At 18.2% G+C, this 104377-nt stretch overlaps 3 protein-coding genes across 5 annotated transcripts in view; all 3 read right to left on the reverse strand.

The window, feature by feature from the left end:
* Positions 1–8090, reverse strand: part of LOC122719669 (4-coumarate--CoA ligase 1-like) — a 20843-nt gene extending 12753 nt beyond the window's left edge. The window contains exons 1-4 of one of the 2 annotated variants that reach the window (XM_043945674.1): positions 8045–8090; positions 7813–7941; positions 5196–5403; positions 1864–2342 (exon numbers count right to left, since the gene is read on the reverse strand). In XM_043945674.1, coding sequence (XP_043801609.1) covers positions 1864–2342; positions 5196–5403; positions 7813–7941; positions 8045–8074 — 846 coding nt within the window. In that variant the 5' untranslated portion in view covers positions 8075–8090. The remainder of the gene's footprint in view (positions 1–1863; positions 2343–5195; positions 5404–7812; positions 7942–8044) is intronic. The other variant, XM_043945675.1, reaches the window with a different exon arrangement.
* Positions 8091–9586: 1496 nt separating this feature from the next.
* LOC122719666 lies at positions 9587–26432 on the reverse strand. The gene is made up of 12 exons (XM_043945670.1): positions 26412–26432; positions 26141–26338; positions 25926–26067; positions 25629–25852; positions 25361–25492; positions 22548–22784; positions 22142–22224; positions 19081–19285; positions 11737–11878; positions 11277–11470; positions 10073–10249; positions 9587–9742 (listed from the first exon to the last, which is right to left on the reverse strand). The coding sequence occupies exons 1-12, from the start codon at positions 26430–26432 to the stop codon at positions 9587–9589; spliced, it is 1911 nt and encodes a 636-aa protein (XP_043801605.1).
* A 16254-nt stretch (positions 26433–42686) lies between these two features.
* LOC122719675 (proton-coupled amino acid transporter 1) lies at positions 42687–102989 on the reverse strand. Of its 2 annotated transcripts, XM_043945689.1 has the most exons (11): positions 102832–102989; positions 71806–71882; positions 63706–63819; positions 58750–58900; positions 57608–57735; positions 57279–57363; positions 56403–56675; positions 50466–50644; positions 49099–49131; positions 48618–48790; positions 42687–44286 (listed from the first exon to the last, which is right to left on the reverse strand). In XM_043945689.1, the coding sequence occupies exons 2-11, from the start codon at positions 71880–71882 to the stop codon at positions 44045–44047; spliced, it is 1455 nt and encodes a 484-aa protein (XP_043801624.1). In that variant the 5' UTR covers positions 102832–102989; the 3' UTR covers positions 42687–44044. The 2 variants fall into 2 exon arrangements, with proteins under 2 accessions (XP_043801624.1, XP_043801625.1); XM_043945690.1 differs by lacking the exon at positions 49099–49131 and having other exon boundaries at positions 102832–102988.
* Positions 102990–104377: the final 1388 nt, after the last annotated feature.

The following is a 104377-nucleotide window of genomic DNA, read 5'->3' on the forward strand; positions in this document are numbered from 1 at the left end:
TCGTTATATCAGGATCAAGACATTGTACCGAAAAAAAATTTTTTTTTCATTTACTAGTGATAAAGAGATAAAACAAAATAGAGAAAAGAATTAAAATAGAAATCACTCAAGTAAAATCACATTTTACTTGAAGAAACTGGATTATAAGGTAGAATATCTAGAAAGAAATTATATATTTCAGAAAGAAATGCTCAAAAATATTTAAGTATTAAGAGAACTACAATAAGTCGGTCATATTTTGAAAGTTTATAATGAGCGATGGATTTAAATTTGAATTTCAGTCGAATGAATAGAAACAATAATAATATGTATGAAGAAAAAATAAAGTATTATTATTTAAATTATGTTGTGGGATTGTTTCAACATAATATAAAAATTGAAGAATTAATAGTTTGACAATATATTAAGTAACAAAATATAAAAATATTATACGAAAACTTATTTCCATTAATTAAAAAATTCAGAAATAATAGAAACTACTTAAATATTTCAATATAAATGATCTAAAACATGTAAAAATTATTAAAAAATTTATCAAGAAAAATAATACTCTTTTTTTTATCACTTATTTTAAAAATTTTAATAATTTTATTTTAAAAATTGTTCATTTTCTGAAAAATGATCGTGATTTTCCAAGAAATGATCCAAAAAGTCGTCTAAATGACAAAATTTGGACTAAAAATTTGTTTAAATGTAGTTGATAATATAATATATACTCAATTTTGATTTATCTTGAGTATTTTTTTATAAATATATCTCTTTGAAGTTATTCTATTTTTATTTCACATAAATAAAGATTTATTGAAATTTTTCTTAATGTAAGAAGAATCATAAATACATATTTTTGTGTTACGAATCTCTTATTTGAAGAAAATAAATTCGAATCTCAAATGCGTATAATTATCTTAAATTGAATCGTAAATTTCCTTCTTATTGTCATCAAATTAAAGATAAATAAAAGAATTTCAAAGTTTTAAAATGGTATATCTCGGCAAAAAATTGTTAACTATAATTGATTTTTTTCGATATTATTAAGAAGAGAATACTTTATATGAGTATAAGATATCCCAAAAATGTGGGAACATCCGTAAATTAGAGATTTCTAACGTAATTTCAAGCAATATTGTTTTTTGTAAAAATTTCTATTATTATTTTATAACTTAACTTAACTAACTTAACTTAACTAATTACGGAACGCATAGCCTAGTCAAATAGTGACGACAGTGTTAATTATGTATCGCCAAGCATATAAAAATAAATCGAAACAATATATATATATCGAAGAAATTATGTTGAATATTTATAACTTATAATTTATTGATTATTTGTGATATAATTTAATATAATTTTTTATTGATAATAAAATTTTATCTCTAATTTATAATAACAATATATAATTTATATATAATAATTTTTATTTTATTATATAAAATTTATTCAACATACTTCCACATATTGTTTCTGTTCGACGGCATATAATTGCTATTGTCATAGTTACGAGATTACATGTTTCCTGATTAGTCAATTTTTTATTAATAATTCATTAACAAAACTGTAAAATTTTTGCAAAGGAAAATATTAATTGAAATTAATTCAGAATTCTTCTTATATTTTTGAGATATTTTGTATATGTAAATTATATTGAGAAAATGAGTTTTGAGAAAATTTTAAAATATGCTATCATTTTATTTGATAGAAATTGTATTACAATGACATGATAATTTATTCTTAACTTTAAATTTTTTAAAGATTTCTTTTACATCTTATGATTCAAAAAATATATATGTATAATTCGTTGAGTATATTATGTATATTATATTATGTATTATAAATTGAATTAATAATAAAATTCTTAATAAATACCTTATATTTTTCAATTATTTCGCAAGCAATCTTCTCATTGAATTCTGGTGCACTTATTTTTTTGATATGGAAATAAATACTTTTGAGATTAAGCAACGATCCACTGATCCAGTACAAAGGAGTAAACCATAATTGTACTTGAATACCATAAGGAAAACCTTCCCTTAGTTCCATAATATTCAAAATTGACTTATGTGAAAGTTGTACGCCTTTAGGCATACCCGTTGTTCCAGATGAAAAGATGATCAAACCAGTATGTGAGGGATCGTCAATATCAGTACATTGAAAATTAGCTATAGTTGATTTATCATGATATTTCAATGTCTCTGAAAAAGGCACTGTGCCAGGATAATAGCCGAAACACACCAGTTTTGTATGATGAAGTTCAATTTTCGCCGCTTCCAGTGCGATTTCCGCTGATCCCTCATTCACGAAAATTACTTTTGGTTGAGATAATGTTATAAAATGTCGTGCCATATCTATAAAGTTATATTTCATTTATTTTGAAACTATATAATTGAAATCTTTCATAATTGAAATATATTAAATATATATAATTACATATATTATATATATATTATAATATGATTATTAAATTAATATAATTTTTTTCTATTTGCCTTTATTAACATATGATTCTTGTTATATCTTGATGTTTCTTTTTTAATAATTGCTTTTAAATCAGATAATTTGTATATAAATTACATATACATTTTTCTTTATTTCAATGATTTTCAATTTATCAATTTTTAGAATCAAGTCAAACTATATATAACTATACTATTTTATGATCTATGCAAATATTTTTGCATAGATTATTCTAAAAAAGATATCGTAAAAATCGTATAATTTGATAATCGTAAATAAATTATAATTGAAATTCAAAATTAAATTGAAACAATTTAAAAATTCCACGAGATATGTATGTCGAATATAATCACATATTTCTAAAAATACAAGTAAATAATTTTTTAATTATTTTAATTTAATTAAATTAAATTTCTTTTTGAAAATCGAAAGTGTTAAGCTTTAATTCGTTATAATTAATTCGTGATAATTTCGAATTTTAATTTCAAATGAAATATAAAACAATGCAAAATAATTATAAATGCAGCTTTATTTTTATATAATTTAATGTTTTTTTAAATATTATAGTTTGATGATTGTATTTGAAAAGCATACATTTTTGATTGACATTAAAGGAGTTAAGGGAATCCTGACATTAAAGGAGTTAAATGAATAGAACCTTAACTTCAAATCTTTATTAATTTTCAAGATATTAATAAAAAACTTTTGATATAATACATTAAATTTTATCTATATGTGCATATTGGTAATGTATGCGTCAAATTGCGACTGTTTATCTATTATTTCTATAAACACATTGTAGCGAATAGCAAATGTATAAATCGATTTCCTATTTCCTTATAAATTATGACTTTGAGACTTAAAATATCTCAAATTCACTTAGACATTCTATAGATTCGAAGAATCGAAATTATGGAATTGACAATGAATAATAATATTTTCTATCTATCGTTATAATTATAATCTATAAGAAATTTTTATTATAATCTATAAGAAAATAGATTTTTCTTATAAAAAAATAGAATTGATCTACTTGTTATATTTTGAATGCTATTTATATATTATATAATTACGATATGTTTATAGAATAGAAAAATGATCACACCATGCTAATATACATTGCAAGAATATGCACATATAAACAAAATTTATTGTATTGTAGCAAAAGTTTTTTTAATATTTCGAAAATTATAACAATAAAGATTTGAAATTAAAATTTTATTCAAACGTCCTTTCCTCTTTTCTTTTCACCTCAAATTTTTAGTTTGTTTAAAATGAATACCTCAAATTTGATATTTTTTCAATTAAAAATTTTTCATTGAAAAAAAGTATGTAGTTTATAAGTATGTAGTATATTTAAATATGTAGAAAGTCATAAAAAAATTTTTAATATTATAATAAATTACATCCAAGCAATGATCTATATTTCCATTATTCAAAGTTAAATTGAAAGAGTTTAAAAATTTACAATTTGTATTTATTATTATACATATGTACCGTATAAAAATCGGTTGTCAAGCATTCACATAACTAAATACATAGGTAAAAAGATTAAGTTTCTAGTTCCAATAATCCCTTCCAGGCCCATTTGTATAGAAGTAAAACTTTTCTGCAGAAAATATATGAAATCGTAATTAAAAATTAATCGTAAATTAAAAATTTGATGATGTATGATGGTTTCAAATTACAATTCTTTTCTCAAACTATAACACTTATATAACTTTTTATTACATCAATTATGAAAATTATTCGAAATTTTTAAATGTAACGAAAAAATTTAAAAATTTAAACAGGTTTAAATTCTTTTTATAGTATATAAATGAGAAAATTTTTTCTTTTTTATCTTAAAGATTCGATAGAAAAGAAACAGATATTGTGTTAATAATTGATATTTTGAATTTACGTTTATTTTTTGCATTCCAATCATTCTTTCGCTTTATTGCTTTATTTTATTTCGATTGTTTTCAGCGATTTATTTATAGATATGATGGATTAATAATGAGAATTTGATATGTGATTCGAGGCAATGAACTAATTTGATTCGTCAGTAACTTATAATCTCAGTATTGTAGATATATTATATTCATTATTACATATCTGATATAAAAAAGGAATATTAATAATCTTTTGACTGATCTTAAATTCAAAAAATCAACTATTTTTAAAATGTTTCTTATCGTTATTTGCACTTGATATCGATAATTAATTAATATAATATTTTCTTTGATGACTTGTTCATTGACAACAACTTGTTGTTGTTGTTGAAAAAATTCTACATCTTCAATGATTTTTATAATTTTGAAACATATTATTAAGAACATTATCATATTAAATATTNAATATAATATTTAATATTTTCTACATTACATTGAATTAGCCGATTTAGATTTGATTTAGATTTATTCAGAAATCAATGTAAGATCACATATTTATGATGTTTATATTGTAATAAAAATATGTTTTTTCATAATAAACATATATATCGATTAACATTATATCGACTTTTTTAATTATTTGGATCCGATCATTCTTTTATGACTTTTCTTATGTTTCTTATGTGTATATCTCAACAACATTTTTTTAAACTTATTAAAACTCATGAAGAGATAGATATTCAACAAGTTGTTTGTCTTTATATATTTCATCATATAATATTGTTAAATATAATAATATAAAAATAAAAAAAAGACAATTGTAAATTAAAAAATTTGTTATTTAAATGTCTTTTATGATTAAAGATTTACCAATGTTCATTAGATGATCCCATGGATTGACAATGGCACCTAGATAGAGTGTAGCAAGAAAAGGAATTATACAATCGCGGTGATTGTGTGTACAGATTGCGACAATATCTCCTTTTCTCACTCCATGTTTCTGCATCCAAAGTCCACATTTTATTGTCCGATCGCATATATCGGAAAAATTATCTTCGATTCCTGAAATCGCGTCAACCTAAAAAATTCGATTACTTGAATAACTGGTTGGACAAAAATCAAAGTCAAAAAGCTATTTCCAAATATAGAATCTTTAAATGTAGTTTTTCAATTTTATTTTATACTTCTGATGAATTTGCAAAAAACTACTTCATCTTTGATTTTGATAATTTTTAAATATATTATATATATTATATAAAATTTAAAATTTTTTCTATATAATAAATGATTAATTTTAGTTTTGAATTATTTGCAAAAAAAGATTGCTATAAATTCATCGAATATATATAAACAAATGATAATGTAAATGTCAACATACGATTGTCATTTATTTATTATTTATAATATAATAGATTATAATACTATCCAAAATATATAATAGAGAATTATATTTCATTATTATATTTCATTATCATATAATAATACTAGTATTTAATATATACTAGTATTTAAGGAATTCTCAGAAAATCAAATTTAAATTATTGTAATATTCAACGTTATTTTTAGAATCTAGTATTTTTCCAAATTTTTCTAGTATTTTACATGAAAATTAGAAATAATAATGTAAGCCAAATAAAAACATACACTTTCTTCATATAAACTGATTTCTTTCCTAACAATATTTAAATTATTAGAAAAAATATTCTTAATAATTCTAATTAAAATTATAAGATAATCAAGAGCTAATACCGAATCAGTTGACTTTAGAAATTGAATGAAACGCACAATTGAACAAGTCCATAACATAATTAATCATGACTATTTTGAAAACGAAAATACATATTTTAGATAAAAAAGTATATACATATATATATATATATATATATATATATAAGATTTGGCATAAACACTTAGTATAAGTATAAATCTAATATAAAATAACAATTTCCAAACATAATTTACTAATTATTAAAATTTTACCGAAATAATAGAATATATATTACTTAAAAATAAAATTTATAAATTCACAAATACTCATTGTAAAAGAGAAAATATAGCGATTATGCAACAATAAAAATAAGTGAAATAACTAAACCAATTAATATTTGATATAATGATAAGAATATTGCAATTATAAGAAAATTGTAAAACAAACATCTGCAGAATCCATAAAAATAAAATAAAATAATGATGCAAAAAATATAAATATTCTGAAACTCCATTGAAAATAGCATCCACATGTTTCTCCTAACTTCTTCGAATCGTTTTTGCAGAATACAAAAATAAAATATAAAATAATCGAAATTATAAATATTAAAAATATATTGATATTTATATTTGATATTGATATTTATTTGTAATTTCGATTAGAAGAATTCGCGGAATATCCACTTTTTGATTTGAGATATTTTAAGCTCATACTCTATAACCAAGTAGATGTTTTAATTCATCGTTATACATTTTATTTGTCTGCTATCATAATGTGTTTATATTAAGAGAATGATAATCAAGCTAACGTATACGTAGCAAATATTTCGAAAACTAAGACCAACTGAACATGCAAAAGAAAAAAATTCTTTAAATTATTAATTTTTACAATTTATTATTATTATTTTATTATTTTATTAGAAATTAGCAAGAACTTTTGTATTCTAAATAATTAATTCTAATTTTTTAATTAATTCTAATTATTCTAATTTTTAATAATATATTATATTACATACTTTATTGTATTATACTACATACATTACATAATTGTAAACAAAAATAATTATTTTAATGATTAAATTTATCTTTTATATTTAATCATTATTATCTTTTTATATTTTATTTTCTATATTAAATATTTTTCTGCATTATATTTAACATGTATATGATCTTAACTCTATCAAAGATGTCTCTCAGACATCACTGATATCAACATTCTAAATATCTTTGTTAAATCTTTTGCATTCAATTTCAAGCATGTTATTCTAAGTATGCAATCAAATTGAATATTGCTTTTAGATTCTTTGAATTCTTAAATGTGAATTGTTTATATTAAAAGAAAAAATAATATAACTAATATTACTTAATTAGTTACATTCAAACGATAAAAAAAATTGCTAAATAATTGAATAAAAATTAATATATTCAATATCAAAAGGATTTTAAAGGACCGATTCTAAAAGTAAAAATAAATAACGAAAATAAATATAAAAATTAATATACAAAAAAAAGCTCCTTTGTTAAGATTTATTTACTAAGATTTTAAGCAATAAAGTCGCATTAGATAAAATGAGGGAAAAATAGAATGCAATAGATAGCAATAACAAAAAGACTCTCATTCATTTTATTCTATCTAATGCAAATTTTAATTTCTTATAATTTAATATAAGCCTTAATAAACATTTTTGTATTTGTTTCAATTTTTAGAATTAATCTTCCAAAAATATCCTATAAATATATTAATATCTTATATAAAATAAATTCAAAACCAAAAATATACCTGCCAAATAAAGTTTGGTTTGCTTCTAAAAGTGTCGAATATTAATTTCCCTACGCTAGTATATCCATTATCATTCAATATCACTCTTCCTTTCAGCACGTTGTTTTCGATTGTAAACATTAATTCTGTCTAATTAAAAATATAATGTAATATAATATAATCAAATCATAGTAATATATACTGAAAAAAAGTCAAAAATACTTGTGAATTATATATTCTTTATATGTCTTACATTACTATCTTTCTTTTCATCGATGCACATATTGATGATTGTTATAAAAATTACACTAAAAAATCAGAATAAGTTGATTTTAATTTATCGAACAAAGCACTACAAGTATTTGATGTTTATTAAGCAACAAGGAAAATTTTGCAAGTTTTTTATTGATATATGTCGTTCTCCCTCCTCATATTCGATCTGTATGTTATAATACTATGACTTGCATTAATTTTTTGTAATAAAATTCTTTGTTAATAATATTAATAATTTATATTTTGTTGATAATAAATAATTCAAATCAAATATTATTTTTTTATTTTTATTTTTTAATAAAAATGTTTTTTAATAAAATATTTCTTACAATTTTTTAAACTTTAATATTTTAGTGACATGAATTTATTTTTATATTTATTTATATTATCATTTATATTTATATATATATATTTTTCAAAATATTAATTTTTTTAATTTTAAAAATATTAATAAAATATTTTATATTAAATAATTATATATATATATATATATATATATATATATATGTATGTGTGTGCATACATAAGAGTATGTATATATGATTATTACTGAATATATGTAAAAATGTAAAAATGAAAATAATATAAAATAAAATAACTTAACAAGATAGTTAAATAGATAATATTTATCAATTTAATTATTTATCAATTTATTATCATGTAATTCTCGAAAATTGTTCCCAAAAACATGTGGCAAATGGATATCGCGTTGAAATTAATAATTTAATTTTCAATGTCAGATAATCACATTCAATAATCTATTTTAAAAAATATTCTTAAGAATAATTTACAATATTGAAAATAATATTCTTAAGAGATTATATTCTCTCAAATAATTCTCTTAATTTGTTCTAAAATATTTTAAAATATTCAATTTTATTATGTATGCATATTGTAAAAAAATATATCATTAATTATATCATTAACATGTAATATAAAACCTTGATTATTGAATTATTGAATTTATTTAGGAAATCTCGTTTGTTGCATTCCTATTGGACGTATCTACTATTACAAATTACAAAAGAAAGGATGATGTACAACATATTAACATCATAATTTCATAATATTCATATAAATTCATAAGGAAGATAAATAGATGTAAATAAATATATTATAAGCTGTTAATCAGATTACGATTGATTATTTCTTTTTTTGATGATGAATTTCAATATTTGCACAGTTTTCATGCAATAGTAGAAATTCTACTATATTTACAATTGACAATTAATCAACAATAATGATATTCCTAGATGTCATGATTCTTTAATATGCTATTTATCATGATATAGCAATCTTCAATTATGACTTTTCAATTTTCAATTATAGCTTTACGTTATTTATTAGTGACGTAACATAATTAATAATGTATTATAATAAAAATTATTGTAATTATTAAGTAAAACAATAAAACAAAGAAAATTATCAGTTCTTGCATCACTATTCCATATTATTCCATGCTAAATATTTGTTGAATCATGTAAAACAATACATTTAATTTATTGCAGTCGATTTAGTGATTTCAAATTAGTTTCTTATCTTCTTTCTTTTCTAATCTTAAAGCTTTTCGTTCTTCCACTTTTTTACGCAATGCATCTATTTTTGATGAAGTAATATGTTGAAATTGTTGTTGTGGTTTTGATAATGATTTGTCATATCTGAAAACAAGTAAACGATTCTTATAATATATTTTTTTACGAAAAATTATTTTTTAAATTTTTACTATTTTTTCTAATGTGTTAGACTTCTTTAAAAATAAATTATATTTTTTTAATTATATTAAAATTAATCAATTATCGAATTATCAAATCATAAATTATTTATTGATTTCGTCAAAGTTTTTTTTTGGTATAAATTTTGTATTATAAAATATAAATATGTGTAATGTAACAATTTTTTTCTTTGTTTTTATTAATTTTTAAATTTTATTTATTAGATTTATTTTATAATTTACTAATTTTATTGATATTATAGTTATCAATAAAATTGTTATTCTGTATTTTTTTACAATCGTTATAATTAATAATAATTTTACAACTAACTTATTTGCTTTGTATTCTTCGAGTGCTTTGCGTGTATCTCTGATTAAATTTTTCTGCCTTTCACGTTCTCGATTAATGATACATTTTCTATTTTTTATTTCTTCGTCTAATTTCATTTTCATCCAAAATAATCTCTCTTTCAGCTAAGAAAAAAAATGATTGATAATATAATAATTTGACTGAAATTTGCTTTATTTTTCATTAATTTTTTATCTAATTTTTATATCAATAAATTTTTGACGAGCTTTGATGAATTCAAAAATATGTTTTAATTTTAGAAATTCATGATATTAGAAAAAAATGCCTCTGAAAACAGATTATTGATATATACATGTTAATAAATATATACTATATATACTATATAATTTAAATATATACATGATAATAAAATAATAATAAATCGATAATTATATAGGATATTAATACAGGATATTAATATATTCATACGATGTTATAAAGAGTCAATTTTAAAAACTAAAATGAACACAAACTCAATATACAAAAATATCGATCAAGATTAAAATAGAATGAGATCTATCTTCGTTATATAATGTTCTTATTTCTCTTCATCCTGAATTTAAATTATTTAATTTAATAAATAAGCTGCAATTGATTTTTTTATATAGCAATTTTGTTACATATATATATATATAACAAAGATGCTATGTAAATAAATATATGTGTAAAAAAATATATATGTAATATGTGATAAATAACAAATATTAAACATTGACTTGATAGAAATGTTCTATCAATCAGATAATGTAAATTTCTTTTTCCAATATATACTATATGTTCCAATATATATTTCAATATATAAGTATATTTCAATATATTTCAATATATATGTTGTGATTATTAATTAAATTTTTACTAAAATTTTTATTACAAAATTAAATACTTAAATTTAGATACTTTGCAAAACTTTAATCAATATAGGAACATATTAAAATTATATTTAAACATATTCATAATTTTTAATATTTGAATTCTTAAAGTTAAAATTGGAATTCATTAGTCAAAAATTATTAATAAATAAAAAAATACATAAAAAAACTATTGAGAAAAAAAAATTTATACAAAATCTCCTAAAATAAACTTCAACTTAATAATATAAATAAATAATAATTAATAGTTTATTATTGTTAATTGAATAAAAATGATATGAACTTCCATCAAAGACATTTCGCAAAGAAGACCGAAGCCATTTGTTTCAGTTGGATCGAAATCCTTAAAGGATAATTCTCGTAAAGATTGAATTGTTCTAATTTCTTGGATTAATTTGATTTTTCTTTGAATTTCATTCTCTCTCTGCTTTATCAATTGAGCTTTCAATTGCCGAGATTCTTCGGTAACTTCTGCAGCTAATCCGAAAAATTATTGACATTTTATTAAATTTTGTTTTAAATAAATAATTAAATAAATATTTCTAGCAATTATTTAAAAAAAATTTTTTGTAATATTGTATTATAAAAAAATCTTCTTTGTATTTTTAATATTTTTTTTTTTGTATTAAAAAATTCTTGTATATGTATACAATAATTACAGTTATTATTTATTAAAATTATAATTACAGTAATTATTTATTAATATCTATGACAAAATAAATGTTTAAAAATTTTAAATATACCTCTTTGTTTTTTTTCATCAATCATAATATTGAAAGCTATACGAGAAGCTTGTTCGATTTCACGGCATTTTTCAACCATTTCCATTACTTCTTTATTATGGTTTTCTCTCCATTTCTCTAATTTTTCATAAATTTTTTGTTTCTATGAAAACAAAACAATAAATTTATTCAGAAATAATTATTATTTTGTAAAATAATATTTTGTGATTCAATATTATATATTATACATATTTCAATATTATATATAAATAATATTTTATTTATCACGAGAATCAAATTTATTTGCGAATTATTTTTAAAAGAAACAAATAACATGATGCTGTTATATTTTTAATTAATTTATAAGAATGAAAGAAAACTTTTACGAATAACATATTTTCTAATGGATAATTCCATACAACATGTGGCCACTGAATATAGTACGGATATTAAATATTTAACATTTGGGTATGGTATATGCTTATGATATATTATTTAGAAAGTTGAAATTAAATAGCAGATAAATCAAGATTTTAGCGCTATTAAAAAATATATTCTTTTAGGAACAATATCTCTAAAAATCTATCTATGAAATGAAGAAAAGAGGAGAATAATTATTCAGCACTTAATCCGAAACCTAAAATTGTCAAAAAATAAAAACAAATAGACTAACGAAAACTCAAAATTTTCAAATTTGTCAAAAGAATCAAAACCATGATTCACAAATCAATACGTTTTCTTGAAATATTAACTCATAACTGGTATCGTGGAGTTTAAGATATAATATGTGTATTTTCATACATTTAATTTTTTTATAAAAAAAACTATAAATTTAAAACATGTAATATTATTCATGTAACAAAAATGAATGATGTTAATTAAGGCTAGAATGTTTATTAATTTTAAATATATTTCAAATTGCGTGCTATTGACAAAGCAATATAATATGATTTCTTACCATATAAAATATATCAAAATATGTATATATATATACATATATATATACATATATATACATATATATAAAGGAAATGATATATATAGAAATGAATGTGCAGAATAATGTGTCTATAGAAAAAAATCTTCAATTTGAAAATTCAAAAATACAAAAGTAAATTTTGGGACATATAAAGTATGTACAAACCGTTAATATATATACACACATATATAAATATGTATATATTCGTAAAGTTTTGGAAAATCGATTTTAGAAATCCAAACAAACGCAAAAATTAATATATAAAAATAATTGAGATTTATTTATTAAATTATAAAATAATTAAATAAATAATTAATAATACAAAATTAAATTGCTTTTATATAATATTTGCTATAAAAATATATATATATATATATATATATATATATATATATATATAATTAATCTTATAAGTATTTGTATTTGTTCATTTATTTAAGCAATATTTTCTTATATTTTTTTATATTTTTAAATGCACGTTAATGGAAATATATGTTGTATTAACTAAATATTCATATAAATTTTATTGCAAAATAATGACTTAGCAAAACAAGTTTAGCAAAACAATAAAATTAAATAAACTATTACAAAATCAACAAGTATTCATATTATAGAAATTTCGTGAACGTGGAATCAAAATATTTCCAGAATTCTAAGTTATCTAGAATTGTTATTTCTACTCCATATTTACTATTGTTAATAATAATTGATCGAAAATAGAAAAGAAAAAGCAATCATTTGAGAAATAAAAAATAATCTAACAATTGTGACAATATTTGTATAATGTTTTAAAAATAAGTATGAAAACTTGTCAAAAAATTTTACGAAAAGTTTCTATTATATAATAAAGTAACATGTAAAAAATCATTAATCAATAAAAAAAATTGAATGAAGTTATTAGAGTTCGCAAAAAAATACATTGATAGAGGTATAAGCTTCTGGAAATTTATTTTTTCAAATGAAAATAAATTTAATATATTTGAATGGATATATTATAGTATAAAAACAATCAAATATGGAACTCGATTCAAGAAATTTAAAACTAATAGTTAAGCACAAAGAAGGTCATATGTAATATGAAAATATATAGTTATTTGCGGCATCGGTGATTTAATTTTCATTGAAGGAATAATGAATGAGAACACATAATTTAAATATTTTAAAGATTCATCAAATGCTTCTAAATTATAATTAGAAAATAATTACTTCTTTTAAAATGAAAATCTAAAATATAAGATTTTTATAGTCAAACATATTTTATAATGCATTCTTTTTGGAAATACTCTTGCCTTAATATAAATCTATGATTAGCTTTAATAAATATAATAAGTTCTATGATATAAAAATATTATACATTTCTGAGCGGAAAAAAGATTAAGAAATCAAGAGATAACCAATAAAGATGTTAAAAAGAAAATTTAAGAATATTTGAAATAATATAGAAGAAATAATTACTAAAAAAATAATATATAGTATATAGTATTTTATTATAGTATTTTATATTTGCAAAGTATTATTAGATGTAAAGACGTCCCAACAAAATATTAATAATTGTAAAATTATTCATATTTTTTATAATAACTAAATAAGTATGAATACTTGTAAAATGTTAATTTTATAATAATTTATTTAAATTTATTGTTTTATACTAAAATTTATTTTACAATAAAATTTATATGAATGAAAAGTTTATTTAATATAACATATAAATTTAAAATTAATGAATAAATAAATAAAAATATGAGACTGACTGTAGATGTTATACAAAGCAAAATGATGCAATGGTATGACAAATGTAAAATCATTTCACATTATCTCATTTAATGATTTAATGCAAACTTAAATTGCTTATAAAATTATAATTTAATAAGAGAGTTTCAATGAAAATTTTTATATACTAACTTTCATTTGTATTTGTTTTGATCTTTAAATCATCATTGTTTTGATCTTAAAATCAATTATTTAAAAAGTTTTTTGAAACATACTAATATATTGTATAAATACGTATGCATTTCTTTTTTCTATCTAAATTCTATAAAATAAAAAATAATTCTCGAAAATTTCAAGTCAAATAGTAAAAGATTTATCAATTGGATAAACAATTAGAAAAATGTAATAAACAAAAAATTTATATTTTTTTCTATAATTTGTTTTTTATGTTTTTTATGTTTTTTAGCTGTTAAATAAATTGTTGTTTTATTTTTATTTAATAGTTAAAATATTTATAAAACAAATTAATTTATGTTTTTTACTAAATAATATCTTTATGTTTTTCGATTATTTCTTATATAGTTATTTTATATTTCTTAATTATGTTCATCGAAAATTTATAGGAATTCATTATATCATATGTAAATTGCATGAAAAAAATTACTTCTAATGTTTATTAGAAAAAATATTAGAAAAAAAATAATAACAAAAAGATTGATATTAAATATTTTAAAACATATAATAGATATTAATTTAAATACATAATAAGTAAATATAATAAGATATTTTGAGTAATATTTATTTATGTCAGGCAATATAGATATATAATAGATATATAAACAAAATAATTTTTTGATAATCTAAAATGACTTTTTCTTATTCATTTAAAATTATATATATATTCGCCTTGCAAACAATTAGTTTTTATATTTTTAATTTTTAATTTCATCTTTTTTAAAATTATAATCATCGTTTTTAATTTTTACTTAAATTTTAAACGTCTTGTTGGTCAAAATTTATCTTGTTAGTTCAAATTGAAAGCTATAGACAGAAACTATTATAATTGATTAATTATAACGTTATACTCAATAGAGAAAATTCGAAAAAAACGTTAGTCTTTCTATCGCCTGATTTATTAAATCAAAAATTATTAAAAAAATTTCAAAAAATGATTTATATATTCATCATAATGCTAATTCTTAATTCAATAAAAAATCTTTGTAATTTTTAATTAGCGTTTTTATAAATAAAATTATTTTTATTTAATTTCATTATTATTATCATAATTTATTATTATAATTATTATTATTTAATTTTAATTTTTGTTTTTTCATGTTATTATTGCGTTAATTTTTGAAATATTTGCAAAATAAGATTGCTATTATTTCATAGTTTTTCTCTTACACATCTGTAGCTGCATAAATATAAATATGCGATTATTATTTGTCTATATTATTTTTATAATAGAATTATGCTAATTGAATTAACACATTAACTATCAACTACGAGATAACTTGTAGTATTTTGCATTATTGCCTAGGACATCAACTACGAGTTATTTCGTAGTTGATTACTTGTCATATTTGTACACGAACTAACTCGTAATTGGCTTTCGTGAAGATTTTTTTGTTATATAAATCAATTATGATGTAATTCGCAATTCAAAAAAACATATTCTTTTATGCTTTTTGATGAATACTATGTACTGTAATAGGAGATTTTAATAATATAATATGATTAAATTAAATTGGCTTTTTACACTGGAATCCTTAAAAATACCATAGTAGTCAACGTATTAAATCATAATTTATTACATTGTGATTATAATGTAATTGAAATGAATGAATTTTAAAAATTTCAATTAATTCAATTGCTAATTATTTATCATCATTTTGCTAATATTTTATCATCATTATAATTGTAATTTAATTATAATATAATTAAAATATATTGAACAATGTAATTAAAATTTAACAGTTTAGAACTGAAAAAAAAATATTAATATTTAACTTTTCCATGTATAAAAAAATTTTTTTTTCTTTGTATAAAAAAATTTCCATGTATAAAAAAATTTTTTTTTCTTTTTTCTATTTAATGAGTCATAATGATTTATTTTTTTAATATAACATAATATATGTAAATGTGAATTATATTATTTTTTAAATATATGTCTAAATTAAAATATATAACATGAAAGATAAGAATTTATAAATAATAATAATATTTATCACTAATATTAATTTTTCTATTTTTTATTCTAACATTCTTATTTATCATGATATCTGAACTTATAATATCTCAAATTCAATGCTTATTTAATAATTATAATATACCAACATAATTATATATAATTAATAATATTTATCGTTATAACTCCAATAATTGTAATTTCAGTTACTTAAGAATTGTTTTATATTTTACTCTTGTATTCAGCAAATCCAAAAAATTTATACATTGTCTTGCACATGCAATCATAGATGTATATATGTAACAGAAATTCTATGAAATAATAATAATTTTTTTTTGCAAAAATTAAAATCAAATAATCATAATATGCAAAGAAAAAACATTAATTGTTCAAAATGTTAATTTCTATAATATATGCAAAAATTATAGAAATCATTTTCATTTCGAATATATATATAATTATAAAATATTTTAACTATTGATAATGATTTTAAAAAAAATTACAAAAATTATAAATTAGAAATTAGAAAAAAATATAAATTTTTTGAAATAAAGATTCATACAGCATTAATCTCAATTAGCATGATATTTGAAAGGAAGATGAAAGAGAAAAATCTCAAATATAAAATTTTAGTTTCGGAAATTTATTGATTTTCAAGATATTAATGAAAAATTTTTAGTACACATTGAAAGTTGTATATATAGATGATATCAATACATTGTTCTCCAAATTACTACACCAGATATTATTAACACAATTTCTTTTATATTTTAGAAATCAATAAATTAATGAAATTATATTTAGAGTTCTTCTTCTCTCTTTCTTGCAAATATCTAATTTGTGACTTATACTATATGGAACTATAACTATTTTTTGTTTATGATTTTTCTTTAATTGTTTATACTAGACGAACCATACGATTCTGCTTCCCAGTTAGATCTCAGTTAGAGCTTTTTCTTTCTTTTTTCTAATTATTGCTCTCGTTCTTAATCGATTTTTCCACCATAAATAAATTAACTAATATATAGTTAATGAAATAAAACATATGAAATATAATTAAATAGCAAAATTGAAAAAATATTATATATAGTCTGTTATTGATAAGACTTGTAACATTTGACGAAATTCTTTAGAAATATAAAAAAAGTTATTCTTTTATAGCGAAAAGGAATTGAGCTGCCAATAATCTTAGCTCAGACAATTGATAAATCTTTTACTATTTAACACAATTTATGATATTTTTTAGAGAATTAATTTTTAATCCTTAGAATAAATTTGAATAAAAAAAAAATATATATATATTTATGCAGAATATACAGATTATTTATATTTCGCGAAACTTTTGAATAGTTAATTTTAGAAATTAAAACAAAAAAAGTTAAAACATAAAAATTTCAATTAAAATTTATTCATTAAATTATAACTTATAATTTAAGTTTGTGTTAAACAAAATAAGACCAAAATAAAATGAAATGATTCTATATCTATCATATTGTTATCATAACATTTCGCTTTTTATCTACTTTATTTAACAAAATTAAATTATATATTATATTATAATTTAATAAATAAATTTTAATAAATTTCTATACAGCAATTTTTATATTTATTTTGGCTTCTAAAATCGATCTTCCAAATATATCAAATATAAATATATTTTATATATTTACACATTTGTAGCTGCGTTTTACATGTTTCAAAATTGTATAAATTTTTGGAATTTGAATTTGAATCTTTCTTTATAAGATACATCATTCCGCGATATATTCATTACATTGTCCTTTATATATAGCTTTATAACAAACATACATATTTTGATTTATTTATTTTGCTTATATTCTTGTTTTATTCTATGTTATAACGTGCGATTCAATTGTGTAAATGTTATATTAAATAAAATAAAAAATTAATAAAATATTAACATGATTTTTCAAAAAAATAATCGAATTGCAAATCATGTTCTTGTGATAAGTTTAATTCTCATGATGAAAAAAAAAAAAGGAATTTTGATCTTGAAAAATTAGCTTAAAATCAATTTACCATTCTAATATTAATTTCTACCAAATCAATGTTAAATTAACTTGTAACTAGAGATTTGAAACGCTTGAATTATTTACAGCTTATAAAATTTGATGCTCTAAAAATTGATTATTTGTTTTGAAAATTTTTATCATCTTAAAAGTCTCAACAAATTTGAAATTTTTAATAATTATTTTGTTTTACTCTTATTTATTTTTGATTCTTTTTCAAAATTGAAACGATATTATTTGATTTTAATTCAAAAGCAAAAATAACAATTTCATGTTAATCAAACTTTCAAACTTTCTAATGAAGATTTTCAAGATTTTCAAAATTTTCAGAAATTTTGAAATTATTTAATTTAGCTTAAAAGATTATGATTCCGTACTGCCCATTCAATACCCATACAAAGCATCTCAAATTCCATTATGTCACTATCTATGTTAATTTATTAGCATTCTATACTTACCTCTTTTCGTACTGTTTCTGCATGGGCTTTAATGTTATTTAACAACAATTTCTTCGCAATAAAAGCATTCTCGCGAGTTAACAATGCTAAAAGATGTTTTTCTTTTATTTTCAGTAATTCTTCTTCTCTTTGTTGCTGTCGTTTCTCTTCTTCTAATTTTAATATCAAGGATGGATCAAGACTCCCTTCTGTTAATGCTTTTAATCTAAAATTTCATATATCAAACAGAAACATATCTAAGAATTATTTAGAAATGAAAAAAGTAATAATATAATAATATGAGAATACAATTTTATTTTCGCATTGAATATTATTAGAATAGATATTATTAAAAATGTTACAAATTTTAAATAAAAGATCGAAAAATTCTGATGAAATCGGCTGATCAATACGAAATTTGGAATAGAGAAAAGAGTTGAAAAAATATGCAATTTTTTTAAAAATATTCCTTAGTTTTCAAGATAATGAAAAACTTTTAATATTATATATTGAATTTTATCTACATATATTAATACAATCATCATTGTCAAATATTTAATAATCGATCTCAATAAAATTTATAGAATATCCTACGTAAAATTTTCAATTGATCTCATGAAAATCGCAAATATTGGTAGTTTCTTAAAATTCTTCTCACGGAGAATTTTAAAATCTTACCTAATCCAATACTCTTAAAATCGTTTTTATCTGAATTGTGTCCAAAATAATTACCATATTTGTATGCTAAATATTTTTATCTGCAAATTGATTTTTTTCTATTTTATATATAAAATATCTTAGTACATATTTAATGTTTGAAATATAGTTCAATTTCTTGAAAATTATTTATCAAACTTTTCGTAGATTGGAAATAAAACATTTTAGATGATCAAATGTAGCTTAGACATCAAATATTAGACATTCAATTGTATAAAAAGTAAAAAATAAGTAATAAAAAATTAAATAGAGAAAAAAACTAATTCTTAGTTTTAAAAAAAATTTAAAACTGCCAGAAAATGATAATTTAAATATTATTTTCTATCAATAATTTTTTCAATGCAAAAATAAAGAATATTTATATCAAAATCATTAATATGTAAAAAAGCTCAAAAACTTTAATAAAAAATTGAAAGAAGATCTTAATCTTAAAATGAATAATGGTTGATAAAATTTAAATTAAATAGTATTTGTTAAATAAGTATTAATAAAGAAAAACTTTTAAGATATAGCTATTGTTAACATTCTAAAATTAATTTTAAATTTTTAAGAAGAGAAATATGTATTGAAAAAATATTTATAATGTCGATAAAAATAAAATGAAAAGTATTATCACGAAAATTTTAGTTTTCCGTTGTGATAAATTAGTTGCTAGCCGAAAAATGAGTAAAGATAGCATTTATTTGTGCAAATTCTACTGGATTTTCATTATTATCAATACTAATAATAACAAAAATAAGAATGTTTTGATATTTTAAAAATGTTAATATGAATGCTCTACCAATTATCTATATCAATCTATTTATCAATCTTTGAATGGATAATATTATTTTCATTGAATAAAGAATGCTTTTTAATAAAAATTAAAAATAAATTGAAAAACAAATATAGAAAAAAACTATTAATAGTTAATAAACAATGTTAATTCGTATTCGTATAATTACAAAATATTAAGTACAAAAAAATTTATTAAAATCATGTATTTTTTGCATGTTACATTCAATGGATCATAGAATAATCAAATGTTTCAAAAAAATGTATAAAAAAGATTTGCTATAAAAATTAATATTATTCTTTTACTTAATATAAGTGAAGAAATGATAAAATTTTACAAAAAATTAAATATAAATTTTATAAAAATTAACCTTATTGTTATTATTACAGGAATATTTCATCAAATATCAATAATGCAACATTGAAAAGGGCATGGAAAAATTATAAAAATGGAAATAGCACGAAAGAGTCAAACACAATTTATAATATATAAAATTTTCTACTAGAAAAGAATATTGTTGTATAATCTGAATACGTTTATCTCTTATTACTGCGAATATATTATTTCATATTATCAATAATCGAGGTTCCATTATACTTATATCTATTTATTTTTTTATGAATTTAATTAAAAACTTTCTTATGATTTTTTTTTGATATACATATGCATAACGAGAAAATTATTTTTGCTTTATCGCCCAGAAATTAATTTATATTTTATTTTCACTTAAGTTATCTATGAACAAATATTAAGTATGCTGATATTTATTCATTTATGTTTATATATATATTACAATGATGATTGCATAGTTGTATTATTAAAAATATATACGTATAAATAGAATTCGATATATTAATAGTTTTTTTTAAATAACCCGAAAATTAAAAAATTAATTACAATTCATTGTTGATGAACTAATGGCAAAAAATATTAATATCAGATGCATCTAGACACAATATTTAAATGTTTTAGCTAAATGTAGTTTTATACATAAATAATTTTGAATTTTGAATATATATATATATATATTCACACATTTGAAATATATATTAATTATAAATACTTATATAAGAAATTCAGTCTTAAAGTAATGTAATGTAATGGAAAAAATTGCTTAAAATGATGCAACATATTTTATAACATTTTCAAATTCATTGACATCGATGAGGAAAGACCAATATATATATATATATATAATAAAATTTACCTATAGCTCGATTATAAAAAAAATATATAATATTTATATATTTGCTATCTATTTATATATTTGCTTCAAATATCAGCTTCTTTTCTATCATCTTAGATCACTTCATATAGAGATTTTATTTCGAATTTCTTTCATTCTCATAAATCAAGTTTATAAATTTAAATTTTTGCATTAAAGTTTCATTTTGATTTAAAATTTTTATATAAATATAAGGAGTCAATATTAGACTATAACTGATGATGTATATAATTATTGTCTTGCCTTTTTTTTCATTTCGAGCTTATTGGAAAATTTGTATTATGCAAAATTTTTTGATATGTTTACATCTTAATATAATATATATAATAATATATATATATATATATATATATATATGTAATTACTTTTTTATTTCTTTTTCTTCAAGGTTGATTACATGAGCACATTCCCTTAATGTTGAAGCTGTTGTATGCTTTATTTCGACTGGCTAGAATAAATAAATAATTAAAAAGCAGATAAAAATTATTTTTCGAATAGAAAAGTAATCTTTAAGAAATGTAATACCAAAATGAATCCATAATAAAAGTCTTACATTCTTTTAAGTTTAAACAATATTTTCTTTTATCTAAAATTATGTTTATTTTTTAATAAAAAAAAAATTAATGAAAGAAATTATTTTTAAAGATAAAAATAATTATGTAATAAAAATCAAATAAGATTATAAAAAATCAAATTTTAAATATGATTTTTATAAGTATTATTATTAATTATAGTTATATTATAATTATTACATATTGTAATTTTCTTCACCTTAAAGTTTGGAATTGATTTTCGTACAAAAGTTGTTTTTGATTTTTGTTTCTCAATTGATTTCTCTAGAAATTTGTAACGTTGGAAACAATTTGGAGCATTCTTATTCGCATCTTTCAACAAATTCATTGCATTTAACTTGTTTGTTTTTCGTAATGATTCTAATTTTGTTTCCGTCAATGGTTTGAGATAATTCGATCTTGGAATTTTTCGTGCGAACTTCGTCACTGACAAATCCTATCCAGGTGATATGAGTCTTCAAAAAAGGAAATCTTAATGACTTGTTAACTGTTTTAATTATATTAAATCGTACATTTGAAATAATTTGATAATTACATTTAAATAATATATTTATTAATATCTATATATGTATATCTACATATATATAAGAATATTTCATAATATTAAAAGAATCATTTGAAATTATTTGAAAATAATTTTCTGTGTAAAATAATTAATCTGTGTAAAAATCATTTTAAAATTCTTTAATAATCGTTTGAAATTGTTTAAGTAACATTAAATAAATTAGTTAATGAAATGCTAAAATATCTTCATGCAAAGCAGGTAATTTTATATACATACAATGACTCATAATGAAAATTGAACGGCTTTTAAAATAGAATAATTTTTAAAATTGGATCAAACTTGAATTCTTTTAAAATGTTAGAAGAATTAATTTATTAAATAATATTTCTATTTTTCTAATTGAATAAAATGTAATTCATGGTAATTCATAAAAAATTATATGAAATGTGAAAAATTGAATTTTATTTAAAAACATTATATTTATATTTATATTTATATTTATATTTATATTTATATTTATATTTAGTTAAAATATAGTGTATAGGAAATTAATTAATAAAAACTATAATAAAATTAATAGAAAATATATAGAGAAAATAATATATGATAAAAATTAATACATTACATAATACTTGAAAATGTACGATTCAAAATATTTGTCGATACATTATATATTATATATATATAATGCTTCGATTTTTTCATAGCATTAATAGAAATAAATAAAATGAATATTCCTATGCAGATGACAATCGATTGGATAAATTTTTCAAACAAAAATAATTTTGTTTATTAAAAGAAATATTCGTAATACTAGTAATTTGGAATACTAAAATATTTAAAAATTTACTAACATTATCTAATTTGTAATATTTGTAACATTATAGTTATACAACAAATAATAAAAATGAATGATCTATTAACCAATAAGATTTGTGTAAAAATTGTAATTTTATTTCTAATTTAATTTAATTTAAAGAGAAGAATAAATTTAATTTCTTAAAAAAATTTTTGCAAATATTCAATTGTTAATATCATAGTCAAAATAAAATAACTTATTTAATCTATTTATTTACATTTTAATTTTATTTTATTAAATAAATTTTGCAAATATTCTGAGAATATAAAATATGATACGAGATTTTAAATGCTATATTACTAATTTGGAAAACAGAAAATAAAGATAATTTGAAATATAGAATATTCAAAATGTTTTATTATTTAAATTAAATAATGAATTAATCAAAATGATTAACTGTAGACCAAATCTACTAATGCTTATCTATCTACTTATGCTTATCTATATTTCATATCTTAAAAATATGGCAATCCGTTAATTGAAGATTCCTGAAATAATTTCAACATTTTCCTTTGCAAATTTTTTCAAAATTTTCGTTATAATTTTACGAATTATTAACAAAAAATAACGGAGCACAAACAAATTCAAGCAATATATGCAGAAAAAATATATTGAATATAATAAATATTTTTTACTTATTAATATTAAGAAATTATATCGAATTATAATATAAACAATAAATAAATTCAATATATAATATTCAATATGTTTTTTTCGATATATGTTGCTTGAATTTGTTTGTGTTTATTCTGCAACATATACATATATAGATAATACTATCGTTGTTCTAGTAAATTACACGCTTCGTGATTGACCAATGTTTTTTAATAACAAAACTATAATAAAAATTTTTGCAAAAGAAAATGTTACTTGAAATTAGAAATTTTCGATTAATGGATTTCTATATTTTTAAGATACTTAGTATTAGTTTATATTATACTGCATATATTTAAAAATTTATAGATTTTCATTTTCTAAATCCATTTTTATTTTTTACAATGTGATACGTAACAAAACTTCTCAAAAATTTATTAAATTCTTAATAAGCAAATTGTAAATTGTGTTATAACTTAATAAATAACTTTTAATCAATATTTTTATATATCAACTTTTATATTTATTTTAATTTCTAGAATTAACTCTCTAAGATATCTTATGAATATGTATTGAATATGAATATGTATTTCTAATAAATTTTATGAGGATAACAGCTTAAAACATAGAGGAAATCTTAAGAAAAATTTCGTTTAAATTGAAAAAAAAAAGAATTTTCGAAAAATTTTGTTATACATATTTATTGCCGATTGCCATTTATTTTTGTACAAATAATTAGTAAATAGAAATCAGAATTGACACATATACTATCATGTAAATATATAGAATTCAATATATAGTATACATTGAATGTTTTTTGAATTATAACTCGAAAATTAAAGCCAATCATCGATTATTTATTACGGAAAAAGTTGATTAAAATAATTTTCTTTATAAGGATTTCAAGATCATTAAAAATGGTAAAAAAAACTAATCGGTAATAATCAAAGTTCCAATTACAATATATATATATATATATATATATATATGTATACTATGACAATAGAAAGAAAAAATATTAAATTAGTTATTTTCAATTTTACAAATTACTCACTTCGGGTGTATTGGGAGGCACATTTAAACGAGTTCTTGGTCGATTTAAGACATTCATAAACATAGGAGTTGTTAATTCCTTTTTAGGAATTTTTATATTTCGTAAATATTTTTTCAAATGCTCCTGAAGTTTCTTTAAAAAATTACTTATATGTTATTCTTGTTTTTTAATAATAATAATATATATATATTATATATATAATAATAAATAAAATTGTAATTGCTTTAAAATTACTAAATTTTAAGTAAAAATTGTAGTAAAATCGAACCTCTAAATATGGTGTTGCTTCTAATAATGGGAGCACAAGATTTTGCTCCACAAAATGTTCTTCAAATGTCAAACAACCTTTTTCCAGGAAAAAATTCGGAGTTTCTGCACGAAGAAGATAATCAATTAAATTTAAAATTTTTTTTACTTTAAAATGAATAAAACAATCAATTGAATCTTCAAAAAATATATTGAATATTCTGTATGACAAAATGTATACAAGCACTGAAATATTAAATTTATTAAAATAATATGAAAGTTTTTTGAAAAAAAAGTTAATAAAAAATTACCAACTTACACATCGTTTGATGCAAATCATCATAATTGCGACAGTTTTGTTTATCTAAGTAATCTTTACTTACTGATTCTAAAAAAATTGCATAACGAACTATATTCATGAACAAATCGATTAAGATACTTTGCAACGAAATTGGCATAATCTATATAAAAAGAAAATTATACTATTATATATATATTAAGTAAAAATTTTGTTATATAAAAATGTAATTTAACCCTAAGTTCCTCAAATTTGTTAAAATGTTGTTCAATTGGGTTGAAATCAAACTTGCACTTATCCTTTGAGTTTTTCTCAACAAATAAGAAGATGCAAAATTCATCTGGACTTAATTCTTGCTTCAGTATCAGATATACATCCAAAATTTTTATCAATGGAATTAGAATAGGTAATTGAAAAACATTTGTCTTCATTAACTAAAAAAAAAATTATTAACTATTAGTTATTTGAAATTATATTTAAGCTATTAGTAAATATTGAAAATTATACCTCTTCTTCAGTGCAATTCATTTTTAAGGAATCTAACTTAATAATCTATTATCTCTTATAGTTTAAATATTACAATTTTTATTAATTTAAAGATTTTTAAATTCGTTAATAATACTTATTAAAATTAATAAAATTAATTTAATATTTCGTTTAACTTCACAAAATGGGAAAGATAAGAAGGATTCATTGACAAATTCAGAATGTTTCAATAAATAAAGCAAACTTCAAGATAGATTACTTTCAAATTAATTTAGAAAAATATTAAATCCTTTGCAATTTTCATTCATCATTTCAAATAACAATTCAAATGATGAAAAAAAAATAAAATTAATATAATAATAATATATTGTTTATTAAACTTTTAGTTAAGATTTTTTTAAAATTAATATGACAACAATAAAAATCATAAAATACCATAATATGTTTATAAAATCAAAATAAAATCAAAATTCCAAATAATAATTTCATTTATCGGGAAATAAACAGACTATTTAATAATACTTATCTCAAATAGGTTGCTACTAAACGATTACAATTTATATAACTCGCAATATTTATGCTTTGTCACTTAAATAATAAGAAATTAAATTTATGTAAATGGATCAATTGTAGTTTGTTTATTTTATTACATTTCATACTATTAATTTATTATTAATATAAAATTTTATTCTAACAATTCAGATAATTAAATAATTCAAATAAAATTCCAGTATGTTGTTAATTATACCTAATAAATTATCTATATATTAAATAATTATCTATATATTTGCATTAATTATATTTAAAAAAATTTCAAGACAATTTCATTTACAATTCATCATTCAATATTAACAAACAATGTAAACAGAATTTATAAAAATTATTGAAAAAAAATTATTGTATGAAATATTTTTAACAGATTTCATAATATAAAAATATTTAATAAAACAAATACTTTTAGATATTATTAATTACTAACTACTATTAAATAATTTATTAAAAAGTTAAACGAAATCTTTTTAATTTTTTTAGATTAATAAATAATAGAATAAAATCAATAACCAATTTTTTTTTACCAAGATATATCGCAATTTTTTATCGATATATTAAGATATATATTATATTTTGAAATTATAGTCAGATTTACATCCAGTATATAAAAATATATAAAAAAACTTTCCGTTTTTAAACAATAAAACCTGATTGATTTATTAATCTTTTTCATCAAAATAACTGCGTTATTTTGTCTTATACGCTTTTTTCATAAAAAAAATTATCAAATTTAAAAAAATGTAGAAAAAAATGTTAATATGATTAATCTTGATTCTTCTATATTATTAAAAAAATACTTTATAAATTTTTTATGAATATGAATACGTAAAATTGGATAAAACTTTTATTGAAATTGAAGATGTTTTATAAGCAATGTTTATCTTTTGTTTTTCAGATAAGACTAAGTATAAGAGCTGGTGATACCAAGTTTTAATAAATAATGTCTAGTCAGTCTAAATAAAATCACAGTTAAAACAATACGAATTTGTTATTATAAAAATATATATTTCTATATTATAAATATTACTCTTTATTATTTCACTCATATTACTCTTTATTATTATTATATTATTTATTTTCATTTAATTTGCAATAGGTTATAAACCAGTGTCTAATGATTTATCAATAAAATTGATATAATAAATAATTGATAATTGATATAATAAATAAATAAATGGTTAAAGAAAAATTGCGAGATATGATAAAAGATGAAAAATCTGATTCAATGATTCCCTAATTGCAAAAAGATAAGTATACTATTGGATTATTAATAAAAAATTATCAATTACAGTATATAGGGAATACGAAATATCACGAGCATATGATTCTTTGAAAAGCTATCACCAAAAAGCAAAATGCTCAAAAATTACATTTACATTTTAATATTGACATTTTAAAAATGATTGCATAAAGTATAAATCGTGAAAAATAATAGAGAAAAGTTAATATATCTTCAGAATATAAATTTTCATCTTCCAATTATTGTTGTTATTGTTGTATAATAATTATGAAAAAAATTCCTAAAGAAATATTTTTTTTAAAAATAAAAATAACTCATAAATCGATTTTAGTGAAACAAGCTACATGGTAACGTTGAAAGATTTTTTTATTGAATTCAATTCGAAGAAAAAGCGTATATGTATTTTGCAGACGAAAGGGGAACGGCTAAAATATAAGAAATCGATTTAAGAGCCATAAAATATGCGATAGATTTAAGCAAACTTGTCCAAAAAAAGACGTATTATATGTCCTAATCTTCGGATTAAATTTATTATTGTTAAAAAAACTAGTAAATAAAAATTACAAACTAACTTTCAAAGATGACATTTGTATAATTATAAAGAATAGTGAACTAAAAGTAAATTATTTTCAGTGGAATTTATTCCCAATTTTTTTATAAATAAAAACAATTAAAAATTTGTGCAATAAGCAATATCATGAGTATAAGACATATAAAGGATTGTTAATATATATCAAATATTGAAATTCGATCTCCATTAAGAATTTGTCCAAAAAATATTTAATAAGAGTATTAAGATAAAGCATTATGGAGTAATCCTCGATATTAAAGATAAAATCGCACATATTTTTTCTAAAGAAATCAATAAATAGATGTAATTCAATCTTAAATTTTATTCATACAAAAGTGGGTATGTTGTGGACTAATATAAATAGTGACGTAAAAATTTTTATTTGTTATATTAACAATTATTATATATAATTTTTCGCGGTTTTATTTCATGAGTCATAAAAAATGTTTCATATATTAAAAAATTTGTGAAAATGAACAACACAATATCAGAAAAAAACCAAAGAAAATAAGGTCTGATCATGAAAAAAATATACTATATTTACTAAATTATTTTTAAAAAAGGAAATACAAATACAATATACTATTGGATTATAATATATATATAATATATAGAATGATTTAATTCCACTTTCAAAAAATAATAGTTTAAAGGTACAACAGAAAGACGAATTTAAATTATTAAAAATTTTTGCATAGAGGAAAAAAAATTTTTAGAATTCACAATATTAGAACACAAAAGCTTAGAGTTTAACATTACACTTCAAAGTCAGAATTCAATAATTTAAATAAAAATTAATGCTAAGATATAATAAAGACAATAGACAATAATAGACAAAAAATATATAATAGACTAAAAATTAAATAAAAATTAATTCCTTTATTTTATATAAATGATTAATTGAGTAGTGTTAATGATCATTGAATATACTTATATGAATATACTTATATAGATTTTCATCCGATAGAATATTATGTGTTATTTTTCGCTGATATTTTATCTGTAATCAATGTATACATGTATACAATAGCATTACATGCAAATCTATCAAGAATTAATTTAATTAATTCTAACTATTTATTTACTAATTTAACTAATTCTAACTTCAATTCAAACTAAAAAAGAAATTAAGAAAATACTAAAAAAGAAATAGAAATATCAGAATACTATTATTAAGAAAAGATAGAAGAAGATGACTTAATAACCTATTTCAAAATTCGAGTTGAATTTTTGATTACTGATTGATTTTATTAACTTATCTAACTTTATCTATTTATTTAGTGAATTCTTTTATAATTTAATATAGACTGTAATTTATCGTTTATTTTTGTATTGCAAATTTTATTATTTATTCATTAAATACAAAAATGTTATATTCATCTTTTTACATCAATTTACATCTTTTTACATCATTTACATAATTTTACATCTTTTATATCATAATTAGTTTTAACTAATGAATAATTTCGATTTAGTTATTCTTATATGAATAGCAATTAATTAGTTTATCTATGTAATAATATGTAATATTGCTATATAATAATAAAATATAATTCAACAACTCTTTTTTAATAAAAGAATGTTTATATTCAACATACTTTTTTTAACATATATTGCTTAGAATTGTTTATTGGAATCATCATTTTATGTTATATAATCGATACATATTTAATGCTACATGGCTCAATTAGTTTATATGCTTCGTTATTATATAGTATTTTTTACTAATAATCCATTAATAACTCTGCAAAAAAAAAGTTTTTGCAAAGAAAGATATTGAATGAAATTATTTAAAAAATCTTCAATTAATGTATATTTTTGGAGAATTCTATATAATTACCTTTGATGAAGCCAGTTTTTATTTAAATCAATATTAAACCATGTTCACGAAACAATTGCTATTTTATCTCTAGAATTTAAAAAATTGCAATTCTAATTTAACAAATTTTAATTTATAATAAATAAAAAATCATTTTTATAAAATATTATTAAAACATACAAAAATAAAAAAATAAAGAAAATATAAGAATGCATAACAAATATTTTAAATACTTACGAGAAACTTTGATTTTTTTAAAACATTGCTTTCTGATTGTTCGCAAGTACTTACTGCTCGAGAAATTTATAAACAGCTTATTCGGAGAAATTCCTCACAAAAATCCTTTTCTTATCGCTTGCAGATCTCTATTAAGCTTAAATAAAAGATGACATTATTTGAAAAGATTATCGTTTGAAAGTTTAGTTAACACTTATTGTATATTTTTGACTTCAGCCTGGCTGGAACAGAGCCCGATCTCAAGGATTGACTCAACAGCAACCAATATCATTCTAGTTCGAGAAATTTTCTTCTAACTTGGGAGTGTTGCAAGTCAGGCACTAACCGCGATGTTATTGATTATTGTCATATTCCATCAGGAAATCCTTCCAATTGAACTAGGGAGAGATTTTCTGAACTAGAAAGGGCATGAGGCTTTATTGATGAAGAAAGTGATCATAGTGATCACGTCGTAGTCTGACTGCCGGATACGACAATTAGTTTGTGAATACATCGTTCTCTGACCGTCAAATACAATTATCTGCTATGACATTGAAACCCTGCTGTCTCATAAATATGTGCTCTGCACATATAACCACTTATACAATCTATATCATTAAGAAATATACTTATTACGATCTTGTTATTACTAGTTACGATATCTGTTGAAGGGCATTCTACAACTACCTGAACTTACATCCACCACTATCATTACAATAATACTGTTGCAGACACGAAAACTGATAATTATGTTACAATAATAAGTATCAACAGAATCTAATACTTTAGTTTTAATTTCTTTTCTTATCAACGCATGAGATTGCAGCTACATATTAATAACAATGTAACATGTCAATATATAAACTAATATTTAAAAAAAAAAGAAAAATTAATCAGATATTGTTCAAAAATTATCAAAGTTTAACAATTTATAATTTTTAAATAATTTCCGATATTAAAAACCGCTTTATATATATCGTTTACATTTATTAATAATTATTAGATTATGCAAAAAAAAAAATTTAGAAAAAAATAGTATTTCAAATCGAAGTTTAATTTAATAAAATTAGATTAAATTTATGTTTATTAATTGTATTTATTTTATGAATACTAACCAAAAATTTTTTTTTATTTCTTCATTAAAAATTCAGTTTATTTTGTTTATTTTTTATTTATTTAATTTATTTTATGTGGAATTCACAATATCAAATAATGTTTTTATTAAATAATATATAATAATATTTCATCTATTACATTTTTATTCCTATTTAAATTCACGAATTAGATTATCTATTATTTATCTATTATTTATTTATTATCTATTATTTATTTATTGTATCAAAAATTTTTGAGATTTCAATTCTTTTTGTTTATATTAACTAATTATAAAATTATAAAATTATAAAATTTTATTGTTAGCAGATGTACATTTTTTGATAAAATTTGATAAAGTTTTTTGAAATTATTTCGATAATATTATATATTTATATTATAATATTTAATTCAATCTTGAGAGTTGTATTTGTAATAAATATAATATTAATAATTAATTTATATAAAGTTATTTTTATTATATTATTTGATGATTACTATAAATCATCTAATTTTTCTAAATAAATATGTATATGCCTGATTTGAAAATTTTTCCATGAATAGAGAATTTGTGGCGCTTTTTGTGTTATTATAATTATAATTCTAGAAATTTAAATGAAGTGAAATTTTTATTTTAATACTAATTACTAGAATGATTTATTAGAGTTGAATTTTGTAGAATATTTTTATAAATTAAAAATATTATCTTACAATAGTGATATCTTTGTTTAATTTTATAATATGGAATAGTGATAAAGAATTTTTAATTTCAGTTATGAATAATCGATTGAATAATCATTTATAATATTTCTATATTGTACAATATGGTTATCTTGGGATCAAAATAGGATTTCTTATATGCATTTAATGCAACATATGTGTCTCCTATTTATAGACGTTATGATCGCAAATCTAATTTCTATAATTTATATATTTATTATATTTATCTTGATCAAGTTATTATCATTGTTTAGTATGTCATATATCAAATAAAATAATTATCTAGAAAGAAATCAGAATTAAAATGAAAAGATTCATTTCATTTCTTTTATTAGAAGAAAATGATAACATTTATTTTTATGATAAAATGATAAAAAGAAAAAAAATTACTAAAAAAAATATAAAAATCAAGACATAGATTATTACTTTATGTTAGTAAAAATTTATTGGATGATAAAGAAAGATAGATAATTCTTTAATTTATGTAAAAAATAAAAGGACTGTTTTAAATCTTGTTATTAATAATTTAATGAAAACATCATCTAAGAGAGTAAAACATCCGATTTCACCATTTGAAAAGTTTTAAACTAAATTAATTTTTCAAAAATAATTTTTATTTTTTATATGATTTATAATATATGATTTCTTTACAATTATATATATTATAATTATTTTAAAATAAGTTTTTTTAATGAACTTTATTTGTAATTAATAATAAAAAATATTTTGTATTTTGTTTTTAAGAGAAAAAGTTTTCACTATCGAAACTATACTTTTGAAATATATAAAAATGATATTATTGTTTTGATGATATTATGTTATTATTTTATTAATGGTATTTATCATTTTTTCTTTTTTAGCAGCTTTTTTTTTAATGTTTCTAAAATATCTTTATCTATATATTTTTATATTTTTGTGTTATTATTTGGATTCAAATTTAATTTTCTTTTATTTAATAATGCTCTGTTGATAATATACTTATTATCTATTATATATATATATCTTTTGTTTTTATCCTGCTATTTCCAGTTAATTTTTCTTTCGGTTCATTTATGTTACTACGAGTGTTATGAAATAAATATTTTTAATTTATTATATTTCGAAATTCATATTATGTATAAAAATCTGTATGCATATCTCTTAAGAAATACATTATTTTAAAAATTTAATTATTTTAATAATTTTATTTTGGCTGCCGATCATATTCCACATTTATTATTCTTTTTCATTATCATAAATATATCTCATATATTTTGTTATTTTTTTTGCAGTTAATAATTAAAATAAATAGATTATATATTTTTTTGCAAGTAATTTAATAATTTTTGCTAAGTAAAAAAATATTCAATGTTCGCGAGCAGTAAATAGTCATCAAATTTATGACTTACTTATTCGGGGAAGATTTTCTTGAACAGAATTATCAAATATTGATTATTACAGCTAAACAAAGGATCTAGAATAATGTTGCTAAAAGATAATGTGATTTTTAAGAAGAGTTTAATAACATTTGATATTTTATATTTTTTAAAACACTTTAGCTTACATATCTTGAATAATTTAACATAATCTTAAATAATATGTTTCAACCAACATTATTTTTCCTTTGATAAATTTTATGACAATGTGCGTATCAGGCTTTGAGAAGATATGTGTCCTTATGCAACATTCATTCCAAATTTAGTTCGAGAAAAAACTCTTCTTAGATTTGGATTTATCAAAGAAGGTGAATCCGCGATATCATTTCTTTGATATTATATTTATCTTTCATTTTTCAAATTGTCTTTGAAAGAACATTCCGTGAGCCTAAAGTTTTTACGATTTAGAGAGTAGGCTTTGTATTATTAACATCATGCTCCTGATTGTCAGACATGATATATTTTGATTATCAAATAGGACTAGTATAATATAAATCTTGATCTGCACTATGAATATTGAATATCTCATTGTAAACTATTGTATTGTAAAAGACAGCGATTTCTAATGTAGTATAATTAGCATACTACATTATCTTCAAATATAGTTCATTTGCTCATACAAAGCTGAGAAAATATCTCAAAAATATTCTTATAAATCAAATATATTATTTGTAAACATCCAGATCTTTATTATTTTCATTTAAAATTCATACATTCATATATAAATGTCATTGTAAAAAATATATTGCAACAATTATGAAATAAATTGGTTTCGATTTTTACTGTTAAATTTTGAAAATATTGAAAATATTAGATAATCAGCAGTATAAAGAATAAAAAATATAGGAGCGCTCCTTTGTGATATAAAACATATCTGTGTCCTTTTTTTTTTTATTTGATCAAAAAATTTTAATTATCAAAATAAGATTTTAACTATCTATTCAGAAGAATAGAGATTTTTTAATTTTGTATAACAGTTCTTTATCAAATGCTTATATAATATGATTATGAAGATCGTAGAACAGTACTCTTTTTCCTCAATTTCCCGTTTCCTTTTCGTTTGATCAATTTTTTTTTATTATGCGAAGTACTTACTATATTGTTCCATGCTTAGATTTAAAACCAAATTAGTATTCAGATGATAATAATTTTCTGTTATAATCTGATTTTATATAAATATTAATGAACTTTTCGAATATCTTAGAAATTGAAATATGCTTATAAATCTATATAAATTAATTTTAGGATTTTTCCCAGATTTAAAAATTAATTTTATTTGAGCTAACTTCTATTGGATTGGAAAATATAAATATGTTTCATTAAAACATTAGAATATTTTCTCTATTGTTTAATGAAGCTGTTGCTGTCTATACAGTTGGTTATGAATTTTTCTATAACTTTAAACTTTTTATTTTATTTTTATTCTAGAGCGTTTAGCAATATGTTAAAATTATTTAATCAAATATTATTTTAAATTTAATTATTTTAAATTTAATCCAATTTGTTCTTCGAAAGAGAGATTAAAAAAATATTGCTTTTCTTATTATTTTTAGCTCTTTTTATTATCCAAATGAAATGAAATTTGATGATCGACAATATTGATACACATTGTAGTGTTTTTGTAATTTTCTATAAATTTTTTTCACAATAAATCTCAGAATTTATATTATTCTCTCTTATTTTATCATAGTTTAGATAAACTATAAATTGCCGACAATATAATATTAATATTAAAATATTATATTATAATTAAATTAATTATTGTTGCTTGTAAATAATATTTGATGGAATATTTGCTGGCTTCATATTTAATTATGACAGTCTCGGTGAGCAGAACCATTTGAATATAATTATATTATATCATTTTATATATTATTTTTAAGTCTTTTTATATAAAGTGAGTTTTAGATTTAACATAATATTTATTTTATTATTAAATAAAAATGAAGTTAGTTCTTAAATTTTACTTACTAATCCGTTGATATTCTAGATTCTCGTCTTATAAGATTTGACATTTTATAGAATGAGATCATCGTTTAATAAATTAACAATTGTATTTATATTATATTTTATAATATTTTTTTTTAAATTATTTATAAAATGATGCTTCTGAATTTCATGATTATTGTACTGAATTTCATGAAATTGATAAAAGAAGTTATATGTACTGTATATTTTATTTTTTTACGATATTTTTTACGATAATTTCTCTTGTTACATATTGTTTGAAAAGATATTTGAAATGCATATTTTGTTTTTCAAATTTTTTTTCTATTAATGGAAATGTTTTTTCTATTAATTTTTTATATATAATATAAATACTCTTATAACTCGCAGGATAATTATTTAAACAGTTATAGTATTTTAGTTTTTGATTTCTGCTTTTTTAATTGTAATTTGATATGTTTATTGACATACATTTGACATTGAAGAGACTGATTGGAATAATTCTTTATATGGCTGTATATATTATTTATTGAGAAATATTTTTCTTTTTCTATAGTTATATTTACATTTATATAATAACTATTTTACTATATATATTAATATTATATATATATTATATATATTAATATTATTTTCTTGTTTAATTTTTATAAAAAATAAAAGTATTGAGATTTTCTTTTGATTGTTTGTCATATTTTCTATATACTTTGTTTAAATTTTATCTTTATTTCATTTGTATCTATTAATGAAATCTTCTGATTATTACTTTTTCTTAACTATTATATTTTATATATAACTATTTATACATATAGAAGTGAATTCTTCTTTTCTCCAATTCATTAGCAATTAGTAAATAAAAAAAAATTTATCAATATTATCAATAGTTTTATTTTTATTTGTTTTTTGTTTAATATTTTGAGTATATATTGAGTATACATTATTTTGAATTGACCTTTTGTTTTTTGATTCAATAGTTTTTTTAATGGATTTATATATTTCATATTATAAATAAAGATTAGCAAAAATTTTACGAATTTAAATTTAATGAATTTATACTTTTCCATGTTGATTTGTTTTTGTTTACATTTTTATCTATAATATTGTTTTCGTTCATATTCCTATCAGTAAATGTGGCAAATTTATTGTTAGAATTCAATTCTAGTAGTCAATATTACTAAATTATTTTTTTAATAATGATTATGTTTTGTAAATTAATTGTTTGTTTGTTTTATATCAAAATATCTTGTTTTATATCAATTATGATGTTCGTATAAAATACATTTCATTTGCTATATATTTTTTTGTTTATTTCATATATTTTATTTGAATCTAATACAAAATATATATATGTATCATCATTTATATTTGTAGGTAATAGATTAATATTATTAGTTATTATAGATTAATATTATTAGTTATTATAGTTCATGTTACACATTATTATTTATTTAATTATTATTATCTATTATCTAAATTTTTAATAATTATCATAATTGTATTTTTATGTATTTCACATGTTTGATTTTTTGTGAACCGTCTTCTATCAAATTTTATTGCAACAATTGTTTAAAATGTTTTTTTCATTTTTGAAGCATATTTCATAATCATATTCTAATTTTAAGCGCCATTTTATTAATCTATAATGAAATTCTATGTTATTTTATTTATGTTATTTTCTATGTTATAATTCTATGTAATCTATGAAAAATTCTATGTAATCTATGTTAAATTCTTTTATATTATTCTTATATTTATAAAATCACATAAATGATTCATACTATAATTATCAAAAATCTGTTTCCGTATAAATAAATATGATTTAAAGTATTGAATTATTCATATTATTATTACAATTTTTTTTCGATTATAAGATTTCTACTAACTGTACTGTTTGCGCCAACAATACTATTGTAGTGGATTGTTAAATATATAAAATGTATGTCGAATGTTCTTTCGAAGTATGTATGAAGAAGCTTGCAATTATCGATGTATTTTCTTCACGATGAATGGACTGCATTAATACGGTTGTAAATATAGTACATATGTCTATAAGAAAATTGGTTTTACAATATTACAGTAGATGATTATATCCGATGCATTGATCAAATTATGATGCGTAATTACAACAAAACTACCTATTATCGTAGCCAATGGTCAAACTGGACATGTTCATAATGAGCGATAATTAGATTCTCTTTCAAGCCATAATAAGTAATCGTGTCTGACGGTTAGAGCACGATGTGTTGTTACAAATTATTTATTTGCTATCTACTTATATCTGCTAGTCAGAATATGATCTATTCACAATGAGAATTCTATTTTAAGTTTTGAGACTCTATTTGAAATTCGTGTCCTCAGGAAATCTCTTCTTAGTTCAATTGGGAAGATCTCAGTTCTCGGTGAGATACAACAATAACTAATAACATCCCGATTAATGCCTGATTCACTCCAAAATTAGAGGAAAATTCCTCGAACTAGAATGATGTTGGTTGCTATTAAGCCATATCTGGAGTATCATCCTTGGAATTAAGTTTTGCTCGCTAAAATATATCAAAAATATACAATTTTAAATGTAATTTTCGACTAAATTTTTAAAAACGAGCCTTAAATAACATAATTCTTTGTTTATTTGTTGTTTGTAGGCATAATAGAGATCTGCGATAATAACAAAAAAGGATTTCTATGAGGAATTTTTCCGAATAAGTTTATAAATTTTGTTTATAAATCTCGCGAACAATAACTGCTTGAAGATCTTGTCTTATATTTTGTCCTATAAAATCATACTTATTCTTTTATTCAACATCCGTAATAAACTCAAAAGATTTAGTGAAATATGAATATTATATTAATGATATTATTGTAATTTTTCTTTTAATTCTTCAAATATTTTTGATTTATCTATTAAAACTCTTAGTCTTTTACATTTTTTACATCTTTTTTTTGATAATTTTTATAATTTCGAAGGAGTGTTTAATTTAGTAATCTGCTTACTTGTGAAAATAATTGCTCATCTTTTACTTTTTTTATGAATAATAAATAAGAATAATAAATAAGAAAATTTTTTGCTAAACTTTATGCTGTCTTTATGCTGTCTTTATGCTGATTTTATGCTATCTTTTATTATAATATGACCTAAGTATATTGTTACTTTTCATAAAAATTTATATTTATTTATTTGTAATTTTAATCTTTTTTTTTGACATAATAAAATATTTTTTACAATTTTTTTACAAAACAAAACATTTTAATATTATTTTTATACTATTCAATTATTCAATATTTATTCAATTATTCAATTATTTTTATATTATTCAATTTAATTAGAATTATATTATCGTCTTTTGAAAAATGCATAAAGCATTAAAGATTAAATGGCATTTAAATGCACTCATAATAGCAGTGCTAAAAATAGTTTTTCCTTTATTTCATTTATGAATTTCAATTTAATAAAATTAGATACGAGATCTAAAATTGTAAAATATTGTACATCTAAAATGTCAGTAATATTTGAAATAAGATGTAAATTATTTATTATCACATCATTTAATCTGAAAATTTATTATTGTATTAATCATAATCATCTTTAGATCTGTCTTTTTAAAACTATAAGTCACTATTCTTATTTTCTATTAGACAATTGATATATATTTCTAATTGTAATATATATTTCTAATTGTGTTTCTTTGCAATAATCTAAGCTACATAATCTTAATCTAAACTATAGTTTAGATATAGATAATATATTATGATAATATATTATGATATATATATTACTAAACTATATGCTAATATCAATATACAATCTCTGATTTTGGTTCTATATATTAATTTTTTTTTCGTGGCTACGAAATTAATGGCATTTAGATGTATTTCATATCTTTATTATCCGAATATCCTAATATACGGACGTTTTATTATACGTATGTTCTGTTATTAGCACAATGTTTCGCAGCGATGTTTACATACAATATACTTAGATTATAATATAAATATAACATATTTAGATGTAATAAATACTTTCCTATGTTCGGCCAGTTAAATGTAATTATATTCAATTCAGTCTGAAGCAGAAAACAATATCACAATGGCAAGTAAACGAAACGTCTTTTTAATAACTATTAAAAAGAAATATATATAAAATAATAAAGATCTTGAAAATGGTGAAAGTGTAACGAAATTAGCAAGAAAACATGATATTGGGAAATCTACAATTTACAGATATTAAAAAACAGAAACGCAATATTGAAAATTATATACAGAATGTAGACTCGGTAATTTAGGATGTAGATTAAGGCGCAATGGGAATGTAATTCTACGTAGTTACTTACAATAAAAAATTTATGTGACTTAGTGGCTAAAAAGATATGGGATCTTTAGATGTTGAAAGAAATTGTCAATTTTGTTCATTTTTATTTGAATAAATGAAGTTTAATGTAAAAGAAAATAATTCTATTCTATTCTATTATATATAGTTCTATTATCCGAAAATTCCACTTTTGTCTCCCTATTAGTTCAGATACGAAAATTACTACTATAATAAGTATAAAATTCTTATATAAGTCAATTGTCGATCTATATATCCAATTTTTCTCAAGAAAATATCGCATTCTGAATATACATCATTATGTAATTTACTAATTTTTAATCTAACTAAAATTTAATGTTTATCAATATTTGTATTTACTTGAATTTACTTTATTTATGTATTTCTTTGATTTCTATTTCAACTACATTTTTTGATCTAAAAAATTTCTTCTATTATATTTATTCTAGGATATCTTATTCTAATTTCATTGCATTTGTTATTAGTATTTTTCGTTTTTAATTTTAATTCATGGCATTAATCTGTTGTCTATAATTCTTATAAAAAGTCATATATTATCTGTCTTTTTGTCTCGTCTTATCATCTGTTATTTCTCTATTATCATCTCTAAAAAAATTTAGATTATTTATTCATATTTGTTCTTTTATAATAATTGCAAATTATAATAATTATCTAAAAAAAAATTTTTTTACCAGTTTTGATAATTTTTGAATATGTTATAGAGATCAATATTTTAAATAATTTTTTCTTATGCATAATCGTATAATTTAATTTATGTACATAATTGTTACTTAGCTTTAGTTTTCGAAATTTATAAAAAAATATTGTTATTATTACATAGAATTTCTTTTATATATTTTTTACGTATATGATATATGTTCTCAGTTGTATGAGCGTAAGTTATTTATCTTTTATATAAACATATAGCGATAGGAAATTATGACGTATAACAAATGAATCAGTTAAAAATTAAAAATCGATTCCTCATAAAATGTAAAATTTTTACAATAAAATATAAAACAATACTTAGACGACCAAAACAATCACAGAAGTTAGATATCAAAAGATGATGTATTCATTATAAATTATAATTCAATCATTATAATTTCAATGTAAAGATTGTTTTATATTTTATATTCCATGGATTCAAACGATCTATAGAATGTTCAAATTCAATTGGATCAATGTCTTCCGCTGCGATATATTTATAAAATCTGTTCACGAGAACTTATTACTCGCAAGATTTATAAACAGTTTATTCGAAGAAATTTTTCATATAAAAAATTTTTTTGTTCTTATCGTGCGCGAGCCTCTATTAAATCTAAATAAATATAAATAAACATATTATTTTAAATCCGTTTTGTCTCTCGTGCAAATTCATGCAGCTTTTATTTATCACTTTCGTTTTAACACACTTGATTTTATTAAATCGATACTAAATATTTTCTATATTTTGTGTTACAACGCTTTCTTATGTTTCCTCAAACAATAATATTTCCTCACTTCTATATCCTTTTGCGATTTTTTCATGTAATTTTGCTACTTTTATAGCTAAGAAATTATATAGATAAGAAAAAATTAAATTATATAGATAAGAAATTAGCTAGTTTTATAGCTAATTTTTTCATAAAAAGTAAAAATCAAAATTTTATTACTTTACAACATAAGTTCTCTAAAGTACAATGAAAAATAAATGATAGAATATTAGGTGAGACAAAATAAATCGCATTAATTTTTGTTTTAAAATATTCTAAATATTATAATATTTAAACAACGAAAAGAAAATTGTATCAGTAATATAGAGAATAAGGCACGAAATATAATTATAAAAATTGATATGTTGATATCATTAATTATGTAGTACGAGGTAGTTAATTAATGCTGTGATACATATTGAACTTAAACTCATTCTCTAATTATTTATACTTTACTGTACAAAACAAAGTTATTTAAAAAAATATAATTATCGTTCCTTGTTTCAAATTGAAACACTGGTCATATACAATCATAATACAATTCTATCCATTTAACTATAACATACAAAATCACAATGAGTACTTTCGAAAACAATTTAATCTATTTCCAAACTTTAATCAATGATCTTTGGATCACAAAAAATCGCAAAATTTTAAATAAGATTAATTTTAAAGTATTTAATTTCTTTTTGTACTCTATAGTATGTAATAAAAAATAAAAATAAAATAGTTAATAGTTAAAGTTATTAAATATATATTTATAAAATAAACTTAGGAAATGAAATATCTTCTATAGTGTAGAGTAAAAAAAATAAATATTAAAAAAATTAAATTAAATACTTTAAAATTAAATAAGTTATTGTAATTCAATGATATCATTCAAGAATTGAAAATCCATACAATATTCAATCAATAAAAAATCACATTTTCAAATAAAATTCATGCTATTGTTTTTTTATATTACATGATGATTAAGTATGATTAGTGATACATTCTATAACGATTACCAATCAACGCTTTTTTTTTAACATTGTAGTGATATTTTTTTCTTATTTATAACTCTTTTCTCTTTCATTCATTCTTGTGAATTATATATGATACATTCTATATTAATTATCATCAAAATAACAGTCAGTTTTTTGTTTCATATTTTTTACAGAAAATTCATTGAATAGTCTATATATCATATTTTATTTATTATAAATCTAGATTTCCTCGTTCAAGACATAAACAAGTAACACTATTTATAACAATATTCATAATATGCTAAGTTTTTTTTGTCTTTTTCATACAATGTGCAATTTGTCATAGAAATATCTGATCATTTCAATGTAATTTTGTAAAAAATGAATATTTTTAAATATTTTTTCTATTATTAGATAATATAATATATCTATATTATATTATATTAAAAAATAATAAAAATAATATATTCACATGACTTCATCAATTAAAGAATTATATGCAAATTTTTAATGTTCAGGAAATTTAAAATTTTGTTTGTTTAATAATCTGTCAAATATAAGTTCATTTAGTAAATTCACTTCAAAATATTTTATCATTTACAATAGACATAGAATAATAATAGAATAAATAAAATATATTTTATAATGAAATAATAAAATTTCGGACTATTTTAATTTTTATTCTATTATTTAATAATAATATTTATTTTTTAATAAGATTTCAAATTATTTTAGTTTCAGAAATATATTATTTCAATATGGCTATATTTTATGGCCATTATATTAATTATATATCATTACACAATTCGATCGTAATAGCCAATTTCTCCAATCTTTTATTCCTTTACGAGAAAGATCTTTATAAATAGATTATTATTCCATATAAAAGATATTGTGTTGCATTAGATATTGATGCAATTCTAATATAGATAATAATATAATCAACATAGAAATCGATAACTACAACTTTTTCACGATTTTGAGATTTGTTATTCTATTTACAAAATTTAAAAATTCTAATTGAATCATTGATTCAAAAACAAATCACAGATAACAAGTATTTTTTTCTAAATCCGAACGCAAACAATATATTAAATAAAGGATTCCAAATATAATGAATATAATGTATAGATTTTTTTATATGATTCATTTAAAAAAATTTACTACGCTAATAAATAATATTATTATTAACAATAATCTAGAGAATTTCAATGTAGATGTCATGATCTATTAGTATTGTAGAATGTATATGTATCTACATATGTATACGTACATTTAAAAAACTAATAACGATTTATACAACAAACTAATCTAATTATTACGTACTAAACGCTTTAATGATTGAAGTTATACTCTCATACGTCCCAGTAATGAAACCAAGAAAACCGATCAAAACTATCAGGATATCTTTCAATATTGTACAGATGCCCAAGGATGCATTTTGCCAGCATACAACCATTTCAATGATTGGTGGGAATATCAATGCTAGAGCAGTACTACTAACTGCGCCGACTAGTGATATGAACAAACCCAGTTGAGGTATCGCTTCAGCTAGAATAACTGTAACATAATATTTTTATAAAATTTATATTAAATTACAATAAAAATATTTTTATATAATTATTTTCAATTTATATTATCTTTCATAAAATTAATATAAATTTATTTATTTATCTAATTTGATAATTAGATAAAAAGATAATTAAAATATTTTTATTACATTTAAATGAAAAAATATAGAAAAGAATTAGAAAATTAGAAAATTAGAAAAGACTAAAAAAAGAATAAATTCATCGCAATGTTAAAAATTTGTATATTATAATAAAATTTTAATATTTAGAACAACGTTAATCAGTGGATATCTGAAATGTTAAAATTCATCCATTCATAATGATTTAATTATCCTTAAATTATGGCTATTTTTGTGAAATTAATTTACATAAATATATTTTTATATATACTTTTTAAATTTTTAAATTAAAATTGTATAATGATAATGAATATAATAATATAATGATGTCATTTAAATATTTGCATATATTGATTTATAATTATATATTATAAATAATAATTATATAATTACATACATATAATTATAATTAATAATATAAATAGTTTTATATATATATATATTTATATATATAAATTGATATTGCTGATATACATAATAATTTCTTTGAAAGAATACTTTTTTTAATTTAATATTTTTGAGCTAAAGAAACTCGTATAGATCGCTTACATGAAAAAGTAGATATAAGATATTTTATGATTTTTACTTTTTCTCGAATTTAATATATATTTGCACCTATATTCATATAGGTGCAAATACATTCATATAATTATATCCATAATTATTTTTTCCTTAATAATAATGAAAATAATATATAAGAAAACCAATTATAACATATTTTTTTTTCTACAAATTGTATTTGTTCGTGCACAAAATTATAATATATAAGAAAAATTCAAAAAAAGATTAACATTTTATTATTGAAAATGAAATAGTTTCTTATTTTTGTATGTTAAATTTGAAACAATTTATAAAAATTTTTTATTACATTAGATTTAGAAAATAAATGAATATAAAATATGAATTTTTACTTCATAAAATATAACCAAAGAAAGAAATTCTTTTTCAATATGTTTATCAATTGTATTGTATATTTTCCCCATAAAGTCGATTTATTATTAAAAAATTTTTTTATCAATATACTTTGAACTATATAATACTTTGAAATTATTCCATTCTTAATCTAATGAAAACAACAAAAACAAAAAAGCAGTGTTTCCTTCGAATTTTCATTCGACTTTATTTTTTTTAACTATTAGATTAATAGAATGAAATTATATATTTATGATTCTTCAAAGTATCAAAATATAATACTTTTCAATAAATTTTTATTCATAACATTAAAAATAGAATAACTTCAAAACGGTATATGTCAACAAAAAAAATCTTATGATGACATCAAATTTGATTCTATAAGGAAAAAATATTTCTATATATATTATTCTATATATATAATATAGTTGACAAAAATATTGAAAAAAATTATTTCAAAGCAAAAATCAATATTTTTTATCCATTAATATGATAGACAATTTTTATAGCTAGATTTTCATTCAGCATATAAAAGCTAAATATTTAAAATTTTTTTCCATTCTCAATATTCTCTTATTTTTCATAATTGTGTTATTATTTTTTCTTATTCATTTTCTATATAAATATATCAAATTTCTAAAAAAAAATATTAATTGCCATTGAATTTCTATTGTTATGGAAAGTATATCTTATATATATAAAATTTATATCAGCATTAATATTAATTTCGAGAAAACTGAAAATCATAGAAATGCTATTATTTTCTTTTAAGATTATATGTATATAACAAAAAACAAAAATTTTCATATTCCATTTTAGAACAAATTCATTTAATTAAAAAATTCCAATTTGAATGACAATTTGTGCATGATGCATATAAATCATAATGAATTATATGTAGGGAAATTTTTTCGATGACAAAAAATTTCTAAAAAAATGTGAAATCAATTTCAAAGATTCAGCATTTTTTAAATATAATTTCGTTTAGTGACAAAATGATAAAACATTAAATTTTAATAATTTAAAATTTTGACTCTCTCTATTATAAATGTTTAATCAACAGAAATCATTAAAATTTTGACTTAATTTTTATTAATGGCATATAATTCTTCAGAATTTTTTATAATTTTTTAGAATTTAAAAAAAGTTTATGCTTTTTAACTATGATAATCTTAAGTTTTTCTAGATAAACTTGATATTATTAAGTTATATAGATATAACGTTTATTTTTATTATATGTGTTTTGATTTATATTATCTTCTAGTTACTATAGTTATTATCTATCTAGTTATTATAAAATGTTAAAAATATTTTGTTTTAATTTAAAATTATTTCAGAATCTTCAACATTATTGTAATAAGTCGCAAATTGTATAAATTGCAAATAATTGTATTCAATTTATTTAATGATGTATATATATATGTGTGTGTGTGTGTATATATATATATGTGTGTGTGTATATATATATATATATGTATATATGTATATATGTATATATCCATATATCATGAAATGTTGTAATTGTATTAATATAATATCTGGTAGTGAAATTTTTATCATAATTTTTTGAATTTTAAACTAATTTAATATGTAATTAAGTTTATAGTTTAATATAATTAAAACATATAGTTTATTTGAGATTATGTATATACCGAAAAAATTTTCAAAAACTTGGTTATAAATATATTTGGTTATGTAATATTTACATTTTCACACATTTTGTTTTTTGAATAATGAATATATAATTGTTTTGTCAAATCTATTTTATAAGTTTATTGCATTCATTTTTAACGTAAAGATCAAATTTGTAGAAAAAAAATGTAAATTACAATTAACTTTTTTCTATATTATTAAAATATATATATATATATATATATATATATATATACAAAAAAATTTATATATTAATTTTATATTTATATATATATAAATTTTAATATATTATATTATATTTTATATATTATTATATTTTATTATATTTAATAAATATAAATTATTCTTTTTTTAATAATATAGAAAATGTTGATATATATATAATATATGTTATAATATATATGTGTATATATATATATATATTTGAGTACATTAGAGAAACACTAAAAATTATAGGTTGTCTTATAATTTTGTCACGAAATATAGATTTTCTCTATAATTTCAATTTTCTAATTCATGTTTAAATTATTTCTAATTATTAAATACTAAAATTATGATTAATGTTGTAATAATAAATACTAAATATATGATTAATGTCAATATTGTTATTCCTTTGATCATTCTAGATCTAAAAAATCTAAATTATCCAATAGTGAAATATAATAATATTAGCTCATTATAGTATATTTTTAATAATAGCCGATTTATGATATTTTATATATCATATTATACATGTTATACATATTCTTACAATAATAAAGTATTTATATAAACAATTGATAAACATTAGTATACTAGTGCATATTTTGTCATATATGTATACATACAAACAATATTCATAGTAATCTTTTTTTATAAATATCTCCAAAAAATTAAGGCCGAGAGATAATAATATATAAAGAAAAGAATATTGGAAGAATCAATTGATAGAATTATTAAAAGAAATCAACAACATATTTAAAAATTATCGAAATCAGTAAGATAACTATGATTCTAAATAATTACTATTTTTTTTCTAATCTCCTTATTAAATATTATATAAATAAATATGTAAATAATATTATTATATTACAATCTTAATTTAAAAAGTATATTTTTTTATATGAATTTTTGCACAAAAATGGCTATAATATTTAAAAAAAAAAATTCAGACACCCATTGATGGATTCCTTTAATGATAAAACTTTCCATTAATATTCCATATCTCTGCTTATTATCTCAAACACTAAATTGTGGCCAATTATCTTATGCAGAAACTTCTTTATAATTCTATAGATGGAATAAATTCTTGATAATTTTTTCTTTCTTTAGACAAACAATTCTTTTTATACATATTTTTTATATATATATTTTTATTTTTTTTATATACTTTTTTATATATTTTTTAATTTTTTTATTCACGATAATCATAATAATAAGCAATAATCAAGAGAATTTCAATAGTTTAAAATATTAATATAATTTTATTATTAATAGTTTAAAATATTAAAGATGAAGATAAAATTCATGTTTAAAGAAAATAAATAATGTGATTCTTAATAATAGAAAGAAAATGAGTTTTAAAATATTACAAAATTAAAAACATTCATATTCAAATTTTAACTTGATATATATAAAATTTAAATATTAAACTTACATGTTAATAAACACATTGTAGAACGAAAAATAGTTTCTGACAAAACAGGCCAGTTAAAGGGACCAAAACGATTCACAATTTTCGGCCATATAATCGCAATGGGAACGTAGAATTGCAATGCATATGTGAGTAAGATACTCAATGAAATGGCAACTTGTATACACTGAGGTAAACTGTAAAAAAATAATAATAATATCTTATGAATATTTAAATAATATTTTCTTCGATTATTTTCTGTCAAAAAACCATAAAATTCTATTCACTTTAACTTTTTATCACAATTATTTCATAAAAAATTATTCAGTAATATTAAATCTATCAAAGCATGCAAATTTTGGCATACAAAGTACAATAGTTTATTAAGTAACTTATTATTATTAAATGCTAACAGAATAAATAAAAAAAAGCACGTTGTTACAATATTACACAAAATATTTTATAAAAGAACATAATACTTCTAAATAATCTATATGATAGAAACCTTGAATGCTTGACGATGATTTTTCCATCCATCCTTTGTATGCAACAGAAAATTACATAATAAAATATTTCTGTAATAAAATATGTATTTTCTTTTTCATTTTGCTATTTTTCTATCATTTTGCATGATAGAATTTTAATTATTCTTAATGTAGTGCATATTTAAATGTATCATAATTTATTACTAAATCAATATAAAACAAATATATTTCTTACAATAATTATTTTTATATTTAATTATTATATAATTAAATATTATTATTAATTATTACATTTTATAAATATTATATTATATTATATTATATATATCATTTTCTGTTGTAATTTTTTATAGTATAATAATATATATAAAATATGAAAAAGTAATATTTCATTTATCTTAAGAAAAATATCTCGATATAAAAAATATTTCGATTATTCAAGAAAAAGAATTAATTTCTTACAAAGAATATATTTTATCTTTGCTATCAGAAATAATTTATTTCTTTTAAAAAATATTAGAACGTTTGTGAAAACTCTATTTTGTTAAAAAAAAAGATCACATTTAAATTTCTGTAATGAAAATTAATATATTATATATGTATATTTGTTATCATTAAATCAAAATCAAATTCTAATTACGTTAGATTTCATTGATTCATTCAAATTCAAATTGTTCAACTTTAATTTATGTCATTAAAAAACAAAATAAACTATTGTTTAAAAATTATTTATATATATATAATATGTTTTCATAATAAATGATAAATATGTTTTTTTTTTATACAATTATCCGAATGTATTCCTTCCACTTTAATAAATAATATAATAAATAATAATATAAGTGATTATAATATATATTTAATAATATTTAATAAATAATAATATAAGTGAAACTATAAATGAAAAATCATTGCAATATATTAATTTTCATGGTAAAAGATAATAACATGCCTTTCATACGAAATCATACAAATATCATACAAATATGCTTTTCTTTACTAAAAAAAAATGAAATATTTTATATAGAACTTAATGGAATTTAATATTTTAAATCATATTGAAAAGTTGAATCAAAATAAATTATATAGTATCAAATTATATAGTACAAAATAAATAAATATAAATAAAAGGAATTTTTCTATCTCCTGATTCTTATTTTAATAAAAAACTTATAATTAGTTTTTATAAAATTTTATAATATAAAATTCATCAATAAAAAAAGAAAATAAATTTTATAATATTAAATATACTATTGACAAATTATAATTTAAAAAATAATTAATATAAATAATATATACTAATATACATAATACATACTGAAATAAGAGATTTTTAACTTTATATAATAATGAGATTTTGATTTACAAAAGTAAATTCTATACTTACACTTCCTTAGATTCAAGGTTTAATGTTACGGATCCAGCTACTACATCACCATATTTTAAATAAGATATAAAACCCATCGCGACGAACATTCCACCGACAATCACCATTCCAACATTTAAAACTCCGAGTGGTTTACTGAAATTGCTCGGTTTCTTCATTTCATTTTTCAGAGGTAAAACCTGAAATATAAAAAAGATCTATTAATAAAAAATAATTGATATTATATTAAAAGAATATTAAATCAATATCAAGAATTAAATTTCAACATATTTTATTAATTTTTAATTAAAATATGAAAATATTATACTTTTATAAAATATTTTATTGAAAAATATATGTATATAATTTACATTACATTAAGAAAAAAAATTGATTAATTTTTGAAAAATTTTAAAAGATAATGTATAAAATACTTTATATATATAGAAGCTTATAGAATACAACATGTTTATAATGTTTTTATCGAATTAATACTTTATTAAATAATTTATATTTATAATAATAATTTATAATTATTTTTGTTTTTTTATATATTTTTAATGTATTTCATCTTTCGATATTCTGTTAAATAAATTTAAACAAAAAGTAAGATATAAATATAATAGATTATTTTTTATTTATTTCAATACTAATTTCTTCTTAAAAAATGATATCTTTATATTTACCAATTCTAAATATTTTTTAATTGCAACAATTAATATCAAATTTTGTATTTGTTGATTTTATATATAAATGCGACTCATATCTTATGTATTTATGTGTGAATTAAGTGTCACTGAACGCGATCGTTGTTTCGATTGTTTTGCTGTTTCCTTTTTTGAATCGTGTGACGCGACATAGTGAGCTCAGTACAGTAAAACAAAGACATCGGCACGAGTCATTTATATTATATTATATTATATATATATTATATTATATTATTTTTATTATATATATATTATATTATATTATATATATATTATATAGTTTATTTCTATTTCCTTTTTTAAATATATTCTTTCTTACTATTATTTTTGGTCAAATCATTTCACAATTTATTCCCTAATAGGTTATGGGCTTATTGTCTTCCGTTATTTTGTAGTGAGTGACTTGATACTGAAGAGATGCTATAAAGTTTTGTAATTCAATATGAAAATTTTGTATCTGTTAAAAATTAAAATTAAAAATAAAATAAAAGTAGTTGAAGCAAAACTGTATCATTTTCATAATTTCAATGGACAAAACTATCAGCTATGAAAACAATAAATGCAAATTTACATGATGGAGAATAAAATGTATATGAAAATGTATATCGATAGTTCGACTTTCAGACCTGAAAATAAGCAGATACTGTGGATCGTGGATTCAAAAAGATGCTGAAGCTCAAGCATTTTTGATAAGAAATTTTAATTAAGACATTTATCAGATGTTCTACTGTTGCACAAATGTGAATTGCACAATTGCAAATCATACGTTCAGAAAAATGATCAATCAGTGCAAGTACTTTTGGATCAATTTATAAATGCAAAAATGGATCTGAAAGAATCCATCGCATTTTGAAAATAATTTCGCTGGCATAAGGATTGGAAAACATAAATATGGAATAAAAAGAAAAAGATTCTATTATTATTGCAAAAATTTTTTTTATCAAGTTTAAGAACAAAATATGATAATGTTTGCACAGCCTGGTATGCTATATTACAAACGGAACAGACAATTGAGTCATTAACAGATTACTTAATAAATGAAGAAATGTTATTAAAAATACGAAATATACAAATATCCTGAGAAGAATATTATATTGATTCTACTATGAGAGGACATAAAAAAAACCATATTCGCTGTGATCTTTGTATTTCCCCTAATTCTCGTGATTCTTGTGGTCTTGATACAAATATAAAAAAAAAATAATAAATCTCATTTCTGCAGAAAATCCGGACATTGGGCTCGTGATATTGGGCTTGTACATTGAAAAAGTCACATACGAAAGGACAATCCTTGGTAGCTCAATGAAAAAGAAAATAAAAATAAAAAACATCCTGATTCAGCTGAATTATTTAATTAGAGGATGTTCCACAAAAAGATAAAGATACATGGTTTTCCGATTCGGATACGACAGAATACATGTTTTTGAAACACATGTTGTTGAAAAGAATGGTTCAAAAACTTGAAAATATACATAGAAAATACATACATGTGGGCGATATATTATGTATTAAAGGCAAAAAAGACATCAATGTAAAGTGATAAGATAAATGTTAACGGAATGTATACGTGTTACACAATCAGTGAAGTATATTATACTGTAGTATATTATACTGCAATTAAAGAAGAATTTGTTGTCAATCAAATATGCTTCAGAAAAAGGAATGAGAATTATTTTTGAAGATGATGAAATATAAATATATAAAATGTATATACATTTTATATAAATATATGTATATAATATGTATATAAATATATGTATATAAATATATGTATATAAAATGTATATTTCTATAAGAACAATAAATTAATTATTAAGGCAAATAATCTTAATAACAAATTATATAAATTAAATTTTACGTTGATACTGAATATGCTGGTAACAGAAGCAAATATGTTAATGAGTATTATACCGGAATAGTGGCATGAAAGATTAGGACACGTAAATTTTAAAACATTGCGACATATGGTAATAAATTCAAATGTGCATGATTTGAAAATCAATAGTGTAATAGATAGTAATAGGTAGTAGTAGTAATAGAAAGTGATATTTATTGTGAAGAATGTATATATGCAGTATCGAAGAACTTTTTCGAAAGAATAATCTGCAAGGATTAAGCATACAGAAATATTTCATGTCGATCTATGCCAACCATTTATTGAAAAATCGTATTAAAGATTATTGGGATGAATCGTATTAAGGATATTATTAAAGGATGAATATTTAAAATATTGTTATGTTTATTTCTTGAAAAAGAAAATAGAAGTTCTCAATTATTTGTAACAGTTTTATAAAATATAAATGAATGAACATAAAAATACTGAGAACTAATTGTGGCAAAAAATTTTGTAATAGAAAGGTCAAAAATTATTTATTTTCAAAAAACAACATTAAATAACAAACAATGACGTGTGGAACAAAACAGATTTATCGAAAGATAAAATAGAACAATTATTAAATCAGTAGAATTCAAAATATTGAATCAAAAGTATATATTGCAAAGAAATCATTGCTATATTTATGGGCTGTGGCGATAGCTATAGCTATTTACATTAAAATTGGACAATTACGGAAATCTTGGAAGAATCAATACCGTATGAAAAATGATATGGCGAAAAGGCATCTGTAGCTCATTTACAAATTTTCGGAAAAAATTATTATGCTTATATATCGAAAGATCAAAGGAATAAATAGGAGATAAATTCAAAAAAATATTTGATAATAGATTATAGCGAAGAAAATAAGACTTATTGTTTTTATTTGATCTTATTGCGAAGAAATGTTACATTCGAAAATATTATTTTCAACGAAAAACTTAGCTGAGCCTATAGAGATAATTGAGTTCATTGATATCAAGACAAATAAAATAAATATGAAAGCGAATAAAATCGATAAGAATGAATTGATATAGCTATTAAAGAAAACGAAAAATCTTCGACACCTGATTCAACGAGATCTTTATCTGTTTCATGGAAGATATTCAATGTCAATAGAAGCCCATTTTAAAATGGCTGAAACATTTTTTGCTGCTTATGACAAACTATTCAAAAAGCATTAGAAACAGAAGATTTGAATAAATGGATAGAAGCAATCAACGAAGAATCTCTTGAAGAAAATAAAACATGGGTTTTAGTTCCAAGACTAAGTAATATTAATATTATTTTAAATCGCTGGATTTTCAAAAAAAACGAATGAGACAATTTATAATTATAAAGCCAATCTTGTAAGAGGCTATGTACAAAAAGATGGCATTGATTCAAAGAAACGTTCTCTCCGTCGTGAAATATGAATACTAATATCGGTTGCTATTATAATGAATCTGGAATTGATACAACTCGACGTGAAGACGTGTATTTCTGTATAGTGATTTAAAAGACTTATTTACATGGAACAATCAACTTGTTTTAAATTAGATGATGTGTGTGTTTGTCACAAAAAGTTTGTATGGATTAAAATAAGCATCAAGGCAATGGAATAAAAGAATCAATAAATTTATATATGAATATAGTTTGATTTTTTAGAAATAATATTATATGTATATATTATTTGATTTCAGAAACGTTAATTACATATGTATGTTGATGATGATAATTTGTAATAGTTGTTTAAAAATGAATGATTTATTTTTTAATCTCAATCGAGTGTTCAAAATAAAATATTCGGAGGCTGAATATTTTGTTGGAATGCAAATATAAAGAAATTTCAAAAATCTTATGCAAAAAAAATATTAAATAAATTTAATCATATAGACTGTTTTTCAATTGCAATGCCTGCTGATCCTAATGTTAAATTGAGTTCACTAAAATTACTGATAAAACAAAAAGAATGTTGGATATAACTATGGTATATTAATGTTTTTAATGGTGACTGTAAGATCTGATCTGTCATTCATTGTAAGCGTATTAAGTCAATTTATAGAAGTAGAAATCATTGGAATGGAGTTAATGAACGAATATTTAAATATTTAAAAGGAATGATAAATTACAGTTTAGTTTACGTCAAAATATTCAATTTTAATAGTATATTGTGACTTTGAGCAAACGACATAGATACTAGAAAGAGCACTACTGAATGGATTTGTCAGGATTTGTTTTGAACGGTGTTTCTGTAGTATGATTGTCACGTAGTATGATTGCTACTTCAGCAATTGAGACAGAATTTATAGCTTTGTATTCGGTAATGAAAGAAGTTACATAGTTAGATAGAACAAATTCTTGTAGAATTAAATTTTAAAATTTTAAAATTTGCCAACGCCGATTTATTGTGATAATCAAGTTACAATTATTTTAATAAAGAATTCAGAATTGTGTCTAAGCATATAGATACATAGTTTTATTTGCGAAAAATATAGAAAGGAGAAATAGATGTTCAATATGTTAAAACTGATAAATAATTAACCGATCCCTTTACGAAAATATTCCTGAAGCAAAAATTTCAAAGTTTATCTTTTTATCTCAGAATGGTATTAAAAATATAAATGTTTTGACATGACTGTATAATTTTATAAAGATATTCGTCGAGTGGAAATATGAGTTTATATATGTAAAGATGCGAGTCATATATTTTGTATTATATATATATTGTGTATTATGTGTGAATTAGGTGTCACTGGACGCGATTGCTGTTTTGATTTTGTTTTGTCTGTTTCCATTTTTGAACTACTATGCGACGCGACATAATGAGCTCAGCATAATAGAACAAAGATATCAATACGATCCACATCTATATAATATAGTTTATTCCTCTTTTCTTTATTAAATATTTTTTTTTATTGTTACTTTTGATTAAGTCATTTTACAACTTACTGTTTAATAGTATTCAACATTTAACAAGAATATAAAATAAATAATTCGAATTCAAATTTGCCACAAAAATTTATTTTTTATTGTAAGGAAATTCATCATCAATTATTAAAAATTTGATATATAAATTTTCTAATAATTTAATAAACTTATAAAAATATATATAACTTATATAAATATATAATAAAAATTTGATATATAATTTTCTAATAATTTAATAAACTTATAAGTATTCTACAATTGACTTTTTTTTAATCTCTCTTCGCAAAAAATATATATTATAGAAGATAATTCATAATTCATAATTCATTAATCTAAATTACTTCAAAATGAGCATAGCATTTTTTAAGTTTATTTTTTAATAGAAAGGGCAACAATATAAATGAAACGATTTGTTGTCAAATTTATAACGCGTTATATAAATATATATAATACATAAAGGCAGCTTACCAAAGTGATACCCTCGAAAGAATATATCACAGTGCCAAAAAACAAAGGCAAATCATGCCAATCGGCGATGTATCGCCTCTCATGAATCGATGGTAGATCGTTGCACATTATGTACATAGTGGCGACATAGCCAGCTATAACCAGAAAATTCGCCATCGAAGAGACAGGCACTAGGTATTTTAGATTTCTGATCCATGTGCTCAGCATTATAGGAATCAGGATGACAGCCATGTGTTGGTGAACATCCATCTCAATTCCGTATACGTCCATCACCTATAAAAAAAAATTAGTTTAACAAAAGTTAAATGCAATATACTAAATATAATAAATAGATTTATTAATAGAAATATTACATTTTTAATTCGCTCTTTTACTCTAGTGAATTTCATCGATATATAAATTAAAAATGCATATATTTTAAAATGAATTACAAAACAAAAACAAATATGCAAAAGTAAATATAAAATAAAATTTTCTTCTTTTAAGATTTTATTTTTATGGAAATCGAAATATTAATCCAAAATATATATATCAATATTGTCAAGAACTTGTATTAACGTTAGAGTACAAATTAATTGATTTATATATGTATACACATATGTATATATATGTATATTTGAAGAAATTTCAAACTAGATTTTTTTGAAAATAAAGTTTTATACAAAAAAATTTCTTTTTTTTTCAACTAATTTTTATATATAGTATATTTTATAGTATATAGTGTATTGTATATTTTGAATAATAAAGTAAGTTAATTTACTTTAAAGTTTATTTTAAAAATTTATAATTAGAGTGTTCAATATTTAAATGATTAAAACTTTGAATTTAATTTCTCAATAAAAATTATAAAAGCAAAATTAAACATTGAAAACTTACCAGTTTCATATTCTTCGCAATGAAAACAAAATATACACAGCAAAATCCAAGTTGTGTGATACATAAAAATATATTAACCAATTTTCTGAAACAAAGTAACATAAGATGATATAATCATATAGAAATAATCATATATAATCATAAAGAAAAACGAGAGAGGTGAGAATAAGACACGTTAAAATTAAATTTTTTTAAATTTAAAGAAAATGAAAAATTTAAAAATATTAAAAATTTAAAATAAAATATTCAATTTATTATTGAATAACTGATTCGAAATAAGAATTTAATTTAGTATCAGAACACGTTTTTCTTATTATACATATATCTACCTCATAAACACAGAGTATTTTCGAAGTGAAAGAGGACCAGTAGCGAAGCACAATTCTACCGTACCAGCAAATCCAGTCGTAGCATTTGGATCATTAATACGACGCGTCACTTCTTCGTTGCATTTAATCTATAATACATACGATAATATTTAAATATTAAACAAAAATTTTATTATATTATATTATGATAAAATAATAAATATAGAATACAATAAATTTATGATAATATAATATATTAAAATTATAATGTTATATAATATAATATATAATAAAATAATTGATGAAATTATTAAAAAAGCATAATAATTGATCTGAAACTTTAAAAAAAATATAAAGTTATAGTTCTCATATTTTTCTATAAAATATTATTACCAGCATATTCTATGAATAAAAGTAAAAAAATATATAAATATAAATTTATAAATGCTTAAAAATTAAAAAATTATAATAAAAATACAAAATAATAATAAAATTTTTTGTTTACTATTATATAGCAAAAGATTATTAGTCTAATATTATAAATTATTAATTTTAATACAAATTATATTATTTATCAACAATCTCAAGTAAATATAAAATATATATATATTGACAATATATTTCTATCCAGCATTGACAAAAACTCAATTCATTGTTATTTCGTTTTTTTTTTATTGTATTCTATATTTTCATTGTATTTTATATTTAATTTTATTTTTTCTAATATTTTCCTTGTATATTTATTTCTCAAAATATGCTACCATAGTTTTTCGAAAATAAAATATCAAAAAAATAGACACGAAAATAAGACATTCTATACATACACATAAATATTGTATATTTAATTCAAAGAGATTAGAAAATTATGATTTATATGATTTTGTTATTTTTTTTGTTGTTATTTTATTATTGTAATATTTGTTTTTTAAATTTTTTATTTTTTATATTTAATTGTCAAAATTTTATAAAATAAATAAATATTTAAGAAATAATTTTTTTTGTTAATATATTAATTTTGTATTTAATTATATACATATATATTTAATTATATACATATATATTAGAAAATTATTATTAAAAATTATATATGAAATATAAAGAATGCGCAGTTACTTATTAAATATTCACTTATTAAGCATATCTAAAATATGAATTATACATACAAGAATATGTTGAGCATGAACACAAATAACCCCGAGAAACATGGTAAGTGGAGGAGCTAGCAGTAATCCAGCATGCTTGAATGCATCCCCTAATGCAAAGATTCCCGAACCGACATTACCTTTGAATAGGTGCATCATTGTTTCTAAATACCTGTAATTATTCATTCAATATAAATAACTTTTTATATTTAATAACTTTTTATAAATATTTACAATAATTTAAGCCAAAAATATTTCAACAATTAAAATAATAATTTTATACGATTTTATTGCGATTAATATAAAAATATTCGTTGATTTTTAACTTATTAAAATTTAATTATAAACAACAAATAAGAATTTTTTAAGGATTGCTTTCTAATCGATGTCTTTATATTTTTTGATGATTCAATTTTAAAAAAGATTTTAATAAAATATTTGGTAAAAATTTATAGGAAATATTTTTATCTAATTTAATACTTTAGAGAAATATTATTATTATTATTATTTAATTTTTAGAGAAATATTAAAGATATTATATATATATGTTATATTATTAATGATTTAAAATTTAAAAATTAAAAAAATAATTTAATAATTTTCACTACTTTTAATTTTTATTTGATAGAATTCTTATAGCTATAACAATAATTTTTATCAAAATACTTAACTTACTTACTTAACTTACTTATGTTTAATATATTTGTATCATTTCATATTCAAATTAGATTTAAATAAAAATTAATAAGAAATTTTTGTAAAAAAGAATTTTTTATTAATTTAGAAACAAATATTTAATAAGTTAGATATATATATAATATTTTATAATATAGAAATAAATATAATATAAAAATTATTTATAAACATATAAAATTATTTGCAAACATACAAAATAAAATAATAAATAAATAACAAATAACAAATAAAAATAAATTGAAAAAAAATTCGATCTTTAATGAACGTTAATAGCTTCAAAAATTAATATTAATATAAAATTTCTTAAATATTTTTTATATATTATCACTCAATCTACTTTAAAATCAAATGATCCAATCAACTAAAGTTGAAAATCTATATTATTATTAAATCTATACAGGCTTTTTGCTTTTTTTGTAATTAATTATTTACAATTCATAGACAAATATCATTCATTTAAAAAGAACATAATTATTATTCGAATAAGTGAAATAAAAAAAAAAAATAAAAAATTACAAATTAAAATAAAATTGAATAGTATTTTTTTGACACATAAATATTTAATGTCTCACTAGTTAAAAATAATTTCTTCCATTTTCTAACGCTTTATTCTAAGAGAATAAGATTCTCTATAGAATATTGAAAAATAATTTTAAATAAATCCAATTGCATAAAATTCAATAACAAGTTACATTTGATAATAAATTTAATATTTTTTATGATATTTATTTATCAACTTTATTTTTTTAAATTATATATCACAGTTGAATAAAAATTTAATCAATAATTAAATAATAATATCGTACTTCAATCATTATTAATATTAATAATTAATAATTAAATTTTTAATTTAATTGTGTAACGATTTATAATAGTGATAAAATTTATTATCAAATTATTATTATATAAGTACTTTATAAATACTTTATCATTATTAAAATATCTTTTAATAATAATAAATATCTTTAATTGCGATTTAATTACTAATATATAATACTTAATTATTAATATAATTAACTATTTTAACTATCAATTCGATAACTGATTTCGATAAAGGTTAATAATTAAATTCTTTTTGCAATAATTAATATTTATTTTATATGATTCTTATTGAAGCGTTTTTATTTTAATATTACTTATTTTCCAAAATCAAGTTGTTGATAAAAAATCAAAAAATGATTCGAAATCATTAATCAATTATAAATTGATTATAATTACTATAATCATTATAACAATTATAATTATAAATCATTAATTAATAAAATCAATTAAATTTAATGTTTAATGTTTATTTAATAATATTTAATGAATAAAGTATAAAAAAAAATTTATTTTAACTTTCATTTGAAATTCTTAAACATAATTGCAAAAAAATATTTCACACAATTTTTGAAACATATAATTATATAACCAAAAATACTATTAATATGATAATAGAGATTCTCTAAAAAGTTAAATGTAGAAATTACGCCGATTAATGAGAACTTATGCCAATATTTATTTCGAGATTCGGTTTTGGCTTTTGTAGTTTATAGAAAAATTTAAGTTTGATGTGCTTCTTTAATCATCGTCATAGATATTATTATGTAGATACATAGATTCAAGTTAAATATGTTTTACAAAATCTTAAGTATTATCAATAAAATGATAATAAAAATAAATAAAGTTTTTTTCTATTCGTCATTTATTTAATTATAAATTATTTTATCATGATTTGCATTAATATGCTCATAAATTTAGAAAATTATTTTTCTACATCATACATGAACTACTATATGTATGATATATATTAATATCATCTCAGAAAAAACGTGTAACAAATTTATGCCAATAATAACACTATAATTAAAGAAATGAATTGAATTTTATTCAATTCATAACACAAGATAGAAAAAAAAGACATTAAATATTACACAATATTAATAATTAAGAATTTAATATCGTATAACAATATATGAAGATGAAGAATTTATAAATATTTTTATTATATTATTTTTATTATTATATTATATTATATTATTATTATTATTATATTTATATTATTTAATAAATATTCTTTAAAAAATATAATTAGAGTTACCTAAAAGAAACTTTTAAAAATTTAGAGCTTAAAAATTCTAAAATCTAAAATTCTAAAATCTAAAAGAAGAATTGAATTAAAAATTTTGAATAATTTTATATATAAAATTTTATATACATAAAAAAATAAAAATATTAACAAAGAAAAAAGTTAGAGATATAATAATACAAAAATTATTCTTTTATCTTTATCTTAAAATTTATTTATAATTATTTATTTTAGAATAGTAAAAAAATATTACAAACTAGAAATATTTATTTATATAAGTACATCAAAATTAAAATAAGGATTGATATAATCGAATAATAAGATACAATCAAAATACAAGCAAAATGAAATGATATATAATGTATACATTATGTTCATTCATTTTAAATATATACGTATATTGCATATCTATTAGAATGTATTGGAATTATTTCTTTTTTTTTCAGTTGTTGTATTTTTCATGTGTAATAATTATTTGTTAGCATAATTCTAAAATATATTTTCAATCGGAATGTAATAAACTATTTTTACAAACTTTCACAAAAAAAAATCGCACAATCAAAAAACTGATTTCGATGGCATAATATGTTCCATCTAGAAAAATTAATTACGGACGACATGTACATTTTGAAAGTTAATAACTTAACAAGTTAAGAAAAATATATGCATAAGTAATATTTTGAAGATGCTTCAATATAAATATAAAATATATAATTAAAATAATTATAAAAATAGTATAATATTAATTTTTGAAATATTTTTTCGTATTTATAATAGAAATAATGACATGTGTGTGTGTGTGTGTGTGTGTGTATGTGTGTGTGTGTATTTACATATATATATTATATATATTTCAAACATATTGTATAACATATAATTTTTTTTTTACATATACATATTTAACATATAATTGTTACAATGATGTCCTTGACATGAAATTCTTTATCTGTATTATTTAAATATCCTTCAATGAATAGAATTGTACCTGATCTTCGGCGAAATACATTCATTTATTGAAAATAGATATAAAATATAATCTGAAATTTTCACTTTAATTATTCATATTATCATATTACAGAAAATATATTTCTAATATGTTATAAATCAATTTAGATGTTTATAAGAAAAAATTTTATTAATTTTTAAATTATTCTGTTTCTCTTTGGAAGAAAAATTTTAATCCTAAAGTTTCTTTACATTTATATAGATTTCTTATTATTTATTAAAATAATTTCATAAATATTATGGAAAATGATAATTATTCTATAAATTATTTCCTTCTTGTTACATTTCTTGTAACATTCCTCATTATATCTTAAGTGTATAGTAAAATAATAGAATAATAATAATAGAATAATAATATGAAAATGTAAAAATAAACTTCTTAATAGAATTCTTGAATATGAGGAACAAAAGAATATATTGTTATTCAAATTTTCTAATCATAAAAATGATCCATTTAATTATTATTTAATTTTATTCTTATAACAAAAATCACTGATATAATATTCTGTCTAACAAAAATGTTTCTTATAAAAATGAAATTAAATAATTAAAAAAAAATATAAAACATTATTTCATAAATTTTTTAATAATATTTTTAATAACATATAATCATTGATTTAAAAAAAAATTATATTTAAAATTACTTTAACAAAAGAAAACTACGAAATAAATTTATTTTAATATTTTTAAATATTATTAATAAATTTTATTAATAAATTTTAATAATAAATTTTAATAATTTTTAAATTTAAAATATGAAAATATCTATCCATTTTTATTAATTCTATATTTATTAATAATTTTATATAATTATTTAAATTTTTATTTATCATTTAAAAAATAAAATTAATAAAGTAATTTTTATTAGAAAATAATTAATCTAAAAATAATTATATGATTTTAAATTTATGATGTTTCATATATAGAGAATTTAGAATTTTACGCTTAATAGATAATTCGCTTTTTTAATAAATAAGAATGTATTTATAGTAACAAAAAGTGATTACAATCTCTAATATGTGAATCTATCTTAAACTGTAAATAGCATATTCAAGATGTGAATATAAAACTTATTTTTTTCTTTAACTTAAATTATCAAAGAAATTTTAATAAATTTTCCTAATTTGTAATTTATTTACAAAAATCAATAAAATTAGTATATTTGTAAAAAGATTAACGAAATAAAAATAAAAGATAAGTAAACTTACGAGGTTGGATGATGAACAGAAATTCCATGTTCACTTCTACCTTCTATTTCGGAAGCCTTTTCCATTGCCAAAATAGGATCTTTTGATTGAAAGGCACCATATGTACTGCCATTTCTAAAATAATAAATAATAATTATATTATAGAAGTATTTAATTTAATATTAATACGATTTTATAACTTCTTAATTATTCAATTTTTAAATTTCATATAATTAATTTTATATAATAATCATATGAATTTTATATATTCAATTATTTTTATATTTTCTAAAAGTAACGAATTTATTAATTTTTTTGATACTTAAGATTTCTAATATTATATATAAAATATATATTTGATTGATAAATCCTATATAATATTTAATTATTTTTTACATAATTCTATCAACAATTTCGCATATTTTAATGTCAATGATATTATATTTGACTTATATTTTTTTTATTTTAGATATTATATTTTTATATTTAAAAAAAAATTCTGTACTTTTAAATAAAAAATTTATTAAATTTTACTGAAATAAAATAATTTTAATTATTTTCATTAAGTAGATATTTTTTATTAATATTAATAATCTTTTCTTATCATTTTTAAATTAGTAATTATTATTAACATTGAATTTCGAGTTTTTATATTGGCATTTTTTAGTTAATTTTTAAACAAAATATTCTTCATTTGATTATATTACATATTGTATGCTTTATGACATTATGGACATTAAGAAATAATTTTTTGTTATAATTTTGGTATAATTTTTATTAAAAAAAAATTTTTTATCACATTCACAATTGATTTTCTATATTATATATACATTAAATGATGATATATATTATAAAATTAAGAATTTTTTTCCTGCAAGATATATCACAAAAATAATAATCGTGAAATAAATTTTCCATTCATAAAAACAAGTATGAAGATTTATATAAAGAGTTCAAATAAATATAAGTGCCAATAAAAACTCTAATTATCGAATGTTTCTTTGTTGCAAAAATGCGAGATTGGACATAACAAATTTAATTATTAATTATAGTGTCAATGAATCTATTTCTATATATAAAGTTATATAAAAGTTACATTTAACTTTTTCCATGAATAACAAACTTTTTTTAATGAGATTTTATTTATATATATTGTTTTATGATTAACAATATATATAAATATATATAAATAGTACAAGCTTTACTCTATCAAATACACTTATTAACTTTATTATTAACACTTATTTACTTTCGATCATAAACGAAATTGAATACATAAATAAATTTATAATTTAATACATAATAAATTGCATCCAAAATAATTACTCAAATTATTCAATAATTTTTCAATGAAATCAAAATAAAATAGATTACAAGCACATAATTTTTAAATATTTAATTTATCAATTAAAAATCTAATCTAATCTAAATCTAAATTGATAATTCTTAAGTGAAAAAGATTAAGAAATAAAATATTTTATATTAACTTTTTTTGTTAATTTTAATGTTATAGTATTTATAAGAGTTATTAATTATTAATACAAAAAATTACAATCTATAAGAATTTGAAAAATTGAACAAATTTAAAAATATATAAAAATATAGAAGAATATAAATAAAGTTTGTAATATTTAAAATATGCAACTAATATTATTAATATCAAATATCAAATTATTATTATCAAATATTTTCATGAAAAATAAACAATTAAAATATGTTTCATCTAAAAAAATATAGTGATAATTATATATAATAATAACATAAAATATCTTGATCTTATAAAGAATATCTTATAAAGAATAAGTGAAACATATTTAATTTTAAATAACTTATATTTTAATTAACTTATATGCAATATTTAATATTTTAAGATACAATTTTAAGATAAATTTCATCTAATTTAAAAAGACAAATTTTAAGATAAATTTTATCTAATTTTTTTCAAACAAATTTTTAATAATCCAAATAAATATTTTATTTTTCTTCTGAAACAAATTCCATTAAATTAGTGACATGAACAATATCGAATTTATTTATAATTCGTTTTCGAAGTGTATTATTATATATAGTTATATATATAATATATTATATTATATAGTTAATTTTTATTTTAAAATATAAGTAACAATAAGTAACATACAAGTAACATACAAGCAATAAAATAATTACAATTAAATTCGTTATATTGAACTTTATATTTATCCATTAGATATATCTAAAAAATAAAAATTTTTCCAAATTTTTGAGAAATTTAAAATTTATTTAAAAAAGAAAACGAAATAATTTTTTTAGTCAACACTAATTATTGATGTTTTTTATATTATTTTTTACTTCTCAAAAAGATAAGTTAAAGAATATTATTTTAATTGTATTGTTCTTATACAAAAATATAATACATAATTATATTTTTTTTCGAATAATGTGAATACAAAAATTTTTTAAAACTAGAATTATTTTTAAAAAATTGTTTGATTTTAAATTTAAAAAATTTAAAAAATTAAAAAAAATTTTTTAAAAATTAAAATATATTTTAAAAAATAATTATAAATAAATTAATAAATAAATTATAAATAAGATTCTTAATCAAGAGAAGAACAATTTCTGAAGAAGAATAACTGAAGAAAAAAAAAATAAATAACTATTGGTTTTTATATCGTTGAATAAGTAAATGATTAACAATGAATTAATACAAAATATTTAATAAATATTATATTACGGAAGTGATATTATTGTACAATATAAATGAAATGTTTATTTACAATAATAATAAATGAATATTATTAAGAATAAAAAAATAATAGTAGATATTAAGCAATTGTATGTAATAATTACGTATTCAACTTTTATTTATATTCCAATAATAATAGATTATCATAAATAGCAACACAAATTATTAAAGCTATTTTAAAATTAAAAAAATTTTTTTAAATTTGAAATTTTATAATTTGATGTTAAAACGAAGAAATATTATTAAATGTCAACTAGCTACATCATTTTTGACTCTAATCTTACCATTGAAATAAAAACATGTAAATATGTAATACTGCTACAATAGTTTCATAATTTACCTGTTCAGTTAATCAATTCATTTTATTAATTATTTTAAAAAATAGGATATGGGGAAAAGATATATAAATGTAAATTTAGATATGTTTAACTTTTTATCTCATAATACTTACACTGTGAATTAAAAGTCAAATTAGAAATGAAATAAAAATTAAATTTATAGATTATTTAATAATAAATTTAAATTTAACAGATTATTTAATAAGAAAAAATATAATATATTACAATATAATAATATTATTATAATTATTATAATTAAATATTGTATTATAACTATATATTATTATATTCATAATATTAATAATATATTAATAATTTATATATATATATATATATATATATTATTTATAGTATAATTCACTTAAAAAAATGTGAATTTAAAATTCATGAAACAGTAATAAAATCGATATGGATATATGATATTTGATTAAAAATAAGTATAATAATGAATTAATCTATTAAGATGTATTAAAAAAATTGAATTTATTTAATAATTTAAATATTATTTTATTATCAAAATATTATCAAAAAAGCACGTTTTTTTCTCTGAAATCATATAAAGTAATGAATGATACGATAAGTGATTGCCCGCTACATTAATATTCAAAAACAAATTCAAATTGAAGAGCAAGTGAATAATATTAATCTTAAATGATGGACTGTGTTGCATCAAAGATTATTATCGAAAGACCATTCTTTATGAGTATCCATATAAAATCGATTGTCATTGCAAAGATAAATTTTATTCAATGTAAAATATATAAAATATTTAAATAACCGAAAACAATTTGATAAATAGATTTAGAAGAATTTTGTTTTTAATAATATATTAATCTAGATAATATGATTGCAATTATATAATTATCATCAAATTAATAATCATGCAATCATATTTTAAGTAATAAATGCATTCATAAAGGAAACTACATAAAAGATTATAATAAAATAAAAAATCCAATAACTATCTAATAAATATAAATTTAAATACAAATTAAATACATTTCAATTATATAATAAATTCTGAAAAAACTGAAGAAGAAATATATATTGATCTTATAAAAAATTATATAGTGATTTGAAGTCATTTATATATGTTGTCATTCATATATTATAAAAAATTTATCTAATCTAATAATTTTAATTTTAATGAAAGTTTGCATATGTATAGCATAATAAATTATACATGAAATATTTTTTTATTGATCATAATATATCATATTAAAAAATATTATCGTGAAGAATGAAATCAAACTTTTAAAAAAAAAATTTAGTATTTTTTGTATTTTGAATAAAATTTTGATTAGAAATTTTAGTAATTATTCGAATAGGAATAAACGAATAAAAGGATCTTCACCAATTTCGATAATTTTTAATATATTATGAATAGAAATGAATATTTTGAACAATTTTTTCCTTTGTTTGATATCGCTGTTTAGTCTTAGTTTTCAAGATATTTGTAAAAAAAGATTACTATTATTATATAGAATTTCTCTTATATCTAAATGTTCGCGGTTACATGTGCGTAAACATGTGACCGCCATTTATCCTCTTAAATATTAATGTAAATAAAAACAACAAATAAAAATATATAATGGATTTAAAATTTTTTTGCTCATGAATTATGAGTTAAAATGTTTCAAATCTATTGCTTGAACATGTAGATTCGAAGAAAATATAATAAATATATAAAAATAAAATATAAAACAGTGAAGTGAAACTACTAAGAATGATTATCATTGTAATCAATTGCTTTATATTTTATATTTTGCACCATTAAAAAAAGACATCAAAACTCCGAGCTTTTTTTAACTTCTAAAAAGTGATATTCAATTATTAACAAAATCAAATATAATTTTTTAAATATTGATAAAATTTGATAGTATTTTAGAAATATATATAATTGACATAAAATTTGGAAGAATTGAAAGGAGTAGAAATGGACACTAAATCTAAAATTTTAATTTATTTATTAGTTTCCGAGATATTAATAAAAAATTTTTGATACAATATATTTAAATCTTATATAATTAACACATTGAATATTGTCTACAGATATATTATTAATACAACCGTTTGCGTACTATAGATTGTCGACGCGTCGAGTGTAAAATAGTCGATGACATAATACAGTAACGATATCAGTATGCATAAGGTGTCTCAAGTAAAATTGATTATTGTAACTTCGGTTATCTATATTTTCTTACAATACAATTGTTTCGTTTTAAATTATGTTTTAAATGATATTTTTAAAATCAATTTATTGACAAAATTTCTGAATTTGTTAGAGAATAGATTTTTTCCCTCAAATATCAACAATGCCAGTAATTATTATAAAAAAAATAAATTATTATAAAAAAATTATTATAAAAAAAATAATTATAATTATTTTTTTTATCTATTCTAATTCTAATAATCCAAAAATGTTAGATTTCAATATACCATATTTCAATATGTTTACTATGCAATAAATATTTGGAACTATACTGTAGATATAAAGATAGGAAAATAATTTTCGGATTATATATTTTGCCACCGCTAAGCGGTCGACTATGCTAAAATAGTCATTGCGTATTCGATATTTTATGTGAAATACTCTATAAATGCCTAGGATCATTATCGCTATTACGTCATCGACTATTTAATACTTGACTATGATTGTGTCTACTGTAAAGACATTACGTTTGTATAAGATTGTATGAAGAATATATGTTTTTTATTAATATCTTGGAAATTAATAAAAATTTGAAGCTTAATAATTATTAATAAAAATTTTAAATTTAAAGTCCAATTTTCTTTCTTCTCTTTTAAATTTAATATCAATTAGAATATTATTATATATTTTTCAAAAAAATATCTTAAAATTTCATTTAAAAATGAAAGATAAAATAAATTTTGTATAAATTTAGAATTTTAAAAGATTTAAATTTAAAATTTTTCAAAAATATTTAACTTTTAATGCTTTATTATTTTGTTGTAAAAAATTCCCAGACAAAATTGCATTCGAAAAAAAAAAATGTGAAAAAAAAAATTTTTTAAACGAATTCTACAAATGTTTTAAAGATATTTTTAAATTTCTTATATTTACAATTAAATATTATAAAATAATAATATTAAAAAAAATTATTTTAAAATAAAAATAATCTTTTTTTTATTCTAATTGAGAATAAATTTCTATTGAAAACAATTAAATTTTTTTAAATACTTCTGATTATAACAAACTATGTAACATTTTTCTTGTATCTTTAATATATTGTAGTGTGGAAAAATTGAAAAATATATTTAAATACAATCTAGAAATATGAAACACTTTTTTGCTTCTCGATCATACTAATCTCTTATTTCTTAGATTCCAAAAGTGCATGATTTTTTTTAATCAATCATTCTTTCATCATGATTACACTATCTTAATCATACTTTTGATAGTTTTATACACATGTATTTCTCTGTTTATAAGATTTATGTAAGAACTGAAAGAGAAGTACAAAAAAATATCAAAAGAATCTTTGCTCTAGACTAGTTAACCAAAAAAGAAAAAGAACTACGATGACTCATGAACCACAAATTCTTCTGAAAAGGATCCTAGAAAAAGAATTTAAACAATAATTAAATAAAATCGTAATTTGTTTTTAAACTAAATTTTCAAAAGCGAATTGTTATAGCATTTTTCGTTATTTAAGATAACTATGATTATGCAAATGATCTATATGCAAGGTATTTATTATATTCCAAAGAAAATAACAATTATCTCTAAAAATTTCGAAGCTAATTCTAGTATTCTTATATCTAGATTTTAACATTTTTTTTTGTGTTTATTATATGCAAAATATAGACTTACGTTTCAATTATTTATGCTGCAGTAAAAACTATATTAGCGAAAAATGTCAATAATTTTACAATCTCAATTTATTTTTGCTTCTCTTCTATTAATAATTAATTTTCCTATCTAATTTTATACTTCTTATAATCAAGTCTATTATTAATTTTATTATTAAATTATTAACACATTAATTATATATATAGTATTTAAAAATTTTCAAATTCATTTTTATCGAAAATAAATAATAATAATAACTAAATAATAAATAATAATAATAATCATTAAGTAATATCTCAATTTTTTTTATACAGTATATATTTGTGAGATATCTTTATAAAATCAATTCTAAAGATTGAAGAAAAAAAACACAAAACTAAAAGAATCTATTATTATATTATATAAAAATGTTGATTGAGGCTTATTTATTAAATTATAAACAATTTAGATTTGTATTAAATGAAACAAACAAAAAAAAAATGCAACAGTATAATGGAGACAAAGCGATCTTATTCTATTTCCTTTTTGTTTTATTTAATGTAAATTTCAATTATTTAAAACTTAATAAATAAACCTTAATCGATATTCCTATATACCAACTTTTATATTTTGATTTCTAGTCAAATTAGTTCCATGTTATCTAAAAAATGCATATCTATATATATAGAATTATATATATAGAAATTTTTGCATAATTTTGAAATTTGAAATATTCTTTATATTCATGAAAAAAACAATATTCAAACCAAAAGGAATAAAAATATATATATATATTTGTCAGAAGATAAATAAATAAAAATAAAAAATAATAACTAAAAATAATAATATTAATTTTTTATAGAAATATATATATATATATATAGTTTGTCTATTTGTATAATCATTCAATGTGATCTTTTCTTACTATTTCGAATAATTTCAAATAGTAAAAAAAGATCACATTGAATAATTATACAAATAGACAAACTAATTTTTTTATTTAGTTATAGTGATACTATAGAACAATTTGTGATTACATAAAAATAAAATATAATAAATTATCAAACTGACTCGTGTTAAAAACTATAAACTGCAAATATATGGTTTTATAAATATAAAGAATTAAATATTACATTATTTATGTAACATGATGTATTTAAAAGATGTTTATACATTTATACATTCTAGATAATTTGATATTTGAATAAAATCTGATTAATTATTGTTACACATTATTACAAAACAAATATTTATTTACTCACCTGTGAGGTTCTTTTAGTGTCATCACATCACCACGCAAAGAATTTCTTTTTGCATTGGGATTTTTATGCATTTCCATCTACAAACATAATCAAAAATATCTTATTAATATCTTAAAATATGTAATATGTAATATGTATATGTAATTGTAAAAATTACATTGATCAACTATAATTAACATTTTTACTATGAATTCAAAATCATGAATTCAAAGTTGATTTATTATGTGTAAACATAATACAATTTTTAATTCTAATAAAAAATTAATAAAATAAATTTTACTTATCAAATAATATTTATCAAATAGTATAATATAATTTGAATATAATATAATTTAATAAATAATTATATATTTATAATATTTATAACATATTTAATAATTAAATATAATTTGATAAATAATAATATATTTTATATTTTTATTTTATAATAAATTATTCTAATATTAATTATTATAATAATTATTTTAATTTATTATTATTATGTTTATTTATTATGTAAATTGATATTATGTTTTATTTTAAATATATAATTACAAAATATATATTTTTATATATAAAAATAATTTAACAAATAATTTAATTTATTAAAGAAGAATCAATGTTTTATATGTATCTATATCAAGAAGCGAATTTTAAAATATCATAATATATATTATATAGAATATTAATATTAATTATTAAAATTATTAAAATATATTAAAATTAATATTATAATACTATAATTAATATAATTAATATAATTAATATTATATAATTAAAATTAATATTAATATTATATAGAAAATTCATTAAGTAATTATTAAAAAATACAATGAATATTATATATACTGTGAATAATTATAAATTCATCTATATTTTTACAATTTTCATAAAAAAAAAACATAGATTAAAAAAATTTTATATATGTCTTTAATAATATACACAAGAAAAATTTTTTACGTAAATCTAAAAAAAAGAAGAATATTTTTTGTTTTTTTAAATTCTTTAAAATTGCATTTAAACTATGAAAAGACATAAATTAATATATAATTTTAATATTCTTATTTTTAATAAAGTTTAAAGTTATTTAATAAAGTTTTCTTTATTTTTGATTATTAATGATAAATAAGAATATTAATAATAATTAAATATTTATAATATTTATAATATTTTACAGTAATTAAAAATGTTTAATAATGATTAATTATTTAAACTTTCTTCAATTGTTTCTGTTAAATGAATTTTATTTATTTATAATTTTTGCAGTATTATTAATTTTTAACCATCAAATCTATTTGAATTAAATTTTTTCTTATATCTGATGATAAAATGTCTTCATATGTTTGTTTTTTAATATATTCTTTTAAAATTTTAATCAATAATCTTCAAAAACTTTTTATAATTATTATATTGTAATTATTATAAAATATTATATAATCATATAATATATTGATATTATATAATGTTATATAATATATTAATATATTATAATAATAATAATATTATATCATATTATATTATATAATATATAATAATATATTATATATTTAATATTATATNTTATTATTATTATTATTATTATTATTATTATTATTTTTTATATAATTATTATTTATATTTCGAATTCTTAATAATGGAAATTTCAATTTTTTTATTCTGTTAAAATTTCACGTTTACGAGATAAAAAGACAATTTGTTGATTGTAGTTCACATGTTATCTTCAAACAAACTGATTAAGCTAAGGTCATGCCAAGTTCAATGTAAGATATTGATCAAGCAATACGATTTCCCATGGAAACATGATCGAACATCTGTTCTTCGGCTTCCTTTGGTTTTTTTCCAATACTATTCTTAACTTCGTTAATAAGTTTTATTACAGCAAACAAGCAGTATGTAATTAATGAATAACGTAACTATTTTTATTCTTTGATTCAATTCATTTTTTATGATTTTTTTAAATATAAAAATATTGGATCAAATATTTAATTTTTGTATTATTTAAATAATATTAATATACTTTCCATAATTATGGAGATGAATATTGTAGAAAATTGAAATAATTATCATGAAAAAAGAAAAAGAAAAATTAAATTTTATCTTTATTCAATCATAAGTTCCTTTCTTATAATAAATTTTCTGATTTTGAAAAATATATAAGAAACTTTTGTGACATTAAAAAACATAAATTATTTAATATTTATAATATTTTAATATTCAAAAATTAAAAATAATTGAAATTTAATTTTTCATGAAACTCAAATCAATCATGATCTTGAAATTCTCAAAAATTCAAACTTGGAATATTCAATATTTATTTCCTTGTTTCTTTTTCTAATAAAACTTGTCTATAATATTTCGTAAAAAATTAAAATTTTAATAAATTTTGATTTTTAAAATTCTTTAAAGTTTAAGTTTATAATCAATCAATAATAATCATTCTTTTAATTTTCAAAAAATTAAAATTATTCTAAATACAAACTTAATTAAATTATTATTAAGTAAATAAATTTATAATATAATAACATTTTCATAAATTATTTATGAATGTTATTTATTATAAGAATTTCGAGATTTTAAGATTTTTGAATCATAAAAATAGCAAAAAGTTTCAAAATTTGAAACTTTATAAATTTCAGGGAATTTTTAAATGATTTATTACTATTAATAATAATGAAAATATTTTAATAAAAAAAGATCAATTTTACAATTTTTTTAAGTTTATATAATAAATTATTTTTTAATTTTATTTTCTAAATTGTCTAATTGTTTTTCATTTAGTTTTGAATCTTAAATTAAAACAATATTAAACTTACTAAAATATATATTTTCTCTATTTTATTTGTAATACCGAACTTTTAATTCTAAATTTAATTACATTTAATTTTACCAAAAACTAATTATAAATAAATTAATTTTTTAATTCGCAATATATATATATATATATATATAAAAATATATATATATATATTTAATATTTATATATATATAATATATAATAATATTTATATATATATATAATATTTATATATATATAATATATATATATAGTAAAAACATGTTTCTAAAAGATAAAAAAAGAATTCATAATATAATATTAAAATTGATAAATATAACACAGTTGAGTAATATTATCGCAAAAATTTCATCACAAAATAAACGATCAGGAAATATAGCAATTGCAGAGAGCTAAAGTAAACAGTAAATGGTAATTAACTTATAATTAATTATATAATAACTGTGGGATTAAATTACACTTTGTAGCTTATATATTAAATCATGAATAATCGATACGAAAAGTAGAATCATATATGTAATATATGCCACGTGTTATTAACACGTGCAATAATAAATAAATTTTTCCATTGATTCTCGATGATTCATATGGATGAAATAAATGTGGATGAATAAATTATAAATAGAATTTAGTAGAATTTATAATAGGAGTAACACATGATTAATACTTGACAAATGATTAATTTTTTTATAACTTAATAAATTAAAATAATAAAAATGCAATAATAAATTATAATAAATAATAATAATAATAAATAATAATAAATACTGAATATAATATATTCGTTTGAAAATTCAATGACAAAATTTTAATACTAGAATTACTAATTTACTAATTCATAATATTTAAATATATAACATGTAATAAAAATATAATATAAATATATAATATAAATATTCACATATGATTGTAATTAAAATGATGTCATGAAAATAAATTAGATTATGTAATTATATTTTTATGATTCAAAATATATAATTATATTTCTATCTTAATAAAATATAATATTAATTTTGCCAAAAACATTTTCATGTTCTCAAATAAAACAAAAAATATAAAATTCATTATTTTGATAAGTTGTTTTATTGATAGCATAGTATTATGAGTAATTGAAAAAATAAATACATAAAAATAAAATAATTATTTAGAAAAAATATATATATATGCACAAATAAATGATTTTGATGCGATCTACAAATAAATATAATATTAGTATTTTCTATTTTTCTTAAATACTAAAAATATATAAAAAATATTGTATCAATCTTTGATCTCTTAATTATGACATGATAATCATCGATAAATGATTTACATGCTTCTATTCTCTTATTTGATCAAATTTTCAAATTCAAACATGATTCGCGTATATGTCATGTATATTATATCATATATGTCATACAATAGAAGTGTAATTTCAATCACAAGCAATTTATCTAATAATTAAAATTCACGCGAATGACACAATATGTTTTATATTATTGATCATTCCGATTTTTAAATTTCACAGTTTTCTTAGATATTTATTTAAAAAAAAATATCATAATATTAAAAAAATTGAAAAATAAAATCATATTGTTAATTTACTTTCTTAAACTATTGAGAAATATATAAAATATAAAATATAATATAAAAGTATAAAAAGTATAAGTTATTGCAGATTACAAGAATTTTTAGTTTAACATTTTTATAGTATATTGAAGAACTTGACTGTTTTATAGAAATATGATAATATATAAATAGTAATATAATATTATAATAAATAATAATAGTAAATGAGTTTTTATCATATAATTTTTAAACATGAATAACTGAATAATTATTTGTAAAAACTAATTCTGTTTTTTATTATAATTTGTGTCAAATGCCCATCTGTACTGATAGACATTGCTCAAATAGTCCACATAATTCACTGTTGAATAATAATTGAATAATGTTGTTTGAAAATGCATGTAAATTATATAATATATATCGTGCGTCGATATTTAAATTAATTTAAACAAATTAAGCGAGAATGAAGTAAAATAAGAATTTTAAAACAACTATCATAAATATAAAATTAATGAAATAAATATTGTTTTACAATCAAAATTTTTAAAACTTCTGATATCCGATACAGATATTCACAATGCATATAATATCTATTTCTAATTTTTAAAAACTAATAAATTTTAATTTTAATTTAAATGTCTCATGCATGATGATATAAGATTATTATGAATATAGAATTAATTTTAAGTAGTTTGCTCTAATTTTACATGAATAATGTATGATTATTTGTAAGCAATTGTCTATAAATATTGTACCATAAAAATACAATAATTGTATAAATATAGATATTATACTTCTTATTCAAAAGTTTTTTAGATTTAATTACAAATTATTTTAAAAAATTTTTTAATTTACATGCAAATTAATATTGATATTCTTAAATTTATATTGACAAAATTTTTGTTTATAATTTTTTTTAAATATAATTGTTATCAAGTAAATCAATAAACTGCAAATCTTTAAGAATTTATCAGATAGAATGGAAAAAATATAAAATATACAAATATACTCAAAACTAAAATGCATTCAAAACCAAAATTTATTTTTATAAGTTCTGCATATATTCATGGAAATATGAATATATATTATATTTATAATAAGAATTATTATATTATATTTTTTTTAAATTAGTATTTATAAAAAAGAAATATAAGAATTAAATATTATAAGAATTAAGAATAAGTTATAATTTATAAGAAAATTACCTATAATGCATTATTTTATTTATTATAATTTTTGTCAAATGCCCATGTGTACTGATAGACATTGCTCAAATAGTCCGCATTTTTCTATTGATATTTCGACAGAAAAAAAAATAATATTTCGTGGCAAGATATTTAAATTTTATAACTTATTTTTTTTATAAATTTGATAATAAATATCCATTATATTCTATTTATTAAAATCTGACAATTTCCGACATTGAAATATAACAAATGAATTTTTTAAAAAGTAATCTTATATAAGATCAAAAATTTTATAATGAGAAAATACTCAATTATACCAGATGTCATTAATTGAATAAAAAGAAGTTATTGATTATGATTATAATTATCAGTTGATATTAAGTTATATAAATAGTTGATAGTATGACGGTATTTTAACAAACTCTGAATAAAAAGATATGGTTATTTAATTTTGTTTATATAACAATTGATATTATCATTTATTAATCATTAAAATGTAATATAAAAATCTTTTAATTTTTGAACATATTGAAAAGAAAAAATATTCTATATTATATACAAGAAAAAAAAATAAAAAAAAAGAAAAATAATTAAAAATATGAAAAAAAAATACAATAGTCACTCAAATTAATATTTAAACGTTATGATTTGCAAAAGATTATTGTTCTATATATTATTATAATCTAATTAAATTAATTGCTTTTTAATATATTAAAATATTCTGTTATAATTTTTTTTATTTAATGCATATAAGTTTTTGCATAATAAAAGATAAATGATATAATGGCAAAATCTAATATTCAAAAAAATTCGGATATATATAATATAATAATATATAATATAATAAATTTGTGTTAATTTTTTTAATATAAATCAAAGAAATATAAAAAAATATAAAAAGATAAAAAAATGTAAAAAATATATTTTATAAAAATTAAGTGTTTATTACTTCATTCTTTTTGCAACATGTTTTAAATAGTTTAACAATTTAAATAGTTAATTTAATTTAAAAATATAAATAGTTTTAAATTAATATTAAAAATTATTTTTTATTGATAATAAATTTTATATTTTATTTTTATTTTGAACGAATTTATAAAATGAACTATTGAACATATAAAAAACAATAATATATGTTAAATAAAAATGATAATATAAAATATAAATAAATTAAAAAAATTTAATTTTTAATAAATTAAAAAATAAATTAAAAACTCAAAAATAAGAAAAAATATAATATACAATATCAACAAAAAATAATTCGCATATATTAAATTGTTTAAAACATATAAAAAAAAATATTAAATACAATACTTAAAATTTATAAACAATTTGTATTTAAATATAATATTTTTCTTTATATTTTTTTTTATATGTTAAATTTCACAATTATTTCATTTATAATGTATTATGCAAAAATAAATAAAATGTATATTTCTATTAATTACAATGAGTACTTTAATACACATTAGCATATAAAATTAAAAGAATGCTCGATTTTCACTTAAAATTTATCGATATTAAAATCGTTATAAAAAATTTACATACAAAATAATATTTTATTTTGAAGAATAAAGTTTTTATTTTCAGATAGAAACATTAGATAACATTAGAAACTTTAAATAATTTTTCTCAAGTGTATTTTTGTATTGTAAGATAAGATAAAGATGAAAAAAATGAAGATATTTTTTCTTCAAAAATTTTTCAATTTCATACAATTTTACAAATTTAATATTGAAAATTTTTTTTTAATGATTCCTTTTTTTAATAATTTATTAAAACTTAAATGTGAATTGATAAGACAAAGAGTGATAATATTCTTTTTTGAACATTAAATCATTTATTCACTAAAATCATATATATTGATTACATACATGCATATTAATCACGCATTCAAAATACGCTAAACTTATCCAATACATATAAAATACAAATCTGATTATATAATCTTCAGTCATATGCTTTAAATTATTCTGATATCGATAATACACTTTTTATTCAAAGTCCAATAAAATAGCGAAAAAAGTCAAATTTTAAAAAGCCTTTGTAAAAAGAAGATTTTAATCTTCAAATTTAATAATTGATAGTTTTAATCTTTGAAAAATGTTTTCAATATCCGTAGAATTGTTTGAATTTGAGAAATTTTTGAGAAAAAAAGCATTTTTCCATCTTCTATATATAAAAAATATTATCCTTGAGAAAAACTACTTAACAATTTTTATTTTTGAAAATAGAAATTTTTATTTTAAAATTATTATTATACGATTTTTATATACAGAGATATATAATTTGTTACAGAGATATAACTATTTAAATATTGGCAAATTTTCAGCAAAAATCGAACACTTTTTTAATTTTATATGCTAATATATTAAAAAATGATCAATAATTTAAATAAATTACAATAAACAAATATATAGAATAATAATTTAATAATAATTCTTTGCAATAATCTTTAATAATAATCATGGTAACCGAATATTAATTCAAATTATTATATATATATATATATAGAAAATCTAAATCTTAATATTGAATAATAATGATTACATAAAGTTTTAGTCTTTATGCTACTTTACTCTATATTTTTACTCTATATTATTACTCTATATTATTATACTCTATATTATATATCTATATATAATATAATATAATTCTTTATAATAAATGTTACTCAAATTATATAATTATATATTAAATATTGAATGATATTCACATATTATATATATATATATATATATATATATATATATATATATATATATCGTATATACATATATTATATATACATATCATATATACATATATCATATATATATATGATTAATAATCTTACTTTGATAAAAAAATGAAAGAATATTTAAAAAAAAAAATAGAATGTATTACAATTCAATATAATATATATCTTCTTATTTTTATTTGTAAATCGAATTAGATTAATTACATTACTCTATTAAGAGAACATTCATTAATTATTCTACTTTAAATATTGATGAATTGTTTAAAAATATCGATGCAAAAATTTTAAAAATTCTTATCTGAATCTTCGAACACTACTTTGCTTTGTTGATTATATCTTAAAACAAATACTACTATTTAAAAGAAAAATTTTCATAATATAAAAAAAAGTCAATGATTTATAATGTTTTATAATGTTTTTTAATGTTTTATAATGTTTTAAATTCAGTAATTTCAACATTTTATTAACAGTTTGATTAAATCGAATTATTATTATTATTGTTACTATTATCGGAGATATATTATAATTACAAAATAAAATGATAAGCGTGTTTTGATGATGACTTGTAAGTAATTGTAGATTGCTAGACTATTAACTTTTAGATAGATATTATCTCTCGATGACTAGAATAAATGAAACCAAATGAATAAAAGATACCTATATGCAATAATTTGCGTTTAAATCGAAAATTACAATGCCAATAAAAAGTTATTCAACGTCATATTAATCAATCTTTCTTAAAAATGAATTTCTCTTTTTTGAAATATAATAGGATTCCCATATCTGCAAGGGATTAAGTTTAAGATCTTCTGCGAATAGTAGAGAAGCTTATTACATTATTATATACATCATGTGCTCAGAGTATGATCTACGATAAGTTATTTATTACATGAGATTGATTAGATTAATTAATTTTGCTAACTAATTATTCTAAATTCTCACTATGATCGTTATTCTAATTTCTCGGTTCATCTAATATCATATATATATATATATATCATATATCATATATATACTATGTATAATGTAAAGTATACATATATAGTAAGTATTTTAATATATTTGTATAACTATTAGAAAGACATCATCAATTTCAAAGAATAAAATAAACACAAAATTTACAAACAAAAGTATACAAACAAAAATAAATATATTATTCAACTAACATTTTCGTATTATTTTTGTATTTTTTTAATCTTTAAAATCAATCTTCCAAAAATATTTTACTTATATATATTATATATATTAGTAATCTGTATGTATACATTATATGTATCTGTATACATTATATCGCATTAAATAAAATAAAGAAATAAATATTTGAATGATATTCTAAAAAAATGTTTTCTAATTAATTAAATCAATTTATTTAATAATTAATTAGATAATATATTAGTTACATTATATATTAGATATAATCCTGAAATATAATTGTACATGAAAAAATCAATCAAAATTAGATTTATTCATATATTTATTCATAAGATTTATTCACAGAATAATATAGAATCATAGAATAATATATAGAATAATATATAGAATCTTGATTTTCAAAAAAAATTAAATATTTCAAATATATAACATATACATTTATATATTTTATTTGATACAAAATCAAATTAAATTTCAATTGAATATTTTTCAAAAGAATGCAAATTTCATGTAATTAAAACAAAAAAAATTTTAAATTTTTAAGATATCAGAATATACTTACAAAGTAAAAAAAATACATAAGTTGTAAATATATATTCAACAAAATGAAAAACATTTTCACAAAATATATACAAATATAAGTAAAAATATGGCGAAATTCATAAAAGTAAGATATATGTAATTAAGTATTGTATAAATATTTGAAGGCAACTTTTTTTTATAAAAAACAATTTTATGCAAAAAAATTTTACTTTATATTTTCCACTCAATTTTTCATGTAGACCCTTCATTTTCAATTTTTTTTTCAGTTTTTTTCAATTTTTACATAAAAAAGATATATTTTTGAAGTATATATAAATTCTTGCTTAAAATATAATATTATATTCTTTTTTCTATTATAAGACAAAAAAATACTTGTTAAATGCGAAAAGAGAACAAAATAATTAAATGGTAGCAAATGGTACCAATTATGAATTATATGTTATATCCATTTTTTGATTCATAGTAACATTAATTACGATAGCAAAAAGATATTATTTTTAAACGAATTATTGTTTTAATTCTTAATACAATAAAATATTTGATAAAATTACGATATTTTTAATTTATTTAATTGATTTATTTATTATAGATTTCATTAGTTTTATTATTTCAGAACAATTTAATTAAATTTAAATTAAATAAATAATAGAAATATTTAAAAAAAAACCGTACAATAAAATTGTAACTGATTTTTTTCGACAATATAATTATATATAAATATAATTTCTAAATGCTAATTATTAGTTAAATATAATCTCTTAAATATAATTTTCATAGATTTCATTGATTTTCTATTTATTATATTATATATATATATATTATACATTAACAATTCTTAGACTATTTACTAAACTATTATTTACAGAGATTTTCTAGTAAATTTTTTATTTAATTAAAAGTTCTTTTTTTATTTTTATTTTTTTTAATATAAAATATAATATAGAGAGATTATATAGAGAGAGAAAGATATAGAGATTACATATAGAGAGAAAGAATTGGTTTTTATATAAAATATGGCATATGAAATTTTTTAAAAAATTAAAAAATTAATTTTTTTAATTTAAAAAAAAATCTTTATACTTTCGCTTAATTTATGTTTTTCTTTTTTTCTTAAAGAAAAACAATAAAAATAGAAAAAATGAATATAAAAATAATTTTTTATGAATAAAATTTCTTGTGCTTATAACAATAAAAATTATAATTGATTATAATTTCCCACTTTGATTTAATAATAAAAAATTAATAATTATAATAAGTAAGTTATTTGTTAACAATATAATGACATAATACAATAATAAAAAAATACAATAAAATAAAATACAATAATATATTATTATTAAATATATTATTATTACTAAATATATAACTAAAACTTTACAAAAACATAGATACACATTATGCAAAAACAATTTAATTCGGTAAAAAAATATAGATTTGATTTCGATAAACTCAATATATTCATAGATATACATATTAAATGAAACACAATTATACATATTAATACATATTAATATCATATCTATTAGGATATCTCATAAGTTTCTTTCGCACTACATTAGGACTTTAATTTTTATATGGATATACAGACTTATCTATTAGCCGTTTATGGCATCGGTTTCAGTTATCCCAGAGCTCTTTTAAAATACGTTTCATTAGTGACACAATCTCTTTTAAAACTTTTTTCTACACTGTTCAATTTGAATAGCCAAAAGAAGCATTTGCGGCATGTTATGTTTTAATGCTTTAAAAAAGATGATAGTGGAAATACTACTATAGATAAGATTTATACTTATACTTTATGGGAGTGCTACAACTATTATCATCCGCAATTAGTTTAAGAGATTTGGACTTGGCAATTTTGACTTGAAAAATGAAAATCGTAGCAGCAGTTCTCAGCAACGACGAATATGGATTTTATTAAGGCCATGCTTGCTGAAAAGTGTGTAAGAGATAGTGATATAGTGTGTAAGAGATAGTGGATGCCACTAACATTTCCAGAAAAACGTAGATAATCAGCTGACCAAGATGGGATATGTCAATCGATGTGAAGTTTGATGTTGAATTCCACAGCTATTAACGGAGATCGATTTTATAAACCACGTCTCTACGTGCAATTTTCTTTTCCAGCGACATGAAAGAAATCCTTTTTTCCAAGAGAAACTTGTCACTAGAGATGAAAATTGTGTATCAAAATATGCATCGAAAACGCAATTAATTTAAGGACAATAGACCTTCAACTATCGCGAAACCTGGACTTCACCTGAAGAAAGTTCTTTTTATCCATTTAGTGGGATTGGAAAGGTTTAATCTACTATAAACTCCTTTCTTAAGGTGAAACCATCAATTTTGGAAAATATTATAATCAGCTTCATAAATTGAAAAACGCTATAGTAGAAAAACGTTATTGAACCAACAAGGCCATTACGATAATGCAAAACCGCATGTTGCATTGACTGTAAGAGAAAAGTTGTTAGTTTGATTGGGATATTCTATCGCATCTTCTGTACTCTCCAGATCTTATTCTATCTGACTACTTGTTTCTCTTATTAAAAAAATTCTCTCCATAATAAACGATTCCAATTCATAAGAGAAAAAAAAGATACCTCGAGCAATATTTTGTAAATAAATCCCAACAATTTTGGAAAAATTTGGAAAAAGGGAATGAGGCTTCCTGAGAGATGAAAAAAGATAATAGAGAACGGTTCATATATAATGCAATAAATTAATCTTAAACAACAAATATCATATATTCATTTCGTATTAAAAAAAAGAAAGAAATTTATGAGACACTTATATATATTATGAGACACTTAATACATATAATCATTTGCTCCTGTAAATCTGCGAATCATCTAATTATCTCTGTACTATAAAATAAGTAAAATATATAACTTATAAATCATAGAGTATTATCGAGCGTTAAAAAAATGATAGGTTTATTTTAAATTTATCTTTACTGTCACAATATATTGCATGAAATCAATAGCAAAGTCTTTTTTTTAAATAACTCATCTCTATATATTAGAATAAACGTATACAAATAGTATGAAAATAACCAATGCCAGATATTTCTTGCATCGAATTTCCATTGCAAACGATTACTAAGGATAGATTTAATTATGTGGCACCCCGTTAAAGTTTAAGAATTCATATTTGCACTACGTGTATCTAGAAAGGAAAACGTCGTATATAAGCCGGCGGAAGTCGTCTTGGCTAGAATTAGCGATTCTATTGATCCAACATTGGTTAATTCCTGTTTTTGATACACGCCCAATATGTGTTCTTAATTAACATTTTGTTAAGTACTCACAATACTTTACCTTCAAATAAATTTAACCATTATATTACACATAATATTACAATAATAAATTTTATAATTACTTTAATTTAATATTATATATCTAATACATGTATATAAATTATCTATATATAATATATGTATATACATATATATATATACATATATTTATATAAATATATAAAAATATATATAGATATAACGGATATATATGTATGTGTGTGTATATATAGGTATATATATTTATATATAGCAACATAATAAAATATTTATATATAATAATTGTATATATAATAATTAATGAGTATTTATTACTTAAAATTATGAATCTCTAATTTATGGAATATCCTGTATATAATTAATTCTCTTTTCTTTGATCTTAATAAGTTTAAAATATTTTTTATGAACAATTTTTTCTTTTACATAACTAATGATTAAGTTTTCGAAAAAATTTTCGGTGCTATATTATTGAATTATATGTATATATGTGCGTTCATGCGAATATGTGCGATTATCTTAAAATCGGCTAACAATGTATAAATATATATCAATGTATAAGTTTATCGAAAATCTATTTCTATTTGCTTATAAATTTAAACAACATTTTTTTAAAATCTTCTTTGTAGCAAAATGGTTTATCAATTATTATTATCTTAATGTTCATTTGTTATTATCTATAGTAAAATATGTTTCATATGGAATTGAAAAAATTTGAAATTGAATGATTTCATATTTTTAAGTTGCTAGTTTTTTTATAGATGGACATCAAATATGAAAATCATTAAATAATATTGATTTTTAAATGGAATTACATATTTTTTATTATTATAATTGATACAATTTGATATTTTTTACAAAAATGTATTAATAAGTATTATATTCCAAAAATCATTTTTTAAGAGATATTTTAACTTGAAATTTGTAAATTTGTAATTTATCATAGAAGACAAAGAATACGCAAAATAATATTCTACTGTTTATGTTCTCTCATAATTTAATTAAATTTAAAGTTCAATTTTTAAATTTTAATTTAAAATATCTCCTAACCTTGCCGCAAATAGCAATATATATATAAATATATATAACAATCAAATATCAAATATCAATATATATATAATAATAATATCAAATATATATAACAGACTGATTAAAAAATTATTTCCTTATGAATTATGATAACTTAAAATCTTCCAGATCGAATTCAAGAATTCAATAAATCTAAAGATCGTTGAATTCAGCATTAAATTTGAAACATTTTAATTTTTTTATATTCCATGAAAAAATAGATTTTTTTACTGATTCATTATACGTTTTAATTATCTGCTGCAGAAAATATTTGTATATTTAAATTAACATAGAATAAATGATAATCATATATATATACAATTAGTCATATATATATATATAAAAAATTTTATATAATAGTAATCTTTTTTTGCAATAGAAATTTTTTTTAATCTCGAAAACTAAAACTGAGCGATAGTAACATACAAAGAAAAAAATTGTTCAAAATATTTATTTCTATATATCCAAAAATTATCGAAATTGATAATGACTCTCCTATTCCCAATAATTAGTATAAAAAATTTCATATTTTATATCAATAAAAAATACATAATGCTATTTAAAATACTTAATATCTATATATAGGTTCTTTATAAAAAACTAATAATATCAATGTATGTCAATATTTTTGAATTTAATGAAATTTTATATTAATGAATATTAATATAATTTATTAATGAATTATAATATATATTAATATAAATTATAATATATATTATAATTTATTAATATTAATGAAATTTTTTTATGAATGATGAACAATGATGAAAATCAATAATAGTGATAATATTTGTTGAATCAATTCATAATGTATACAATAAAAAAATTAAATATGATTTTTGTAAACTACTAAAATATGATTTTTTTGTAAATATGATTTTCGATCTAGAAATTATTTTATATTTTTTCATTCCACGGATCAAAAGAACATAATGTATCATACTAATACTATGTATAAGTATAATAATATTTATTCACTAATTATATCATATCATTTATCAAACAATTGAAAAATGATGGGCATTGCATCTATTATTATATATACATATAGACAGAATTCAATATAATAATACTGAAAAATTTTTGCAAATAACTCAAAAACTAAAGTCAACAACTGATATGATACTTTATGTGAATGAAAAAGTTATTCAAAATATGTTCTTTAAAATATATTTTAAAATCATTAAAATCGATAAAAAAGAGAGAATTAATCAACAATTTCAATCTTATGAACAATTTAAGTTCATATTATTATATACTTATTAAAGCAACATCGAAAAACTTTCTATTACTCCTTGTTGTTATATATTTCAAAGTATAATATTTTGTCCATACTGAAACAATATAATCTAAAAATTTTGTTTTGATTTGTTTTGATTTGTTTTGGTTTGTTTTATTACTAGTAATAGATTCACTACACACAATCAGTAGTTTCACAAATTCTTTCAAACTATTAATGATGATTCAAGAAAATTTATTTTTTATAACTACAGCATTTATTATTATGATAATTTAATGATTAATAATAAAAAATTTAAAAAAATGTAAATTTGATCAAATTAGACTATTAAAAATTTAGAAGTAAATAAAATAATAGTTATAAATGTATTGAAATATAATGCTTTATTAACAAATAAATTCAAAAATTCATATATTTGTCAAATATAAATCTAAAATATTTACTTCAAAGCATTAATTACAAGCTCAACAATATTGCTAGTAGAATGATTGTTAATTATACCGAAATTTCTATTTATAGATGATTTTTATTCATTCATTAATGTTCTATCTTTTTAATAAATATTTTTATAAAAAGATTGCGTTGATAACAATGGCAATAATGTGTTCTGCATTGGATAATAAAGCATAGAAATATAATAAATTGGATAATAAAGCAAAGAAATATTTCCGATATTATGAATTAATGCGTGTTTTCTATTTTTCTTTGATCTTTACTATTTCCATACAAAGTAGCAACATTTGTTTCTAATAATAGAAATATGAATTAGTATGCAGAAACATTTGACGATTTTTTTATCACTATAAAATGTAAAACATTATTCACACTATTACTTCGGTGGAGATGAATTCGCTCTGTCTCATTCTATCTCCATTTTATCATATTGTCTTCTTATTCTATCTTTGCTTTAACTTTATAAATACATCTCAGTCGATATTTTTATTAAATAATTAATCAACATATATTAATTTTTATATCTATTTTAGCTTTTAGAATCGATTCTCCAAAGATGTCATAAATATTAACATTTTATAATTATTTTTATGTATATGTTATAAATCGATATATTTTTTATACATTTATTTTAATTTTATAATTTTCTAATTTTCTAATTTTTTGTATCTACATGTTTTACGAAATATTTTAATTTTTAAATATTTAATTTATTTTATTATTTTTGATTCTTTTCTGATGTTTTTATTAGTTATTTTTATTAAATAAATATATATTTAAGATATATTTTTATTAAATAGATATTTGTGATTTCATTTTATTAAAAAAATAATAAATTAATTGATTAGATAGACATAATTATTTGATATATATTTTGATTTATATTATACATAACGATACATAATTATATTGAATATAATTTTTTCTTTTATTAAAGATATTAAATTTTAATTATTTTTTTATTAATATTTTTTAACAAGTTTCTGTTTAGTTTTATATTTGTTTTTATTTTTACGTTTATACAATTCAATTGTGAATTTTAAAATCAAAAACGACACGAAGTATACGAAATATACATCATTTATAAAATATCCTATTGTTTAATAACTGGTAATATAATTGAAAAAATCTATAAAAAGATCAATATAGATAATTTAGCTAATTCTATACGAAAAATTATAAATCAAAAATATAACATTTTTTCATATAAGGCTTAATTTTCGAAAAAATTAATAGCAATTATTTAATAAAATGAATATCATACTCAATTTCAATGATTTTTAAATATGTGAAGAGAAAATATTTATAAAGAACGAAATTTTAAAGAATTTTTTCTTACACAAATAATAAGCGATCAGTCTTAATTTTCGAGATATTTGCAAAAAATGATTATTATAATATATTATAGTATTATATATATATATATATATATATATATATATATTTATAATAATTTATATATATTTAATAATATATTTTTTTATAATATTTTATAATATTATATTATATATTTATAATATAATATTTTTATTTAATATTTTATATTTAATAATAAATAATATATATATATTAAATTTCATCAAATAATATTAATATTATATGATATATATATATGCCAATATGCAATTATTATTTGTTAATTATTAATACAAATATGAGCTCAAATTTATTATGAGATTACGAGATGATATACATATTCTAGGTATATCAATTTATAAAAAAATACATTTCATTGTATAATTCATAAAAATTTTTAGTTCATTTAATTATATGTATTATTGCTTGCTCATAATGTATCTATATTAACAAAAAATAAATAATAGTATACATATAGACAAAATTCTATTTCTTTTTTCCAGATAATTTTATTATCTAATATTTTTAATTATCTAAATATTAAATCTTATTAAATAATATTGAATCTCTTGAAAGTGATTAGATTTTTCGTTAATTATAGATGAAATATTCTAGATATTAAAGTTATTATAGCTAAATGCCACTGTAGCTATTCCATATTTGATATATATAATAATAATATATAATATATAATAATAATATATAGCAATATATAATGAAAATTGTTATATTAGTAATTGTATTATTTAAATAAGTATTATTTAATGTATATGCAGTTTTTAATATAATATATAATTTTTATAAATTTATAAATATAATTTTTTATTAATATTTCAAAAATTAATAAATATCTGAAACTAAAATTAAATCCCTCCGTTCTTTTCTATCATCATTTCTAATTTCATGTAAATTGTTGGATTTATTATATGTAATAATGTATATTTTTTGTATATTTTTATCATATATTATGATTTCTTATGTATTTTTGATTATGCAGTAATTTAAATTTGATTAAAAAAAAGTTATAATTGATATAAAAAATGCAATAATTAATTTCAATAAAAATATTATAGAAATTTATTTATTGATAAAATTTTGACAAGTAAATATGTTTTTAAAATATCTACAGAATAATTTATAAAAAAATTGATAATATCTGTATTTATTATTAAAATATTAACAGAAAATATATAGTAAAATATATAGTATAATATATAGTATAGTATAGTAAATAAATAGTAGTATTAACAGAAAATATATAATAAAATATATTAACAGTAATATATAATATTAGTAGAAAATATATAGAAAATATATAGTATATTTCATTACATATATAATATAATATCGTAACATAATCATTTATTAGTAAAAATTTTATAATATATGAAAAACTTTATTCAAATATTCAAATTTATTTATTAAAAATTTATTTATGAAAAAGAATTTTATACAATCAAATAGAGATAAATCGTAAAAAAATTTATTTTTGATAAATGCAATTTATTTCTCATCATCAATACAAGATACCTATAATTTCATTCATATCAATCTATAAATTATAATAATAAATATTATAATAATAATAAAAATTTATATATGTAAATAGATATTATTTATATATTACAGTTGTTTACAAAAATATTCGAACATTAATTAATATTTAAAAGACTTATATCTTTGTTAATTATAAAAAAAATGAATTTAAATTTATTTTTTTCAGTAGAATATTTATTATACTTTATAAATATAAACAATTTATTATTTAATTTGATTTAATTTGATATAATAATATAATATTAAAAACTAAATGAAATCAGAGCTCTCCTATTAAAAAAATATTCAAACACTTTATAATATAGTTATTTTATAGTAATTAAAATAGTAATTTTTTATAATTGATTTTTATGTTTTTTTGATTCTATAACATATTTTTTGAAGAGTTTCACTAAATATTATTTTAATTAAAATTATTTTAAATTAATTTAAATATATTATATAATTTATTTTTGTTTTATACGAATTTATTTTTTTAGTATATATATATTATTGTTTTTTATCCATTCGAATGGTTTAATTATTTAAATATACATGCAATTACATATAATATTCGTTAACTTAATTTGATAATTTTAATTTGTAACATATATCATTCATTTATCAATTAAAAATACATTTTTCTTTAATTTATCTTATAATGCATAAATAATGCTAAAATAATCAGCTGATTTTTCATTTGGAATATATTTGTTAATATATTTGTATAATATAATATATAAATTTGGAATTATAAGAAATTTTATAATAATGAATAAATTTTTTATTTTCTTATTTCTTATTATATTTTATTATATATTTTATATATTTTATTATAAAATCATACATAATAATTCTTACAATATTATATATAGAATCCCAAAAAATAAAATGCATTTTTATTTTTGCAGAAATATTCGGATACATCACAAATTAACGAACATAATTGCATAAATATTTTCATGCATAAATAATTGATTAAAAAACAACAATTTATCTCAAAAAAGTAATATCAAATTAATCTAAAACAAAAAATAAAATATAGAGTATGATATATTATATGTTAATAATAAATTGTTAATAATTATTAATAATATATTATATGTTAATAATAAATAATTAATAATAAAAAATAATTTTTTTTAATTTCTGAGAAATTGTATTATCTGCTCAAATTGTATTATAAAAACAATATTAAAACAAATTTTTATAAAAAATTGTTATTTTAATTATTTTACTATAAATTTTTAGTGTTCAAATATTTTCATGCATAAAAAAAAAAATTTTGAATTCATTTATTTTTTAATATTATTTTATTATATCAAATTAGTTAAATAGTTAAATAAGTTGTTTATATTTGTAAAATATCACAATAAATATTTTATCCAAAGAAACAAGTTTAAATTCATTTCTTTTATAATTAACAAAGATATAATTAAGTATATATTAATGTTTGAATGTAATATTATATAAAATATATGTGTGTATATATATATAATATATAATATATATATATTTATACTATTGAAAGATTCTAAAGATTAAAACAGAAAAGTTGATATAAAAAATGTTGGTTAAGAATTATTTATTTATTATTTACTTATAAATAAATTGCAAATATTTATGCATTTATATAAAAATAATGAAATTTGAATATACAAAAATTTTAAAAAATATATATAATATGCAAAAAGATATAAAATATTCAAAATATAGTGATACTTAAATATTGTGATATTTAAGAAATCTCTATTTAAGTTCGATATATTTAATTATTATATATAATATATATATTTTAATTATTTTTAAAAAATTTGATTTTAAAATAAAACAATTTTATTTTCATTACTGCCATCTCGCTTTTTCTTCATTTTATTTCATCAAAATAAATTTAAATTATGTATAGCTTAAATAAATAAATAAGCTATAATTTTTCTTTATATCTATTATATTTATTTTTACAATCAATAATAATTATCCAAAGAAATTAATATTCTATATATGCAATGTAATATACATATTATTAAAAATTTAAATATAAATAACTTTATAATTACAACTAAAAAAATGAAACTTATATAAAAAAAAATATAAAAAATTTTGTTTTATCTTCTAAATATTATAACAAATACTTTTTAAATATTTTGTTTATTGAGTTTTTTATATTTAATTTTTACATATTTAAATTTATCATAAAAGTTATTTATTAAAATTATTATAAAAAAAATAAATATAAATATATAATATATATAATTATATATAATATATATAAAATTATAAAATAATCAATATCTTATTTTGAAAATATAATTATCTTAATCATTATCTTATTTTGTTTTGTTTTGAAAAATGTCTTCCAAAAAATTCTATTGTTCTTTCTTTCTTTTTTTTGGATGATTTATTTCTTTTTTTTTTTTTTTTTGGTATGGAATCAAATTTTAATTTCATGGAAAAGATCGTTTTTATCGATGAATCAGTATAATGCATTATCAATATATTTTCCATCAATGTGTAATGCATTATCAATGTATTTTCCATCATTGATAAGAAATATCATAATATTCGAGAGAAAATGTCAAAAAATAAATTATTATTAAAATCTAAAGTTCGAAAAAAACAAAAAAGAAATAAAAAATATTGATTCACTATATTTTTATCATTAATTTACTTATTAGTTTATAATTTATAAAAATAATTCATTAAAAATGATTCAAAACAAACTCCTCGAATATTTTTATTGATATATTTAAATTTTACTAGTCATGAAATATTAATTCTATATATCTTTTTTTGTTTAAGTTTTATTTCTAAAAACAAAAATTAGAGAAAAATTTTTTTTAAATAATAAGGACATTTTTAAGAACATTAGGAAATTGAAAAATAAATAATTAAAAATTGAAAACTCTATAAAACAATAAAGTTAATATAATATATATTTTATATAAAGATATATAATTAAATTTTAAATAAATTTTAATTGAATTTTAATTGAATTTTAATTGAAAAAATGTCTTTCGATTGATCTTATCCCAATCAAAAATTTCAATATTATTAATGTAATATATTAATAAAATAATAAAAACATTGTTTTAATTATATCAGAAAAGTTTATTTCTTTGCAATCTAATTCTTTAAAATGAAAATATTAAAATTTTTTTAAATATTCATTCTTTTCATAAAATATTTTTAAAAATATCTCATTATGTTAAAATATTAAAATGTTAACTCTTTTAAATAAAGACTCGTTTTTCTTAAATTTTAAATCAAATCAAATTAGAAGTTAATTCGAAGTTAATTTGAAGTTAATTAATATATGATTTATTTTCATGATAAAAATTTGTCTTGGATAAGTATGCAATCAGGTATAAGTCAATTTGATAAAAGAATTTATAACATAATAATAAGAAGAATAATTAAAAATTAAGAAAAATTACAAATTCCATACTTTTTATTCAAATCGAAATCGATACCATTCACAATTATTATTGAACATTAGTGAACATTAACCAATTTAACATGAAATAGAATGACATAAGAAATTAGAATAATAATATTCTGAAACACTTATCTATTTAACTTATTATTCGATTTTATTATGAGAATTCTACTAATTATTCCTTGAGGTTTTATCAGTTATATTATATAAAATTATTATATAAAATATTATATATATATTATCAATATATTATATAAAATTAGGTAAAATATAATAGGAATATATTACAAAGAAATCTTGAATACAAAAATAAATGAAAAAAAAATCGTTTTTCAGTTACTCACAAATAGATTTTAGTTCATTTAAAAAAAAAAAATTGAAGTCGAAAAATTTTTTATATCAAAAAAAAATGCTTGAAATACCAATAAGAACTATAAAATGACTAAAAATAAAAAATTATATTTAACATTTTTAAATTTTTAAAATATATTAAATTATGTAATATAATATAATATATAATATGACTCCTAATGATTCTCAAAAGTTCCAAATAGTTCCATAACAAAAAAAAGAAACAAATCATCCAAAAAAAAAGAAAAAAGGAACAATAGATAAAATTCTTTGGAAGACATTTTTTAAAATAAGATAATTTTTCAAAATAAAATAGAAAATTATTGTTCACGAATTTTTAACATACAAAAAATATCCAGATTAATAATTTCTTAACGTTTTTGAAGTCACGAAATATTTTTTATTATAAGAAAAACTTATAGAACATAAAAATCATTAAGATTATAAAACTAATAAATATTATTATGAACATATTTTTATTTCAATTGATAATAATTGATGATTATATCAACAACAAGTGCTTATGAGTGTATGAATCATAGATATATAAATATTAGGTGAAATGTAATAATCAAAGTTTTTTAAAAACTATCTTGAAAACTAAAATCGATCATCTATTTATTTATACAGACATAAGAAAAAGTTAATAAAAATATATTCTTTATTATATATTTTAAGTTCATCGAAATCCGTAAGGAAATAAATTTTGATAAATTCATCATAATCTTTTACCAAACATTACAGAAAATATTAATTAATATATATATTTTTAATTTTGAAATAATATTATGAAATAATTAATAATTATTATGAAATAATATAATTATGAAATAATAGCAATAATGTTCCGATAAACATCAATTAAAAACTGTAGATAAATAAATGATAAATTTTATAAGAAATATAAATAATTATATAGAAAATAATATACTTTTCAATGATCTTAAAATATGTTGAGGATAATATTTTGAATAATTTTTCTTTTATAACTTAAGCATTAATTTTAATTTTAATTTTTTTATATTTTTATTATTAGTTTTAGAGATATATATATATATATAACAGATTTTTAATATTTTTTTTAATATTTAATATTATAAGAATTATATTATGTATTTATATTATGTCTTTTTTAAGAATTTAATTTAGGTTAAGTTTGAATTAGATTAAATTTACAATATTTAAGAGATAATCTAATTTTTTCACGCTATTTCTTGAATATTTTGCATAATTTTTCCAAAAATTATGATTATATTATATTCTATAAATATAATATCATAATATATATAATATAATATATCTAATTCTACTGTCATAGATGGGCATATTATATAATCTAAAGTTTATCTAAGTCAATCTAAGTCAACTGCAATTCAATAGAAAATAATCTAAAATTTTTTCATTTTTTTAATATTAATTAGATTATCTATGTCCAAATAAAAGAATAATATAACTTAATTCAAATCCAACATTTTGATCTCTAAAATATTAAAAAATTGCATAATATTAATGAAAAAAATTTTTATTAATAATTTTCTAATAAATAAGTTTCTAATAAATAATTATTTTGAACTAAAGTATTCTAAAGATTAATTAAGAAAATAACTTTGCAACATATATCAAAGATTAAGATTATTAAAGTTCTAAACTATATATTATGATATGAATGATATGCAACATGTATTAAAAATATTTTTATTGATATCTCAAAAAAGAGCAGAATGCATAAAAAATAGAATAAAATTATAAATATATTCTAATGTTATTAAAATCGGTGAGATGTATTTTTTTCTATATAATTATCAAAATATTGAAAAAAAAATGTAAAAAATAAAAAAAATCGCGATTCGATGTCCCTATTATATTTTGTTAAATTAATGATATATATAACTTTCTTATAAAAAGAATATTTGAAGAATCCTATATGTTTGTTTGTTATTATATTTGTTATCATTAAATACACGAATATGAAAAATTCTTTTTCGTCCATTTGCAATTATTGAGAGCTTATGTTCAACGGCGCAATATATGGCACGTTTCTTGCACATGTCATGATGCATTGGCCAAGATTGTTTAAATGTCAAATGTTTTATCGCCAAATAGATTGTCAGTGCTTGTCCATTGATTGTTCTCCTTATCATTTACCATTTACGATATTAATAAAAAAAATACAAAAAATCATATGAGTATATATATATGTCTTGATTAAATGCAAATCATCATGCAAATCAATGTTTTATTAAAAATAAAATAAAAATATTTTCTTATTTAATTAATAAGAGAGAAGTATTGTGTTTAATTTGAATAATTATTCATGCAATGAATTAAAAAAAAACTTTAAAGAATTAAGAAGAAGAATTATCAAAAAAAAAAAATTAAATAAAATATTTTTATTTTTAAATCCATTATATATATTTTATATGGATAATTGCCAAAAATTAGTGATGGATCATTGATAAAAATGTTGCATTAGTATATAATGTCTTTATAATATGATGAGATAAAAACAACGTATTAATGGTCTTAACATAAAATTTATAAGATATTATGATACACAATTTGCATGTAAAATACAGAAATTTGCATATTTCTATATACAACATTATTTTATTATATTTTTATGTGCAATATAGTACAATTTAAATAATAAAGCATCTAAATATTTGAACATGTTTTTATATTTAACATTATAATAATTTTTGATATTCTTACTAATACTGATATCTATACTAAATGATGCAGAATTATTTTAATTTTTCATTCTTTTGATATGTTTATATCAATTCACAAATATTGAATGCAAAATTTAATTAAGAGCATAAAAAATTATTAAAGAAAATAATATAAATAAATAAATAAATAACATAAATAAAATAATATAAATATTATTAGTCACTATTAATACAAATACACTCATAAAAATTGAATACAAATTTTTGAATAAAAAAAAAAAAAAACTAAAATATAAATAAAAAAAAAAGAAATATATCTTTATCAGATTAATATTGAATTTTCTATTAAAATAATTTCTCTAATATAAGATTTTTTACAAATATTCTAAAAAATTATATGAAAATTTTTACATTTCTTATATTTAGATAAAAATATTGCATACATATACTTGAAAATTCTTATCTATGAAAGACTTAATATATATTAATATATTAATATATGATGTATGACATAATATATGACGTATTGATATAAAATAAATATATTGTTTCAGAATTTAATACCAATAAAAATATCTATTGAAGATTAAATTTATCTTACTTTAATTGTATTACATAAATGAATTTTTTCTAATAAAATAATAAAAAAGAATATAAATAATATAAATATAAAGATAATATAAAATAAAATAAAAAAAATACAAAAATATAAAAGAATAATAAATAAAATATAAATAATACGTTAATAGAAATTTAAAAATCAAAAAGTTATTGATATTAATATAAATTTATATTAATATTTTTATTAATATTAATATATTAATATTTATAAATATTAATATTTATTTAAATTAAATTATTATTGATATTAATATATCATAAAATCATATTACATTCATTGTACTATATATCAAATATATTATTTTTCTATGGAAACGTGTTAAAAAATCGTATATAATTTTTCTAAGAAAACTATGACATTATTCTACTCATATTTCTATTATTAAAAGATAATATATTGTAATATTATATTATATTAGTAAATTATTATTATTATAGATCTATTTAATATAATATATATTTAACATACTGTAATTATTATCATATAATATATATATAATTAATATTATTTATATATATATAATAATATATTATTTATATATATTTATCATTATTTGAAATCTTTAATATTAAAATAATAATTTTTTATCCATTATCAGTTTTATTTATTTATTTAATAATGTTAAATATCATCATGAATAATGTTAGGTGTATACTGGAAAAATTTCTAAATCTAATTTGTTCCAAAATGAAACTCTATATTAAAAAATGTTATCTTATATATTCGATTTATTTCACACATTCAAAATTTTTAAGCTTTATATGAGAAAAATATACCAAAAGTATTAAATATATTTTCGTAAATATTAAAAATCATTTACTAAAAATACTAAAATCTACAATAAATATCGAAATTAATTAAAAATAAACATAATTTAAATACTTTTATCATTTATTATTCAATATTTTATGCTTTACAAAAAAATTATAAAATTCATATCATTATTTTAATGCAATAATAATATAAGCATAAAAAAGATTTAAAAAAAAATCAATATAATATCATAATTAATAATATAATAATTAATAATATAATATCATAATTAATAATATATTAATAATAATATTACCATTTAATAAGATTATTTAATTAAAAATATTCAAAAAATTATATTTTTATAATGAAAAGATTATATATTTTTAAGACTAATTACACATTTATATTAAAATTTGCAAATTTATAGTTATATTATTATTGCATTGGAACAATAAAATATCTTAATGACAATTAAATTAAAAATTAAAAATTATGAAATTATGAAATTATGAAATTAAAGTTAATATATAATATAATATATCAAATATTAATTATCAAATATTTAGTATAACAAATTAATATTATTCATTAAAAAAAAGTATATTAAACAATTTTTAATGAATCAAACAAATTGATCTATTATTTAAAATCATGTAAATTAATATCGAAATAAAAATTGAATAAAATAATTGGAATTGAACATGTTGATTTGTAAATTGTTTAATAATCTATTTTGAAGGACAATATAAAATTACAATATAAATACAATATAAAAAAAATTATCATCTTATTATTAATCTTTATTGAAAAAAAAGTAATATTTTGCATTATTCCTTAATAATAATTATATATTAAATAAAATATAATAATATATAATCAATTGTCAAATTTACAAAAAAAAAAGTTAAATATTAATTTACAACTGAGTTTTTCTTATTTTCAAAAAATATAATAAAACTCCATTTATATGAATAAAATTTATATGATTATTTGAATTTAATTTCTATTATCTGAATTATTCCTGAATGTCATTCCATTTATATGTCTTTATAATATAATATAATTAAAAATGTACATAGTATCCTTATAAAATAAATAAAAAATTAATATATTAAACATTAGACTGTTATTATATTTGCAAAACTCTTTTTATATATTCTTTTTATAATAATAACTTCTTTTTATAATATTGTTTGTAATTATTAATTTAATACATTATTATGTGTTTTAGAAAAAAATATTTTATAAAATATTTTTATATGAACATCAAGTTCTATTAATAAGAAAGAAAAATCAAAACTGGTAAGAGAATTAAATACATTCCCATAATAAACAGCCTATTATATGAATATTTATTTATTCTTCAATAAATTCATATAAATGAAGTTCTAATAATTATCGCATTATTGCAATCTAAAAAGTATATTCAAATATTATATAAAGTTATATAAATTAAATAGATAATATAATAATAATAAAATAATTTTTATATCTAAATTTAACAAGAATACGTCTTTATTTAATTTATTAAATTAAAAATTAAATGAAAAGATCATCAATTTCTATCAAACATTCAACAATTTACACGTCTTCTAATAATGAAATTTGCTAAATAATATAATTAAAATTCGCATAAATATCGAATATAAACACAGATATTCATGAACGATGGCGGTCAGCAATAATGCAAATATTCAATATCAATAAAAATTCCTAACTTCGCCGATTATCATCATATGATTTTATATACTACTTTATATAAAATAAATGAAATGAAAATATATAAAAAAATGAATGTGTTTTTTTTTGGTTAAAATAAAATTTGATTTACAATTAAATTAAAAAGTTTCAATTCATCATTCAATTCCATAATTGAACTATGTTATGATAGATCTTGATGGAGTTATGAGTTATTACACAAGAAACATCAAAGAACATAGATGATTTTTTAAATTTCTAATATTCTACTTTTAATAAAAAATCCTAAAGCAAAAAGATACAAAAAAATTTTTAATTAAAATAAAAATATAATTTTTAATTTATTTTCAAGCATGATGATTTGTATTATACTTTCTTAATCAAAAGTAATAATACAAGAAATTCTTTTTTTCTCAGAATCACTGATAATTGGCTTATACTGGGATTTACTTTAGTTATGATGAAACGTAATAATATGACAAACAATTATCAACTGTTGATTAAAAAAATGAAAAAAAGAAACGAAATCAAAAATACAATATAAAAATTTTGAATCCTCAATTTTTTATATTCTTTTATTTTTATTACTTTTTCAATTATATTTTTAATCTTTCAAAAAAAATTTTAAAGTTTTTCATTCACGAACTATATAAATATTTTAACAATGAAATGTATATATATAAATAAGATTTATACGTTGATTATATAAATAATAATAATAATAAATAATAATACTAACAAAAATAATAATTATTTATATAATCTCTTCGCCTTAATAAATTCGTTTATTTAAAATCTTCTCTAAATTGATCAATTAACCAGACACTATTTATGACTTAATTAATCATTCATAATAAAAGATGTTAATTACATTGCTTCTTTTAAGTTTTAATCCTAAGAATTTTAATCTAAATAATCTTAATTCTAAAGAATCAATTAAAATATTGTTAATAAATATTAACAATTAACAATATATTAACAATAATATTATTTATATAATTAAATACTATTTATTAATAATAATGACAGAAAATTTTTAATTCTTTAACATTTTTAAGATAAATTTTTTTTTAATAACGAGTTCATTAGAATAGTATGAATTATAATAAATTTAAAAAATACATTGAATCTAATTTTGATTTAAAATGATTTTAATTTTATTTGTAATGAATCTTATTATATAATTGTATTGAAATCTTATTATTTTCTAATAGATCTTATTACATATTAAAAAAATCGTCAATTCAATAATTCTTGAAAAATTTACTTGTTAAACAAGTAATATTTAATGTTGATTTTTGAAAAAATTAATTTTTAAATCTTAATAATATTTAATAATATTTAATAAACCAAATTGAAAATGCATTAGAAAATTTTATTGCAGAAAATAAAAAATCGTATATATACAAATGAATAATAATTATTAAATTTTAAATGATAAATTATTAAATTTTAAATAAATTTTAATAAATTTATGTTAGCTACGAAATGCGTAATAAACATTATAAACGTACAATAAACATTAAAGAAAATTTCTTGACTGAAATAAATAAAACTTCTTAAAAAAATTTATTTAGATTAATAATAAAAAATATAAATATAAAAAATATTCTTCTTTGATTTTTTAGTTTAATTCACTGATAAAGATTTTTTTTGTTATAAAATTTTATTAAATATTATTAAAAAAATTAAAAAAATTTTATTTTTATTATTATTTTATTATTATTTTTTATATAAAAAAATATATTATCACACAACATTATATATGATTTATTTTACACAATTTATTTTATTTAAAATAATCTTTTATAAGAATAAAATATACGAAGATTTCAGCGAATTAATATAGATTATTATAAGATTATTATATTAATTTATGTAATTATTTATCTCCATTGAAATATAATGCAAATTTTTTATGCCTGGATTGCAATGAGTCAATAAAATTTTAAATCCATCAAGCTATAGTCAAATTGACTAATTTATAATTTTCTTATATTTTGTTATTAAAATTATTAAAATCATATATATTATTTTGACAAAATTAATTGATTTTTTCAAAAAAAAGCTTAGAACTATAGATTTATATCTAATTATTTTTATAATACTATATATATATAATAGATTACTAAAATGTTTTGTTCAATTTTTATTAATTAATGTATTAAGTTAAAAATATAATAATATAATAAAAATATATTAAAATTGAAAAAATTATATTTTTAAAATTAAAAATAAATTAAAAATAAAAGTAAATTAAAAATAACAATACAAATATATGTTCTATATCTCTTATACCATAAAAATAAATAAATAATTAAATAAATATAAATATAATTAATAGATATTATTATATCTAAGTATATTTACTATATCTATGTATGTCAAACATAAATATAAGCGTTAATTAGTTATTTCTATCATACATTCTATAATTCTAATCATTTTTATAAAATATTTAAATAAATATTATAGGTCAATAATTTTAATATTCATTATCTTTTCAAAAGTAAAAAGTAAAAATAAAGATTTTAAAAAAATTCATTTAAATACATTTAAATAATATTTATATCAAAAAATGAAGAATAATAACAACTTACTTTCTCGAGGTCAATTCAAAGTGTCCAGATATATAAATGGATACTGGTAACCCATAGATGATGGCGGCTGTCAATCGGTCCGTGAACACGTGCAACGGTCGGCTGCTTCCGCGCGACTGAAACGGGATCGCGATACTGAGAACCAAAGCCAACTCGAAGCCAAGACTATTTGCTATTCGGTACTTGCTGCTGCTTGTCTCCCAGTCGATGTCATTCTTACCTCTCCTCGATCATGAAACGCTCCAACAACCAGAGCTGAATTTCGTCCGTAACGTGAAATGTGTATATAAAGTATTAATATATTTGTGGAATATCTTTGGAATGCTGCTTCTAAAGATCAAAACAAATACAAAAATATCGGTTAAAGCTTATTTATTAAGTTATAAGCAATTAATGTTTGAATTAGATGAATTGAAAACATAATGAAATACTTATGATGGAAATAAAGTTATTTCATTCTAAATATATCTCATTTCATCTAACGCAATTTCGATTATAACTAACATAATAATTTACATTTTTGCATATCAATTTTTGTTTATTTTGGTTTTTAGAATCGATCTTCTAATATATCCCAAAATATATTAATATTCTATATATTTACATATACAGTAATATATTGTATATGTAACAAGAGACTATATACACACATCTCTTTGACTAGAGTCGATAAAAACGTTCACTCGTTGAAAAATTAGTTCCGCAATACTTCAAGGAAGTCACAGTCAGATTTTTTTATGTGTACGTACATATACGTATATATATAAATGTAGATTTTTAGAAAATTTTTAGAATTTTAAATTCTTATTTTATATGTAAGAAATAATTGATATGGTGAAATATATTAAATACTTATTAAAATTCTAAAATTATATAAAAAGATTGAAATTTAAATTTATAATTATAACTTTAAAATTACTGAAATATTTGAATCATATATTAATCAATGAAAAAATAACAATTTTCATAACATTTAAATATTTATTTCAGAATTTTATAATAATAATTAAAAAATAATCTGTAGTAGATATGATCATATAATTATTGAATATAATCATTTGAAAAAGTCAGAATGTTATATATGACCTTGTTTCTTATTACATACTTCATATATATATGAATATACAGTTCAATAAACATTTCGTCAAATAGATATAATCAATAAATTTTAGAGATGGATATAAGCTTAATCTTTTTATCTTATTCGTTCATAAAATAAAAAAAATTAGAATAAATAAAAAATTTTAAGAAAATGAAAAACAAAATTTTTATTATTATTGCATTAATAAAATAATTAAATTCCTCTGAAAAAAATAAAGTTAAAATATAAAAAATATGATTTAGATAAACGAAAATAAAATAATCATTCTTTTATAATTATTCTTAATTATTTTTTTATAATTATAAAATATGTTCTTTTATAATTATAAAATAATTATTTTTCTATAATTATCATTATAATTTTCTTTCTATATAATTTTTAACAAATGTATTTCAAAGGAATTTCAATTCGAACATGCATTGTTTTATTGACAATATTTAAGAT

The sequence above is a fragment of the Apis laboriosa genome, unplaced genomic scaffold (assembly GCF_014066325.1).
Source record: "Apis laboriosa isolate Shangri-la unplaced genomic scaffold, ASM1406632v1 scaffold93_cov139, whole genome shotgun sequence".
Lineage (NCBI taxonomy): Eukaryota > Metazoa > Arthropoda > Insecta > Hymenoptera > Apidae > Apis > Apis laboriosa.

Coding starts and splice junctions, on each gene's coding strand:
- LOC122719666 (XM_043945670.1), bottom strand. CDS start 26,432: ATGAATTGCACTGAAGAAGAG. Junction 11,879..19,080: donor CAGAAACAGTACGAAAAGAG/GTAAGTATAGAA, acceptor TTGTTTTCATAG/AAACAAAAAATTTATGAAAA. Junction 11,471..11,736: donor TGATGAAAAAAAACAAAGAG/GTATATTTAAAA, acceptor TTTTCGGATTAG/CTGCAGAAGTTACCGAAGAA.
- LOC122719675 (XM_043945689.1), bottom strand. CDS start 71,882: ATGGAAATGCATAAAAATCCCAATGCAAAAAGAAATTCTTTGCGTGGT. Junction 50,645..56,402: donor CTTTCGAGGGTATCACTTTG/GTAAGCTGCCTT, acceptor TTTATATTTCAG/GTTTTACCTCTGAAAAATGA. Junction 48,791..49,098: donor ATCATCGTCAAGCATTCAAG/GTTTCTATCATA, acceptor ATTTTTTTACAG/TTTACCTCAGTGTATACAAG.